Genomic DNA, 140685 nt, shown 5'->3' with positions numbered 1-140685 from the left:
ACTTTACTTACGGAAGCATTTACTTGTTACATTAGTTATTTACATGACAAGTGATAAAAAGTTAAAAAGTGGAGTTTTCGTGTGAATTTTGTTGATCGGAGGCCATACGAGGTCAATAATGACATGAAAAGGAGAGTTTTCATTTTTATACCGAGTTAAGTAATGGATTCAATAAGCTATCTTTCCCTGTCGATTTCAGGTCACAAGACTTCATTTGGCTGGCGTCGAAAGTTCACGAAATTTAATGGAAAGAACGATTTTCATCCCGCTAGCATGAAAACGATTTTATCGGTCCCGTTTCTTGATGAAATTATTTTTGTGACATCTAAAATAATCTCGAATCCTAACGTTCCTACTACTTCTTTGTTTTAGACACTAGAAGTTTCTCACATTTATGCCCATTTTTTTGGCTAAAATTTGAAATTTTAGCAAGTTTGAAGTCACCAGAGGTCAGTTCCTAAAAATCAGTGACGGCTTCACGTTCTTCTCTATCATAGAACTTTAGAAGTGCATGGAGTTCAGACGTTTTTCCTGGTTCATATGTAGCTTTTTCTTATGAACTGCTACATGAACCATCGATGGAATTTAGAATGGAACGAAAAAATCGTCTAAATACATTGCATTCCTGAACTCCTTCATGAATTGGGAAAAAAACGATAATGAGCCATACCTTCCAGAGAAAAATCTTAAAGAATTTAAGACGCACGTAATTATAGAAGTATCTGAGGGTTAATTAAACTATGAGTGGAAGTTAGTTCCGTGTCTATGCTGAGAATAATTTGAATTTATTTTCGTAAGTCTTGTGAATAACTAGAATAACTAGAAGTGCTTAAATGACAATTGACATGGAAAGACGCAGTTTGTGAAAAAGACAATTTTGTTTCTATTTTTTAATCCCAACAAAAATCTCTTCGAGAAAAGTGTGACGCAGTCTTTGAAATACAATTTCTAAAATGAATGATATCGCTAGAGTTGACGCTTTCAGCTTCGTTACGCAAAAATTAAATTTTACACCCAATTAGTTCAAACAAGCTGGCTTAGGTTTTCTCATCATCTGCCAAATAATTTTTACAAAAAAAAATTTTGACTGGAAACAACCAAAATTTTACCAAAAAAATCTGCGTCGCATGTGGCAGATAAATTTTCTTGCTGGTCTGTTCCTGAACATCTGCCACTTTGCGACGCAGATTTTTTTGGTAAAATTTTGGTTGTTTCCAGTCAAAATTTTTTTTTGTAAAAATTATTTGGCAGATGATGAGAAAACCTAAGCCAGCTTGTTTGAACTAATTCATTTTAGAAATTGTATTTCAAAGACTGCGTCACACTTTTCTCGAAAAGATTTTTGTTGGGATATCAGTCGTTTTAGAAGTTTTAGAACTTTTAGAAATTTAACGAAAATCGAAAATTTGACGAAATTCGAAAATTTGACGAAGAAAGTAATTCTCTATCTGCCACCATTCAAGAAATATCTCCAAAACCCCAATTGACCCACCCATTTCCAACTTTCGACATTTTTCGCAAATGCCCTTCTTTTCTACTCGTAAAACTCTGAGACTTTGCCGAAGAAAGTAACTCTCTATCTGCCACCATTCAAGAAATACCTCTAAAAACATAATTGACCCACCCATTTCCAACTTTCGACATTTTTCACATATGCCCCTCTGTTCTACTCGTAAAACTCTGAGACTTTGCCGAAGAAAGTAACTCTCTATCTCTCATAATTGCAAAAATATTAGTCCTTTCATCCTACGCTCGAGTAGCTCAAAATTTGGTCACTCTAATCACTCTAGCTCAAACGAATCTGACCCGATTTTTTAAATTATTTTTTTGTTTGAATTATGTTACGAATACCTTTCATTTGATGGGTCACACGCCTCTGTAGGTTTCAATACAGCTAAGCTACAGCCGAAAACGCGTTCCCGACCCTCGAAAACCACACTCAGAAACCACTTCGAGGCCAATAAAACAAAATTCTGGTTTTTCCTGGGGTAATGGCGTATCACATTTTCATTTTTATGCCCACCCTGAGGTTCCTGCAAAATTTCATGGAGATTGGCTGACTAGTTTCCGAGATCGACCGTCGATAGATAGACAGATAGACAGATAGACAGATAGAAACATACAGAGTAAGTTGAAAGATTTTGATTGTTTGAAAAACGTTAATTTGGTTCATTTTCTATCAAAATGACCAACTTCAAAACGATGTATCTACGGCAATTTTAAAGTTACATAGTCGAGTGATAGCTCGTTTTGCTCGTATTTGAAGCGCGAATAAGATAGAATAGGATTTGTGGTGATACAGGCCAAAGGAAAGAAACTTAAATTCTCGCCTATATATAGTTGCCGCGTCCCAAAAAAAAATTCTTCGTTCTTTTTTTGGAAGTTAGACTGCGTCAAGTCCTCCGCTATCGCTCCGGACATGATGCCGCGTCTCAAAAAAATTTCTTCGTTCTTTTTTTGGAAGTTAGACTGCGTCAAGTCCTCCGCTATCGCTCCGGACATGATAGGTATTGACCGTACCAATCAGGGAAAAAAAAGTTTATGAATCTCAGTTCACCAGAGCGTGAACGTGGAGTATTTTATCAATATCTCGAGAAAACTTTGATCGAATTTCATAATTTTTTTTTTGTTTGAAAGGTATTGAGAAATGTGAAGTGTCAGTACGATTTTCGGTCTCCTAACAAAAAGGCTGCCGGCGGCCATATTGGATTTTAGTAAATCTTGAAAAAATGATATTTAGAGAGTTTTTGTTAACAGAGAAGTAATTGGTATCTATATATATACTACTATATTTAGCTATATATAGGCATATATAGCCTTTTTAAGCTATATAATAGCATATTAAGCAGTAAAGTCATCATTTATAGTAAAATATAGGTAGGTGTGGAGCTATATAGCGGTTCATAGTTCATAGTGAGAATATCAAGTTATCCCTAGAAATGATAAAAACATTTTTTGCATGATATTTGTACTAAATCATTCTCGTTTTATCAGTTTAACAACCACTCAATAAAATGTTCCATAAATCACTCAAAAGCTTTCAGTATTATCACATAAAAATAAAAAGTTCATTGAAATATGTTCCAGGCATAACAATTTTAAGGTGTCACGCATCTCTACTATGTCGGTCGATTACAGATAGAATCTATATTTACGACATTGAAATGAACTTGTAACTAATTAACTTACAACTGCTGTCCCTTAGCTACTTTAAACAATTTGACGACATCGACCAAATTATGACGATGTATTTAACGTACAAAAAATGTGACACGTGAGTGGGTTTGTTAGCCTTTAGTGCTGATGGTGCTGATGATACATATACATTGATGGACATACAAAAATGTGCTGTACATTTTTCCAAATCCACTCCAGTGATTGCAAGATTTTTTTTGTGTCATTTCCGTCCTGTCTTCGGCAATAAATTTATTAATATTGGCCCCGGTAATAAATTTGTCGTTTTATCTGTTTGACATCATAATTATTTGTGCAGTTATTTAATTGAACAACAAATGGCTCTATGTTTGTTGAATTAATTGACAATAATTTTCAAGCTCACCCACTACTTCAGTGGGCATACGCTTTTGTTGTGTAACGTTTCCAGTCCGTTATCTTTTATAGATTGGAATAATGGAATATTCTACGTTTAGTGTACACACACTTTAGTCGTTTTAGTCTTCAATATTGATTTACGACACATATTTGATTATGATTGGGACTGTTAAAGCCACCGTTAAACTGTTAATAAAAAGCGCAAAACTCAATGTTTCGTTGCGTTCATTGAATTAACGTAATTTTCTTGCCTAACGAATAAATTAAAATTGTTTATCTGACTTCTCTTATTATTAGCAGGTCCGTACTGTCTACTGTATCCTTCCAAATACAAATGCCGAAATCCCTTTTTCGCAAAAACGTTGGTCGTGTGTTTCGAATTTTTCATAAGATTCTTTCCACATGCTATGTACTGCGATTGTGGGACGTACATAAATTTATTTTCCTATCCCTATAACATAACATAGCTTTGGAAATGGGTATATTATCAAAGTGTAAGATTGTACAATACAAAAGTCAAAAATCCGGAAAGTTGAACTTAAAACAAATAAATTACAACAAAACTCTTCATATGTAAAAATAAAATGGTTCATACAGTTAATGCTTCCGAAGCTGATCATACTTGTAATGACAACTTTCCGCGGGGGCACACCTGTATGTAATCAGGGACTAAAATAAGGAACATAGTGCGGAGCCATTTGGCTCCGCAGGCCCTTCAATTGGCTCCGCACAGATTCATTTTTGGCACCAAGAAAAAAGATTTGTAACGAAATTTCAAATTCGAGCGATATCTGCAATCGTTCAAAAAGTCATCATTGGGAAGACAACGACTGTATATTTCGTGCAATGTGTGCAAATAGTTTGAAGACGTTGCAAAGAAATATGCATATAACCACACAGTTCCAATCGCAAATGGTATCAAAGTCGACTGTCAAGAAAAACTGCAACGTGTGGTGGAGCATAGGTTTCTTCCATCGTACGGTAAAAACGAATTTTGACAGGCCGAAAACAGCCGACCGTCATCCACAGAAGCAAACATAACCGCAACTTAAACAAATTTGAACAAACAAATTTTAAACAAAACTTCAAAGTGAGGTTGTGTTGGCTTCTCTGTGGATGACGGTTGACATTTTGAACGGCCTTGGAAGAAACCTATTTAGAAGGAAACTCACATCGTCAAGCTGTTTTAGCAAAAAAGAAAAATGAACTATGGAAAGCACGGAGCGTACTTCACGTTTGGCGTAAGTTTTTGAATTCAGAGAACGAGTATTTGGTTCAGGAGCTAACGAAGATGGCAGTCAATGTGTACAATGACGCTTTACATGGAACCCTACCGTGTTTCAATTGGGCAAGCAGATCGCTTGCATTCAAACGGATTGAACAACTATTGAGACATTTTAGTGAAAATGGTTAGTGATTCAATTGCAAAGTGAGTTTGCGTTTTATTCATTTTTGTTAATTGTGCTAGGATTCGACGCTGATTTGCCAATATTTCAACCGAGTGAAAAAAATGTTACGCTAATGAAGTCCTAGTGGGTACAACGAGATGCTCGAAATAATGTCAGACTTGAAGTTGGCTAAAATCGTACAGCGTATCAACAATTGTGTTTGTTACTCCATACAAGTCGACGGAAGTGTCGACAGGTCGCAAAGCGACAACAAATTCACAACTCTTCGTTTTATAGAATCGGACGGCACGTTACAAAATATGTTTTTTCTCTGTGACAGAGCCGAAGAACAACGGTGCCAAATGATTACTAGAAGCTGTGATGACAGCAATAAAGAAAGTAATACGCGAGAAGTTAGCTTCAATTACAACGGATAGTGAATCTGCGAATTCTGGACCTGATCAGGGATTATGGAAACTTTTAGAAATAGAATTAGGACAAAAGATTTTGACGGTTTGGTGTATGTGTCATCGATCTGACCTTGCTTTAGAAGATATGGAGGATGAGGTACCGGCACTAAAACGTTGGAATCTAATACTGTAGCCTTATCAAATTATTTTCGTACGTCGAAATGCCGCACAAAAATTATGATCGAATGCGGAATTAAGCTTAATAGATTCGCTTGCATTTCCCGCTCATAATGAAATTCGATTCGTTGAACACGGCGAAAACTTGCTAAAAGCAATCATCAGAAATCTACCTGCCTGCCGTAAAGTTTGGAATATTATCGTTGAATCAAATGACTATTCTTATTCCGGAAAAGACAAACCAAAAGCATCGAACCTTCTACATACTTGGGCCAGCGATACACTTCAGTTTAAACTAACTGCATTTATGCGCGATGTGTACAGCGTCTTCACAAGCTTGCAAAAGGGTCTTCAAAAATCAAATATCATCCATCATGCCAGGCGTTCTAACGTTGAGAGAGGCGCTGCGAGAAAATTGACAAAAACAAAAACCTGGAATGCCTAACGAAAACAGCAATAAAATTCTTGACAAAAGTTACATTTCGAAAAAACAGAGCTAATCGTTGCTCTTCCCTTTCCCTCACTTTTTGTCACGTTTAGTGAATTATGATAGTATAAACTATCGAAACGGAGAGACTGTTTCGGCCTCAGGATACTACAGCGGCCATCATCAGTTGCTTCGTAGTATCCCTTCACAAGACAGTAATGAAACATCACACTTGAACTAGTGGTAGGATTTTCATTAATTCGAAAAAGCTTTCATGAGTAATCAAGAAAGGCCTACATCTGGAATCATTCATGGCACTCAAGCACAGCACCAAAGACAAGTAAATCATCACAGTCAGGCAAAAAAAGAAAATGCCAAAGCAAAGGAAAATAAGAAAACATGTCTAACTACATCAGCTCCTTCTGAAATTTAAAAACGGCTGAAAAAACTATATCTGCAAAACTATTAACTGTGAAGTACCTCGTTCACTTCCATAACGTCAACAGCTCCAAGTACACTACATAAGAAAGGTGACAAATCGAACATTAGGAACTACAGAGTTGTTGCCATTCAAACGATGATTCTTAAAATTCACGAAATTGCCGTAAAGCGGAAGATCAGCGGAAAAATCCAGCCTCAACTGAAAAGTGCTCAGCATGGATTCAGGGACAAAAGATCAGTCGTAACGAATCTGCTCGGGTTATCTATACTGGCACATACTGCATTTGAACGTTCAGCACAGCTTGACATATTTTATGGTGACTACAAGACTGTTCGACAAATTGGTAATATACTTGCTGATTATCAAGTTAGCTAGTTTTGGAATCGGGAGAAAAACCGCAAGGTGGATATGTCAATATCTGATCGGTAGGACGAACTACGTTCAAATTGGCAACTTCGTATCGAGATTGTACGAGTCACCATCTGGCGTGCCGCCTGGAAGTTCGATTGGACCGCTTATGTTCATTGTGTTCATTAACGACATTGTTGATGTAGTGCAGTTCGCGCACACTCTACTCTTTGCTGACGATATAAAATTGGCGTCAATAATTTTCGACCACTATGATATTCGAAGAATGCAGCGAGATATTGACAATGTAGTAAATTGGAACGCAGCAAATCGTCTTCTGTTCAACGAAGAAAAATGTTACATCTTTAGTATGTCCCGGCATGAACCATCATTTATCCAGGTCGATTATAAAATGGGCGATAACGTCATCAATAGAGTTGAGGAAACGAGCGATTTGGGTGTACTGGTTAACAGATGGTTCCATCCGGGTAGTCATATTGAACAAATTACAATGAAATGTCGTCAAACGATCGGTTGTATCAAGCATTTTTCCAATGGCAATTTCACGAAAGAAACGCAGCGAATACTTTATTTGGCGTACGTACGATCGAGACTTGAATTTGCATCGCCTATATGGAACCCTGCGGCACAAATTTACAAAGACGACATTGAATCGATTCAGAAGCAATTCGTGATTTACTTGTTGGAAAGCCGAAGTAATGCAACGACTTACAGACTAGCACCATACGAAGATCGATGTAGACAACTGAAATTGCGAAATTTGGAAACGCGGCGTACTGTGGCAGACATAATGCTTGCGTATGACATATATAAGCGTAACATTGACGATGACTTGATTCAAAGGCTCTATACCAGGCAAAAGTCATTAAATCAGACGAGTTTTTTAACGTTGCGCTTTAGCAACGGACTGTTCGAACATATCATGCTTAGGCTTACCCAAAGAATAATTACAGACAAAAACAAAAACCTGGAATGCCTAACGAAAACAGCAATAAAATTCTTGACAAAAGTTACATTTCGAAAAAACAGAGCTAATCGTTGCTCTTCCCTTTCCCTCACTTTTTGTCACGTTTCCAAGCCCTTTCAAGAAATATCACTAAATAACTAAAGAAATCCAACATTACATCTACATTACACATTACATTACACATTGCACATTACATTACATTACATTGTAATGTAATGTAATGTAATGTAGCGTTACAAAATGCATCTTTGATTTCTGAAGCCAATCGGCGAGATAAAATTTTTTGGTTTCCGAACTTTTAAAATACTCACAAAAGTTCACCAAAGTGCGCTGCTAAACCCAGAAAAAGTTGGGTATTAGTAGCTAGATTCGCTCACTGAACCTTGCAATATTACGTAATATTACGTAATATTGCAAGGTTCAGGGAGCGAATCTAGACAGTCGGGCTTAACTTTTTCTGGGTTCAGCAGCGCACTTTGGTGAACTTTTGTGAGTACTTTAAAAGTTCGCAAACCAAAAAATTTTATCTCGCCGATTGGCTTCAGAAATCAAAGATGCAGTTTGTAACGCTACATTACATTACATTACAATGTAATGTGCAATGTGTAATGTAATGTGTAATGTAGATGTAATGTTGGATTTCTTTAGTTATTTAGTGATATTTCTTGAAAGGGCTTGGAAAAGTGAACGAAAGTACGCCGTTCAGCCCAAAAAGATTAGGTCCATGTCTTCAGGATCGCTCCCAGGACTTACTGAAACACGTGGTTTCTTAGTATCACATTTAGATTTATGGAATTATTCTAGCGATTTAAAATTAGATTTTAGTGGGTTCAATAGCCTACTGTGATGAACTTTTGCATGTTCCCCACAAATACGCAAAGCGCAAGGTATATATTGCCTAAAGACCTTGGAAGTGGAAGTCTGGCTTTCAGTTAAAATTAGTGTGGTGAACTTGTAGGACAATGTTGTGTGTATTCGATTTTTGTTAGCGATCAACTGAAATGCTATTATATTGTCAATTTGTTTTTGTTTGGCAAAGTCCAAAGTCACAAATTGTGTGTCGCATTCGTATTTTGCAGTATTAACTCGGCGAGGATTAGTCTGTTGAAAATTGGAAAATTTGGCGTGTAGGCTTACATCAAGTTTGTTGTCAGAAATGTTCGGACTAAAAATGTCAACTTATTTGAGAATTTTTTAATTCTTTTAAAGAATGTGCGGTGACACACGGCCTAATTGTACTGAATAGAATCTTATGCGTTTTTATTGCCTTTTCCCGCATCTTCCTGCTGCCAAATATTCATCCTTAGATGTCAACCCATCATCCTTCCGCTTGTGCAGTTTATTACGACGATTTTTCAAATGTTGCAAATGTTGATTCCACCACTTTGGTCTGTTCGAGTATTTCTTGATCGTTTTTGTCGGAATGTTCTGCTCAATCAGAGATTGTATAGTCTGAATGAAAAATTCGTATGCTGAATCGTCGTCTCTCACGCTAAATTCGTGCTGGAAATTAATTGCTTCTAATTGGTGTGACATCCTTTCATAATTTCCTCGTTTATATTGTCGAATTGTCGAATGATTCATCAAAGAAAGCACGGTCCATTGCTGAAAAAGCAGAGAGACATAAGCATAACCATTACATTTCTTTGAAACAAAACTATTTGCTAACCCCACTTGCTTTCGAGACTTTAGGTTGCATGGGTCCGGAAACAAAGAAATTTATTGATAAATTGGGCTCTTTAATGAAAAAGGCAACGGGTGAGGTAAAATCGAGAGAGTACCTTCTGCAAAGAATTTCGATTGCGATTCAACGTTGCTTGTATTTTGCGAACATTAGGGAAGAAGAAGATCGATGATATTTATCTACTGTAGTTTTTAATTTCTGAGAAAAGATCGATTTTTTACCGGCTGCGCCATAATTGTGAGAAGTCTTTTTTGTCGCATTTAAAATAAACTTTTTATCTGGAAGAGAATCCCTTTATGTACGGTTTGGATTTTGAAAACTTGAAATTAGTGAAAATTGGTGGTCTTTTTACAAAAAGTTTAATAAAAAGTCAATTACTTATTTTTCCGTTTGAAAATCCAACTTTTGAGGGAACAGCTATTTGAAAAAATGATTCAAAACCGGAGTTCCTAAGATATTAGTTTCGTTGAGAATGTCTTGGACCGCTTTTTGTCACAACAATAAATTGAATATTCAGCACTGGTCTTCAAATGAAATATTTTTAATTTAGAGTAAAGGAATTTTTTTTTGAAAAGTAACAACAATTCGTCATATAGCGCCGATTTTTGCGCCGAAATGCACCGCCGCCGCTGGTTAAAAATTGTATTCCGCCGAAGCGAGCCGCCGAAAAAAAAAACTTCAGTCGATTCACGCCGCCGCCAATACTCTGAAAAATGTTTACAGCCGCCGCCGAACAAAAGTTGACCGGCGCACACCTCTACACCCAGAAGATGTTACTTGTAGGAATAATATTCTAGGATACCATTGTCATCGAGAAAAGAGTTCCACTAACAGTCCAATTTAAATAAATGAATTCACACATGGCATTGGAACGTTTATTGCATTAATTCATAATTCTGTTGAATTGAATGGGTCTGTGGCGACTTCAGCACAATATCATTTAATAAGAGTAAAACTAATGGGTGTTCATTACATAACAATCGAATTTCTTACGCAATGATGACATTGCATACCAGCAGTACGTACCTACTTAAAGGGAATATTAAATTTTATTTTCGCAATTCCGGTCCATAATCATCACCTTTCCATGCATCCATTTAATGTCGTTTTGAAGGTATTTATTTCACTGTATTTCTGGACACAGTGCGATATTAACTTTTTTTCGCACGCTAAAGAACCTATTACCTTCAACGAAGGCTAAATTTTTATAAATAAAAATCTTGCATTGACCAGAAATCGAACCCCCGACACCAAAAGGTTTTTGAACACAAAGCAGCGACTATAGCCATTCGGCTATAGAGTCACACAATTATACCGAACGTATTGTTGAAGCGTATATACTAAGCATTGACTACTCGATTTCATTCAACGCGTCTCTTTACATCACATAGCAATGTGTATCATAATGCAGCCTTCTTGATCGTTCAAATGAATTTCTGTATACACAAGAATTTTGGAACAAAATGTAGGACATGTTTTGCATTGGAAAGGTGATTATGGCCCGAAATTGCGAAAAACGTTGTATCTACCACGGTAGGTATGCCGGTATTTTTTCGCGCACGACGTCTTGTCGACCTCGGCTTCGCCTCGGGTCGACAATCGACATCTAGTGCGAAAAAATACCTTCATACCTACCTTGGTAGATAAATAACTATTATATCGAACAAAAACGTAACAACAAGGATGCTCATCTTTCGAATTAACACTGTGTTCTCATGTCGTAGAGAAAATTTATGAAATCCTTCGAGCAAGATGTGTGTTGGCAAAATTAAGCTATGCATTTCCACACATTCCGTATTCATTCCAAGCCTTATAATCATTCATTTAAATATCCTTTTACATTTATGTGCGCTTTTCGATGTCGTCGGTATCATTCATACAATTTTATGCAAACCATTATTTTGGTTATATGGCAATAGGACATAAACACAAACCCATAACATTTCATTTTATTATTCGTTTTGTTTTAAAATTGTGTGTTTAAAGCAAAATTCTCTCCGCTTGGAATGTAACAAGTGTAATAGCACGAACAACGAGAAGTAAAAAAAATAAAATAAGACGCCCGAGTAAGAACAGGATTATTTGCAAAATTTTACTATGACAATTTTCCTATTTTAATTGAGACACGGACAAAATGTTAGATTGTCGTCCCGTTTAATTTTGCCGCTTGAAGCAATCTGATTAACACAGAATTACATCTCTCTACCTACAATATACACTTTAATGTAGAATTAATAAGGAAATTTTAGGTGGAAATTGTATTTGCTATTGTCTATTATTAATAGATTGTCGTAGGACAATAAAGTAAAATTGTTCATTATTATTGTGCAAGGAGGAAGTTCTATTATACTGGATGGAGTTTTCTATGTATAAAACATAAATAACTAGGGTGTCAGTCAATAAAAATCTTGACTTTTGAGAATTGGCCGAGGAATTGGTGAAGATTTGGTATTGGGGTTGATACAGAAGCAGAACGAACGTTTAAACAAATGAAGTAAAAGATTATCTTTGAATTTGCTTCAGCTGTTTTTCACCTGATCCACACAACAATCAAATCTGTTTGTACGGTTGCGGCTGCTTCACACATGCGTATGAAGACCGTACAAAGACGTATAAATGAACATCTAAATACGGAAAGAGGACATGTGCAATTATAGCGAATTAATAGAAAAATGAAAATTCATTGATTTAGCTTCATTCCCACTGGAGCTGTCGATGTTTTTTTTTTCTGAAATAATAAAAAATCGTCATTGTCACTCTGGAATTTTAGTGGACAGAATCTTCATTTTTTGGCTAGGTGGGGTATTCACATTCTGTTTACAAAAGAAATTCAGGTGTACAGAGTGTTCACATTCTGTACACGGAAAATGTCAGGCGTACATAGTGTTCACATTCTGTGTACACAACTCAAAATGTGCACAGACACCAATAAGAACATGTGAACAAATGATACACAGTTCGAGTACAGATGTGAACTATTTTGAGCACAAACTGCGAATTTTTCACAGTTTGTTAATATTTTGTGAACAGAAGTCAATTCTAATTTATCGTTTTCCATATTCGATATTTTTAACGTTGCGAATTGGCAACGGACTATTAGAATATCTACGAGTAAGTGTTATATAGAAAGCGAATGAAGGAAAAATCATCTTGCCCAACCGTGGATGTGAACAAGGGACCTCTCGATTATGAGTCGAGAGCTCTAGCGCCAAAGCCACGGGTTCAGAATAAATAAACGAGTTTTTATACGTTGCGGTCTGGCAACGGGCCGTCCACACATACAGATTTCTCAGTTACGACATCCACAACATCATCTAATAACGACAAAATCCTGCAGCGAAGTAACAAATTTACGCTAAGTAAAACAAGACAATAAAACAAAAAAAAAACAGTTTCTGTTACTAACTGAGCGCATTTTATTATTAGCAACAGAGCTATTGCTCTTCCCTTTCCCAACTTGCTTATTGTAGAGATCATTTTGACAGTAAAACTATCAAGGGTATATAAAAAACTGCAATTTGTCATTCACACGCACCTTATCAAGACCGGGAGCCATTTTCTCGTGAATTCCAATAGCACCTTCCATTCCCATAAACAAATCAATAAATTCGACGCATAATTATCCAAAATTACAAAATTGTTCTTTAGCCTGGATATATTGATCAATCCAGGGAGGGTGTACCGGTACTCTAACATAGGCTTATTGCAATTCTTCAATAATTCTTAACAGCTTCACTTTCCTATTGTAGAGATCATTTTGATAGTAAAACTATCGAGCAAAGAGAGAGCTGTTTCGGCCTCGGATTAACTAATATCCATCCGACTGTTGGAAACGAAGTTAAATCAAATTCATTTTTCTTATAATTTGCTATAACTGGACATCTTACCTTCATGTATTTAGATATTCAAACAGTTCTTATTGTGTGGATCAACTGAAAAACAGTTTCATTTTACAACAGACAAATTTCATGGAGCTGTCCTATTTTTCTCTTATTGCACACAGAAATGGACCTCTGGATGCTGCATTATGACTAAACCCTAATTCTAATGTTCACCCCTTTTTAAGCTTTTAGGCATTAGTTACGACCGAAATAAACAAACTTTTGCCACCCTATAAGTACAATGTAATAACAACATACGTGAAAAAATCACTTTCTGCAACTGCCTTATTTTCTTGACTCAATGTCAGGGTTTTATGTCAGAAAATCTGCAGAGCACAATGCAATTTATGTTTGCAAACATAAAGACATGTCCGATGAATTGTATTACGATGTCACGATGGATGGCACGGACATTTCCAACGAATTTTAGTAGACGGAAAGAAATGCGAAGGTCGAACAGTTAAATAATAGACTTGTTAGACCCACTACTGCATAACAAATTATTGTCAAGAATAATTATTTCAAGCAACGGAAAGTTGACTAGAACAATCGTAAACACAATCGTATTGCTGGCACACTTTTAAACGTTAACATGTAACCGGAATCTCTACAGAATTTGCTGTGTGCCGTTTTAAATTCATGAATTTTCCTGTGTTAATCACCCAATACTTTAACTCTCATATAACAAACCAGCATTTCGGCATTGAATTGCTATACATTACACAATCGTCTTAAAGAATTTCAACTGTTTTACTCACAATACACCGTTCAACACCTGTCTTCCGAAAGAAATATTTTATCACCCACATAGCCGCGCATTCGTTTGTTGTTTCTGGGAAAATAATTTTCCAAATAAATCAGGTTGAAACGACACTGTTATTAAATTAGAATATCCAAATTTCAGCGGTAAAGGCGGCAAAATGTTTAACGAAGCAATTTACATTAATGACAATTGGGTAGCACCAACGAAGAATTTCTGGAAAAACTTTGATTGTGTTGTTCGAAAATGATGAACTTTCTTCGCATTTCAAAGGATTGGTTTTTCTTTTTTGCTAACTAAATATAGGTAGCAGCGGGTAGGTATCAATTTGGTATTGTTTGATATTCATCACGTTGTGCATGAGAGCAGAGGCGAAAAATTTACAGAGTTTTTACTTTCTTTCTTCGGTTTCGGTATTCCACATATCTGTTGGTAACGATTGAAGTGAATAAAATAGGATTAAAAGAGTAAAATGGGTTGTGTGACGTGCAGTGGTGGATTATCCCATGGGCAATTCGGGACTTTGTCCTGGGCGCTGGAAAAATAGGGGCGCTGGAAAAAATTATGTGCTAAATCGAAAATATCGCGCCAAATTTAGATCGCTCTAGAATGATTTCGTTGTCAATATTTTAATATTTTGTCCATTCTTCCAATGACATTTAAAGTTTTTACCGCCAGTATGTCACCTAAGTTTTTACAAATATTTCCAAGTCTCAATTTTATGTTGTATATTTCGTATTCCTATACTCTCAAGTCTGCCGTAATTTGCATAAGAAACTTAGTGCGAAAGAGATGCAAGATTTTGAGAGAGAAAATATATGAAATTCTCTCGCAAAATCTTGCATCTTTTTCGCACTAAGTTTCTTATGCAAATTACGGTAGAAGTAATATTGACGAAGTAGGGTTCTAAAAAGCCTGGCGCAAAACTTGAGCCCAAAAAAATTCACTTCAAAGGTGTTTTGACTAAAACATAAAAATACAAAAAATTTTCAACAAAAGCCTCGATTTTTTTATCATGAACACATACCCTAATATTTTGTAACAACACTTTATTAGGAGTGTTATTACCACCCATCAGATTTTTATTTTGAGGTAATATAAGCTAAGCTTGTCCTGCAAATTCAGGTGGAAATTTACGAGTTTTTGAAAGTAGATTTTGTATTGAAGGTCACCAAAAAGCGAATTTCGATTTTTTTTCCGCGCTCGAAATTTAAAAAATACTTTAAACTATTACGAGTCCGATAAAGGTATGAAAAAAGTTTAAAAATTTGTGTCAACGGTTTACGAAACTCGCAAAGCTTTCTGAATTTCGTTTTGCATGATCATTGTGAAATTCATAGTGAGCTGTAAAAAACATTTGACCTTAAATTGTCTTGTGAATCAGGAAAAAAATTTAACTTATATAATCTTTACAGTGACCCGAAATTTGGTAAAATTAGAGTTTTTGAAGCAAGTTGAAAAATTAATACTTTTGAGAAGCTTGAAACTCATTTTTTTTTTAAATTTAAGATTGATTAATAGTAACTAAATAAGTCTCTTTTTTGTTGTTTACACAATGTTGATTTTCCGACTTGCTTCAAACATATTTTACTAAGATAATTCGAACCACGGTTTCGACAACAATTCTGATTAATTCTGAGACAAAAATAAATCGGTATTTATGATGGACTTTTCTTTTTTCTTGTTATCATCAGTGAAGATTCAGTAACGCTTGTCCGTACTACCTCCTCTCACTCATGCGACAAAAATGTCTAACAAAACAGGAATTTTATAAACAGCACCCGAAAACAAAACAAAATTGGCGCTAGATTTTTATTTGCCAGGGGCGCTAGAAACGTTAATCCGCCACTGGTGACGTGTTAATTGAAATAACTTAATTGAAGGGATGGGCTGTGCTGTGGGAGCCTAGGTAATTATTGAGATAATTACAAGACCAAGAGATGCAAATGTGAACGAAAATTCATTCACAATATGTTCTAACATTGAAAAGTCAAATCTTTGTAAGGTTCTACTTCAACGGCTTCGACCAACGCACTTCAAGCATGAGTGGTACTCTAAATAGAGTACTGAAACTGGACAGTGTATCATACAAATGTAAAAACATTTTCCTGTAAAATAGAGTCCTTTCTGCAGCTGACCACTATGATCACTCATGCTTGAAGTGAGTTCGGCACAACTGACGAAGTAATAGTTGTTAACCTAGAGGGAAAAAATTGGATATTTCAATTCAAGGTTGTTGTCATTTTCAGTCCTACAGGCTAACATTGTAATAATGTCGGTGAATAAATATATTCTTCTTTCGATCAAAATTATTAAATTTGTGTACAAAAGATACTTCTTTGTGTACAAAACGGACATACTGTGTACAAAATGATCGTTCCCTTGAAAGTCAGGGTCTTACACCAGAAAATACCGAAAAATGTGGGTAACAAAAAGGTTTACTGTGATTGAAATAGTTATTTGTGTATCTGTTTAAAATCAAACTTCCAAAACAGATACTCAAAAAAATTTTCATGTAAGGGGTCGAAAACCCGAGAAAAATCTCGAAACTCCATCATTTTCGGCCCCGACACATGAAAATGTATGAAATGCTATGAAAAACGTTAAATGTGGGTAACAAAAAATCGTTGAAGGCAATTTATTTGGATGATTCTTTTTTTAAATGTGTAAACATCTCTTGCTAGTGAACTACTAACAACTTGATAGCAGACTAACAAATTTGATAGTTGACTATCAAGTTTTTTGTCATTTATCAAGTAGGTAGTTTTTTACTCCCTTTACAACCACATCTTACGTCAGCAAAATGCCTGTTATCAAATTAGCACACTTTGATTAAAAAGTGTAAGAAATCTTAATAAAAAAGTTGATTTTTTGCAGGCATCATAAGATGAATTATCTCAACTAATGAGTGGGAAGTTTGCGGCCAGAGTGAAGCGAGGGCCATAATTCACACGAGTCTTGACATTTTATTCACGATTGAAGGTTTTGCGAATGGGAAATCGAGTGATTATTTTTTCTCGGTCTAGCATAAATTTCTCCTTTTACAAATGTTTTTAATCCCTTTACCATTACAGAGTCGAAATTGATACCAATTTACCGAAAATATTGGTAAACTATGTTATTTTTAACGATGAACCAAAAACTAATAAAGTTCATTTATTACCATGTCACCATGTGAAGGTATATTAAGTACCGGAGACTTTCTATTTTTACGCAAAAGTTTAAGATCTTCTCTTATCTATCGCACTTTTTTTATTTTGTGAAAAAGTCCTCGATCCACATTCACAAAACAAACTTCACATCTACTCTGATGTACCGGCAATTAAACAGAATAATAGACAGTTCATACGAGTGGGAAGTTTACGGCCAGGAAGCGAGGGCCGTAATCTACACGAGTCATATTTTAATAATGATTTAAGCTTGATTGAAAATCTTGAAAATTGAAAATTTATAAGAAAATTGAGAGCTCAAAAAGTGGTCAAAATTAATTCCACCTTACGCTCGATGGTTTCCAAGAAAACATTTTTTGTCAAATTTGACTGTCATTTGCGTGGAGTCATTAATATGTATTAAATGTGACAATTTTTTTGAATACGTCAAAAATACATTTAGAAAAGTGTCAGTCAAGGGACCTGACCCGTCCAAAAGGTGGGACCTAGTTTTTGTGTACAAAATGATCGTTTTGTGTACAAAATCATGGTTTCTGTGTATACAATCATGGTTTCTGTATATACAATGATATTTTTGTGTACAGAATAGACTTTTTGTGTACAAAACGGACGTTTTGTGTACAAAAAGAAATAAACCGCACTTTCTCTCACGGGTGGAGAAAATATAACTTTTCTCACCTGAATTGTCACTTTGCTTATGTTTCCGAAAATGGTATGGTGAAATTGATGTTTTCGTTTCGTGGATAAAAACGGTATATCATACCTCGCACATTGCAGCCGTCACTTCACTCTTGTTGGAATTTCCTCTTTTCTTTCGAGAGAATTGAACACACTATTCATCAAAGAGAACAACCATTTAAACCCTAAACTCATCGTAAACTATTGTTCCAGACAATGATGATTTGATTTAAGTCAAATTGGTCATAAAATACAACGAAGCTTGAAACAAAAACGAAATTTGTGGTAAAAGTGCAAAATGATTGAAGTTCTTGCATCAGCAATGAATCAATTCAATTTTTATGATACGTATTGTGATGTACAATTTAAGAAATTATTGATTGTCTCTCGAGTTTGATTTTATGAAACATCACTTAGAGTGTCATAGAACAACTAAAAGCTTTGTTTTCATAATTTTATTTAAGTTTTCACCATACACGAAGATTTCAACTCTCATTTTGATGAGCAGATTACATGAGGCAATGTAAATCTTTTTGCGGTGTGCCGGCGAAATTCTTTTTTTTTTATTTTCTCGCCGAAACGAGCATCTTTTCAATTAAGTTCATTATGTAAACATAAGACGACAATGTCCTGGTGATGTCTAGTCGCAAAAAAGTTAACTAAAAAACCCATGGGTTTTGCATTTTACACTTCCACCCCCCTGATTTTCAACTTGAGTGCATTCTTAATGTTTGAATAAATTTCTCATAAATTCCCAGCTATTACAGAGTTGAATGTATTGCTAATCAGGAAGATATTTGATGGTCAATGTCGTTTCACTTTCAAACATGGCTATCAGTTTTTCCTTTACTTCAAGAAAAGTTTAATTCAAAAAGTCTGCAACCCACGAATGGTTTGATTCGAATGTTACACGTGACTCTTTCGGTATGGATTTTGAGTTATTATTGAACAATTAAGGTAGTAACATAAATATCGTGTGTATAACATGGTAACCGAGTTATTTACGAGTTTTCTTAGTTCAACAATTCAATGAAGTCCTAAACTTTTTCATTACGGTCATATGAAATTGATATAATTCAGGAAATGGCAGTGCTATCGATGGAGTGATTGAAACCTTCTAGATGGTTCTTTTAATACGTTATTATTGACAATGACGGTAAATGTTAGTTACTATGAGTGAAGTAGAATATTTTCTACTAAAAGCACTGCCAATACCACGAACACGAAGATGTGACATTTCTAACACGTGATTGTCGTGTTCTGGGCGATAATATCGATCAGAAGACGCTCAGAGATGATATTACCGATCGAAAAAACGATACTTGTCGGACAGAACACGATAATATCGCACAGAAAGAGGTAATATCGCTCTCTGGGCGATATTATTGTCCAGAACTAAATATTTTCGTCTTCTAGGCGATATTATCGTTCGGGAGGATGACCACACGGTAGAAATGTCCCATCACCTTTTTACTAACACCAAGAAACAATATTCTCTCTAGCAACCAAATTCTCAGCTCTATCTGTCAAATTCCTACCTTATTTCTTTGTATTCTACAAACACTATTCTACATTTTGACTGACTACGCTGTAATTTACATGTAAATTCCAAAGGCTTCTTGATTCTTTCACCACCTTAATAAAAGTAGCTTGTTTGCTAGAGAGAGTATTGCAAGCAATCATGACTCATGGCATTACGAAAGAAATGCAGGGCCTACTTTGATTGCATATGAAAATTTCTTATGTTCATGCTAGGAGTAAAGCTGTGTTCCTATCAAACTGTTAAATCTGCCGGATCGAAAATTGGCCTTTATACTGAAAAACAAACACTTCGGAAGTGTTTGCCGACGGTGAAAGTTAAAGTACTAAGAATAGTCAACTTCAATCTTTTTTTCTTGAATAACAATTGCCCCCACATTTTTGTTGAGTTACATTTTGTTTTTTAACCGGAAAATGTGGAACTGATTTACATAATTCCCTAGAGAGTAGAACGTACACAATATATCCAACAGTTAACATTGAAAATAAGTTTTATTTGTACCTGGAACATTTGTACAGCCAAGGAGTTGATTCTTTTATATTTCGAGAGGACCATTCGTTGAAGCAGAGGAGATAATTTCATTTTCTGATATTTTCTTCACAGTGAACAACCAAATTTAATCCAAATAATAAACTTTGACCTGTATGGGTATATCGTGCAACATGTAAAATATATACCAACATCAAACGACCATAATATTATAAAATGCACATTCGCATCTGCCTCGACTTCTCATATCAGAAACAAATGCTATTCCCCCATTCCATCAGCGAAAAGACGTTATCCAGTGTAGCAGCGGAAAAAAATCACCCAATTCCGCCCACTTTCGCTATATACACACACGTCATTTGTTGTTCGTATATTACGTCGAAAACAATGTGTCGACAATCGACCAACCGATATCCCCACCACTTCTAAGCGCACCGCATGTTTCTCATATTTTATGCGTTTTTCCCTATACTGTGTGAGACTCACAAACCCATCGTTGTTCAATATAAAAGGCTCACAGCATGAATACCAGCAATCATTATTATTCAGTCGTTTGAAAATTGTAGATTGATAAGGAACGGTTAGAGGAAAATAAAAGATACAAATTTTTTTGTACCAGTTAGTTTTGAAACTTTTGAAAGTGCTGTTCAAACGCCAAGTGGTCGAAAAAGTTTCGCTTCTTTTCGGGCAACAAATATATTGAAAAAAAAACGGAGAAATTTTTTGAAAATAATTTTTAATTCACAACGAAACGAGTCATTTTTGGATCCTGAAATAATGTTGAAAATATTTAAATTATTCATTTCGTTTGTGTTCTTTGGCATTTGTATTGGATTACCCATTAAGGTGAGCAAAATGTTTTTCAAAAATATAAAATGGTTCGTCTGGTCATTAGCCAGTGTTAAATCAAGCATTAATTATCGACGTGATTTCCACTATTGATTTTACCTAACTCGATACATTGAAAACCTGTTGAATTAGTTAGCAATTTATTTCTAAACGGTTTCGCTATTCCACTGGAAATCATTTATTTAATCAACTAATTTGCTACTATGCAAACAACGAAGTTGGTTGCCATAAATTCAATTTTCAATTTTAACGTAAAAATGAACGGCGAGAGAGCTTTCGCTGGACTTTCTAGTCTTTCATAGAATAGCGATCATAGTTATAAGGACCTGGCTCAAGTATCAGTTTTGGTGCTCAAATTTTTCCAAATCCAGAAAGACTCAGACATTTTTGTAAATTTAGTTTCAGTGAAAATGTAGATTGAACAGTCGAAAAATCTAGAAGTGGTAACGGTGAAAGTTAATTTTAATCCTTCTTTGTCAAACGTTGGATTACCTTGTAATAAATTACACAAGTTCATATTCACGTACATTTCTTACAAATAATGAAGTTCTAGATTTGCCGAATCTACGACTCGCAGAATGCCAATCACACATTATCTAAATCATGTAAAGTTGATAATATTTGTGGAGTAAAGAAACAGAAAAGTTCCTGAAATAATTTCGCTGACTGTATTTTTGCTACTCCGAAAAGAACCTTTCAATGAAACAATTATAACGATTTGCTATGAGATTTTCTCTAATATAATTTTTCTATGGAATGTTTTTTAGACTTAAAAACTTCTAAACCGGTGATGAACCCTAAAGGAATTAAACACCCAAAAAAACCAGCAAAAGTTTTAGTCATTCCATACTTTATCTTTGACTCTTCTTAGACCATTTTCTGCAGTTTCAATTATCAATTATTATTTTTCGCTTCAACACCTGCTGGGTTATTTCTTTATTAGCAAAATTGTAAATTGAAAGAAACTATTAAGTCATCACTTATGCTAAAAAGATTTATTTGTAGCGAAATTCAATTCCGGAACTCGCCAGCGACTCGTTCTAGAAAAGTCTCGTTCGCTAAAAAAAACCTGTTCGCATTCGTTAGGCAAAGAACTATTTCCCAGAGTCTTATCGCTCAGCAGATATTTTCTGACAATGTACTTATCGAAATGAAATTTAAATAAATTAGTGGCAAATCCTCGGGCTGATCTAATTCTATTCAAAAACCTCAAATTTCTCGACGTTTCTTTCCTTAACGATTGTTACTGAAAATAAGGTTTTCATCGACTAAAAAAGCTTAGCAATCAATCTCTGTTAATTATCGTGATCTCTTTCAGAGTCATATCGTCAAGACTTGAGGCTATTTGGCTATTTGAAGAACAAGCGGTTTCCGATTTTAATGAGTGATAGCTCGTTGCATTCATCTTTCAATTCTAGGAAACACTTTTTCGAAAAAAAAATATGTTCTGTGAAAAGTGTTCAAAAGTTAGCACATGTGACATGTCAGAGGGTACCGATAACAGTTTTTAGGCAATAACTCAAGAAAACATTATTTTAAATTGTTGTAATGTTGTACGAATGTCGGCCTTGGAAAGACCTACAGGTAGAGTATTCGCACTGGCTGGTGCGAGTACATCCAAGAGAGTTGTTACTAAAAATATAGCGAATGTTCGGAGAGTCCGCCTTCCCTGCAGCTTCGATGTTCCACGGAACTGAGTATGGGGTGTTGTAGCTGACCTCACCCATTATCGTTCCACATATAAATCGCCCCAGTACTTTTGTGCTGCAAGTCTTGGAAAAAAAGTTGGTGCCAAAATGTAGATTTTTTACTTCTTTCTGAGTGCCCAACTGCTGGAACAGCGTCTGGAACACTGGAACGGTACTACGGCAGTCATTTTATATCGTCTACTATTCTGTTACCGTATCAATAGAAAACGCTTCGCTATCGATAAGGTAAAAGAATAGTAGACGATAAAAAATGATTGCCGTAGTACCGTTCCAGATGCTGTTCCAGCAGTTGGGCCCTCAGAAAAAAGGAAAAAATCTACATTTTGGCACCAATTTTTTTTTCCAAGACTTCTGTAGGCTTGCAGCACAACAGTGCTGGGCTCATTTATATGTGGAACGATAGTGGATGAGGCCAGCTACAACACCCCATCCTCAGTTCCGTGGAATATCGAAGATATTTTTAGTCATAACTCTCGTGGATGTACTCGCACCAGCCAGTGCGTATACTCTACCTGTAGGTCTTTTCAAGGCCGACATTCGGACAACACCACAACAATTTAAAATAATTTTTTCTTGAGTAATGGTCGAAAAACTGTTTTCGGTACCCTCTGACATGTGTTCACTTTTGAACGCTTTTCACAGAAAGTATTTTTTTTCGAAAAAGTGAAAGATACGTGTTTCCTAGAATTGAAAGACGAATCCAACGAGCAATCACTCATTAAAATCGGAGACCGCTTGTTCCCAAAGTTAATAGCAATATCATATCACCAGTTCAATTATCGAGTCTCTTACCTCTTTTGAAATGAATACTTTCAGCAGGTTGATCAGAGCCTAATATTTGGGAATCGTTTTTGAGAATTTTTGGGAATTTAGGGAATTTTAGGGAATTTAGGGAATTTTTGGGAATTTTTGAGAATTTTTGGGAATTTTGGGAATTTAGAGAATTATATCCCAAATATTAGGCTCTGAGGTTGATGATGTATTTCATTTCATTTGTTTGAAATTTCAACATAGATTTTCCTAAATAAGTCATCAGTGGTGGCTTATTATTTGCTGTTGCTGGCTATGGCAAATGATTATGTCCGTAAGAGGATAAAATATCACAAATTTTACAATAGCAAAAAAAATATATCTTCGGAAAATCTCCAGTGATTACTTTAAGTAAAAATTAGGAAAATTTGAAAATTTGGGAAAATTTGTAGAAATGGGAAAAAATAAATCGGGAGAATTCGGGAAAAAAGGAAAAATTGGGCTAACTTTTTGCCTAAAATAACCTCTGAAAATTTCCCATCAAAAATATTGAAAAATCTTTAATTACTTTGTCGATCGCAGCAAAATATTTCCCCCTGCTTCCTTTTAAAGTGAATGTCGGTGTCTCGTTTAATGCCTTTTCAAAACCTTATTTAATTCCTGGATACGAAAATATTGACAAAATATTAAATCCACTTAGTTCGAACGAGTCTAAACATCCCTTCACATAAAGCATACTGCTCTTGACACATGACAAGCCAAAAGTACAGCAAAACTTCTCAACTGTTTTCCGAAAAACTTTGGTTTTATAGGATTTAATTACCGAACTATATGTATCACATTTTACGAAAGTAAACATTCTTCATAAAATGCTAAATTAATGAATGCTCCTGCGGTTTGAATATAATATTGTTACACGCCGTATACACACACTTACACCTTTTACGATTTAAGCGTTAAAAGGTTTTCGTTCACAAAAAAAGGAGATGAAATTGAATGAATGTCCTACCTTTGAACCGACTACACAGAGATTTTGCATACATTTACAACAAAAAAGAATTTTTAATCTACCTCAAGATTAGAGCTTGCTGCCCGCGTGTATAATGATATTTTTTTGCTCCGAGTAAATTGAAAGGATGAGAGGGTGTAATATCGAAATTTAAAAATAAAAGAACCGCTGAAGGGAAGTTAATCTGATTTAAATGGTTTTTTATTAAGCCACACCGTCTAAATCGAATGTGTAGCACATTGTGAACACACAAGTACGTACCCCGTTTGATTTCGAAATTCAGAGCACACAAATTCAGATCAATCCCAGAGATATAAATATCATGAATTTTCGTTGGAAATCGCATCGAAAGAAAATGTGGGAACAAAATTTCATTATTTATTGGGCGGTATCGTCGTACATCGCAATATTTTACGATAATAATAATGACAAAATGAAAACGGATTCACTTTCCGTTGTGTGTAACAGGCAGTTTCGGATATACGTAGTGATATTCAGCGTTTTTTTTACACTCAATTTCATCCACACTAATAAATTGTATACTCGAAAAAGTCCAATAAAACTTAACGTGAAACGAAAAGTGTTTTTCCGTTTCTGCTTTGAAGTTGTGTTCAGTGTGGAACTTCCAAAAAAAAATGTAAAATTCTTGCCACCGGCAACTTGAAAAAAAGAAAGGAAAACGGAATGGGTGACAAATAAAGAACAGATATTAAAAGATAAATATTGTTTCGACTGTTGTTCGGGTGCCGATGTAAGGCTAATATCTCCAGGCTAACAAAAAGAAACAAAAAAAGTGAGGACAATTCTAAAATGGATAAAAGTTAAACTTTTCCTTTCTTGGGTAATCCGGGACATAATGAAAGTTAAACTGAAATCGGTTTACTAAGATATTTACCGCGTTCATGATTCGACGAAGCGAAATAAGAAATGCGGAGCTGTAAATTCCAAACCATAATTTGTCGCATTGATAAGTAATGTACTATCATCAATCGAGTTTTATGAAGATCTCCGTCCGGGACATTTCTTGAGGAATTTCAGTGAATCTGTGGATGACCTTCAAAGGATTTCCCATTCTGTTTTGGGGATTTTGAAAGGATTTTCTAAGGATTAATTTTCGCTTTAAATTATTTATGCTACCGAGTGATAACTGCTTTCTTAGGCAAAAGATGTGCCGGTGTGTCAAAAAAAAGCATTTAACTCGGTGATAACACACTATGCGTATTGTCACACGCCTAGATTGACGATTTACACATATAGTGCTTAAATAGTAATTTTCGCAACAAGTGACGAAAAGTAGGACATTCCATTGCCTTTATTTCGTTGTATATAACTCGATGATAAATGCTTTTTTAGGCACACGATGTGCATTGTCACACTCGGCCTGCGGCCTCGACACATCTACACATCTAGTGCCTAAAAAAGCATTTATCACTTGGTTGGATAAGTAACTATTATGCAACAAGTTGACAAATTGGAAGGTTTTTGTCACACGGCTGTCCTCAACGAAGATAAAGTTTTTTGAAAATGTACCCACAAAATGACTTCAGATCTGAGTTCTGGGACCTAAATAGAGATCAAAACCACTTTACTTAGTCTTCACCTAGATCCTTCCCCATAGTCGAATTCGAAGAAAACGATTTTCTCCATACATTTTCCCGACTATTCTGAAAACGACGAAAAAAAAATTGTTGCTTAATGGCGTTTTTATATTTTTTATCGATGAAGACTGTTATTCTGAGCAAAAAATTGTTCTACGGCAAGTCTGTAAAATTTTTCGCTTTTTTTATAAAGTTAGCTTAGGGTCCTTTTTCAGTACAATTTGGTACATGATAGTTGCTTCATAAAAAAAAGCGAAAATTTTTACAGACTTGCCGTAGAACAATTTTTTGCTCAGAATAACGGTCTTCATCGATAAAAAATATAAAAACGCCATTAAGCAACAATTTTTTTTTCGTCGTTTTCAGAATAGTCGGGAAAATGTATGGAGAAAATCGTTTTCTTCGAATTCGACTATGGGGAAGGATCTAGGTGAAGACTAAGTAAAGTGGTTTTGATCTCTATTTAGGTCCCAGAACTCAGATCTGAAGTCATTTTGTGGGTACATTTTCAAAAAACTTTATCTTCGTTGAGGACAGCCGTGGTCACTAGATGTGATGTTATCGAACGAGAGAAGCAAAGTCTAAAAGCTCTAAGCGAATTAGAGAATACCAGGCGAATTCGCGATAGTTTAACACTAGTTAGGCAAATCCTTTTCGTCACTAGTGTCGAAAAGCAAAATCCAGAAAAACATAGAAAAAAAGATCAATCGATCGTCAACCGAATGACAAATGAAAAGGTCTATTTTTCGACAATTATCCGTCCTTCGCAGAACATACAAAATTACGAATTGTGTCGGTTTTCATGTTTGTAAGAAAATGCAGTGAGCGAACTATTAGAACAGTCAAATTCAATCTAATTCCGCATTCCTTATTGACGTATACGTGTACACTGATGTATACGAAAGTGGCGTAATGTTGTTTTTATTGAATTGGATTGAAGTTGATGTCGGTTCTTATAAGTCTCTAACAGTTCTAGGTAGATAAATATATCTTCGTTTTAGGAAATTCGACAGTTTCCATTCACTTATACCTCTATTCCTGCAAAATAGCATAAAAATTCAAATCGTACATTGAGAACGAGAACTGCAAATTGGTATTTCCGTCTTCATATTCAAATAACATAAATAAAATTTTTCATCTGATTGGCATTTTATTTAACTTTGGTACAAGAATGCAGAAAAATCCACTACTCAATCAATCCAATGAACGGGAGGTATAAATTTTAAATGACAATCGCTTGCTAATACAGTAAATTGAATGCAACAGAATTGAATTTATCTTCTCGTATTTATGGAGCAACAAATTTAATTTCATCTCCTCGGAGTTTTTTTTTTTCTTTCTGTTCTACCTCGAAACATAAATTCATTATCTAACCGAGAGATAAATTGTTATTTGATTATGCAGGAAAACCGAAAGAATTTCCCAGTGTTTTTTGAATTCATCTAAATTCGATCATTATTCAGAATAAGCAAATTAACGTGCTGAGTAAACACTGGCGATTTTCTAGACACAATGTGACACACAGAAAAAAACCCATGTAAAACATTAATGCTTGCTCGATAATGCGAGATTTGTTTTTTATTTTATTATCCTGCAACAACGAACATAAAAAACGACTGATGCGTGTGTACTCTATGGTAACATTAACTGTAACAAGTTCATTTGTTTATGTCATTATTATCGGCAATCATGTCACAGTCAATGTTATATGGTATAGTCAGCCCTTTACTCCTTTTTAATGGTACACTTTTCGACAACAAAGAATCGATTTTGAATATTACCAAGAAAGTAGCACTTCACTTTACGATCCGTTTTAAATAAATAAAACAAATTTCGATGAAATAGTCCATAAATTTGATATATCTGCGAGCATATATCGTAATATCATAACGAGAGTTTCAGAGTGTATCATCAACGGTCATACACATTGTCACATCTATATTACAATTTGTTCAGGGTGACAACTTTTATCCGTTCAATTTTGTTTTATTTTGTTTTTAGCAGGGACTATTTGCCAGAGAAAAAAAATCACAACTTCTCAAATTCGTCATGAGTCTTGATTTGATTTGTTCGTTTATAAACTTCACTAACAGCCTTTTATGGCCAAGTGCAGCCTTACCATGACTTCAACTTCAACCATGACTACAGCGTGAACTGATTCTCTCACTTACCAAGGAATTAAAATATTCCTTCGTGCAATGAATGCTTTCCGTGGGTGCAGATTTACATGTTATGCTAATATTCCGTATAGTATAGCGGTACTTTTAATAAAGGACACTCGCCTTAGGCCGTCAAGGTGGTAGACATCCTCTGAAATATATTTTAGAGAAAACCCCAAAGCATACTGTTATATTGGGCTGGCATCGGTTCCATTCGAGGACAGATTTTTGTCGTTGACAATTTTTTTTTTTTGAAATTTCAAAGATGTTCCTATCGCTGTCCAAAGATTTTCAGAGGATTTCTCAACTGATTTTCTTTTGACTTCTAAAGGCCCTCCGCCTTCATTCAACGAATTTAAATGTAATCGTGATTTTTCAGCTTCAGATCCCTGGTTGCGTAATATTTTTATCGAAAATAGTTCCTGTGTTAAGTCCAACAAAACCATGCGGTTTTACCCCCCGATACGATTTTTATGCTCTCATGAGATTTGCTGCTTGTCTTATTAACAAGTCACTTGAATTAAGTGAACATCTTTGGGGGATATATCTAAAAGTGGCTGTACCTTTTTCGTAAAGAACCGATGAAATGCACTGAAGTTAACTTCGCTTCGTACATGTCGTATAACCAACCGTGCAGTACTTTAACATAATTAATTCCGCTGGTATAATCAACATTTTTTTGTTCATGTAAAACTCTAGAGATTAATAATTTTTTTTAATTCTATAATTAACGAAGGTATACACGAGAGCTTTTGGTGCCATATGTTACCGGTCCGGCTAAAATTGAATTAATTTTGTGAACTTTCTTTCGCTACCGAATTTGTTTTCTATGAAATGTACAGTGGTGAAAATGGATAGACATCAAACGAAAGGGGTTCCCTTTGTACGTTATTCTGTCTCTTCATTTCCAATGTGGCAATTTTAGTCGAAATAGAAGTTGGGCTTGATTGTCGAAAAATGTGTTAAAGGACAAACTTGAAAAATGCTTATCATCCGAAAAAGGAACGACACGGTTTTCATTAACATATTAGTATTTCAGTTTTCGGTGCTGTATTTAAAGGATCAGATGGCAATCTCTTTTCGTTTTTTATTCGGGGCAATTAAATTTAGAAAATCGTCAAGTCGAAATAAGAAATTCCAATTATGGGTGCGAATTAATGAAAATTTTGTTGAACGCCTCTTCCTTCACAGTGAATATGGAAAAGGGTAATAGAAGGTTACATTGGATGCTGCGAAAGTAATTCATTTCGTGAGGTAACAATTTTGTGAAAAAAGCAAACTCACTAGTGGGTTTTTGAGCCACTAACTTCGGTAACTGTCTTTCCGACAAGTGGTCAGTCTACAACTACACTGGTCGAAGCAACTTACTCAAAAACACACGAGTGAGTTTGCGAGTATCACAAAGTTTTTCCAAAGTAATGAAGTTTTCTGCTTTACTACATGCCCCATGCAAAAGTTGATTCCCACATACGAAAATGAAAAAAAAAATGAAATGAAGATAGTCCACACGTATTGCATCATTTTTGCATAGGGCAAATTGCTATGTAATGGTCAACTTTCGCATGGGGCAGGTAGTAAAAAAAAACATTTGTTGCTTATCGCTTATGTATTTAACAACCAAGACGCGATGAACTCGAAATTTTCATTCACAAATGGATAATTTAAAAATGAATGAAATTAAATTGTCAAGATCCATTACCAGGATTAATAAGAATGATACAGACATTTGAACAATTACAGTGCTCTAGTCCGTAAAATATTTCATTTATTAATTTAAAATCAGTAGGTTTATATGTTCCATCAACGATGGCACTTTATTGCCTTTTCTCTTTATTTGTAAGTATTTTCCAAAGGAATTTATAAGGAGAAATGCTTTGAAGTCTGAGACTCGAAATGCATTAGTCTGAATTGAGAGTGTGCTGTGCATTTGTTTGCGGATGATTGACTTCAATTTTAAACTTCTGACAACGATTGCTGTGTGGGTGCGTATAACTTTTGTCTGTTTGTCTTTCTGATCAATCAAATTCAATACAAGTCAAACAAAATTGCAATCTATTGAATCGCATCGACTTGCTTTATTTTCAAAAATCAGTAGATATTCCTCATGAACGTACCGCTTCCACTACCAAAAACTATACTCTAAACTAACTCTCATTTGCATATTTACTTATTTTAGCAAGCATGCTTCCATCAAGACTTTGAATTTATTTCTTAAACTTTGCATAAGTGGATGGTGCAGTACGTTTACCTTATTCGAAACCACTTCACCCAAGACTTCACCAAAAGTTCGGTGAGATGAAAGTTTTTTTTTTAATTTAATGACCATCTTGAACTGAACATCATTCTTAATATAGATTGTTCGTTTAATGAACCTTGTAGAAACAGGAAATCTGCTATTAGGGGCCGTTCATAAATTACGTAACGCTAGAGGGGGAGGGGGGGGTATGAGGCAAGCGTTACGGTTCTAACAAAATTGGGTCAAACTTGACCCTTTTAGCGTTACAGACCCGGGGGGGGGTCTGAAAAATGTTGATTTTTGCGTTACGTAATTTATGAACGGCCCCTTAACAGTGACGAGAAAATTAAGCGATAATATCAGCTTCGTTAGTGTTCTGTAATTATGGCGGAATGCACATTGTAACGAATGAAGTAAGAGATTCAGGGCCGCTCCTGATGGCCAAAATTTCGTAATTTTTTTTATTGTGGAGCGTTTTAATATTCATTGCAAATCGAGGGCAAATGCAAATTCGGTACTGAAAAGAGTGTGTTAAAAAAACTAGGTGACACCTTTTTCAACAAACGAAGGAAAAGATGTAATGAATATATCGCGATCAACTCTTAAACTCCTAAAATTTGGCGAAGATTCAATTAGACCGAGTTGATTCGTTAAATCGACCATGTAAATTCATTAAGTCGACGTTTCAAATTATACCGATTTGAGCATTTGCTCCGAGTGTTTTAAATCTTTTGTTGATCACGGTGGGGCTGAACGAACTTTAAATAAACAAGTCGACTTCCATCTCGGTTCTTTTCATAGCTGAGTTGGGGGCGGCGTGTACTATCCAACGGCACATGTTGCAGGCGCAACCGCTGAGCCGTTTCTGAGAACTAGGAATATCGTCGCCTGGCTCCGCGGGAGTTGCTGGACCAGTGTTTGAAACTGGAATCGGTAGAGGGACAAATTCTAAGAACAACCATGTAAAAATTATTGCTCTCGGTCATTTGGTCGCAGAGCAATAGAAGCTAAAAGTCGAAAATTCCACCTCTTGTCAACAATTGTTACAAGGTATGGCGTGTTGAAATATTCCAACCGGCAAGGCATGGGAGTAGCCAAAGTTCACCGATGGTAGCAAAAAAGTGATTTTTCTGAAAATGTACTAAAAGAGACCAATTTCAAAAAAAATTTATTGCCATTCGAAAGAGCACATTAACCTTGTCTAGAAACGCTATTAAAGTGCAGGGTCGGGAACTTCGTCGAGGAGGCATTTTCGACTTTTAGCTTCTATTGCTCTGCGACCAAATGACCGAGAGCAATGATTTTTACATGGTTGTTCTTAGAATTTGTCCCTCTACCGATTCCAGTTTCAAACACTGGTCCAGCAACTTCCGCTGAGCCAGGCGACGATATTCCTAGTTCTCAGAAACGGCGCAGCGGTTGCGCCTGCAACATGTGCCGTTGGATAGTACACGCCTCCCCTAACTGAGCTATGAAAAGAACCGAGATGGAAGTCGACATGTTCATTTAAAGTTCGTTCAGCCCCACCGTGTGATGTGGTATGTTTTTTCAATTAATTTAATAAAAAAATCCCTCTCCGAATCCATTCTCTTACTCGTTTTTATTATTTGAAAACCAACAAAAAATTAGTGTTACGGTTCAAGCTATGATTTCTAAGTACCTAACTGCAAACCATGCCGATGTAATAGAAAAGTTTCCAAAACAACCGACATAACAAAATGTATTTAAAGTAAACAAAACCCTTTTTTCAGCGAGGCTTCGTTCAATTGAAAAAGTTTCTTTTTTCTTTCTCCATATTGAATAAAAGCCTCTAATTTGAATTATCTTATGATTTATTTGTTTGATATAAAATTCATTTATTTACACTCAAATTACATTAAAAATTCATAAATATTTTCGCTTGTGATATTTTCCAGGACCAAGAAATTGACGAACTTATTTACAGACTTCAGGAATTAAAACATCAAAGCCGATATAATGGAGGTAATGTTTTTCCTTTTATTTTTCATTTTTTTTCTTATTTCTTTCAAAGTTTTCCCAAAAAAAATGAATAAAAGGAAACTGAAAGTAATTTAAAACAACAAATTGTCACCAATTAATATTCCACAGCAAAAAATAAAAATAAAATTCTAATTATATCTGTTACACTTTCTTCTCTATGTCCGGCTCGGTAAGCGCACTCTACAAACTCCTTAATTCTCTCCAACAACACTCGTACATAAATGTGTGGACTAACTATCTTAATTTCAGCTCTATTCACAATATTCTCGTGTGTCTCTGTGTGTGTCTGTCGTTTTTTTTCCTTCTTCCTAACTCATATAATGCAACACAACCTACTATATTTAATTGTGGACATTTCCATTTAAATACACACCTCCCACCCACCACCTGTTTTAATCCACTGTACGTATTCGCTAGAGGGATTTCATACTTTATTTGGATTCTTGTTCACAATTATATAATCTATATAATACACTCTGTGTACTGTTGAATTAATGTGATATACAATAGCCGCCACTTATTTAATTACTGTATGATACACGGAATTTATAGATTGAGGATGGATAATCGAACCATAAATATATTTGCAATGATGTTAATCCGAAGCGGAAGAGTGTATTTTCCGCTAAATTCCACATTAAAATCTCTAGCAAAATGGGGAAAAACCGTTTATATCTTTCTCGCTCAAAAACGGCTATGTACTGGATTGAAAACCTCAAAGACAAACGTCTTTTATGTAATATTTTCGTCGAGTTTATTCATAAAGTCATGAGTAAGGAAAATTGGGTCGTGTGCTGAAAAAATCTCATTACAATACTTGTAACACATCATGCTTTGTGCCAACCGAGAATTGAAATAGACAAGAGCACAAAAAATCATAATTTTCATTGTAAACAATCACTCTTCAAATTTGATCGATCACATTGCTTTGCATTTTCTGAAACGAATGCTGTAACAACTCATACAAATTCCATATCAACACTGCTTTGAGTGTTGTAATATCACATCAAACGGATGCTGAAATAAGTCACTTTACAACACTAAAATGAGTGCTGAAAAGAGTCGTATTTCAATTCTCGGTGGCACAATAGTATGTTGTGTTACAAGTATTGTAATGTTGATTTTTTCAGCACTAGACCCAAGTTTTCCTTACGAGCGGAGCGAGTAAGGAAAATTGGGTCGTGTGCTGAAAAAATCTCATTACAATACGTGTAACACATCATGCTTTGTGCCAACCGAGAATTGAAATAGACAAATGCACAAAAATTCAGAATTTTCATTGTAAACAATCACTCTTCGAATTTGATCGATCACATTGCTTTGCATTTTCTCAAACGAATGCTGTAACAACTCATACAAATTCCATATCAACACTGCTTTGAGTGTTGTAATATCACATCAAACGGATGCTGAAATAAGTCACTTTACAACACTAAAATGAGTGCTGAAAAGAGTCGTATTTCAATTCTCGGTGGCACAAACGAATTTACAGTTCTACTTTTTTGTTGTACTTTGTTTCTGTAATGGCCTCTTTTGAGCGAAAAAAATATAAAATTATTTAGGCTACAAGTACCGTAAGGGCATTTTATGTTCTCGAAATGGAAGATAAGGCTATCAGCTTCGCATCGTACCATTTACCATTTCTCGAACATTACATTTACATTTCTTGTAGCATAAACTACTATTACATGCTTCTGCACCATCAATGAAGCCTTTTTTCGGTGCCCTCAGCATTGTAACAAGGACAAAGACCGAAAGTACACGGACGAAAAATGAAAAGTCACCATTTCGCTAGATCATTGACTTCGGCTTCGCCTCGGATCAACATATATGTCGACGTTTCCGTCCTTGCGACGTAAATACATATTACTTTTGGTCTGGCATTTCACGAGACGATGTTTTGTTTGTCATAAAATGTGTTTTTTTTGTCGAAGAATCAACTAACTATAAATCAACATTATTCGAATAGTCTCGTCTTTCTATACAAAAAAATTTGTTCTGATGATTTTCCTGTTAAAACAAAAACATTTTTATTTAAAAAAGAAAATATTGAACCATAAAATGTGTGCGTGGCAAAATCAAACATGCCCAAAAGGTATGTACACAAACTTGAATAATTCAATTAAATTTTGATTCTCAATGTTGTTTTTATGGCCGTTTTATATCTTAAATAATAATTATTTATAAAATAGATATTTTTATCTCGAAGCTTTTCGCATCCACCAGTGATTTTTGCCTTTTTATGGAAGCAGAGCTATACCTTTAAAAATGAGTGTAAAATACGAGGGTTTTTTTCTGTTGTTTGAAATGACGCAGGGGCTATTGATGAGTAAAAGTAAAAAAAAAGAAATTTCCCTCATAAATATATAAAAGCACAAAAAAGCATGTTGATTCAAGGTGTATTTTTTTTGTTATTATGCGAGTTGAATGGAGAGAGAAAGCTATGTTTTTTGTATTTTAAAACCAAAGGTAATAATAATCCGTATAATCCCAAACGATTGTTGGATTAGATAACGGTAGCATTTTATTAATCTCGTCTACCTCATATTTTATACCAAGTCCAACGACACATGAAATGCCACATATATTGGATAATGACGTCACTCATGTATCAAATTTAAAATTTACATCACACCAGAATGACAATTACGGAACTTTCCTTTACTTTATCGCACATGTTTCTTTTGTGAAAAAGAAATCGTAAAATCTACGAAAATATTTTTCGCTTTCATGAATTGTAGATGGATTGAGTTGACGGATGAAACATACGTGGATGGAACGTATACATTCTAATTTATTGCGTACGACATTGAAATTTATTTATACTTTTTTTACAAACTTTAAGAATTTATGGTTTTGACTTCATATATCTACGGCATACGGAATTAAAGATGATCTTGGATATCCTGTGACAGATTGCGGGGATATAGATATTTCAGACAATTAAGAAAAAAAAAACGTAATGTCTCGACATGTCTAAATTTTTTATGCAAAGTCTTAGATGAACAATTGAACATGCCGAGCTTTTAAGCTTCACAAAAATCCTAAAATGTACACAAAAGCATTAAATTGCAACCCCATTTCCTGTAAAGGTGTAATTAAAGTCCTTTAAACTAGAGAAGTTTCGCTTATCGCCTTTGTTAATTCACGCCGTAAGTGTGCCTAAAATTTAAATTTCAGGTGAACGAGTCGATGAAAAAGTGAACCGAAAAATACATTTTCGCAATTCCGGTCCATAATCATCACCTTTCCATGCATCCATTTAATGTCGTTTTGAAGGTATTTATTTCACTGTATTCCTGGACACAGTGCGATATAAATAAAAATCTTACATTGACCAGAAATCGAACCCCCGACACCAAAATGTTTTTGAACATTTGAAGAGTCACACAATTATACCGAACGTATTGTTGAAGCGTATATGCAAAGCATTGACTACTCGATTTCATTCAACGCATCTCTTTACATCATATCTTCTTCTTGATCGTTCAAATGAATTTCTGTATACAAAAAAATTTTTGGAACAAAATGTAGGACATGTTTTGCATTGGAAAGGTGATTATGGCCCGAAATTGCGAAAAACGTTGTATCTACCACGGTGCGAAAAAATACCTTCATACCTACCTTGGTAGATAAATAACTATTCAATGCTTCCTTGTATGAAAATGACACTGCGTTAGAAAGATTTTGAATTTCGACCGCACTTACGGCGTGAATTAGTTGAGCGTTAAATGTCGACATTGTGAAAAGTGTTAGCAGTTAGCAGTTAGCAGTAGTTGACTGACGATAATTTCTTGAATTAGAAAGTAGATCAACAGTTTCTCAATCATTTAACAAACGATTAGCCATACCTGTTTGGTCCTACACTGGCCGAAACATTATAAAGCACCGCCCTTCACATTGGCAGAGTAACGTACAATTCCCTTTGCACTTACAATGTCCTTAACAAGAACCTTTTCAGACACATTTGGTGTGGTTATGGCTTGATATGTTTCGGCAAATATCAATTTGAAATATTTTTCAAGCATAGCATAGCATAGGACGATAATGCTTTCTTTTGCAAAGATAGGTCACCTGTTTTCGTTGTATACGTTAAAACACCCAATACAAACAATCGTAAGCTTTTATCACTAAAACCTCGTAATTTGACGTTTGCAATTCAGTGTTATTGCTAGCAGCAGTGCTATGTTTCAAGAAAAATTCGCTCGAATTATTCGGGTCTGGTGTTCAAAGCTTACCGAAGTATTCGGATTTTTTATTTCGCCGAACAAAGAACAAAAGAACAAAGAAAAAACTTGAAATACTTCACTCTAATCCTAAAGTAGAGGATTTTTAAATGTCTACAGACTTCTACAAGAAAGTTTTTAGGAATTTTTAGAACAGTGAGCTGTTGACAGTGCTCCTAATCGAGTCAGTATTCCACCTAGATCTTAGGCATTTTTCTCCTAGACGTATACGTATAGTAACTAGTTAATAAAATGGCACAGCAATTGCTCCTAGGGACTGTTAGTTTTGTTGTTTTTGTAGGGACTTTCAATAGCTATCAAACGCATTAAGTTTGATGAAAAATGTTGACAGATTTTAGACCCATTGGTTATGTAAGTGTAAAATTTTCAACGAAAAGTCAGTCTTCATCGATTTTTGTGAAAACGACTTCTAATTGTTCGCTAATAACATACGATATAATGAGGCTACCTACCATGTGGTAATTATTACCAATTAGAATTCGTTTGAAAAAGTCTTACGTAAAAATCGACGAAAACCACAACGTTGCTCGTATAGCATGAAAAGATTATAGTCATTTGAAAAGGACCTGGCTGGCAACACTGAGGTAAATGTAACTATATTTACCTCAATGTTGCCAGACATGTCCCTTTCAAATAATCGCGCCGAACACGTTTCCAATTAATGTAACTATGTGATTGTTCACATGAAATTCGATGCATATAATATAATATACGTTACTGGCTCATTTCCTTACACGTATACGTGTACATTATGCGTTTATATAAATGGATACACGGGCAGATTACAAAGCTTCTTATTTATGCATGACTTAAAACTTTTCCTGACAATGCTTGTTGCTTCTATATTGCATGTACAGTGTATAGTCTACTCACATTGATCTGTTTGTTAAAATCTAAATTTTAAATGTAACTCAGAACACAATACAGAAAATACACATCAGACAACATGCACAAACTAAACCAACCACCTAACGTTACAGGACGAATTTCTAGAGCCGAACTTATATTTCCAGGAAACGAAGAACTTATCACCAATCAAATTCATGACGATTACGGGCCAAGAAATTGGGATGCACTATTCGGCTATCAGAATCGAATCGATGACATTGGCCAGCGAAATGTGCAACCATATTTCGGAAATGTTGCCCGTCGTTCGATGAAACAAGTCGATCGTCTTGGCGGCGGAATGTTGCTCAGTGGTGGAAGACCTAATAATAATGTTGAAGTGAATGGAACGCCGGAAGAGGCTGTGGAGCCAATTAGAAGAGTAAATGTGGGACAGAATGCCATTGGTCGGGGTATGGATCGTGTTCAGTTGAGAAGTTTGGATCATATTGGTGGCGGTAATTTGTTGAAGCGCAGCCTGGACCATATTGGTGGCGGTAATTTGTTGAAAAGAAGTTTAGATTCGTTAGAAACTGGAGATGATGCTGGTCGTATATTGAAACGGGCCGTGGATGCGATAGGTGGTGGGTATCTTTTGAAATGAACAGAGTGTTGGAAGTGTTGTTGCTAGTGGAAAATATTACTAATATTTATAAACAGAAACAAAACAAAAAAATAATTTATGGTTGTGTCAAACTTATTTCGAAGTCAATTTGAAAAATCGTGAAAAGTAAGTGTGGTTATTCTATACAGTGTGTACACATCTACGATACATATCACCTAGTTAATGTTTAATCATCTTGTAATTGATTATAATGGAATAAAAGTTAATTTGTAGACAGATTTTCCATTTTGATTTATTTATCTTTTTGTTCTCAGGACGATATTATCGTTCACATGACAATATTATCGTTCACATGACAATATTATCGTTCACATGACGATATTATCGTTCACATGACGATATTATCGTTCACATGACGATATTATCGTTCACATGACGATATTATCGTTCACATGACGATATTATCGTTCACATGACAATATTATCGTTCACATGACGATATTATCGTTCACATGACGATATTATCGATTACATGACGATATTATCGTTTACATGACGATATTATCGTTCACATAACGATATTATCGTTCACATGACGATATTCGCCGTGTAGAAATGTCAGCTCTCCTAGATAAAAAATTTCCGGTTTTCATTTCAGTGAGAAAAATTTTACATGTGTTACAAATCCTTGGAGGTCTGATGGGTACCTGAATCTAATTCTTGCTAAAAAAAACGTTCTGGCAAATTCTATTCTCAGGCAATTTCATACTATTAAGAAGATTGCTAACAAATATTTTGTCATTTTACATAAACAAAGCTTTGAGATGCACGGATGCTTAGCTAAAATTGTAGTCATCTCAACAAGAAAACTTAAAAGGCACGACCACTAGGCTAAAATTGTAGCCTACATTTGTGAACTACGAATGATGGTGATTACTTTATTTCCACGTCATTAAAATGTAATGAAATGGTTGCCGAACTTTTACTAACTGACGTAACTGACTGATGTTGAGATTGAGATCGTACGTTTTTGAAAAAGGATTCTGGTGAAAAGTTATCATCAAAAAAAATATCAAATGAAGTATTTAAAAAACACCCATTTGTATGCAAAACATCCATGTCTCTTAAGTGCAATCGAAGCTTTGCTGAAAAGTCTATATTTCGGCGTTTTTTCTTATATTTTCGACAGATGCGTTTTGAACTGGACCCATGATCGTAAATGTGTTGCCTTCGAATAAAAAATAGTTTGGGACAGTTGGACTGGTTCTGACTCATCAGTTTGCATAAATTTGCAAAAACTTACGGCTTTTCTTAGAGCTAGTAAAATTATTCTGATAAAAGACTTTACATATGAAATAGCCGTCCGCGAAAGGTTGATTCATTTCCACAGTTGTTTATTTATGCTTATTTTATATACGAAATCTTTAATAAAAGAGCTCAGTTGTTGTGTAGATCGAAAATTTTTATGATTTGATTAAAAATTAAAAGATTTAATGAAACATTTTAGAAATACAAAACCGACACGAAAAATTGAATTTACTTTGGCTGTGAAAAACTGTTGATGTTGCTTGCTAGCTACTTTATTCGCAGCAGATATATGTACGCCTTTGTCAATTTTGTAAACAATATACTGACAATCCTTTGACAAAACCATTGCGTGACAAAATTAATTTGTAACTTTTCCGAAATTAATTTTTATGTTCATATTGGGACTAACATTTTAACATAAATTTTGAATACTTTCACTGGAACGTTTGTGCTAAAAGTATGTTAAAACATATTAGTAATTTTGTGGGATGATATTGAAACAGTATAATATGTTGAACAAATGCTATTTTCATATGTGAATAACGTTATTTTCTTTACTTAAATACGGTGAGAAGGTGGTCGTTTTTGACGCTCTCTATCTGATGACAGTTCAGGTGAGAAAATTTCTATTTTTTCACATCTTGTTTATCCCACAATAGTTTTTTCTCGTTACAACTGTCAAAATGATTTTTATTTAAATTTTTTTTTTTTTTTTGAATTTGAAGAAAGATATATAGGAAAATCTAGGAAAATGTTGAAAAATTCAAGAAAATTGGGACAAATGTTTTCCAAAAAATAGTTTCTGTATATAACCGACACCATAAAACACAGCCAAACCACTCTTTGTAATTCGTAGCGTTGACAAGAAAAATCCCATAAATTCCTTCCGGCCTCGCTGGTGTTTGGTATAAAGTAATAAACTATGTAAGAAGCCATTCATAAAGCGCGAAAAAAAGAAGATTTTCAGACCCTCCCCCCTCGCACACAAAAGTGTATGAAAGTTTGTTTGAAAATATACGGAACATACGCTTTTGTATAACCTCCCTTCCCCGACAATGTGCTATTTTAGAAGGTTTACGATCGTCGATTTTAGTCATCCTTGTTGGTAAACATATGGCTAAACATTTCTGAATGGTTAAAGGTGAGTGTTGGAACTTACCAGTGTCGTTACTAGAAAAATAGACAAATAAATTTTCGTGGAAAAACGTTAATTCTTGCCTATTATTCTAACACGAATGGTTTACTCCTATAATAAATTGCACTTTTCATCTTCTGTCTGTGCTCGGTCACTTTTTTCAGAAATCATTTTTTCTACGGGAAAGATATTTTTTTTTGGTTTGAATAGAAATCTCTTTTTTTATGAACACACATCGTGGATATAGTTTGTCCTCTAGTTTGTAAAAATCTCCTCTAAATTGCACTAAAGTGGAACAGCACTCTATTTTGAAGTAGAGTAGAAAATATTCGTTTCCTATCGACTCGTTTACTAAGCACTAAAAACTTTAACTTAAATTTTATTTTGAAGTTCAATTTAAATAAATTGTCAAACTTCACACACACACAAGATGTTCATATCCATTCTTGCAGCTTAATCTAATCGAATCGTACTTTTATTTTCCAAATGCAAACATTTATAGCGCATGCAGTTGGAACGGAAATAAATCAAAATTCACACAGGTGAGATTGTACACATACGCGAAACTATTTCAGTTTTTGGGCAAATAAACATGAAACCAAATAAAATCTTTGAACGAAGTGCTGATGATGGAAGGCACGTTCTATATTTGACTTTATTATAGTTTGATACGTTTCCTTCCTCTATGCCATATTTATCGATTGAGGTATTTATGTTTCTTTCATTTTTACAGCAAATCAACAACTCATCCGACGGTGGACTTAGAACGCAAACCCTTGCTATACGATTACTATCCAAACGCTTTCAATAATGCCGACAAAAGATTTGACGAGATCGACAGACTTGGTATGGTTGGTCTGCAAGGAAAACGGAATTTCGACGAAATAGATCGGTCGGCGTTTAGTGGCTTCCATGGCAAACGAAACTTTGATGAAATCGATCGCTCGGGTCTGAGTGGTTTCCATGGCAAGCGCAATTTCGACGAAATCGATCGGTCGGGTCTCAACGGATTTCATAAAAAGCGAAGTGTTGACAATATGGACGATTCAACTGTTGGGGATTTGTTGAGTCGATATTATAGCGATGATAATGAGATGGTCAAACGGAATTTCGACGAGATTGATCGATTTGGTCCTGGCGGTTTTTTGAAGCGAAACTTTCAGCGTGAATTGGACGAAATTAGTCGATTAGGTCGTGGCAGTCAATTTACGAAGAAGAATTTCGATGAAATCGATCGATTCGGATTTACTGGACTGAAACGAAGTGCGAAATTACCCGTGCCAAAAAGTAACAATTAAAATGCAATGTCAAAGCCAAAAATTTATAGATTTTAATCTCGCGTTTCCATATAAACGAAAAACAAAACTTCTTAAAAGAAATGAAACCAGAATCAATATAATTATGTTGAAAATTAATGAGATTAATAGACACAATTCATGTAATTTATGAAAAATTTATAAAATTTAAGGAAATAAATTCAAAAATGAATATAAATTTATCGTTCAAAATGTTACCATTACCATAAGAACCTTTATTGGTGTGTAATTTCACCTGTAATAAAAATTAGAGTTCAGGCGACAATCATACCGTTTCCTTTCTACCATTTTTCCGTGGGCAACGAGTCAACCTTTCTGCGTGGGTGGGATTGGCAACTGGCAAAACAATAATTTAATCAATACATTTATGGAGTCTGTTACGCCTTTTGCCAAATACAATTATCATCTTCCTTTACTCATTCGATTCGTCGTTCAATTCTAGCGTACGGGTGTCTGCCATTTCTTTTAAAATAAAATCCATTTTGAGGGAAATGTGTCTAAATATCATGTGATGTCAGAGGGTGGTCAAAACATTTTTTTAGCATTAACTAGAGGAAGGAGAAGGAGAAACCCAAAAAGTTGAAACTTTATAGGATTGTAGACCTATCCACGGCCGACAGTTTGAGCCCACTCTGACGTCCGCACTCACCACCCATGGCCAGCCATCAGTCAAAGTATGGTCAACTTTCAAATAGTACTGTATCTCTGTCATCATCATTGTTCTGACTGGCCGACTACATATTATGTTAGCTGACCTCAACCACCATCACATGTCAAAATTTGACCTCAGAAGTTTTGTGTTCCAGGATTTGCGGACCATTTGAAAAAAAGTTGACCTTTACGGCTGGAATAAAAGAGTAAATTTCAACCAAATTCTCGTCCAAAATAGTATTTCTTTATTTCTTTATTCGAACGTGGCTGGGGGACAATTCTAGCGCATATCCCATCAATTCCGACGTAGAGCACTGCGCCGTTCAGCCGATGGACAGTTGGCGGCTAAAACGTAGCCGACACCCTTCGGCGGCCGGCTAGTATGATATTTATGACGGCTAGCCGGCTCAGCCGGCTGAATAACGAAATTAAAATACAGTAGAAGAAAAGTGAATACCGTTAGGTTTACTCATTTGTGACTAGTTTTGGACACAAAATTTGTTTAACCAATAAAGGACTAATATTTCATATTCGGAATTTTTGGTAGGCACGCGATCGCCAGCTGAAATGAAATTAATCTAGGTCCTCGTTTGTTAAATACATTTTGTGTGGAATCATTTGGAATCCACAATGAGTCCCAAATCAAAATACCTGACGATATTCAATTTTGTTTTCCTGTATTGTTACAATCGAATCAAATCTCATAGAAGTACGCAAGTCAGAAGTCAGTTACAGAGATGTTTGTTTCATATGAATTAGGCGAAACCGCATTTATTCAAAAATGGAATCAAACATTCAACAAAGGCTTTAGCTGTTTAAGCTGATCTCACTCGTACTACAACTACAACACGCGCACGTTTTACCATTTCACATATGGTACATTCATGACTTTATTGTACTGATGCCCTCTACCAGTCGACAGGTGCGTACACAATTTTGTAAGCCAACGAAAAAAATTGCTGCAAAATTCTCCCAAACTGTATTAAAAAAACCAAACTTTCGCAAGCCATCTTCCGCCGCCGATTTTTAACACGGCTGAGGCGGCTGAGAGGGGTACCTGTGGCGGTTCCGGCTGATGTGCTTTTTCAGCGGCGGCCTCGGCGTGGCTGAACGGCGCAATGCTCTAATTCCGAGTGACTCTTTCTGAAAAACCACTATTTTTTACGTTTTGCTCATAGTCGGGAAGCCTCGTTGACTGTAGGGAAATGGTCTAGCGATGCAGAGTGAACATAGTCTATCTTTAAAACACTGCTAGGCACCCCAGAACTACATATACATGCTGTACCTGATGCAATTCAACAAATTGGAGAGGTTTTGCGATCATGTGCATATCGAAAGTGATATCTTTGTCTTGCAAACGCTCTCCTGTTTTAGCTGATTACCGCATGAATGGCAAATTAATCAGCCCAGTTTCTAAGTAATTTTGTGATTTTAATGAAAGGGGGAGATGGCGTTTATAGCAAACTTTCGTGCACATCTGACTTGGTTATATATGGCATTACCAAGGTTGCACTAGCGTCGCTAGTCATTAGCGACGCTACTAGCGTCGCTACTAGCGCCGCTAGTAGCGACGCTTATTTTCAAAATTTGTCGCTACTAGCGTTAGCGCTCGCTAGAATATCATTAGCGAAATTTTTTTCGCTGATCGCTAATCACTTCGCTAATGAAAAATAGAACATTCTAGGTATTGAACAATTTAATATTGAATTATTAGAATTGTTATTTGCATAACTAGAAGTGAAGCGTTGAAAAATTGAGTTATGTACTTCACATTCAAAGTCCGTTGAAAGTTTATGAAATTTCATGTATTAGACCAACTCCAACTCGCAATCGTGTAAAATACTTTTCATGCTTTAGATTAACAAAATTCACATGAAAGCTTGACTTTCCAATTGTTCATTCTCATACTCAATCTTTTGCAACTCCCGTAAAAAGGTAAGCTTCAACATAAATCTTCAACATAATCATAAAATCTAATAAATTTTCCTCAAAAAACGATTGAACAAAATGCAATCAAAGTTCATCAAAAACAATATTTAAAAAATTATTGATATTTCATCATGTTCAGCATGATCCAAAATGTTAATAAATTTATAAATTAAAAAATCGTCTTAATCATGAGATCTCTTAGCGAAACATTAGCGATCGCTACTAGCGCGCTAACTTTTTTTCGGTTAGCGAATAAGTTTAGCGACGCTAACATTTTTTGAAATTAGCGTTAGCGTTAGCGTCGCTAATAAAAATCGTTAGCGATCGCAACCTTGGGCATTACCTACACCCATATACATTTACCTTTCAGTCTTAACCTGTTTTTAAGGAAACAAAGGATCCCACTGATAAAAAAACCCGGTTTTTTCAGTACCCTGATATATAGGTATGACATGTAGAAGAAAAACGTGGGCTGGAATTTTATGTGTTGGTCACACTGATTTTGAGCTACTTAGATGTCAAATTGTATGAGACGATAAATCGCTACAGCGTAACGATGCATCGCCGTTTATACAATTTTGACATCCACCTAGCTCAAAATCGGTGGTGAGTGTTACCAACACAGCTTATTTTGTCCCACGAATATTCAACTTTGTCGTCACTCTTTCATATAGGTTTGTTCCAAATAACAAACCCGAACTTTGACAACAACATAGATGAACATAACCTAAACGTCAACCAATTTCTTTGTAAATTTTTCGTTATACAATTTTCGTCAACCTGAAAGTTGAGATTAAGTTGCCTATGCCTTCTGTGGATGAAATTTGACATTTCGAAATGACCTTGAAATAAACCTTGTTCCAAGTAACTGTAAACACGAAATTTGACTGGCCGAACGAACACGATTTCATCAACAGAGCTCGGTTTTCGTAGACTGTTATGATCAGAGCGAGAGAACCGAAGACTAGTTAATAGGGTGTAGCGGTTTTTACAAAATGTGTTAGTTCTTTTAAGGCTCAGCCGGAAATCCACTCAGCTGGTCCATCTGATCATTTTATGGAAGAAATTTTTTTTTTCAAACTTTAATTTTGTGCTGCCGCCAGATCGATTTTCGAAAATTTCGTCGTTTTCGGTCCATGTCACATATATCGATTTTTTACGGTGGGCTCAGTGTACATAAAAAGTTGAGTCAACATGGTAATCTAATCTCCAGGCTTCACAGATTATTTTATAAAAAAGATCAAGTCTAAAAAAATATTTTTTGAGTTCATGACTGATTGTCAAAGTTCCCGATGGTGATTTTGAGACTTTAATCTCGCCACAAAATTTGATGAAAATGTGCAAAAATGTAAATTAAACTTTAAATATGCTAAATGGACCGCGTTGAGTCAAATATAACGTGTGATTTGATTTGGGACACCTAAATTTGATATTTACCTGACAAAAAGTTGTGTTTTTGGTACATGGAATATTGGTGGCGAAAGTCGAATTACCTCAAATCAATAATTTTTTAGCTTATAATGTATTCCCAGGTTCTGACAATGCGAAACCTTCAATTTTAAGCGTTTTCTAAGCGTAAAAAATCGATATATGTGACATGGACCGAAAACGACGAAATTTTCGAAAATCGATCTGGCGGCAGAACAAAATTAAAGTTTGAAATTTTTTTTTCTTCCATAAAATGATCAGATGGACCAGCTGAGTAGATTTCCGGCTGAGCCTTAAAAGAACTAACACATTTTGTAAAAACCGCTACACCCTACTAGTTAATTATAATTTGCCTTGAGGTACTTGTCAAAATATTTCTTTGTCTTTCATCATAACACTCTTATACAAATATTGATGAGGTTATGTCTCTATGGATAAAATTTGACAATTCGTATGGCCTTGGAACAGATCAATAATAATAATCTGTCAATTTTGACATGTCTTTTGAGTCTTGACATCTTAATAGCTATTTTCATAATAAGGTAGTAAATGGGAAATGAGAAATTATCGAAGTTTTCCGTGAATAAATGTGAAATTATCGAAGTTAGCCGTGCGCAAATGATCATTTATCGAAATTTTCAGTTAATAAACGTACGTTCTGTGAATGACGTGTTTAAATCTAGCCCATTTTGATTCTAAAAGTGACACTCAAATTGTGAATATTATGACATTACAGGAGATAAAGTCCTCTTTTGACATAGACTGAATAAAACCAATATAAAAACAAATAATGAAAACAAAAAAAACGAGTTTGTCAAAACGAGCGATCTGTCGTCACTACTTAAAGTACCTTGCTAGGATGCCATTTCTAGAATGCCCTTGCCCTTGCTAGGATGCCATTGCTAGAATGCCCTTTCCGATTGACTCTCCCAGTGTCTTTAGTCAACTGTACTCTTACCGATATCTTTAGTTAACTGTACTCTTACCAATGTCTTTAGTTAACTGCACCCTTAACTGTACCCTTACCAAAGTCTTTAGTTAACTGCACCCTTGCTGTACTGTTACTAGTTCATCCTTAGCGTTCACTAATTTTCGATACGAACGGAGTTATCCTCGATATACGCAACACTTTCGTGCAAAACGGAGTTGCCTGTGATGGAATGAGTTTTCGTGTCGTAAAGTACATTTGGTGTTTTTGGAAATGGAATTTGGATAAGTGCAATTTGGATGAATTCAATTTGGATGGATGTGGCTTGGATGAATGCAGTTTGTTTGAAAAATAGTGAGATTCTTTCGTACTTTTTGTTAGTTTGATTTTCTTCTGGTTACGTTTTTGCTTTTACTTGATTTTTTGCTGCGTCTGGGTTTTGAATTTCTTAGCAGCGTTCTAAATTTACCCGTATTTCCATCAGTTGATGAATAATTCTCTAAGTAAATTTTCAAACACTTGTTCAATCGAAAGTTTTACTGTCGCTGTCTTGGGAAGGGATCAGTGGAAACAACTGATGATGGATAGATCACGCTATCCTCAGACCGCCACTGAATCCTGAGGTCGAAACAGCTATGTCGTCTTTGTTGAAATCACTTTACGTGAACCATGAGTGGGTAGGGAAGAGCAAAAGTTCTGTTTGTTTTCTTTTCTATTATTATGTTTCGTTGTGTTTTAGCAATTCGTCTATAGGCATTTCAGCTGGGGGTATTTCTAGTGATCCCAAACGTCCTGTATAAGGATGCAACGCTTGATCTACACAGGATATTCACTCAACGATTGAATGAAATGTCTGTCCCCCTTAGTACAAATAACAAAGAATGAATTGTTTGCGATTTCATCCGCTTTGTAGATGAACGGTGCCCTGGCACTCATGTTTAGTTTTATCTTTATCTTGTCACTGCGTGAGAAATGGATTAAAGTCAAGAGATGGCGTGAGAGATGGATCAAAGTCAAGAGATGCCGTATCCGTTGGTATCAGCTTCATTACATTGGCGATTGGAGTTTTTCTGGAATGAAGTGCGTTGGCTATCGAGGATGTATCCGATTGTATCGACCTGAGGTGATTTGTCTGTATGTCAGGTTGAATTTCCACTTACCGATGTCTCTAATTAACTGTACCCTTACTGATGTTCACTAGAATGCAGATGTCTTTCATGGACTGTAACCTTACTAGGATGCCATTGCTAGAATGCCCTTGCCCTTGCTAGGATGCCATTGCTAGAATGCCCTTGCCCTTGCTAGGATGCCATTGCTAGAAAGCCCTTTCCGATTGACTCTCCCAGTGTCTTTAGTCAACTGTACTCTTACCGATATCTTTAGTTAACTGTACTCTTACCAATGTCTTTAGTTAACTGCACCCTTAACTGTACCCTTACCAAAGTCTTTAGTTAACTGCACCCTTGCTGTACTGTTACTAGTTCATCCTTAGCGTTCACTAATTTTCGATACGAACGGAGTTATCCTCGATATACGCAACACTTTCGTGCAAAACGGAGTTGCCTGTGATGGAATGAGTTTTCGTGTCGTAAAGTACATTTGGTGTTTTTGGAAATGGAATTTGGATAAGTGCAATTTGGATGAATTCAATTTGGATGGATGTGGCTTGGATGAATGCAGTTTGTTTGAAAAATGGTGAGATTCTTTCGTACTTTTTGTTAGTTTGATTTTCTTCTGGTTACGTTTTTGCTTTTACTTGATTTTTTGCTGCGTCTGACACTTTTCATATCACATTTCGCATAGCAGTAGTCATGCTCATTGTAACGAATCGTGGGGTTTCGTTCAGTCTTTCCTAAGTATTTGTAATCACATCCAGATTGACATCCAATCTCGTATATTCCAGATTTCAGCAAATCAGGAATTTTGTCCTTGGCACTACCTATTAGTTTCTGTACGCTGTAAGAATTCTTATTCACTGCTTGGAATCCACAATCACGATAAATGCGGTATAATTCATCGGTGGTATGATGAAAATACGGCAGAACTACGCGTTTCGTTTCCTCGTCTTTTACTTTCGTAAACAGTATTGACGCATCCATCCGTTGTTTGTTGAGTTCATGTCGCTTTATGATGTTACTAACAGTGCTTCTCGGGTATCCATTGATCTTGCCTATTTCAGAGCAGCCATTTTGTGTCTATAATTGTGGAATGAATCACTCGTGATGATTCTACCAGTAAACGTCGGCTTTCTGTAAATGTCGAATTCTATGTTAGAGTTGTTGTTGATGACTAAGACATCCAGGAATGGAAGGACATTATTCTGTTCTACCAAAGAAATGGAATAGTTATTTAGATGCTTTTTACTGTGTTTACTTCTTTTAAGGGAAAATATGGAGGTCATTGTTAAGTTAGAAGCGTTATGTCTAGTTTCCTCTTACCAAAAAAGTACTCCATGTGAGAGACAAAATTGAATTTTTTCAATTTTTTCTTTGTTTATTTGACAGTTCACTCTCTAACGGCTCTCTCACGGAGTACTTTTTGTTGAGTGGAATGGACACTTTATTACCGGTTGAGAACAGAAACAATAATTACGCGAACTATGAGCTTCGAACTCCAACGCTAGATTGTCTTGGGGATTGCATTGTTTCTTTGTTATGGCGTGCGATTAATAAGACAATGTATGACTTCTTTACTTTGGGTAACATTATTTTATTTGTAAAAAAAATTGTTCTTTTAGATGTAGTGAAGTCAAAACAGTGCTGGAATCGGTTAACACCTATATGTTTGAGCAGTCAGCAATATCGGACATAGGTTCAAGTGAACCAACTGATTCACCAACTCAAGAAATTCCAGACAACGACGAGCCACAGAAAAAGAGAGCCAAAACCTAGAAACATCGTGTTGTAAGGAGATGGAAAGACAATCAGATTTTTATTCTAAGTTTCACTTCTAATTTTCCACCGTTCGCTTTTCTACCATCTGAAAAGAAAATAAATTTGTCTGGTCCGCCAGCATTGTAAAGTCGCATCTCGTTTTCAACGGCAATCGGTGTATCCGACTGGAGGTAGCCGCTGAAGCATAGTATGACGCCAATCGTTTATTTACATATAGGTAGAGCAAATTTGAACGGGTTCGGACGGTCTTTGCTGTATTAGATAGGGATAATTACCATAAAAACCTGGGAAAAGAAGCTCATACAATTCGGTTCAGCAGATTGCGAGCTAGGTTCCTTGGATACTCGGATATCGGGCTACTCTGTCATGTTGTGAATGTGGTGTTTTTTGTCTATGTCTCGAGTAAGGTAAACTTTGACTGATTTTCAAGATTTTTGAAATTTATTGAACACCATAAAGCGGCGGTTCTGTTTTCAGTGCCCTAACAAAATGGTCGTCAGCCGCCATCTTGGATTTTAATAGTAAGCAATTTTAGTGGGTGATAGGGAGAAGATAAATTTCAATTGGAAGATTTTGAGGTAGTTTCAATTTACAAGACTTTTCTCGAAAACTAGCTATTTTTCATTAAGGGGCCATTCACAAATTACGCACTCACCTAAGGGGGGGGGTCAGAAATTAGACATTTTTATATGAAAAACGCGTGCGAAACGGGGGGGGGGGGTCAAAAATTACACGTCCACCGCGTGCGTAATTTATGGATGGCCCCTAAGTTGTTTGGCTGCAAGACATCCAATTGAATTGTAGCAGTTTTGGGATATCGTTATCGAATCGTTAAACGAATCAGTGAAAAATTTTCATTTTGTTTCTATAATCATCACCCTCGTCGAAACATGAAATTGCATTCCATATGAAATGCTCATAAATATTGGTCGCACGTACTCGCACTTTAGTGAAATGTCAGGATTATCATTGAGATTATCGTAAATAATTAAATATTTTCTGCGGTTCTATGTACACGCTTTGAGTTCATTGCTGCATAATCGGTCGATAAAACTTTTTTTGTCATGAATGTGTTGAAATGGATACAGGATTCACTTGGGTATTTGATACAAAATAAAATGTTTATAACATCGCGATATCGCGACATTATTACTTTTTGACCCCTTTTTTGTCTAGCTGAAATGGGCGATGTAATGTAAAGCAAGTCAACAATTAACAGTCAAACGTGAGAAGACAGAAATTAATTTTTATTCTTCGATATAAACTCACGTCCACTTAAACTCCTATCTACATAGAACAACGAACGCCCAAAGATACGTTGAAAACATAGCTAACTCCGACCCGTACGAAACACCTATTCGTATCAAAAGCCTTTACTGTAAAACTCTTCATTTCTTTTACTTCATTCTCTACTGAAAAGCTATGTTAGATGTTAGGTAATTTTTGCTTACATTACCCAGTCTTTTTCTTGTTATCATACACAAATAAATTGCCGGAGGCAATATAGACAGCCCCGTACGAAGTCAACTTTCATAAATTCCTATTTAAACAGCTATATACCGCTATATTTACATATAAATAAACATTTCACAGATGAATATGCTGTAATATAGCTCTATATGCCTGTATATAGCTCAATATAGCTGTATATGGGTATATATAGATGTCCATATATGGAATGCCTGAGCGTGAGCTAGGTCTCTTGGAGTGAGCTCTTATCTGGCTACTCGGCCGTACAGTGAACGTGGAGTATTTTGTCAATATCTCGAGTAAATTTTGACCGAATTTCATGAATTTTTTTTGTTTGAAAGGTATTAACGAATGTATAGCGTCGGTACTATTTCCGGTCTCCTAACAAAATGGCTGCCGGCGGCCATATTGGATTTTAATAAAAGTGATATATCTTGGGAAAAATGATACTTAGAGAGTTTCTGTTAACATGGTAATAATTTGTTATGTGTGTGGGGTGTTTCAGGCATTCCATATATGGACATCTATATATACCTATATTCACCTATATTGAGCTATATACAGGCATATAGAGCTATATAATAGCATATTCATCTGTGAAATGTTTATTTTTAGGAAAATATAGGTAAATATTACGGTATATAGCTGTTTAAATAGGAATTTATGAAAGTTGCCTTCGTACGGGGCTGTCTATATTGCCTCCGGCAATTTATTTGTATATGCTAACAAGGCAAAGAAAGATAATGTAAGTGATTTTAAAGGGCGAATAGCTTTTCAGTAGAGAATGAAGTAAAAGAAATGAAGAGTTTCACAGTAAAGGCTTTTGATACGAATAGGTGTTTCGTACGGGTCGGCGTTAGCTATGTTGATAATACCAAACGGGGAAAAAAAAGAATTTTAGAAATCGGATGTGTTTTACTCAAGTTATCGTGCAGACAGACGGACAGACGGACATTTTTTTTTTCGCTGACTTGACATCTATGTACAACCACAATAGGTTTCCCCTTACTCAGGTGTCCAATTCGACGTGTTACAAACGTATGCGTAAACCTATAAGACCCCAGTACTTCGTACGGGTCTAAAAATTCTCTATACGCGACAACGGTGTGTAAATTTATTCGTTCACTTTTTTTGATCGCCATTCGTACTCTAAACCCACATTAGCCATATTTTTGTTCCTGCCATTGATTTAATAATTTAATCCATCGTTCGACTTATCAATTTACATTTCTTTCTTCCACGCCTTTCCGGTTGCTCAATACCTGAAAATACCTTTTGAGTTGTCGTCAGTTTGTTACATTTGATTTGGTAGGCAAAAAGTAAAGGGCCTGTTCCTGAACTTAAGTCTAAAATGGGCATATTTTGCGTACCCTCCAGTGATATAAAATTCATTTAGTTTTGTTAGCTTTGAGAATATTGCTTCGGGTAATCAAATCGAGTTATAATTTGGTCAGACCTGCCCTGTGCAAGGAATTATTCGAGTAGAAAAACTGAGTCTAAAATTTACACTTAGGGGCCATCCATAAATTACGCACGCGGTGGACGTGTAATTTTTGACCCCCCCCCGTTTCGCACGCGTTTTTCATATAAAAATGTCTAATTTCTGACCCACCCCCCCTTAGGTGAGTGCATAATTTGTGAATGGCCCCTTAAGAGTCAATTTGCCAAATCTTCGAACAACTTAAAAACAAGCCATCGGCGAATTGTGGAGGGTATACAGATTTAGTGAATCAGGTGACCCTCCTGAGTCATTTGCAACAAAAAAAATCCTCGAAGTAATTATGTTTTCACGCCAGAAATCATGAAAAAATAGTCTGCACTAGGGTGACCAAATAGTATTTTTCGTCACAAGTGACGAAAAGCAGAATTTTTCAGGACTAGTCTTAAGCTTGTCGTAACGAGGCGAAGCCGAGTAGGACAAGCTTAAGACGTGTCCTGAAAAAATTCTGCTTTCGTCACGAGTCACGAACTACGTTTTCTGTGCCCTAAGGATCACAATGAGACGAAAAACAAAACAAAAACATTACAACAATGCCTGTCATTTTAATATAAATAAATATTTGCGACAAAAAAGACTGCTCACAATAGTGGCGCAGCCAGTAAAAAGTCGATCTTTTCATATAAAATAAAATTACAATAAATAAAAATCATCAATCTTCTTTTTCCCCAATGTTCCCAAAATGCAAGCGGCATTTCCACGTTGTATCGCGATTGAGATTCTTTGTAAAAGATAGTCTTTCGATTTAGCATCACCAGTTGCTTTTTTCATTAAGGAACCCAATTTGTCTACGAATTTCTTCGTTTCTGGGCCCATACAACCTAGAGTCTCGAAGGCGAGTGGTGTTAATAAATAATTTTGTTTTAGAGAAATATAATGGTTATGCTTATGTCCCTCAGCTTTGTTTGCGATTGTGCGAGCTTTCTTTGAAGAATCATTAATATAAGAAGCAGCCATAGTATCCCTCACAGTCACATCCCACTAGAGTGATTTACCATGACTCCACGGTATCAACGTCATGCCGTCTGGTCTTTTACCATCATCTCTTGAAACACCTGGGGGCTGTATAATATTTGTGACACCTGCACTAGAGAAAGCATGAGCGAAGATGTTATTCATAATATCATGTCTAGCTAATTTTCCTTCTGCGCATTTAGCGCATGATAGACCATGTAAACCATCTCTCTCTACCATTTTACCGCATATACATTTGTGTTCCTCACATAATTGTGAACCCACTCTAAGTCCAACAGCAATTCTGGCAGAGTTGTTATCCAATAACAATCCTAATTGACTCGATGGGATCACTTGCAGCCACTTTGAAGATTCTTTAGTTGATGACGCAAGTAATCGGGTACGAATCTTAAGATCACCATTTTCAAATAACTCATCGAATTGATGTTTGATCTTCGGAAGATCCCAATTCCTTTGTTCTTTTTTAAGCGTATCAGTTTCTGGAACAAAATTACGTGGAATTTCATCGATTAATTGTAAAATCTGATCATTAATTATTTTTAAGTTAAACTTTTGGAGTATGACACCACATAATTCTGACGACGAATAAACAGATGATAAATAGGCTGGCACTGTCAAATCCTCAACTCTCCTAATACCTATACCACCACAAGACAAAGGGAGAGATGCCTGATCCCACGACAAACCTTCTATTCTCGTATTCGCAATAGCCTCCAATGTCGACCGAAACATCTCATCAACAGATCTAAGATGATCGGGTAACAAGTACGCTCTAGAAGTACGCATCAAGTAATTAAATCTACAACCACTCAACGACTTCTTAAAAACACACAAAGCAGGATGGACATCCATCAGTTTAAGTCGGTCACACATCAACTTAACTGATTTGGTCTTAGAAGACAACATCCTCTCTAAACCTGTCTCAAATATCGGCGTACCGAACAGTTCTAAGGAAGATTCATCAACCTTCTTAATACCTGGTAACAAAGCTGATATATCAGCATACATATGAGCTTCTTCATCAGGGGTCGCATTGATAAAGAAAACTTCACATTTCTTCGTATTCAGGCGTAGTCCTGAAACGTCATAAAATGACAATACTTTCTGAATATCAACTAAAACAGTCGATAATTCATCACCTATAGTACCATCGTCTAAATACCAGCCATTAAATCGAGACAAAAGGGAATGCGTCATTCGCATTATACCTATACAGAAACCTGTAGGACCCAACGGGTCTCCCTGCTGATAGCCTCTTTGAGACAACAAGGGATTATCAGCGAAATAAAGATTCGAAACAAGCCGATATGCTTGTTGCAACAAGGGAAACAACTCCGGGCAAATATCTTTAACCTCTCCTAACATAAACTTCCTAAAAAGCATATTAAATGCATTCTCAAAGTCAAACTTAACAAGAGCCATTGGCTTATTATGCTTCATTTTACAAATACACGCACAGCGTGAACTAAAGCTTCAGCTCCTCCTTTAATCCCAAATCCAAACTGAAAAGGTTTCAGTTTACTCACTAACTGTTCCCTAATCTTATAATTCGAAATCTTCCCTGCAATACGCCTCCAAACTAAGCCCACAGCAATTGGTCTTACATCGTTCTCTCCTTTATTAAGAGCAGTTAACAATGCACCAAAGAAAACCTTTAAAACATCCTTTTGTACTCGACCTGATCTAATAATATCTATCAACGAAGACACGGCTTTAAGCAATTCATTAGCTGAATCACCACAAGTAAAAGATGTCAAATCTTTCAAGTGCCTTGGTCTCAAGCCCCCTATCCCTCCTGACGAACTCAAAGGGAAACTCCTAATAGCCTTAACTACATCTCCTACCTCAGTCGGTGATATCTCGAAGTCTATTTTTACCTCTTCGAAAGTACCACCTTCATCTACTGGGTGTTTAGTCTGAAGCTTAGCAGCAGTCTCAACAGTCTGCGGAGCCACTGACTCATTTGAGCACAAAACTCTTAATGCACCCCTAATATCTTCCTCACTCACTTCCCTAGTCGCAGCCTTAACCACCGCACTCTCCTCGTCAACAACCTTAAAACTAAAAGGCATCCCCTTAGTTTCTAAAACTTTAGACAGAGCCTGGTTAACATCAGTACACTCTGCAAAAGCAACTAAATTCTTCCTGATAACATTTATGCCATCATTCCCTTTAGACTTACTACTAAGAACGATATATGGAAAAGCCATCAGTTTCATCCAAGAACCAAGGTCGTTCTTTCTAACTAAATCCTTAATAACACGCGTGAGCTCCTGACAAGTTACAATCCTAACCGACTTCTGTATCACACGAGTCAACGGCACTGACAATCTACACTGATTGAGCAACAAGCCAAACTCACCTAAAACATCTGAAACATTAACCTCAACAGAAGGATGAAGCAATTCATCCTTTTCTTTCGAAGACACGTTGCTATAAACAGTAGCACGCTCATGTACCCTCATATGGATTTTTTTTTGTCTGAGAAAATCGCACAATTTGAAAGCAAGATTACAGAAATCGTTGGCTTATACGATCAGCTAAAGGAGGAGAACCTGAGACTTCAGTACGTTGTACTCGAACTGACTGAAATACAATTGAAGTTCACGGAATCGGAAGAGTGTCAAAAACAACTGAAATCAGAAAACGAAGGTCTGCGACTCGCAATAGCTGATTTGAGAACTGAGGTATCCAACCTGTCTTCAACCGTTCAGCGTGAACTACCAGAAACTAAGGAAGCCATCCAGCAATTGAAATCCAGCCAACGCCTAGCTGACATCCGTCAGGACCCTGATCAGGACCTCTTAAATTGCAACATTGTCATCAGAGGAGCTGAAGTAACTGCAGATACTGCTGAATCGGAGCTAAAAGAAATTTTTTCTGGTTTAAGAAATCATATTGGAGGGAGTGACGTTGCTGAATTTGAGCCGGTCAGCATTAAAGTTATCAACTCAAACAGTGCAAAGAAAAGCAAATCGCCGAAGCCGATACGAGTACAGTTTCAATCAGTGGATACGAAAAGAAAATTTCTTCAAGTCCGTCGTGTGAAGAAAACAATCAGTCAAATCGACGTTGGAATTAAAGGTGGAACTTCTCGTCCAATTCTCGTCACGGAAGAGCTAACCCGCACCAACCAGGAGCTCTTGTTCAAAGCACGCTCATTAAGAAGCCAAGGAAACTACAAATTCGTCTGGTCTTGCAACGGGCAAGTTCTGGGTCGTTTCAAAAAGAATTCCAAAGTGATACGTATTACTGACTCGGCACACGTAAATCAACTAAGAGCTGCATTAGACTTGGAACCACTATCTGATCATGGACGACATAACTCCGGAGCATCTATCCAGTCTTCTGAGAATAGCTCGTGAATTCGATGGTTCAATTATTGGTCCAGATGCCGGTGATCTGAATTTCATGCACTGGAACATTAACCACCTCACTAACAAACTACATCTTGTCGAGCAATACGTTGCTGCATTTCCAGGGATTCTGCATGTTATCATTATTTCCGAAACTTGGCTGACATTAATCAACTCATTCGCATATAGACTCAACGGCTACCACGAAACGCATAGCATACGAACGTCAGGAGAAGGTGGAGGTATTTCGATTTTCGTTCACGAAAGTATTTGTAAAGTCGCACCGAAAGTTCTGTTGGACTTAGTGACGCCAGACAGGAACCAGTTTTTAATTTTGAATTTGCCATCGGTCAACATCAACATTGCTGTGCCATATCGAAGACCGGATGTTCGTTCAGATTACATCAACAGATTCCTGGAAGATTTTGAACGTCATTGTCTGAACAAACCTCACTGTGTGGTTTTGGGTGACTTAAACCTTGATCAACTGGATAATAATTATCATGTACGGCTGATGGATCTTCTGGAAACTCACTGTTCTGTTCTCATGAATGAGGTTTCTTCCAGAGGAATAACGAGGCTTGCATCGGGCACAATTCTGGATTTGTGTATTACCAACATGTTGACGCATGCATATAAGCTATCGATAGTGCACAACAAATCTTCCGATCATGCCATTCTGTTCACATCGATTTGCAAGAAAATACAGAAATCGTACAGTGCTACAACGAAAATCAAATTCGACCTTCCTGCCGCCATTCAGAAAACTGAGGAGATCAGCAAAGAAACATTCAGTTGTGGCAATGAGTTGAACAGTGCTTTACAGAACATCGTACGAGAGTGTTCGTCGGTCTTGCAAATAAAATCGTCCCATCGGATCAAGAAGTCTCATATCACACGAGAACTCATCCTAGACATTAGAGAACGAGATCGACTGTATACTTTGCATCGGCTGTATCCTAGCAATGATATCATTACCGCCCAGTATACCACAATTTTGGAACGGATCACTGTCAACAATGCAAGTCTAAAAGCAAGATATGAGCAGGAGAGAATGGAGTCAGCAGCTGGTGATGCTCGTCGTACATGGAAACTGTATAAAGAAGTTATTTTCAATCAATATGGCGGAAGGTCTGATGCAACCATAACTATGAACGGAGTACCGGTTGCAAACACAATTGCTTCCTGTAATGCCGTTAACGATCAGTTCTGTACTGCAGGTGAAAAACTGGCAACGTCCATCATCTCAATACATGGGTACGACACTTCCGACATTGACGTTCTGTATCCTGAGCACGCTGTGAACGACTGGAATTTTCACCATGTAACACCGGATGACGTAATCTCTGCTATTTCCAGCCTCCCAAATAAGAGATCAACCAGCTTCGACAAAGTCCCGGTACAGTTACTGAAGTCAACAATGGTTTTTCTCGCATTGACAATCGCTACCTGTTTCAACTCTATGATTGACTCAATGCGTTTTCCTGAAGAACTTCTTAAAGGACGACTCAAATTGATTCACAAGGCTGGTGATTGTGACATTGATAATTTTCGTGGCATCACTCTCCTTCCAGCACTTTCCAGAGTTTTTGAGGAGTTATTGCTGCGACAGCTGTGTGCCTTTAGGCCTTTAGGCCTTTAGGCCTGTTTGTGGGAAATCAGTTTGGGTTCCTCAAAAACTCGTGTTGTCAGACTGCTGCGCTACAGCTTGTCGATTTTATCAAATCGAATGTAACTCGCAAACACGTCGCTGTAATGTTTGTAGACCTCAGAAAAGCTTTCGACACCGTTGACCCCAAAAGGCTTGCCCGGAAACTTAGACGTCTTGGATTGTCCGAAAGAGCTGTGAAGCTGATGTTGAGCTATTTGTTAAATAGACAGACAGCGACGACCATCGGTGATATTACCAGCAACTTTCGTAAGATCATTGTGGGTGTAGCTCAAGGCTCAAAGCTTGGACCTCTGCACTTTATTGTGTACATAAACGATTTGCTGAATCTTGACTTCATGGGCCAACTCATTCTCTACGCAGACGATGCAGCATTAGCCTACGCCACGGGCTCGCCTGAACTTCTTCAATTTGCCATGCAACACGATGCAGAGCTACTCCACAAATGGCTCTGTCGTAATGTCTTATCCATCAACGCTGTTAAAACATGTTACGTGACCTTCGGACGAGCCAGAAACTATGATCTGAATGTCATCGTTGACGGAGTGTCGATAAGTCGGTTGCGGAAATACAAATATCTCGGCCTGGTCATCGATGAAGATCTATCATTTCGTGATCACGTTGACCATGTGAAAAAGCAAATTACTCCGTTCATTTCACTGATGTGGCGCAAAGGGAGATATGTTCCGGTTGAAAAGAGAAAGCAGCTCTACTTCGCATACGTCCAAAGCCACCTCACCTATATGATGCCAATTTACGGAGAATGCCCAAAGTATAAGCTAGCCGAACTGCAAGTGACTCAAAACCGTTGCATTAAAGCAATGTACCGCCTGGACAGATATACGCATACATCTTACTTGTACAGCACTAGTCTTGTTCCAGTGACCCTTCTCGCTAAATCGGAAAGAATAACATTTGTACGGAAGCTAATCTGCAATCTCACGAAAAACAATTTCAACTTCGTCACGAACGGCGATGTTCACAACCGCACCACTAGACGAAATTCGAGAGTTCATGTTTACAATCCTAATTCCACCAGGTCAACGGCTCTTAATTCGACAAATGCAGCACTTGCTACAGCAATTGCTGAATACAATGATATTGACAGAGCCACAAGACATTTAAACAGCTTTAGGACTTTTAAGTTCAAGGTGAAACTGAAAGTTTTGCAAAGCACTGACGTTTTCCATGTGATATCTCCGTACTGTTTTATAAATTGAATTAAATTAAGTTGAGTGAACTAAATCAAGTGAACGGTCGGTCTTCCTAGTCATTTTTTGTTTATGATTTATATTTTGACGAAGTCATTATGACTGTGATTTATTTTAAGAATTTTATTTTTGTCCCAGCTATTTGGTAATTTAAATTTTATTTTTTATATGTAAATTTTACCCTAAATGTGCTATACATTGTATTCCGCACGGCATAGTCTAAGGAATGATAACTGAATAAATTTATTTAAAAAAAAAAGTCCACGACTATTTTTCGCTAAAAAGCCACACATCTCACACGAAACCCTATCATCTATACTATCTCCAAATAAGAGGCTCGAAGGAAGTGTAACACTTTCTTTTAGGGCCTCGTCTAGCTAAACCTTCCTCATTGCTCGCTACTAAGTTCGCTAATTTCTGACACTTTAAACTTGAAAAATACCAATCACCTTCCCCACCGATTATTCTGTCATATTCCTCATCTGAAATAAAATTACATATTTGATGAAATAAAATTTTACATCCCTTGCAAAGAATCCATTTTTCCATTTCCATGTTGCGGTCATTCATATCCACCAAACATAAGCAATATTTGTCTGTGTTTTCAGACATACCATCAGAAGCTTGTCCCATAATGTCCTTTGACAGACGAAAGTAAGTGTATGTGAACAATCAATCAGCGATCAGCACGAAAAATTCAATTGAAATTGTTTGACTACGCCGTTCATGAGGGCGATATATTATTTTTCAGCTCAAAATTCGTTCAAAATATGAAAATTTTCTAAAAATTTTTTTTTTTTGCCTTTCATCTTTTCTTAGCAATGACTTTTCGATCGTAGATGCAGTGACGTCGAATTATGATTCTAAGGCACAGAAATAGTTTTTGTTGCATATCACCGACAATACGTAACGCATTTATCTGAAATTATGGTCATTGGTACTGTACACATCTTCAAAACATTTCTAAATTTTTCGTGTATGTGGTGCAGTAGCTATTTTAGGGGAAAAAAAATCCAACTTTTGGAGAGTGATTAAAAAAATTACAGTGATATACTTGGTATCCAGCCCTGACTTAAAGTTGTCTCATACGTCAGAAAAAATAAAATGGACGCGAAGAAAAGTGGAATTCTACAGAATTTTTGTGTTAGTACACTTCAATCAAAATTGAAGCTCAACGAAAGTCGTGCCGCTGTAGGTTCATGGTGTCATGGATAGTAGAGGTCACTACCTACCCAACAACACCCAGAAGGTAAAGAAGCTGCCAAAGTTTGCCGAGGGTAGCCTAAAAGTACAATTTCTGAAAAGTTAACAGGGAACTTCGATTCAAAAATATTTGTTTTGCTATTCGAAAGGGTTTGCAAAACTAGTCTGGGATTACAATTTAGAGGATTCCTCAGTTGCTTCGTAAGGAAGATATCAGTCTTTCAATATGGTGAAATTTTGACTTTCAGCTGCTATTGCTCTATGAAGAAAATGTCGAGAGCAACACTTTTTACACTGTAAGTCTTAGAATTCTCTATCAATTCCAATGTCAGTCAAAAGTCTTCAGTGTTTAACAAGCCCTGGCTGGCACTGATGATATATGACAATTGATCGCGAATGCATCGTGTGCACATCTCTCTACCAGTTCCTTGTTTTACCAGAACATTTGTATTGCCGGAGACAGTATCGACCACTGGACCAGGATGGCAGAACAAAAATTTGGCATGGCGGCGAGGAATATCTGCTAGTACAGTGGCTGACTGAAATTTTTGCCCGGGTGTCAATTTCGTAGTGTCGAAGTTTTTCACATAATTCCATTCAATTTTTTCGAATATGTCCAATGGCAATGGCGGCGGCAGTTTCGAAAGTCGACAGACTTCTTGACAAAATTTGAATTTTTCTTCATTTGACTTGGTTTCTTTAATTGGACCAATTTTGTTCGATACCCAAGACCGTTCCATCCCAATCAACTCGTTCTGCGTTTCGTCTTGATCGTTGTAGCTCTTAAGTGCTGCGGTTCGAGTGAAAAATTTATTTTGTATACGTTTCCCAACCGGCTCTGGTTCGATTTCATCTTGTGTCGCATTTCGCTTTTCGGATGCATTCAGATCTGTTTCATTGATGTCGGTCGTTTTCTTCGTCGACCGCAACACCTCATCACCATCGACTTCTAATTCTGTGAATTATTTAAAAAGAAACTCAGTTACAGGTTGAGTGATTTCCAGTTGAACACTTTTAGATTTAATTTAGAATGGAAACACTTTTGAGTCGAATACACTTACCGCGCAATTGTTCACCACTGTTCGGACCCTTGACCAAAACACTTGAACGATTTGCGGCCGATTTTTTCTTTCTTAATTTTACTACAGGCGACCCTTCGATGATTTCTCCAATTTCGGGGTTCTGAGATGTCGCAGTATTTGCATTCGATAGTCCAGTAAACGATTCCGATTCATTACTGCTTATGTGATAATCAGCCGTAGTTTCGAGTGAGCTGACACTGTCAATTCGGTAATTGGCCGGATTAGCATTCACAGCAAATGTTTGCTGCATATCTGCAAAACTATAAAACGAAATAAAATGTTAAAGTGACGATCTTATTAAAGATTGTTAGTCATAGCTCACCGACTTGCACGTAGACTCGAAGATCCATCAATTTGTTGCAAATCACTGAGTACAGTGTGCTGATCTTGTCCAATCAAATGAAGCGGTAACGCCAAATTTTCCGCTTCATGTGCCAATGCATCTCTTCCTTGTTGCAAAATGTTGGAGTAGCTTGCACGTAGACTCGAAGATCCATCAATTTGTTGCAAATCACTGAGTACAGTGTGCTGATTTTCAGTCATTTTCCTATTCCAATTTATAACATCGAAAGTTTAGATCGTACTCTGACTAACAGAACTCACTTTTCCGGCACTTTTCACACTTTTCCAATTACGAAATTCACATAAAAATCCCGTATCACTTGATGTTGTTATGCAACAAATTACTTTGACTTTATGGACAACAGAAAGGTTAACGTTCACTTACGTTTCTTCAATTGGCACCACTGTATTTATTAACGCCAACTCCAAGGCTCTTACAAAAAAGCCATGGTATTTCATTTTGGTCAGGAAACATTTAAAATTTACGTTTTAATTTCTTCTGTTATAGAAAGAATATATGAAGTTTTTTAAATGTATCAATACGTGCCATCTTCCAAAAATGAACAATCAAAATCCAATGCGGACCGGTGACAAACGAGTAATACTTCAACAAATTTCTTACATTATTGATAACAGTTACAGGGATGCTTCTCAAACTTTTGACCAAAAAAGTGAAAAAGTTGGCATTTTCACGCAAAAAAGTTGCTTTTTTTAGTTGATTTTTGGACCGAAAAGTGAGTAATTTCGGGAAAAAGTGAGTAAATTTGGGAAAAAGAAAAGTAATCCAGTAGAACATCTCCTAGCTCACAGTAAGATATTTGAGGGGGAAAAAATTGAAGAATTGTTTTAAACAACAGTCTGCCGTAGCAGAAGGTAGCACAAATTTAGTTCCCACGCCACGGTGCGGCTGAACCACTTTTTTTTTGAAATGTCATGATCCATCGCTACTTTTGCATGAAATCACTAGAGGGGACTAAATTATAGTTGCAGTCTCTGGGAGTAGTTATTAGTAGCCAATTTAGTAACTTCCTATTTACATATCTACGAGAAAAGATCCAAAATGCCAGTCGGTACCGAAAACAACTCGGTGTGCGCATTAAAAGTTCGAACATTTTCTTTTCCATCCTGTAAATATTCGAGTATAGATGAAGTGTGTTCATATCTGCAAAAGTACATTCACCAATGAATGTTTGGTATCGTTGGAATTCTGAGACTAGTACTGAGGAAGAAAGATGGTTTTTCGCGGAGGCCATGTAAAGCGTATAGGCTGTTACTGGCTATCATGAGCCGACAAATTTGCTGAAATTTTAGGCGTCTTTGGGATTGTACAGTTCATTAGTGGACACATAAAATTGTTTCTATTGAAAATGGATCCAACTTCGCAGACTGCTTTTCAAAAGTATTAACAATGAATAGCGCCGCAGGCAAAATTTTGGAGAAAAGAATGAGACCTAACTGAAAAAATATGATTTTAAGAAAAAAAGTGAGTTTTTAGTTGAAATTGTCGGTTTTGGGTGCAAAAAGTTGCTCACTTTTTCAGATTTTGAAAATAGTTGGAAAAAGTGAGAAAAGTGAGTCAGAAACATCCCTGCAGTTATTTACGCATCTGTTGTGGCAATTTTAGGCAATTTCGTGAGTTGTAGCCCGAACGAAGTGAGGGCGACAAGCGAAAGTGCCTAAAATCTACCGTCCACAACAGATGCGTATACAACTTTTCATGCTACTAGGCCGAAACCCGAGAAAATTTTTACAATTAGTCGGGAAACAGACAATATTTTTATAATTTACGTTCTTTACACAAAATAGAACAATTCTGCGTTTTGAATTGAATTGAATTGAAAGAAAAAAAATGAGGAAACAAAAACATGTGGCACTGCATTATACGATAGACGGCACTGTTGAGAATGTGTCAATGTGTACACAAAGCATTTAAGCTATTGTGCAGTTACATTTCAAAATGGTAAAAGCTTTTCGGAAAAGTGAGAATTAAAATTTACGAATTTATGCCTTAAAATCGAAATAAAATACAGAGATTAATCATTAAAACGCCATGTGTACGTTACCCGCAGAACAATAACAACAACAACAAACAAAATTCTACTATTCACAAAATCTGTAAAACTCGGTTATTGCCCGGAAGTGCAAATTCGGTTCGGAAATGAAAATACGAATATCGAGTGGAATTGTGTTGATCTAAGAATTTCAATAAAAAAACCTAACCGCAAATTCAAAACCAACTTCAAGTTCTATCCAGATAAGGGAAACTTACTGTGACTCTTAAAAATTAAATTATTAGAATTTGGTCATTCTTAATATTCGTGCAAAAGAAATTACTTTGAGATAACTACTAACGAAAAATTTCGGTAAGTCTCCAATTATTCAACATATAAACACAGAAACACATTATTTACCTTAGTGTAACAAACTACATACATTTTATTACATTAATAATTTACGGTTCATGACACTTCAAAAATGTCTGACGGTAATCGCAAGTTGTTTGGTACAGCGCACGTACCCCTCATTTGTCCACCATATTAAGATGTCATTTCCAAGAACTTAACAAAAGCTATCGTTTGAGACTTATACAGACGCGGGATAATTACTCTTGAGATAGCTACGTACCCCTCATTTGTCCACCATATTAAGATGTCATTTCCAAGAACTTAAAAAAAGCTATCGTTTGAGACTTATACAGACGCGGGATAATTACTCTTGAGATAGCTACGTACCCCTCATTTGTCCACCATATTAAGATGTCATTTCCAAGAACTTAAAAAAAGCTATCGTTTGAGACTTATACAGACGCGGGATAATTACTCTTGAGATAGCTACGTACCCCTCATTTGTCCACTATATTAAGATGTCATTTCCAAGAACTTAAAAAAAGCTATCGTTTGAGACTTATACAGACGCGGGATAATTACTCTTGAGATAGCTACGTACCCCTCATTTGTCCACCATATTAAGATGTCATTTCCAAGAACTTAAAATAGCTATCGTTTGAGACTTATACAGACGCGGGATAATTACTCTTGAGATAGCTACGTACCCCTCATTTGTCCACCATATTAAGATGTCATTTCCAAGAACTTAAAAAAAGCTATCGTTTGAGACTTATACAGACGCGGGATAATTACTCTTGAGATAGCTACGTACCCCTCATTTGTCCACCATATTAAGATGTCATTTCCAAGAACTTAAAAAAAGCTATCGTTTGAGACTTATACAGACGCGGGATAATTACTCTTGAGATACGCTCGACACGGCTCCCTTCCATGTAATATACTCGATTGTTTTCGACCTGTCATTTATTTCTATTGTTCAGTTCAGTTATCTTCAAAATAAAACTATTTATTTCAGGTCTTCATCAAATTACCGCCATGAATCCTACACAACAAAAAGCATTACATGATTTGCGGAAATTGGGATTAAGGTTCCACAAAAGAATTGTGGATTTAAATAATTTATTTAATTCACAATTGGATACAATCAACAACCTGAATGCTTCCCTAAAGACATTCGGATGTTCGGTGAAAATCGAAATTGAATATCCAATTGAAGTTCGTCACGCTGAGATTATGACGCAAGCAATTCCGAAGGACGACCTTCAGAAGATCCACTTTTATCTAAGCGTAATGCCGGAGATGCGGCACCACGAAGATTTGTTACAAGATACTTGCACTCAACAAGTGCAAGTAATCATGCAACAACGCCATTTGTTGAACCAACATGAATCGAAGAGGTAACTCAAAAAACTATTTGGCTCGCTATTTGCATATTTTCAATTCTTCTTAAAATCAAATCAATCGAGAAAGACGAAGATGGATAATTGTTATTATGAATTGGTTCCGCCCTTTAATACAATTCTAATCCATTCACAGTGTACCAGAAACGGGCAACTGTGAATTGCATTTCGGTGGGCCATCAGTTGAGGTGTCGTTTGAGGACGAATCCGAGTCCGATTCCGGCTCTGTGCAAGGATTGGAGACAGCCAGCGCCACAGTAGAAGACGAAGAGCCAAACACTCAACAACAATTCGACGTTTGTGGTGCTAGAATATGCTCAGAACAGAATGTTGAAGAAAATGCCGTAGCGCAATCAAAGACGTAAGAATTCTTCTTTCTTCACTTGTAATCTCTGTATATAACACACAGGTTAATCAACAAATTAATTGCTTACAGAATCGATATAATTGAAAATATTCAGATCGTGCCACCACACACATTGGACCTGCTTGAAATGCAGCCGCCATCACATACAGCAAAAGCAAGGTAAATTTCAGAATTCAGCGTGTTGATTCGATTGTAAGTGTACAAGTTTGATTTGGAAAAAACTTTTTTTCTCACTTCAGCCACACGAAGCGGCTACAGTTTCGAACAAAATTGATTGTCGAATCTTATGACGAATTAATTGATTGCGACAAGAAGATACGGGAAATCGACATTTTGCTCTCTGTGATGGCAATGATAACGAAAGTGGATTATCATTCACAAATCGACGCTCCAACAATACCATCGAAAATGACAGAGTTTCTTCGATCACTGCAACCAGCAGTCCTACCAGTCGAAAATTATGATTACGCGAATTTGGATGAAAAAATGCAAGAATTGGATGCACTGGTCATTGAACACAACGAAGTTCTGAAGCGACAAATCAAACACATCCAATATTTCGTCAACAAGATCGCTAAAATTGGTTGGCACAGCACGAAGTGGATAATTGGTGCAGGAATAAACAACATCGGAAACACATGTTTTGTAAATGCCACCCTTCAAGTGCTGTTTCACATTTCGGTGTTAGCTGACTATATGCTAAACAACCAATTTCATCCGAGCGAATGCAACGAAGAATGTGCTTCCGAAATGTTGTTCTGCAAATTGATCCAATTGTTACACAAAAGTCGTCTTGGGGAGCAGAATATCAGGCCATATGGTTTCTCAGAAACAGCCCAGGGAATTTTGCTAAAACTTGTTTACTTGAATAGCACTTCCCTCCCCCAACTCACCTATGAAAAAACCCGGGATGTTAACTTACAATTTTATTTAAAGTTTGTTCAGCCCCACCGTGAATCCCTCACCTGCATTTTGATTCGGGCTGAAGTTTACCGATGAATACGAAATAAAAAGCGGCAAAAAATGGAGTGTACATTATTGTTCGTATATTTCATATCGCGTCTTCCGTCTATAATCCACATCTTAAATCAATTTATCAATTCACAAAATAGTTCCAAAAACATTTTTATTTCCTTTCATTTAAACTTCATATTTTCTACATTCCTACTAACTAACAATAGATTAGTCTCAGCAAAACTAACTTATTCACATCATTAAAAGTGTCCACTTACACTGGCTGCTCGCGTTCGAATTATTTCTTTAAATTTTCTTTTTGTACTTTTGTCTTCTTCTAATAAAAAATCGAGAAAATTGTAAAATTAATTTTTGAGATAAAGTAAAAGTTTAAAAAAAAACGTGAGTCGAAACCACACATCATACATTGCGCATTATACACCTCCGTAATTAATTCGTTGAGAAAACGTATTTCGAAAGACCAATCTGATGTAACCCTTCAGAAACGGATAGTCATCTACGCTACAACGCAAAAAGAACTTAGTGCAAACGAGATGCAATATTTTGATATAGTAAACGTATGACATTTTCTCACAAAATCGTGCATCTCGCGTTGTAGGGCAATGTTATCGACGATGCTGATCACCCATAAGTTCTGGCTGGTGTAGCAAAATGGATCAAACGAAGTAAAAGATTTCGTATCAAACACCAGTGCAGGTAAGTAACATATAAGCAAAGGATTTGTTGATACGGTTGCCGTTTCTAAAAGGTTTATGCTGGAGCTGGTTGTCTTATTTTTAACCGCCAAGGCATAAGACAAAATAGTGATTTTGTGCAATGGAAACGAGTGAAAACGCTAGATGCGACAATTTACTTGCAGCGGAACTGGCTGTGCCGTGTGAAGCGAAATCAAGAGAGTCGTCGTTAGATGATACGTTGCAAAACGTCGTGATAACTGAAATAGAAATTTTGAGTACTCATAAAAGTTGCTGAAGTTGTCCGGCTAAATCGTGCGCGCCGATTAGATACAGAGCTTTGCTCCGGAGACTAAGTTTGGTGCTGCAAAGACACAATTCGGTTCAATGGATTTTCCATTGCTGAAACTGGCATAACATCCCTTCCCATTGCATCTCCTTGTTTGCATAAAAATATTTAACTTTAAAGGGACGGGCGGTGTGTCAGAGGTGAACGACTGAACGAAATTAATCTCAACCATTTCCAACTACCAACTCAAATATCGTAAACAAAACGAAACTTTTGCGTCATTTGCTGCCAATGCCGACCAAGGACGCCTCGTCCATCAATTCATCATCGATACAAGGTGATGACGAATGCGGAACCATTGGCGATGGAACCGGAGACTTAACAATGTGCAACTGTACCGACGGTGCATTGCTCTTGTGTATGGGAAGCGTTTGCATGCATGTCCGTTGTTCCAGTAATTTTATTTGTTCGGACTTCGGACTGGAAAAGTCCAACGCATTTTCACTCGGTTTGATTGAATCGTGAGTGGAGGAGACGTTTGGCGGTGCAGATGGAGGACGCATCGATTGATTGATTGGGAAATTGCCCAATTTTGGTGATTCTGATGACGGATGGGACGGGGAATTTTCCAGCGAACGATGATGAATGCCGGGCGATGGAAATGGTGGAGCGATGGTATTGGTGGGAGTTGATGGATTGGAGGTGGAAAATTGTTTGTCGCGGAAGTCTTTCGGTACACTCGATACCGAATCGGAGGAGGACGATTTGAATAAATTCATTTCTTTGTTCGTATGCATATCGGACAGGTATTTGGGTGAGGTGGACGAACGTATGCCCATTTTCAGATTGGTCAACGGATACGGTAAATTCATTTGATTTACATTGGCCAGATCGGCCGAGTATTTGCTAAGCGAGTACGGATACTTGTCTTTACCCGAAAAGAAGTCCGACAACATTTTCGAAGCATTTCCGCCGCTGTTTGGTGTCAACGATGTGCATCCACTTTGCGTTTGCGACGACATTAGACTGGACAATTGAATGCTTGACGATGATGGTGCTGTAGAATTGAGATGTGTTTGATCTTTCTTTTGAGCCGACAGCTTGGGAATTTGAAATTTCGTGTCGAATGGTTTTGCTAGGCCGTCAATCGGGGTCACCGATCCGAAATTTAACATTTTCATCACATCCATTGGAACATTCTGACGATCACCAGTGCCTAAAAAAAACAGAAAACAATTCTAGTCAGATGGACATGTAAGAGAAGTGTGGCTGTGTCACCTTTAGAGTGTGGTCGAGCTTTGTCCTTTTTTGAAAACGAGTCTTGGCTACTCGAACCCGATCCCTTCGTTATGCTCGACGAAGACGATTTGCAAGAGTTCAAATTTCCCGACGAGCTTGATCGCTGAAAACCCGGCTTGGCAACGGTTGCATTTGTTCCAGTCGCAATTTTATTATTATTTTGAGCCAAAGACGATTGATTTTGTGGCTTTTTCGATGCCGGTCCCGAGTTGACACCGGGTTTAAGACCAGTTTTCGGTGAATTTGAACCGCTATTCGAACCGGGTGAATGTCTAGAAGACGACGATGATGTGCTGTGTGATGGTGATGACGAGTCCTTTGTTCGCGTTTTGTTGATCGTGAGTTTTATGCCGTCCGAGCTGGGTTTTACCATGTATTCGCTGCTATTGCCGGAACTGCTGACGTTGGACTGTACGAAATTCGTCTTTTCCTTCGCATTGCTGATCGAATTGGCTCCACTCGGAAATGAATTACTCAACGAAGTTGGCGTGGATTTGGATTGAGCCATCAGCTCATCGGCGGGAATATGCTGGGCCGATTTTAATTTGTCGATCACTGCACTTAGAGAGCCTTTTCTGATTTTGGCTGGATTGCCCGATGATTTATTTGAATCCTGACTCGATGAAGACGCGTCTAATAGAGCATCCGATGATGGTAGCAGTGCAGAAGTCAGGTCAATTTGTTTCAATTTCACCGAAGATTTTATAAGTTTTGGACTGTTGGCCGACGATGATTTCTGAGATCGTTCTTTTTCGCGAGCTGCACCATCACGGTTCGATGTCAATTTCGAGGATGTCTTGTCAGTTTTAGAATTCGGAGAATTAGCGGCCGATTTTAATGCCGACATACTCGGCTTTCCGGAACCGCCAGAAGCTGGATGCTTCGGTGATGATGTTCCGTATTGATGATTCTTCGGGCTCGACAAATCTTGATGTTTCGGACTACTGTGATGTGCAGGCGAGTGTTTTGGACTCGGTTTACTACCGCCACCACCAGAAGCAGAATTTTTCCCCGGAACCGGAGAACTGGAAAATTTACGCAGCAAACCCGACGGCGATAGTGGAGCGCCATCAGTGGTCTTAATACTAACACTAACCGGTCTCGAAAGTGGATCTTGCTTGAAAGGCATTTTTTCTGGTGGACCCATTGGGCTGTCGTCCCTTTTTCGTTTCTTTTTCTTGTCAACCTTTGCCCGGTCATCTGATCGCTTACTAACATTGGCAGCTGGCTTTTCTCCGGAGCCACCTTTCGTTGAACTTATCGGAGTTATTGTGATGGACGACTTGATATTCGGCGGAGGCGTTGATGAAATTGGAATTATTTCGATTCCAAGCCTACGTTCCAGACCCGTTAACACTGAATTGAAACCTGAAGTGGTCGTGATCGGCGTTATGCTCACCGACGGTGGCAAATTTCCCTTGTTCTCGTCACCTTGCCCATCGGACCTTGAGTCTTTGGCCGCTTTTTTCAATTTTCGTTTATCGGAGTCAATCAGATCTCGCATTTCCGATGCATCATCGTCAAGGCAGGCCTTTTGCGAATCAGATGTAGCATTCTCGATACTAATGGGATCGCTCCCACTTTCTGTAGCAAAGCTTGCATTGGAACTAGGTGTAGCAACTCCAGCCTCTGACATTGCAGACGTTGTACCCAAAGAGTTGGAGTCGCTACTGTCGCTCGATTGATGTTCCAACATATCGCTACTTAAAATTTCGCTCTTTGGGTTCTTCCAAAAATCCTCCGTTCTTTGTCTCTTTGACATGTCACCGTCACTGTACGGCGGCTCGTGATGTAATATGGAATCGCTGTTGCCTCCGGAAAACATTGTGTGTTCCGAAAAGCCACCAGTACCACCGTTCGTATTGCTACTGCCTCCGGAAGGGAATATGCCACTTCCATTTATTCCGCTACGGTCGTTCTTCGACTTCATATCCCGAAAATCTTCGTTTCGGCCCGTCGCATCGTTCGGTCCGGAAGGCGTGTTAAAATTGCCGTTGTCCAGGTTGCGTTGCGCATTTTTCTCCTGTTCCCAACACTTGATCAACGCTCGCAATGTGATTGGAATGGACATACACTTCTCCAGTATTTTGGACAGTTTCAGCGCAATGGTTTCGTAGCTGACGTTGATCGAATAGATTTTGCATTCGATTTCCGAATTGTCGTTCATGTTGAATTCGACGGTTGCCATTGATTCTTCGAACGGATGTTCCAAGGCTATGGAGACGTGCTGATACGATAGGGCGCTCACCTCGAACATTGTTGTATTTTCAATGTCTGAAACAGAAAGACAAAGTCTAGTGACATCCTGGTGATGAACGATTTGTGTACAAACGTTACCTTGCTTGTTGTTCGACACGCGTATGCAGCTCGAAATCAGCGTATTGAACAGTGCCTGTTTGCGTAACAGTTTGATGATCAATGGAACTTGTGACGGCTCAGTGAACGGAACACTCGACACAACGACTCCCTAAACAATAATGGGTGTTGCCTCAATAGGAGCGGAAACATATTTTCAGCAAGAACAAGTCAAACGAACCTGCAAATTGGCATTTTCGGTCAAGAAATAGCAATGATTCTGATCGGGCAACGAGACGAACAATCCCTTCGTAGCGCTGGTAAATTGTCCATCCGAATTTTGTTGCGTAATTAGCGACAGAATGGGCATCGCTGTGTTCAAATCGCCGAACGGAATGTCAGTGGCTTGTTGGATTTTCTGAATGATCGACACGGCTAACGGCATCGGTTTGTTCAATTTCAGAACGAAATTGGCCGGCAACATGATTGAATTTACCGGTCCCAACGGTTGTGAAGTGCATGAAACTCGACCGTTTTGATCGGTTGTGGCCGTTATCAACGGTTGAATTTGTAGTTTGTGTGCTGCTGATCCTTCCAAAAGCACTGTGACACTAAATCCGATCGATTTTGAGCTGATTAAATCGACCGTCAGTCGGGACATAGTCTTCGACTCCAGATCGAGCAGTTCGTACGGCGACACGAAATAGGTGAGCTTGGTCGGATGGCCACCTTTGCGTGCTTGCATTATGCCCACATCGCATTGCAATAGAAGCGAACTGGGGTCCTTGAAGTATTGCATCGAAAACTGTTGCTTGGACAGTGTGACCAGATCGGTTTCTAGCGCCTGCAACGCGACAAACGCCTTGCTTTTTATTTTAACTTCTGCGTTCAATTGGTAGATAGAGCTCAGACCTGAAACAATTGACACCCTGGTTCGACTCGACAAAAAAAGACAAATTTTCGCTCATTGACATACCTTCCAGTTGTGTGGTAAAATCGGCAAAATCGCCTTTGACCAGACAATTTATCAGTTCGGTGCATGGTTGCTCAATTTTGCATTCGTGATGCACCTTCACATCCACAACGGTCCCATTCGCATCCAATTTAATTTCCAAATAAAACATGTCCGACGAAATGAATAGCACCGACGTGTCGTCTGTGAATTTCAATCCCAACTGTCGCGACAAACTTTCCAATCGCTCAACAAGACCTTGTCTGGTAGTCACCTAAACCACAAAAATTCGATTAGTCCAGCCCCGCGAATAATCGACAAAAATGTTACCTTAATGCAGTGCTGCATACTGTCCAGACATTTCTGTAAATTTGACTTCTCGACCGCGTCCAAAGCGTATTGTTTACCCAGCATGGAAATTCGAAGATTTCTGGAAATCTCTTGGAACGTCTTGTGTTGAGTGGACTTGGAGCGGATCCGTTCCATCAACAACTCCATTTGCCATTTTTTAGTTTGTGGCTGTGCACCACCTGCAACGAACATTTATGGAAAAAAAAATTATTTACAACCAATTCGCTACGACGACGAAAATAAACCGATGAGCTCGAGTGGTCTTCGAATTGAATTGAACTAGAATCACTCGGCACAGACACAATGATTTTCCTTTAAAACTGCATTTCATACCATTAATTTTAGACGTCATAGCTTCGTGTCCTTCCTCTTAGCCACAATCCATCCACATAAATTATTGATCGATTGACTTGGCAAAAACAACTTTTTTCATGAATTTAAGACATTTAGGGCTTAAAACACTTCAATAAAAACGCTAATCGAACTTGGAACGAGCATTTTTACGACAGCATTTTTCCATTTTATGATTTTCCTTGCTTAACTGTCAACAAAGAGTAAACACACATCGAAAGCAGTCAAAATGCAGTCAATGCAGTTTGATTTTTGCTGTCAAATGTGGCGCAAATATTTAAAAAAAAAATTGTAAAACGTTCTCCGATAGGTTTCTTTCAAGGTGAAATGAAATGTCAAACCATAGAGTTATACTCGAGATGTGGCAAGATGGCGCTTTTCTATAGAAATGCTAGTTCTAAGAGGAAACCAGCATTTTGGGTGCCGATGCTCCTTAAAACAGCATTCTGTGCGGGCAGTCGCCATTTTTCTTAACAAAGTTGTGTTGTCAGCTGATTTAATATTTTTTTGGGTTTTGTTTATGTTTTGTGCATTCCTTAATTTCGTTTCTTATTTTGTGGTTTTTGTATTAGTGAAACGATCAGTGCTAATTGAGATCTGTACAAAGTATCAAACGGAAAATGTGTCTTTCCATTACTCTGTACTGAATGGAAATGTCACCACTCCGCAGGTTTTTAAAGATGCTGTCCAAATCTTTAAAAGAGATAAACTATACGGATCAGAGGTTGCGGGTTTCGGTCGTTATGGTGGGAACCATTTTGGTCTGTTTATTGCTTATGAAAATCAGGGCCTATTTTAAGGAATTTAATTTCCAAAAATTTCACAAATTTCACAAAATATCTTAAAAATTCCAAATTTGGTTTTCTGTTAGATCTCATTCCGAAGTAATCAGTTAAGCTCAAAGACATGAAAAACAACTAAAAAGGCAGTAAAAACAACATTTACGATGCAATCTGTTGCGTTTTTAGATGAAATGACGAAAAGTGATGGTACAATTTGAGAATTTTTGGAAATTTATTTCCTTGAAATAGGCCCTGATGAGAATAGAGATTGTGCGTGCCCGCCGTTTTTTGAGTTAGATATGACGCGACTCTTCGCAGGTAAATTAATTAAATTTTTTTTACATCACCAATTTCATTAACTCTTCGTAGAGTCTAGGCCGTGTGTTTACAAGAAGGAGGTTAAATATATTTCGATGATGATATGGAGGATGAGTTTCTCGAAAAATTTATTTTGTTGGAATTAGGTGAACAGTAAGTTCAATAAAAACTGTGGGATCCACTTAGATCTAAGTTTTTCCATTTTTAGCAATAACAATCCGCCACTGTGGATTGCGTTCAAAATGCAAGAAGAATCAGAAGGATTTGAGGATCAGTTGATGGTAGACATGTTAGAAATTGTTCAGCAGGGGAAGCCAACCAAGGTAATTAAAGCGAAATAATCTTTACCCTGTCCGATCAATCTGCTGTTGTAGACTAATCTGTTATCCAAATATATCATTTTCTGTTACTATTTCCAGGAAAAATATGCTCAGTTCGGTGACTATCTAATGGCCAAACAGAAGGGTGGCGGTATTAAGCAATTGTTCACCAACAAAGTGGGGGGAGTGATGCCATTCTGACGCCAGAAAGTGTTCCAGATGATGCAAATGTTGCAAATGATTTTATCTCCTGTAATGTCACAATATTCACAATTTGAGTGCCACTTTTAGAATCAAAATGGGCTAGATTTAAACACATTCACAGAACGTACGTTTGTTAACTGAAAATTTCGATAAATGGTCATTTGCGCACGGCTAACTTAGATAATTTCACATTTATTCACGGAAAACTTCGATAATTTCTCATTTATTCACTGAAAATTGACAAATTCTTGACAGTATACTAGATGTGTGTTTTGTTTGCGGGGAATATGAATGAATGACGGCGTCATTGCGTGTTTATGTTTCAGTTTGATTTTTTAAATTTGTTTTTTATATGATTGTGACATTACGGTAGATAAATGAAAATAGCTATTTTTCGTTTATATTAATAACTTAGCTTTTTTCCTATATTTCAATTTCCGAATTATTATTTCTGAAATCAAGTATTCCCGAGAAACATTCCCACGATTTCTTCAAAAACGAGAAAAAAAATTATTTAAATTTTTACCGTTACATACGAAATGATCTGAAAATTTGAGTAGAAGAAGATAAAGGAAGGAAGTACGAAGGAGAAGAAGAAAAAATTCTGTTCCGAGTGTACAGCTCATGTTTTGCATTAAACGATTTTTTTTACTTTTCGTTCATTCAGAAATTTCAAAGTTTTGCGGTAAAATGAGGAAGTGAATTCATTTAGTAAATTCAACACAACGCGCGTTTCTACATAAAAAAATTGATGTGAATTAGTACACAAAATTTTTTTTAAAGTAATACAAAGGCTAAAAGAACTGACTATGATTTGTTGTTTAGCTTAAGAATATTTTAACTTAATAGGTGATGAAATTTGTTTATGTACTGTCCGTTTGACAAGCGTATCGCCACGGTTCAGCAGTGGGTTTTGAACATTTGTTTTTTACACGTTGGCACACATGCTCTTGTCAGATTCAAGATTGTTTTTACGAAGGTTACGCTGATTATACTTTGTGAAAAAGGCCAATACCTTGCAAATATGTCACATCTTGGACAGAATTTGACACTGCAATATCTGCAACATGAAAAAACTAAATGTTCGAAACCCACTGAAACCCCGTGCTTCCATCTACGTAATATACACATACTAGGTGAGCCAATCTCAATCTATAAAAAGAATGATATTTTGAAATAAAGATCACTTAGAACTTGTGCCACAAGAATTATGCTTCAAAGTATTTTGAAAATGTTCTTTCTCCATGGTTTTTGAAACTCATTGGAGAGACTAAAGGTATCCTGTTTTGCACACATAAATATTACCACTTTCGTATCCAAACTGTTCTTGCTGTTATTATCCGTTTCACTGGTTTCTCTCATTTCGTATGTTATTTCCAAAGTTATTTTTAATGAGAGAAATGCAGGATAACAGCAAAAACAACTTAGATACGAAAGTGGTAGTAGTAAAATGGATGTTTAAAAAATATGATCCACAAAAGGCATTAAATACTTACAGTTTCTTTCACTGATTCCCTGCAGTCGAGCCGCAGCGCCACTGAAATCTTATTTTCATATATCAGTTTTCTCCGAAAATAATACTTCTTTGGTACCAAAGTTTCTTGTCTTTGAATTTGGTCAAAAATCGCAATTTTTAAGTGTAAGACAATTATTGACTCAAACTATCGCGTACTCGGTCAATCTAAAGTGCAAAATAGTTTCGGAAAATCATCTTACTCAAGTTATCATTGCCCAGAGACCGACACTCTTCAGCACATCTAGATATTGAAAGATGTCCTGTGACAAGAAAAGTAAATAAACACTGAAGGTGATCTTCAGCGGATCACAAAAAAAACGGAGAGTTTCGGGTGAATATGACTGCTTGGTGCTGATGATTTCTACAGAATTGATGGAATTGACAGTGAAAATGGTACCACGAAACGAATCTTGGAAAAGTATTTCAGCACAGCCTTATTGCAATCGTAAGTGAACTTGCGCTGCACTAGAATTCCACTGAAACTTGGTTTTCGTGTCCATTCTCAATTTTTCACTTCTCTAATGCAAGACGAGATTTTCAAACAACTTATTGTCATCCATGCTATACGTTTTGCGGACAATTCTCTGCTCTGTCGTTTCGTTTTCGGATTATCAAAGTATCGCTGAACGAGTTCCAATGCTCTCTTTGGAGAAGCAATACGAAGTGAGTTTAAGTCGGTGGGTCTACGTCTAGGCTACATAGCTGTCGATCTGCTAGCTTAGTTTCTATTGTCGCGATGCGTTCTTTCATCGGAACCATTCCTTCATATCCACTTTGTTAGACAAAGGAATGTTTCTGCTAGGTGGCTGCTTGGTGATATCTCCTAACTCGTTCAGATAAAGGAATATTCTCGCTTAACCAGCCACGTCTCACGGAAAATTCGTGGATTTCGATAAAGGCTGTGGGACCTATAATATGGCTGCAATACTTATAAAAATATAGCTACTGAACGTATATTCTATTAATGTTGGTAATTTACGTGCAATATGAGTTACACATCTATATTATGGATCACACAGCTACATTATGCACCGAAAACACATGTTATAGCTATGATTTGCATATTGTGGCTGTGTACTTTATATCATAGCTGTGTAACGCATATTCGACGTATGAAAAATATAGCTGTGGGCTGCATATCAGAAAATGTATGTATAAATCGCACCAAAAACTGTTCTAAAATAGCTTAGCTGTTTATAATGAGGTGATGATGAATGGTTATTTGGATCTGTGCGATTGCCGCCCTGGCCTTCGGCCACGGGCTGCAAACTTCGCACACGGTTGAATTTTTTTACTTTCGTCCCTTGTGATCCACACAACTTTTCATTACAACAACTACGAAAATTGTAATTTGAGCTTCCTTATAATGTTCCAACTGATGAAATTTACCGAAATAAGCTGAAATATGCGGGGGTCCAGGGGGCGGCAGCCCCCTGGTAAAAGAAAAATTTACAAATTATTGGCAACGTTCTTTTCTATCACAACAATCACAGTGATCACAACGACACCAGACGGAACACATGTTGTTGCTGTCATTTACTTTCGCATCCTCGTTTGAGGGGCGAAAGTACTTTCGCTCCTCTGTTGGGAGGCGAAAGTATTTTCGCACCTCTTGTGATGTCGTGGCTAACTGAGAGTTGAATTTTTATACTTTCGCATCTCATTCGGGAAGCGAAAATTACAACTTTCGTAGTTGGTGTAATGAAAAGGTTAATGGTAACGCCCCTTCAATAGTCAGAATCCGTAGAAACACAGACGAATGAAAATATCAGAAATTTCACTACATTAGAAACGAATTAAGTAATTAGCCAAGTATTGCTTCTAAAAATCAAAATCGACATTTCACAGAAAATAATTGAATTGGCGATTCTTCACCCAGTTTTAACTTTCTTTCAGAACCTAAAACCATTCTCCAAGTGACAACTGACAACTCACCAAACTCACTAAAAATTCTAAATATAAAAACTGCACACTTGAATTAATCATTCGCATTCAGGACTTTTTATTTTATTTCGATAAATTATGATTTTATAAGACAAAAGTACTTCTACGGCATGGGTAAATATTGTTTTAATTTTTTTATAAATCAAATTGAAACTACATATTCAAAGTATTCGCGCTAATATTCACTTACTGCATAGCAAATGGTACCAACCAAAAAAATTAAAAATTTCATAAATTCCATACATTTCAGTAGACAGCAAACTGACAAGGTGCTGACAAGGTGCGATTTCGCAGTCAGTGCAAAAATGAATTAATTTTAATTTTATTTTTATAAAACTAATTTGAACGCGTAGATTTTTTTTAAACTTAAATTTTGAATGAACATAGTGTCTTTGATCATTTAAAAATAAAAAACTTTTTGATGCGAATGATCAATTAGGCTGTGTGCCGGATAATATAGCTGCAGAATTTATATTGTGGTAGCAACGCTTCGAAATAAGAACGTGTTAAAGCACAAGCAAAGTTAACACAACAGCAGCATATGTGACGGTCGGATTCAGATGGGCGACCGCAAAATTCATGAAAGTTTAGAGAAAAAAAATATTTCTCGTGATAGATTTGAAATGCGGCTCACAGCTATAATATAAGTTACACAGCTATTTTGACTACAATCTCCGCAATATGCATTACACAGCTATATGCCAAAAAATGGGGGTGCTAAGTCCACTTATAGATCTTTTAGTTAGTCTAATTGAGTCTCTATTTCTTAGACTTTTATCATTTGTTGAATGTTGAACATGTTGAATGTCAATAAGGCGACTGTTATTCAACATTTAAATTTATTAATCTCGTAAAGTGTTAAGAAAATGTATTTCGGATCAGAAGCTGTGATTACGTCAACTATAATCTCGGCCGGACTTTTTGGTCATTATTTTAGTGCGTGTACAGTAGCACTCAAGAAACTACAAGTGTGTACCATCGTTTCAAAGTGTGAATGCAATGCATTGCTGCCTCGACGATTTCTCGGATTCTTCCGTTGCCTGTTAACCATTGGTCGGTCGAATCACACGCTGGACGAACGATTTCGAGGATTTGCTCAGCTAGTTAGCCGTGAGGCTCAGTTTTTCGTTTTTGTTTTTCTTTTTTTGTCTCGCACCGCTGTGCGATTTGTTTTTGTTATGGTTTCTTCTGCAACGAATTTTGGTTTTTTTGTGAGTTGCGTTCTGAATTTTCTCTGTTTTTCCATTGAAAAATGACAATTTTTTCCGTGTAATCATTCGATGCTTGTTCCTTTTCTTGTATTTTGCTTAACGCAATCCATGGGATGGAAGAGAATTTATTTCTCTGTTTGTTTTGGTTTAATTTTTAGCGATTTGTCTGTAGGTATTTCAGCTGGGAAAGGTTTCAGTGATTCCAAACGTCCTGAAATAGGACGCAACGTTTTTATCTACACAGGATCGTCAGTAAACAATAAATTCGAGCAATTTTGTTTCACTGTCTCGGCTGTTTTTCCCCTAATGAATTTGTAAAAGAAGAATTTGTGTTTACTGTCTCTGCTGTTGTCCCCGAATAAATTTGTGAAAGGAGGATATGTTTTGGTTTCCTGAAGTTAGCTTAATAGCTTCGCGCTGTGGGTAGCCCTATTGTTGCTTTTGGTCCGTTGCAAAAATCGTAACGTAAAAAAGACTGTAGAGTAATTTGCTTCTGTTATGGCGGGCTAAAAATGTACCATCATCGCTTCATGGTTAAAAATCGATTTTAAGAATGTGTAGGTCAAAAAATGACAATTAAGTGATAAGGTTTTTTTGACACATCCACAAAGCAAGTTAAAATAACTGGTCTAAATTATATTTACTTAACTCTCATCATAACAGTTTATTAACGCATTATTTGCACCGTAAAATTAATCAAGGTTCAATAATCTGCGTTACATACAAACGATATAATGAAAATCGAAATGCTGCCTCCTTCATCTGTAATACCGACTTTTAAATTTTTTCGTTTTTGTTAGGTTTAAATTCCCTGTACAAACTGTATAATACCGGTAATATCTTTGAGACAATACCACAAATACCGAAATGTTTTCGAACCGGTGGCGGACAGTTCTATAATCCTATAATAATTAACACCAAATATGCTTATAGTTCTCCAAATTCATTAATTAGAATCTGATTCTTTTTGTAAAAAAAAAACTGCAGAACGAGTAGAATATTTTTTATCTATCCATCTGATTGCGTACCGAAAACCGAGTCAAATAAATCGACAAACATTTTAAATTCAAATATAAAACATTTTTCGAATATATTGAAAGTTCCAGATCATATAAGAATTGTTCTACTCGCTCTGAAGTTGTTTTTAAAAATAAAATTAGAAATTAATTAATTTAATTAAAAAAGTGTAAGCGTTTAACGAATATTATCCAGTACACCATCACTGGTAATCGGTCATAAGAATATTGGTCATATTGGTAATTTACGCGGTAACAGCGGTAACAGCCAGTGCCTACACGGAAAGTCAACTTGACAAAACAAAAAAAATTAAATGGAGTAAATGAAAGAACTTGAAAAGAACGATTGTGTGATTAATAGAAAGGCGAGACTTTGCTAAATATTTCCGTAATAAACACAAAATAAACGGCGCATAAACATTTAGAAATTAGTTCAATTTAATAACGTTTTATTAGCCGATTAGAGTGTACATATTTTTCTACAGTAAATGAAAGTGTTATTGTGATATATCTGTGAAATATAAAAACCCATTTTGTCGAATCGCAAACGAAGACGCAACATTTCGTTTGCACTTTGTGGAAAAAAAAGGAACTTTCATCCGAAAAGCGAAACAATTTTCTTGTGTGTGTTGCATCTAATTCAAATGGACGTGGATACGAATCGCTAATAATGTAAGTAATTTTCCGGGGATATTGTGGCATTTCGTGAATTATAAAAAATGTGGTTGGCACATTAAAAAAAATATTCATTCATTTTTGACGCGATGTGCTCTTTTTATCACTTTATTATTTTGCCGCACATACGATGTACGAATGCGTTGCCGCACATAAAACCAATGCGTTGTATTGTTTTCATTCAAATCTCCTCCGTTCCTCACTCTTTTTTTTGTATTCAATATAAAATTTATATATTATGATTGGACGCGTTATTATAAAAAATTATTACGGCCTAGGTACCCAGGAAAAAAAATCAATAAAAAAAAGTTTTATTCCGAATGAAGACTGCATAATTGTCAATGGATGATTGAAAAGTCGGTATTATTTTGTAGTTTAAATTATGTTCGGCATTTTTGTGTGTTTTTTTTTTACATTTTGTTTTCTTTGGTAAATTTTAGTTGTTGTTGTTGTTGTTTTACTTGATACCAGACCATCGAATGATAAAATGTCTTTGTTGATGGAATTTTATTTTCGAATTTTGGTACTGGATTGTTGAGTTTTGTTTCATCAAACGTTCGAAGTACCTGGATAGAGAAAGACCAGTCTTGGGTAATAAATTTAAATTAGCGAAAAGAGGCGGCCCAGCCTGTCAATAATATTGGAAAACAGAAAATATACCGGGCGAATGGAGTTTGTTTGTTTTTTTCCGGTAGTCACCGAATTCTGTCCCAATTTTCCCCTTGAATGAATTAGCTAAATCGAAAATGAAAGATTAAAAAAACAAACAACATTCTCGAGTGATGGTTCACTGTGATCCGTTTTACCTCCGTGTACGTGACAGTTGTCATTTCAAACAATAGGTTTGTTCCAAGTAACTGTAAACACGAACTTTTATTAATGAAATGTCAACTGTCATGTACACGGGAGACAAAACGGAATGGAAACGGATGAATGTGAATTCAGACTTAGTGTTGATTTTCACTGACGAAAAAAGTCCTCAGTTTTCTCTCTGAAAAGGCGTGGTTTAGGTAAACGGAGTGGTTTTTTTGAAAGTGGAAATCAAGCCTTTAGGTGGCCTCAAGTCGTCCGTTTTGCATCCGTTTCCATCTGTCAAGTGAACGACTGGAAAACGGAGGCAAAACAGCTGGAAAACGGACGACTGCGAATTCAACTTAATCGTTGTCCAATATGGAGATTTGTGTTCGTATCTGTCTCGATTGGACAATCTCACCGGTCATGCAATAACAAATCAAATTGCTCTAAATCAATCTTCCGAGACATCTAAATAAATAATAATTTCCTAAGGACCCACCGTTCTGGTTGTACAAACCACTTTGAATTCAGAGCCTGATATCGGTAATGAAATTACTGACAAAATTACTGAAGTTGTTAGACAACATTACCGACATTACTGACAACAATTGCTGACAAAATTATCGAAATTACCTGACGAAAATTCCCAACCATACTTTGAACCGACACAACAATTTCCGACACTTTCACACATGTTTTGAATCCATTTTTCAGTCACTCTAGATCAAACTAAAACTAATAATTTGCTTCTTGAATTATGTAATGATTATGCTCGTATATCTTGTCGGCCTTATCTAAATCGAACCACATTTCTGAGATAATTCGTCTAGTGATTCGTCTACAATATTTGCACACACAAAATATCTTTGAAGGTCAACTGCAATTAGTCAATCGTTTCATCGGCCAAAGAATTTTGAGTATCTAACTGCGAGTCTATACCCAACAAAATGTGTCTCTATTTATACCAATGATTAGTCTTCACTTCATTCTACTCACGCTGTTGTACAAAAGACAATCATATCACGCTATGTTTATTTAATCTGTTACCTCCTTTGCTTTAAGTATCCATTAGTGCTTGACAGAAAATCTTCTATTTCACTTATTTCAACATTTTCATTTGACTAAATAAGACCAAATTAGCAACTGGTCATCGCTTCTAATTGTTCTTGCTGTCGATATAACAAATGATAAGTCTTCATTCCACTCATGTTAGACAGTAGATTATGTGTTGTACTGAGCAACGAAACATTTTCTGATTGGACCAAGGAAATTAAAACAAAAATTGTGATTGTCCTGACAATTATTGGGTTGCATTGGTCGTAGGTACTTTTTTATCTAGGCAGGAAATAAAGTTTATTGGATCGAGATACAGATTTTCGTGATCGGTAATAAACAGACAGTCACTTTTGTCACCTTTTCCAGGTACATTCCTAGTGCATACATTGAAACGTTTTTTTATTTTTGTATTATAAATGGAACGATTTGAATAAGTAATCGAATCAAGCAAAAAAAAAGCAACAACACCAACACCAACAACATTGCTACAAAGTCATTATATACACATTTCATATTCATAATAAAATACTTCACTTCGGATAATTAATTTATTTTAAAAGCGGTGAAAATTGTGGACGAGTTAAGTAAATGAAATTTGTTGTATTACAGACTATAATCATTGATAATACTCGGTTTATATGGATTGCCTAGAATGATTTACGTTTTAGCGTTCATTAGGAATCACTCATGTCATTATCAGACATTGTTCTGAATATTTTCTGATATTAATAAAGCGTAAAATGCACGACCCAATTAATTGTTGAGGAATTACATGTTCTCTGTTCCAATGAAAAAGTGGCATTCGATTGACTTTTTTTTATCGAATTCATTCAACGATAATGTCTCTACGCAATCCGCATTTTATACTTGAAAAATAGAACAGTAAATCGTGAACAGGGAGTCAATGCAGCTAGAACGTTAATCAGTGCCGGACTGGCTAAAAAAAACCCGTCGGCGTTGTATGAAGAAATTGTTCAAAAGGCCCTTCGGTGACCCTTATCCATACAAAAATCAAAAAGCCATTCGGGCCAGTTCGGCACTGACTTTAATTGTCACGACTATTCAGCACATACACTGCACTAATAAATACAGGAGACTTGAGAACTGACCCGTTCCGAGTGGTAAAAATTTCATCGAATAAAATGATTAAAGTCCAGCATGCAGGGGACGGACGGCAGTGAAATTCAGACCTGAGTTTGCTACAGATGTTTTTCAGCTGGCCCACTCACACAACCCAAACTGCTTGCACGTTTTAACACCACGTAAAGTACAGCGGAAAAACAGCTGATACAACTTAATGTCTAAGTTTCACTGACGTGCACTGTTTGATGGATTTTAGGATTTTATTCGATGCAGTTTTGACCACTGGGAACAGACCAATAGATCATTGTCAATGTCGTTTGAGCTGTCAAATAAGTTGTCATTTTCACTAAGCTAACCTCAAATCGAACAAAAAAGTATTGGATGGTGAGACGCCGCACAAATTTTCATACATTTCAAGGGGCGGCTCTGTGAACGAAACATCTTTTGAGGTTAGCTTTGTGAAATTGACAACTCATTTGACACTTTTTGAGAGAAGAAACCGCTATTTGACACTGATCTATTGTCAAGTCTTTCAATCGTCTTTAGAAAAGGCGGCAGTGGACGTAAATTGGCTCATTAATCTGCATGAGAGACTTGCTGGTTCTGTTATATGTGAGACTCAAAAATGATAAGTTGGTATTGGTACGTCTGTGGCCGGTCAGAATGTATGTGAATGGCAGTTGGGCTCTACGAGAGAGGATGCTAGAGAATCTCATACAAAATTGGGTCCATTCTCTCCGATTGGACCAAACTGTCACTCACATGCGTACCGGCCACAGGCGTACCAACTCATTTCTCTTGTGATACTCAAACTTACAGCTGAAATGTCAGTTTGAAGTCACCATTTTTTAAGGTTCAAATTTGCGTAAAACCGGGTTTTCGGCATCAAGAAAAATTACCAAAATTTGTGCTACTCACCTAGCGCAGACGACATTCTGTGCCAATGTCAAATGAAGTACCTCGATCTGTTTCTTGAGTTAGTGGAGTACTTAGTTCAGTCAAAATCTATCCAAAGTCCAAAGTCAAATTACAAGCCATCCGCATCAGCAAAATAGGTTATTATAAACGTTCCATTTTAGCATAGTAACATCATGCTTTGATTTATAAGTTTTCCGATTCCCGAAAATCATTGTTCTAAAGATAGGCTAAGACATTACGAGGACGCAACATTCATGAATTTTTTACTATTTCAGATCTCAACTATAGCCATAATAGTTGAATGGATTCTCAGTCATTGTGCGCGCATACCAATGCCAAAGTCCAAAATGGTCGTCAGCATTAATCAAAGCTAAAGCTTCAGATTTCGCAATTTCATGAAAAGTTACTGATCATCGCCCTCAAAATTGAATAAAGTTCAGCGACAAAAAAACATGGAACCTGTTCCTGGTCCATGGCAGTACACATATAATCGGTTGACAGGCGGTGTACAAGGTGCTGCAAGCAATGATTTACACCATCATTTTGCGCAAGCCGCAACAAACAGCGCATTAAGTGGCCATAATTCAGCTGTCGGTGTTCCGTCAACAACATCACAGCTACTTCTACAAGCAGCACATTCAGCGACACCAGCTTTCAATCCGAGCTCATTTCTAAATGCACCAGCTGTGACGTATGATGCTATGTTTTCGCCATTCCTGCATCAACCGAAACCAGCCCATTTCAACGCAATCAATGCTCAACATCGACAAGTCATAGCACAAGCTCAAGCACAAGCGGCTGTGACCAAGCAAGCAACCGAAGTGGAATTAATCCGAGAAAACTACTCGCAGCAACATCAAACATTAGCAGCGCATAGCGGTTCCTATTTTGATCAGTCTGTGACCCCAGTGAGTGCTGCATCATTAGCATGGCAAGGTAACAATCAATTACCTAGTCCCTTTGGAATTTTACCACACGAAAGTGTAGTACCCTTAAGTCCCGGCCCGTCCACCACCAAAAGCTCAGCTACTGCTGCAGCTGTTTATGAAAATTTTAATGCTCATTTCGCAGCCCAACCTCTTAACCATGTCAATGCCATACTCAAATCCACTGCTAGAGCTCCTTCACCCCAATCAAGTACGAATAAGCCTACGGCTGTTTCATCAGCCTCGAACAGTGGCACTTACTATCACAGTTCGTTACCCTACGGTGCCACTGGATCATTACAATCGAATTATTCGCCCAATTCGAAGCAATCTACGTCACAACAACAACATCAGCAACAGCTACAGCAAAGTGTTTACACAAATGTCGGAAGTAAGTCTTACCCAACAAGTACAGGCAGTAGTTCGTCTTCGCAAATCAGTCAGCAATCTTGCATTGTCTCAACGCCTTCGTTACCCTCTAAAGACTATCGCGTATCATCCCAAATAACTCCTACCACACACGCCTCCACATCATCCATGTACATATCCAATAGCACAAGAAAAACTGAAAAGGCCTCTAGCCGACCCGCACCGGCAATACTAGAAATTTCCGATTTTATTCATCCTCCCAGTAAACCTCCAACTCCCCATCAAATTCAGACGAAAGCTCAAACAAAAATCTACCCAGACTATGTATCCTCAAACAATGTAGAACGAAGAGTTGTCACCGATGAAAAATTAGTTCAACAACAGTCATCTCCAATTAGTTTTTCAATTATAGATGCATCTGGACGATTAAATTATTCTGGTAGTAATAGTTCCGCAAAAAGTGCTGGGACCACATCTAGGAACACCAACACGGTGAATGTTCAGCAGCAACCTCAACCGCAAACGCAATACCAACAGAGTGCCTCAAACTATAGACAACAATTTGCATCCGGTTCCGATGCCCAGGAATATGCATTAGCATCGAGGAGTAAAGCGAATTCTAGCACCGAGTCCCAATACTCCAGCAATTCAACGCAAAACGGTTCGAAAGACTGTAATGCGAGTGTTGTTGTTCCGCGAAGACCTAGTCCATTGCAGTCGAATTCACAAGCTTCGCCACTCGGTCACGTGCCAAGTCCTGCCTATCCAATGTATAACAGCCCGTTAAATTCAATGGCATCGCCACAAACCAGTGATCATCAACAAAGTCAAAATGCTTACAAATCAACAACTCCCAATCAACACATGGCGCCCAGATCACCACTGGATGTATCAGTTACTGTGAGCCGACCGCCATCACAAGGAGTTGCTTATTCATCGGTGATAACGCGTGCGCTGATTAACGATCCCAAGTCATATTCAGACACGCGATATGAACGACCGGTTCAACAAACAACCAATCAACAGCAACAGCAGCAGCAACAACAACGCCAATGTTGGGACAATGAAAGAGTGTCTCAGCAACAACAGCAAGTCAGAAAGTTTCAAGGGAATACTTACAGTTCGAATGTCAGTCAAACGTCATCGAATCATATTGTTGATATGCATCAAGGGTCGCCACAACAACCGAATCAACAATCTCAATCAATTCTCAATAACATTCAGCAGCCGCAGGTTTTGCAACGAAATTATGAAACGACAGTAACTCCCGTAGCACCTGTTCTACAAGATCTGAGTAGTTGTCGGGCCAGTGATTCGATGGCATTAATCAAGTCCATGCAAATGCTTTCTGGTCATCAATCTCAAAATTGTCAAATAAATCAACAACAGATTCAACAGCAACAGACACCCGTTGTTGAGAGTAAGCCTGCAAAGATAACAGGCGCCAGAAAGCGGAAAACACCTGCGGAGAAGGTTAGAGAAAGTGTTACAGTGACGACTCCAGCGACTGTAACTGAACCGACTCCAACGGCTTCATCAGATTATTTAAATAGTCGGATACCACCGCCTGCTCACACAACCAGTCAACAGCAACCCATTCAGAATGGTGCCTATTTCGATATTGAGCGATGGAATCTACCTCCGCCACCTCCAAAAAATTTTCCTACCAGTTCTGCCTTTACCCCTTCCCAGTCCTCAATTCACAGTAGTAATTTTAATAGTCAACAGTCCTTTATGGTGCCGCACATTCACACTCACACGCCTCTTCCGTATCTTCCAGCATTTCACCTACCACATCATCCTGATTATCAGCTCTCAGATATATCGTCCTCGACCCCATCGGCTATTATTAGCAATAGCAATTTCAATAATAATAGCACTGGAACGACTAGTGTTTCTTCCTCAAACTTTTCCTTGACGCCTGAGACACGCGAAGACGAGCCGCCTAAGGTTGTTGTACCGAATATAGAGGAAGAACTTGGGTTTCTTGCAGAAAACAATCGATCTGGTAGCAATAGTGCTCAACAACAGCAGACAACTAATAATAGACAAACTCAACCAGCGCCACCAACACAACTAAACAGACCAGCCAATAATAATGTGGCGACTCATCAACCGCAACAGCAATCACAACAACAGCAATTGCCTGCACAAACACAACCAACCACATCGAATGCGGCAAAAGTGCTGGAGAATAAGTTCAAGCCAAGTGGGCCGGGTGCTGGTTTCATGGGAAGTTATTTGAAATTTTTGCAAGGTGAACGCGATACGTCACCTCCACCGGCTAATCGCGGCAATCGTAAAACGTCATGGACTAGACCGACGGCAAATACTTTAGCCAGCACGTCAACATCAGCCACCACAACAAATACGACGGCCGGCGCCAATGCCAAGCAATTGAACCAAGTTAGTAATGGTATGATTGCACAACAACAACTATCAACTAATCAAACCATTCAACAGCAAACCCAGCAACATATTCAACAACAACAGCAAAAACTGGACGAGGACCAGCGGTACTATCAATCGCCTAAGGATCGTAAACGAGCAGCAGACGACGAGTTTACGAAGCAACAATTAAATTCCATAACTCCATCGAAAAAGCAACCAGCGAAGAAAGCTCGCAACAATTCACAACTCCAACAAACTCAACAGCAACAGCAGCAACAACAACAACAGCAACAAGCGCATCAACAGCAACAACAGCAGATACTCCCTCCACAACAGCAACAACAACAACAGCTATTGCCGAATCAATCGCAGGCAATTACTCAGTATCAAATGTCCCAGCATCTGCAACAGCAGCAGACACCGCAAATGATGCAACAAATGCAACAAATGTACTATCAACAGCCCGATGAAGGTGTGTTATCTAGTTATTTTGATTTACATATGAGAAGACCGAGGTGGTGAAGAGTTTTAAATTATTTTTAGAGTTAGAAAGTTTTAGCGGGAAGACGAGTCGTTCATGTGAAAATTTTTCTTTTCTTATTTTGTTTTCTCTCTCTCTCTCTTTTCATTTGATATTTTTGTCCTCTCCCCGCAAATTTTCCCATTTTTTTTCGTTCCGTGTGTCTTTCGTTATTTGAGTCTTTTAGTTGTTGTTTGACAATTTGTGTCTGTGAATTGGATATAATTGATTTCCGTTTTGTGTTTGTTGGCAGGGGTTTCTTCTTTTTGTTTGGTTTCAATTCAATTCAGCAAATTATAATTTTTGGTAATTCGTAATGCCCTTTCCAAATAGCAGTCGGACGATTATTCCAAAAAAAAAAACAATTTGCACCAATTCCTTCGTGATCTGTAAATGACATTCACAAAAAAATATTTATTTTCCGTGTTTCGTGTGATTGTTATCTGGGTTTTCGTTTCATGGCATGCAATTGTTTGGTTACACTGAGAGGCACAAGCATGAAGTCCTCCACATATATTAATATCAGCCGCACATCATTTTCACGGTTGTCTAAATCATTTGCTTTATTCATTTTTCGATGGTAAAGTCAACATATTTACCTGATAAGCTTATGGAAATTTGGTAGATTCAATTTTCGTAACATTGAAATAAGAAGGCCTACAAGGGTTCGAATTTAAAATAAGAAAGTCAGAGTGGCCTCGATGGTCGAAAAATGTCTGAAGAACTGATTCTATAAAATTTTCAAATTTTTTGTTGTTGATTTTATTCAGTCTTCAGTGACGATTTTTAGACATTTTTTTGTACTGAAAATTCTGGTCGATGAATGTTATAGCAAAGACAACGAAAAACTGTCCTGATTCTAAAATGAGTTCCAATAGTTTTCCGAGCCGAATTCAATTCGCACCCATTTTGTTTTCAAAAGCTCAATCTTTCATTTGAGTGTTTCTAAGCAAAGTTCCAATATGCAGGCTTCAACCAATGAATCAACTAACCATAATGAGCTTCAAACCGAAATGAAATATTTTAACTAAGAGCGAAACATTTTTACCAGTTAGGCATACAGTCCTAGTGATTCGATTTTGTTGGTCTTAAATATCATCCATCCGGCCGAGATCTAAACTCTTGAAACCCATGAAACACGAATTTTAATCCATTCAATTAATAGTCGCAATTTCCATTTAATATAATTTTGACTTTTATCCATTACGCTATTGTGCCATTGCTGAAATTATGGTTGATAATGTCATTGAAGCAAAAACTAAAAGAAACAAAAATTGAAAATCTCTTTGTCAGAACAGCTCTAAACAGAATGTGTCATAAATTTGTTTTGTTTTTTTAAATTTTTTTGAATATAATAAATGGCGCGGGCCGGGTGCTACCGGGTACAAACATAAAAAAAATTGAAACAAAAGTTACGGAAACTCATTTAAGAAAGATAATTAAAAAGTTAACTAAGAATCGATGAGACAAAAATATATTTTTTAATTAATCCCCAGTATTGTTTTGTATGCAAAAGATGGAAAAGAGAGAATAACGATTGTGTTGAAAAATGGAAAATTATTTTTAAAGAAAAAAAACAAGAGATAGACCGCAAAGAGTACTTCATAAAATGTTTATAAAAAGCAAAATTTTCAATTACGTCCTTGGTTGGACAATTTTTTTGTACAAAGAGTAATGTTATGCACATCTCGCGACAGATGTTGAACATTGTAACGTTTGTTTACTACCTGACCCATGAGAAAGTTGACCATTACATAGCAATTCGCCCATTTCGAAAACGATCCATTAATTGACGAATATTTTTGGTTCTTATGTGGAAATCAACTTTCGCATGGGGACACGTAGTAAACCAGAATACGTTGGACGCTGCGAAAGTAATTCATTACGTGAGGTAACAATTTGTTACTTCACGTAATGAATTACTTTCGCAGCGTCCAACGTAAATTTATTCTAACTCTGTGTTTTTCGTACGGTTCTTGGTATATGATTGTGAGACCGGTAAAAACGATAAACTGGAAGTAGTAACAACGAACTGAACACCACCTACAATGCATAAAATGTTTCCTGCAAAAGAGATGGACGAGATAATTTCAAGAGTGGAGAGCCAAGCTATTTTTTTTCGTCGGCTGAAGCCTCGGCTTGGACTGGAGATGACGCTGTAGAGAGCTTAAGTGTCTTGAACAAATAATTAGGTATTAATTAGAGGCATCATCTTTTGAAGGTGTCAGCGATCGGCTGCACAAAAACTTAAAAGTTATTGCTCGGTTGCTCGGTTCGCTAACCCCATGATGATTCCTCTAATTAATACCTAATTATTTGTACAAGACACTTAAGCTCTCTAGTGCCGTCAAGCCGAGGCTTCGGCCGGTAAAAGAAAAATCGCTCGGCTTTCCACTCTGTTTCACACTAAGATTTAAATGCGTTGTAGGGTGTACCAGCTCTTGCTAGATGTGCATAGCGAATTTATTCACTCCCCGTTTTTTGACGAGTGAGAAAATTGTACCCCGCGCCGAAAGCGAGAGCTACAAACTCCCGCTAAGACAAAAATGAAAAATGTCCGAATCAATTACGTAATGTACGATTACTCGCCAATTTGTCCTGCGGAAATGTCATCAGTAATGAATCATTTCCGTGGGTTGATATGAGTAAAAAAATAAATTAATTAAAATGTCAAATGGGTTGAATTGAATACATTTTGTATATCACTTAGTCTACATGAAAATATTGGATTCGTTTCCCCGAATACCGGAAAATCTCAATTTCGTCTACTTATTTTAAATCAATGTTGTTAATTACCACCAAGCAGAATTTTCATTTTGTTTTTGTTTTAATTTTTGTTTGATTTTTAAATTTTGTTTTCTTTCTCTATCACTATCTCTCTCTCTCTCTCTCTTCGAACGTGTCAGTTGATATTGCAATTGCATTCACATTTTTTAATAAAAAAAGGAAGAATAAAAAGAGTTAAATTTAAGAGATGTTTTCTTGATTTCAAGAAGATTGTAAATAAATAGAAGATGTAATTATTAATGTATGTAAAACACACACAAAAAACACACACAGATGAGAAAAATTTGGAAGAGTTCGAGTATCTGAAATTTCCATTAAAATTTTTGTTTTTAATTTTTACGAAAAATTGTGAGCTCTTTATATATCTGAAATTTCCATTAATAATTTTTTTTGTTCTTTTTAAATTCGTTGCATAGTTTTAGGGATACATTTATATATAAAAAATGCAAACAAAACAAACAAAGCGTCGTAAAATTTGATAAAACATGAACGTAATATAAAATTCAGTGGAAATGTCAATTTTCTTTTCTTTTTAATTATTATTTGTTTTCTTTTTTGTTTTGTAAGAGGATCAAATTGTTATACATTTGTTTTACGAATGAAAATGAAAAGAAGGTTTTTTTTATGAATAAACAAAATGCACCGATGATGATGATGACGATTTTTTTTACATTTTTTGAAAAAGGAACACAATATATTATAAATATTTATGTAAATAATTATTTTGTAAATAAAATAGCATAAACAGATAAAAAAAAATGAAATAAAAAAAATCAATGAAAAACAAAGAAACAAATAAAACACAAATTAATTAAAAAAAATATTTAAAAAACAAAGTCAATTTTTTAATTAGATATTTCGGTAGCACCTCCCCCATAATATAAAAAACGCCATGGTATTTTACGTATATAGATTATAGGAAATAATTGTTTTTTTTTTAATAATTTTATCAGCCAGTGGGAAATGTTCAAAATCATTTCTCGATCGGGTTAATTTATCACACCAATTTGGGAAGCTAATTTATGCGATGCTCACCACTTTCATTAATTCGTTTTTTTTATGTGAATGTGAACCATTTTTAAATCATGTCCATATTAATCCATCAAAGAAAGAAGAAAAATTATTTTCTTGCTAAAAATCCATAAATCGATGGCGCTATGATGTTCCATTATTTCCTATAATTTATGTAAAAAAATACCGGATCATACACGGATACCTCTGTCGTCTCAATTTAATTTAAAAAAACAAAATTGCTGGTAAGTTATTTAGGCCCATCTACGACCTACCGATAATTGCCGAACAAGGAATACAGTACACGACACCTCAATTGTCTCACATCTTCCACACATTCCACACAGCTCACACTCTGTATCAGTATAATCCGCTGTGGTCGCCAAGGTTGTATATTATTAGGAGGTTGGGCACCCAGCTTTTTTTCGTGGTGGCATTAAATCAAAATTAACTGGTTGCTGCTGTGTTGCTGTTGCGTTTCAAATTAGTTGGTAAAGTTGGAACAGGTTAAGACACTCATAAAAGCAGTTGGCATTAAAATATGATGAGTGCAGTCAGTGCTTCTATATCTTCAATACAAACATTTTAGTAGACAATAAATCTCTTCTAAATTGTTTTACTGTCTTCGTGATCATGTCAGAAGTGAGCTAGCCTGTCTTTTTAGAATTTTGATTGACGCTACCTAGTACTTGGACACGCAAAGTAATTAATGAGAACTTAAAATATGTACGTCAATGATGCCGATCGACACAATCAAAAATGAACGTGAATTTGTATTTAGGTGAATTTTTCGCAGCCGTCACTTATTTTTTCGCGATAATGCCACAGCGAAGAGTTCCACTAATTTGAAACGCAACAGCAACACAGCAGCAACCAGTTTTTTTTTATTTAATGCCACCACGAAAAAAGGCTGTTGGCCCAACCACCTAATAATATACAACCTTGGCAACCACAGCGGATTATACTGATACAGAGTGTGAGCTGTGTGGAATGTGTCGAATTCATTGAAAACGTGGAAATCATAAGATGTGAGACAATTGAGATGTCGTAGACTGTAACTGGCATCGAAACAAAAAGTTGCCTGGCAAGGGAACCGCCAGTCGAAAGTTATCCGAGAAACTTATGAATCCTCGTTAGATATAACTAACTGGAGGGTTTAGAGTTATCCAAAGAAATGTATGACTTTGACTTCGCCTCGAACCGTTTACTCCATCTCAAATAGTTTGATTTATCGAGCTACTGAAACTTCGATTAACAGTTTGATTGGCATCAGAGCCTGGTCCCCAGCTCGAGATGTGAAGTCTGAGTCGAGCTACTGAAAGTTCGGTTGCTCTGCTGTACAGTGCACTTTTCAGTAGAGGGATGTAAAGTAACAAAATTTTCAATTCAAAGACAGTACGCTCTTGTTTGCAAGTTTTAATTTGTCCAACTGCGGGGTTTGAAGCCCGAGTGAAAGGACAATTAAGTAAATTTCTTACACTCACGAAGGTCCCGGTAAATGAGTTTAAACGCTCATGTCAAGGAAGTAATGACGCATTTTGCGAACGTGCAGCGAGTAGTAGTCTTCTCTATGCTTCTGCACAGAAAACCGTTCATTTAATCAATGAAGCAATTTTTTCGGTGACCTCAGTAAGTAACAGTATATTACGTCCTTGCTTGTAATGTTGTTGTTTTGTCGAAAGTGGACCTCTGCGGAACGAGCCGAAGGCGAGTGGAGTAATCACACAATCAAAAACAATAGCTTACAAACAATTACGTGAGATATTTTACATACTTGTGTGCGCTAAGTGCATTTTTACTGTCACAAACAGAGTACTTTGTTGATCCGAGGCGAAGCCAAGGTTTAATAAACAAGCGAAAACGAGATCTTTCATTTTTTATCCTGAGTCAAGTAAATGGAATTGACAATCTTTTGACCGTAAAGTCAATTTAACCCTCAGGTAACTTTCCATCCAATGTTATCACCATACATAGTAACAAATGTAGTCAAAATCTGCAACCAAAGCTCTGCGTCTATTTTCTAGATTTCGAATCGTGTTTCGTGAAATTTACTGTGAAAACTATTCTAAGTTTTTCATTTCCACTTCAGATCTTAAGGTGTCAATTCGTTTTGTATCCGTTTACTTGACAGATGTGTGGTCTAAGTAAACCAAGGCATAACGAAATGAAAACGGACGACTGGGTAACTTCAGGCGTCATAAGAGCGTCCTTTGAAAATGTTAGATCAGTTTAAATCAGTCATATTCGATCCACATGTCCTCCACAGTACGTTTAATGAGTTTTTTCCGTGTGTAAGCGCTAACTAGTTGAATGAAACGGGTTGGACTCTGGTTTGATCCGTACTTCACCTGAACCTGAAATTTTAGATTTCGGTTTCAACCCGATCCCGACCTGATCCATTCAGAAAATTTTAACGCTCGAACGTTCGTAGTCACGTAAGTCACGAATATTTGAACTTGAAAGTTCAGGTTCCGAGTCGGTTAAAAGTTTAATTTTTCTCTAGATTGTTAGTGCAGTTGGGGGGTTGTTGGATAGGAAGAAGCATTTTTAATGAAAGAAAAATTACTTTGGGGTAGAATCAAGGTTTTTTTTTTGTTAAACAAACCGCCATAGAATGTTCAGAATCTGACGAAAATATTTTCACCAAAGCAGATCCGTTAGTTATTCCAATGAGACGCGAGACATCCCATCGTAAAGCGAAAGGTCGCAGCATTGTCAATTTGATGCAGAAATCTGGCAACGATGACGAACAAGAAGAACCGGCCGAATTCGTCGATTCTGATTCGGATCCGGCATGGACTCCACAGGCTGATAAGGTTCAACAGAAATGAAAATGAAAATCGACAATTCAATTGACCGAAATTTTGCATATTGATAGGATGAAGACGAAGACATTCCAGGTCGGCGACGAGGTCGTAAAGGCAAGCAATCGTTGATTAGTAGCCGCAACAAACGTGGTAAATCAAACATTCTCACAGGTAATGTCTTTGGTTTTCCCTTTTTATTTGGAAATTGTTTTTTTTTTTTTTAATGAGCTTGTCCAGCCTGGCAACAGTTTTTGTTTTGAAGTAGCCTAAATCATATGCTTAACCGAAATCGGAATCGTGTTTGTGTTCATTGAATTTTCCATCTGATTGGGCTACTATCCATCAATCATTATACCTAATACGCACTAAGAAACCATTCAACTAATCAAATTTTTTCTTAAAACGTTTGCAACACACGTTTTCATAATCTGGATTTGGATTTTGTGTCATTTGTGTATTGTCTCATCATCAAAAACCACATGTAAATGAAATTGAGTTTTGTGTCTTTCTTACAACAAACTCCCTTTCCGATCGATCGTCCTACTAAAATGAGTTCCAACCCTTTCCAATCAAACAGTGGCTGTCAAAGGTGCAGGCATTAGTGAGTTCGATTCGAGTGACGATTCGCAGCCGAGCCAACAGCAAATGTCCCTGTATCAATCGCAACCGAATCAGCAAATGATGTACGGACAAGGAAACCGGCAGACTCAACATGGAATGCAGCAGATTATAGCACAGCAGCAACATAATCAGCATTGCGATGATAACGAATCGGAGTTCCGGGTAACAATTCCACATTTCTATCGGCTAATCAGCGCAGGGCTATAATTTCCAAAAAAAAACATTTTTTTTAATAGGCTGGTGACTTTGTGGTTAATCGATCCGAGCTGATTCATGATTGGCCTAGCATTTGGCGGGTCGACAATAAAAATCTGCTGCAAAAGTACGAGCCGTTTACTCAGAATGGAAAGACGCTGTACAAGAACATTCAAACGGTAATTGAACACGTACATCATATACCAGCACGATAGTCTATTTGCAACCAACTATTTCAGTACGCTGCGTTAACACCTGAGCATAAATACGCCAAAATACCAATACGCGTTTACAACCATCTCTCCAATACGGGCATGTTCGTCGAATTTCTGCGAACCGAGATGACCATTGACGATACAGAGATGTTCATCGAAAAGGTGATGCAAGACTCTAGCGCCTATCAGGACAATTTCGAAGTTTACATTCAGACTTTAATATCGCAAGCGCTGGATTCGAATTTTCTAACTGAAATAACACAAGAGCAAGGTACGCTATCCGGGACCGTTTACGCCGTCCAATTGACGTATAATCTAACACCGAAACACTCCATTCCCAGACGATTATTTCCTGTCCAACGTAAAAACAATTGACGAGATTACACACGATCGAAAACGGCGTCTACTGAACATCACACCGTGGCCGAAGACGATGACACTGTCCGTCGAGACGTGGCCGTGCTACAATATCATTTCGGATTTGGGACAAGGTGGCACCAGTCATCTGTTTTGCGTTGCTTGCCATCAACCGGGCATATCGATGCGATTGATGCTTTACGGCAATCCGTACAATCCGGCTACCATTGAAAAGGTTGAGCCAGATTGTCGAATGGGATTCGAGAAGGTAAATTTGAGTTTCAACGAAATTTGTTGAACGGAAAATGGTTAACGACGGATGTGTTTCATGCGCTAGGATCTACTGCTGTGTCGAGTGTGTTCTTCCAGAGTGGAACTTTATCACAAGATAACTCATCAGAAATACTTAATGTACATCGAATGTGCTAAGAAGGTAGCGGAGAAGAATGTACAAGACCCTACCAAAGGATCAACTGTCATTTTGAACGAGTTGTTAGCTGATGATGTGTGGTTGGCACAGGTAAGTTCTCGAGTACTTTAATGTACAGAAAAGTTCAACATAAGATGGAAAACAAGAACTCTTAGGCAGCTTGGCTGCTTCTGACAGTCATACCCATTGTCTAATTGGTGCATCGTTTCTCTGATCCATTTAGAAATTCGACTTTAGAAATCTGGATTAAATTTTTGCAAATTTTAATTTTGGCTACTTTCCGTTGAGGTCACATTCCGACAATCGGAATCCGATAGATAATTTCTCCTCCTTTACAACGGTAATTGACTGCTATTTTGAGTCTACATGTTAGGACCTATCGAATTTTGAGACTTATAAGGTCCGCCTGCCTGCCAAGAATTGTGGCTTATCGAAAACTGAGTCCAGAAATGTGATCGTGGGGTGTCGAGGAAGAAGTTCCCACGATCAACTTAGTGTTTCCGATGGTTATGTCGGAAAGTTGACAGCAATTTCGAAAAGATGTTCTAGTAGAACGTAGATCATTGATAACTCTACAAAGTTGTCGAAGGTGCGGATGGTCCAGAGAACTTGTGTCTTCTCTATATTCTACAACATCGTTTTCAAAAAAGCGGTCGACCTTACGAGATATCACCATTGGAAACACAAAGTCCATCGGGTGAGACTTCTCCCGCGACACCTTCGGATCCCTCGAGTCGAGGGCTCGGAACAGTTTGTTCTGACCTGATCTGAAATCTGAAAATAACGAATCTGATCTTTTCAGATGAGATCAGATCAACCTTGAGTGTAATCTGATCTGATCTGAAAAATGCAGATTGGCATTTTCAGATTTCAGATCAGATCAGATTGATCTGATTCAATGCTTATGTTCGTTCCAGGGAAGACCTTACATGTTTAAGGAGAGGTAGGCCTTTTCCAAAAAAAGCCAACTCGCACGCTTTTCTTTTTCACAAGCGTTTCAATTATTTGTCGATTTCATAATAGGACATGTTTTTTGTTGACAGTTTTTTCACTTGCCAGCAATTTTCCTATAGCTGTAGCTGAATATGGCGCTTTTATAGTTTTCAAGTATAAAACTTCAAGAAACGACCGTGTTAAGCTATGAAAATAAAGATGTCGCTTTTGTAGTTTTCAGTATAAACTAGTACTGCGTTCCATGCTATCGAAATAATTGCAAATCGTAGTTCATTTTATGTTTTATTGATTCGTAGACAAGACATTAAATTCGTTTTATGCAATTCAGTGATCATATTTGCAACTTATGCAGCTGTGTACAATGTTATATAAACGTAATTTATCACGCTAGTGCGATAATGGATTTGCAAGGGACTTTATCGCACTAGAGCATTAAAAGCAACGTGTTTCAGAATTTGAATATTTCGTCTTTTACTTGCTACCCGTGTTATGGTCTAAGAATATACTTTCTTTTGTCCATAAACACATAGGGAACAAGAACACTTATTCGAGAGTTAGAAACTTGATTTCACCACGCGTGGTTCAGCTTCGTTCCAGATTCACGTGCCGTTGAATCTCTACAAGATAAAAAGCCACCAAAAGTTGACAGAATCTATTCTGTCCTTATACAGGATTTTGTTGACAGTATCTCGTTCTAAGTTCCGAATTATTGATTGAAGAATCCAGTGTAGATTCAAGTCGTTGCGTTCTTAACCAGAACGTTTTTGCAAAGTGAATCACAATGGTTGCCCAAAACTCATGGATTAACATATTAGAAATCCACCACCAACTAACGAGATGGCGAAGGCAAGGGTGCCAGAGCACCGCATGACATTTCAGTCAATCAATAAACATTCAATATTCCGAAGGTACAAAACTTTATTTTACCTGGAAAACACACTAATTCCAGGGGTGGCGTTATCTAATACGCAGAAAAAATCAAGTTCAAACGAATACACCAAAACAAACAAACAGAGCATAATTGCTCTTCCCTTTCCCATGGATCGCGTGAAGCGAAAGTGGAGATAAAATGCTGTTTCGACCTCCGGATACAGTGGCGGTCAGAGGTTACCGTGGGATACAGTTTTCGATGATACACATTTTTCACACACGAATCTTTTAAGTCTCAAAATTGTATATGCTCTAATGTGCCTTCATTTCAGGTCCCATTTCTCCAAAATAGGCCCCGCTTCATTGCCACAAACTAACTTTATTGCCGTCCAATCAACCTTTATTACAAATCCATTTATAAATTCCTCTGACGATTTTCAATGATCTTCTGAAGATTTTCCATGATTTGGATTTGAATCGTTGGATTTTCCAGAATTTTCTTTAGTTTTCTGAAGATTTTGTGATGAAAGGATTTTCAAAATTTTCAATGAACTTTCTATAAATATCCATCACAAAATTTGGCTGTGCACCAGCTTGCTCATGGGTTAAAACTATTTCGGTTAGCACTTGATATGATTCATACAGGAAAAGGAAAGTCGTCACAGCGAAAATTAGGTTTAATTAGGTTTAATCATCAAAATTAGACGCAGCATTATCCTAATCTCGTGTGACCTACTAACTTTTGTTGTTTTTCATTCTTTTCAGCTATTCAAAAATGTTCGCTTTGCTTGGGCTGAGGTAATGTCTCATATTGTGGGCAAAATATCACTGAAGGGCGTGTCTCCGATATGCCAGAAACTACTGAACCGAGATATCGGAGATTCGCCCGTTAGGCATGTTGCCCGCGATATGTTTTGTCTTCGATTTCTAAATTTTGTTAAATTTTACCAGGTTGACCACATCGAAAGACAGAATCGATTCATAGTGTCAGCACGACAGCAATAAATTGTTAAATTGTGATTTTCATTAAATGATTAAATGTGAAACTAAACTTAAAATCAATTTTTTTGTGGAAATGCATGAGATATTGTCGAGGCGAAGATAATTTTTGATATTTTTTTTTTTAACGAATCTTAATTTAGAGAAAACTTTTTTTTTTGTTAAATCAGCATTGGATTTGATTTTCCTTCCAAAAAGAATGGTTTCCGTTTGTTTTATATAATTTCTGTTGAAGTAAATTTCGAAATATTTTTTTTTTACATTTTTCATTGTTTGTGTCATTCACCATTTGATCGCCTGTGCGCCATTTCACACATAAGAATATTTTTGTGTGTGCGTGATTTCAATTAACACTTATGTAAATGTGGAGTAAATCTGCCGAATTTGAATTCTCAAACATTATTTCTTGTTTACACTTTCATTAAATGACTTGTCGATGTGCAAAGAAAAGGGAAAATATTGTCAAAATATCATCTAAAAATTGTATAATCCTATAAATGAAATATTTTATTTTCTTGTTTCCTCTTCTGTTTTTTCTCTTTTTTTAAATAAAGATTACCTACTGGTAAATACAAGAATTTTACAACAAGTCTTTTGGTGTCGGATTTCTTTTTAATGGTGACGCACCATGTATTACTTCAGGATGTCACCAGTCCCAGGATTCAATTCTGAAATGTCGATGGTTGTTCTACAAATCTTCCTCAAAAATGTTAATCCCAACAAAAATCTCTACGACAAAAGTGTAACGCAGTCTTTGAAATACAATTTCTAAAATGAATGATATCGCTAGAGTTGATGCTTTCAGCTTCGTTACGCAAAAATTAAATTTTACACCCAATTAGTTCAAACAAGCTGGCTTAGTTTTCCTCATCATCTGCCAAATAATTTGTACCAAAAAAAATTTGACTGGAAACAACCAAAATTTTACCAAAAAAATCTGCGTCGCAAAGTGCCAGATGTTCAGGAACAGACATACGAGAAAATTTATCTGCCAAATGCGACGCAGATTTTTTTCGTAAAATTTTTGTTGTTTTAATTCAAATATATTTTTGGTAAAATTATTTGGCAGATGATTAGGAAAACTAAGCCAGCTCGTTTGAACTAATTGGGTGTAAAATTTAATTTTTGCGTAATAAAGCTGAAAGCGTCAACTCTAGCGATATCATTCATTTTAGAAATTGTATATTTCAAAGACTGCGTTACACTTTCCTCGTAGAGATTTTTGTTGGGATATCATTCATTTTAGAAGTTTTGGGCGCTTAACCTGAAATTTAGGCCGCAATCTACTCATCAAAATGATACTCGAGTGAAGACTTATCGATATAGCCAATAACATTTTTTGTGCAAATTTCGGCTGCTATTTTAAACCTCTTCCTTGTCTTGGCGACCCCACATTCTATTCATCAAAATGATGTCCAAGTTAACACCTACCGATTTAGCCAATAAAATTTTTTTTATGAAAATTTCGGCAGCAATTTTGAACCTCTTAATCGCCTCGGTGACCTTAAGTTCATTTTTATGTTTTTACGTTTTGTCTCCTGCAAAATTTCATAGAGATTGGCTGACTACTTTCCGAGATAGCCCATCGATAGATGGATAGACAGAAACATACAGAGTAAGTTGAATGATTTTGATTGCTTGGAAAAAGTCATTTTGTGCATTTTGTATGAAAAGTGACCAATTTCAAAACGATGTATCTCCGGTAATTTTAAACCTACATAGTCGAGTGATAGCTCGTTTTGTTCGTATTTGAAGCGAGAACATGATGGAATAGGCTTTGTGGTTATAAATACCAAAGGAAAGAAACTAAAATTTTCGGCTATAGACACGTCTCAACAATTATTTCGCCAATAAACAGACGATTTATTTGGAAGTGTGCAGGTTTGTAGTGCTTAGAAAGACGCTGCGATACATACCCAAAGAAGGTCGAAAGGTCAGTGTGTGGAAGCGCTAGACATTGAAAATCAGTATATAGTTTTCGGTTTTGGAATCTCTTGGACAGCAGCGACCAAACAAGTTTGACAATTGATAGTAGAGACCAGTCCACCAGAAGTCCAACGATACTACGGTTGCCGTTGGCCGTCGCTGTCCAAGGGTGTGACAGGAAATTGAGAAAATTTGACTTCATCGGAGAACATCTGAGGCAGAGGTCTGCAGGGTTAACTGTTTCACTGCTTTTTTCAGATTTGAAAATGGTTTTAAAATGTACTGCACGGATGCATAGTTTAAAACATTACCAAATTTTGAAAATTAAAATTTAGCGATTCACATAACTAAAAATATTTTGCTTTAAGATAGTACTAACTACATTTTTAGTGTAATCGTCAACCACATTTTTATGGTAACCTTGGATACTACAACTTTTGTGGTGAAAGTTAAAACCAAAAAAAGATTGGTTTTATTCTTAACCAAATTTCATTCGATTTGACGCAAATTTTCAAAAAACAAGGAAAAATTCCAGATTTTTCATTAAATTCGTAATTATCAACATAAAAAATAGTTAAATTGTAGACCATTAAAAAATGGTAATAAGGAGAACCACGTTATTTACAGTTATTATAAATACCGAAAAAAAGTTAGTTTTATTTATGACCACAAAAATATGGTACTAAAATTCACCAAAAAATATGCTAGTATTCGTAAAAACTAATAATCTATGGTTCTGAGTTAAGTCAAATTAATACAGTTTTGGAGAAAACTACGAAAAACGCAGTGAAACAGTTAACCTTGCAGACCTCTGATCTGAGGGCTCCTATGCCGCCATAAAGCCACTAAAAAACGAAAAACCTATCAGACCTCGTTAAACGGTACTTTCCAACGATACCAAACACGCGTGAGTAGAGACTCGACGAATGTATTTTTTATTAGTAAATGTGACACACAGTACGTCTATGTGAAGAATAATTATGGAGGAAAAAAAATGCAAAAAAAATCATTACGGCAGTCTCAATCCTCTTTCTTCGCATTGAACGTGATAATATCAAAATAGTAAATTACTCTTTCTATTGAGCCCTCGCAACACTAAAGACTTTCTGGAACTAAATGGGGAACTTTAAAAGACACGTTGACCCTGACGCCTGACATATAAAGTATACATTCTACCAACTCTTACGTACGGTCACGAATTGTTGGTATCCAGCCCATCAATATTGAAGAAAGTCGAAATCGTTCAGAACAAAGCTTTAAGAATAATAACAGGAGGAGTCAAATCATCGCCCATTGCCGCCATCGAAATGTTTTCCGGCATTTAACCAATCCGATTCGCTTGCGAGGAAGCTGCTGTGAAATTTTTCGAACGTGTGCAAAGAACACCGAATAGTTTACGGAACGTTTTCCATACGGTGGAGCAGCGACTCAAAACAAAACCTTCTTTCACCCACAAAATGAAGTCAATCTACGCCTCGTACAACTTTGATTATCCAGCCAAATGCAGACGTTTTACATCAGGAAAAGGGAAACGTAGAAATATGAATATTTTTTCAGAAGCCAAAAGAAATGTCGAAAAGAATATTGTGGAAACGATCAAATGCCATGCGAAATAATTCTTAACAATACAAATGTTTGACAATTTTCTGAGATCAGTCTGGCCCTAAGACTTTGCAGCAGCTAAATTCGTGATATAATAAAATCGTTCAGCAGGACGGCCGCGAAAAACTTAGAGGGAAAATGAAATAGTAAAACATCTACTTGAAAATTCTACAGACTAAACAACGCTTAAAATTAGATAACGAAACAAATGGGACTATGGACCGCTATAGCAACATTTGGGCAAGAAAATAAAATTTACCAACTCAAGGGAGGTGGGCAAGGACATCTGGTGTTTTACCATTGGATATCCAGTCAGCCGGTGGAGCCGATTTGTAGAGTATCGCCACGGTAGTTTGTTGATGTATCCGAAACCAAATCATGGGCGAATATCAACCAACAATCTCCAATATTATCGAACACACGAAAGGTGTACGTGGCGAACTTTAGAAGGATTTCCGGACATGATTTATTATATAAGGCAGTTTCCACGCTCAGTGAGAACTTACAAAAATGTATCTGTACCACATTTTTGTTTGTTACTGGTATTTTACAGAAATTTGCAGCCGATTTTTGGTTGATACCGGTATTTGGTGTCATAAATCCTTTGTTTTTAATGTAACATAGCGCACAAAACGCTATTTGTATACCAATTTAATGCATTTTAGTAGCGTTTTGTTCGAAAACTTTTTGCCTATCGGTATGGTATTTTGGATTTTTTTACTGAGGAAACGTTCGGAACGTTGATATTTTTAATTATTTTATAGTTATTTTACAATTAGATTTAACCTAATACGTGATTAAAATGAAGTTTTGCACTTATTCTTATTTTTAAATCAAGTAATGGTTCACATTTTATTACGATACCATAAGAAAACACCTTTGCCATCGATGACTGCATACAATTTTTCTCACTTTAGAAACGTTCGGAAGAACGCTTTATTTGGTTGTACAGATTTTTCATAATAATTTATATTTTTTTGTCTTGAAGATTCATCTTTATTGACCCTATTCGGCTCAATAGGGATTACCTTTCTGATGACACCCCAAACGACCCGTTACGGCTCGTGAGACTGGAGGAACTTTTGTAAGAAAAGTGCATGTTTTTTCGGTTTTTGTTCACCTCACACTAGCTAGACAAGCTTCGAATAGTTTTTAGCCCCGTACGAAGTACTGGGGGCTTATAAGATTAATATGCCGTTTGTAACACGTCGAATTGGAAGCAGACAGTAAGGGCAAAGCATTCGGTTATGTTCATAGATGACGAATCAGCAATAAAAACAAGGCATCAGAACAGTCGGAGCGTTTGCTGCGACTTAGCCCCGTACAACCCGTAATCCTATTTCGTCCGCAACCATAATACGTCCGTAGCCGTAATACGCCCGGAACCCTAATACGTCTACAACCCTCTAATGCGTCTGTTACCAAAATGCAAGTCAAGTTGGGCATTGTCAAATTTACTGAAACTGTTCATTTTTAAAATTGCGCATAGCGCAATTACGAAAGCCCGTACGAAGTACCTCTCAAATAAAACCAACAATTTACGACATTATTTTAGAAACCCAAAATTTTTTGCCAACTTTCCATTGGGTATTCAATTACCTCTCAAATGAAACAAAAACTAGCAAAATCGGTTGAGATTTACTCGATTTATGTGCAAAGAGCACTTAGGGCCGAGTAGCGGCCTTAGTGCAAGGGCCCAAATTTGAAACTTTTTTTGCCATCATTCTATTCGGCATTCAATTATCTCTCAAATGAAACAAAAACTAGCAAAATCGGATGAGATTTACTCGATTTATGTGCAAAAAACACTTAGGGCCGAGTAGCGGCCTTAGTCCAAGGGCCCAAATTTGAAACTTTTTTAGCCACGTTCTTTTCGGTATTCAATTACCTTCCATAAAAAACTAAATCTAGCAAAATCGGATTAGATTTACTCGATTTATGTGCAAAAAACACTTAGGGCCGAGTAGCGGCCTTAGTCCAAGGGCCCAAATTTGAAACTTTTTTCGCCATCATTCTATTCGGCATTCAATTATCTCTCAAATGAAACAAAAACTAGCAAAATCGGATGAGATTTACTCGATTTATGTGCAAAAAACACTTAGGGCCGAGTAGCGGCCTTAGTCCAAGGGCCCAAATTTGAAACTTTTTTCGCCACGTTATTTTCGGTATTCAATTCCCTTCCATAAAAAACTAAATCTAGCAAAATCGGATGAGATTTACTCGATCTATGTGCAAAAAACACTTAGGGCCGAGTAGCGGCCTTAGTCCAAGGGCCCAAATTTGAAACATTTTTTGCCATCATTCTATTCGGCATTCAATTATCTCTCAAATGAAACAAAATCTAGCAAAATCGGATGAGATTTAGTCGATTTATGTGCAAAAAACACTTAGGGCCGAGTAACGACCTTTGAGCCCTCCCAACAAGCTCGCGTTGCATCTTACCCAAAAACAATGTTCAGCAACTTTGTTCTACTCGTCAATACCTTTCATTTGATACATCACAAGCAGCTATTGCGTGCGTATTTCGGTAGATATCGTCGAAAGACTGAAAAACACCTATAGGGCCCTAGCTCTGGAAGGGCCGACCCTACCATGCCCATTTTCGAACTTGACCTTACTTTTGTCGATACCAATCGAGGAAAAAAAGAATTTTGAAAAAAGGTTGTGATTTGCTCAAGCTAGAGGGGTCACGGACGGACGGACGGACGGACGGACGGACGGACGGACGGATGGACGGACGGACGGACGGACATTTTTTTTATTACGGATTCGTCATCTATGAACATAACCAAATGCTTTGCTCTTACTGTCTGCTTCCAATTCGACGTGTTACAAACGGCATATTAATCTTATAAGCCCCCAGTACTTCGTACGGGGCTAAAAATGTCCGTCCGTCCGTCCGTCCATCCGTCCGTCCGTCCGTCCGTCCGTCCGTCCGTCCGTCCGTGACCCCTCTAGCTTGAGTAAATCACAACCTTTTTTCAAAATTCTTTTTTTCCCCGATTGGTATCGACAAAAGTAAGGTCAAGTTCGAAAATGGGCATGGTAGGGTCGGCCCCTCCAGAGCTAGGGCCCTATAGGTGTTTTTCAGTCTTTCGACGATATCTACCGAAATACGCACGCAATAGCTGCTTGTGATATATCAAATGAAAGGTATTGACGAGTAGAACAAAGTTGCTGAACATTGTTTTTGGGTAAGATGCAACGTGGGCTTGTTGGGAGGGCTCAAAGGTCGTTACTCGGCCCTAAGTGTTTTTTGCACATAAATCGAGTAAATCTCATCCGATTTTGCTAGTTTTAGTTTTTTATGGAAGGTAATTGAATACCGAAAAGAACGTGACGAAAAAAGTTTCAAATTAGGTTCCTTGGACTAAGGCCGCTACTCGGCCCTAAGTGTTTTTTGCACATAAATCGAGTAAATCTCATCCGATTTTGCTAGTTTTTGTTTTATTTGAGAGATAATTGAATGCCGAATAGAATGATGGCGAAAAAAGTTTCAAATTTGGGCCCTTGGACTAAGGCCGCTACTCGGCCCTAAGTGTTTTTTGCACATAAATCGAGTAAATCTCATCCGATTTTGCTAGTTTTTGTTTCATTTGAGAGATAATTGAATTCCGAATAGAATGATGGCGAAAAAAGTTTCAAATTTGGGCCCTTGGACTAAGGCCGCTACTCGGCCCTAAGTGTTTTTTGCACATAAATCGAATAAATCTCATCCGATTTTGATAGAGTTTGTTTCATTTGAGAGATAATTCAATGCCGAATAGAATGATGGCAAAAAAGTTTCAAAATTGGGCCCTTGGACTAAGGCCGCTACTCGGCCCTAAGTTTTTTTTGCTCTTAAATCGAGTAAATCTCATCCGATTTTGCTAGTTTTTGTTTCATTTGAGAGGTAATTGAATACCCAATGGAAAGTTGGCAAAACATTTTGGGTTTCTAAAATAATGTCGTAAATTGTTGGTTTTATTTGAGAGGTACTTCGTACGGGCTTTCGTAATTGCGCTATGCGCAATTTTAAAAATGAACACTTTCAGTAAATTTGACCATGCCCAACTTGACTTGCATTTTGGTAACAGACGCATTAGAGGGTTGTAGACGTATTAGGGTTCTGGGCGTAATACGGCTACGGAAGTATTATGGTTACGGACGAAATAGGATTACGGGTCGTACGGGGCTAAGTCGCAGCAAACGCTCTGACTGTTCTGATGCCTTGTTTTGAAAGTGGTTTTGGCTTCTGGGGTAGGGTGGGTCGTATTTTCATTTTGTTTTTATTTTAAAAGGCCTGGCCCCAGGCTGTACTCAGAACTGACCAAGGAATCCGAAACAGGAAAAAAAAATTCAAAAATTAATCTTTCCCTTGCCTCTAGGCTGATTCTGATTTTCGGGGTAGTAGCATGAAATTGCAAATATTGTTGACTGAGGAGTCCAGCTATGAAATACCATAAGAACGTTGTTGACCTTCGCCTTCACTCGAGCAGAGTAACTTTTTGACGAAACATTTCAACATTATTTGCAGATAAAATCGACAAATCATGGCATAATACGTCGTGTGAGGTATGTCTGAACAGGTAATCTCATAGAGAATCCATTGCAGAGCAGTTTGTTGAAAACGAGTTGAAAAAACTCATAGGACCTCTGTTTTCGAAGCCCAAATTTGGCAATTTTTTGAGTCAAATGAACAAAAAATGCAAATTAAAAGGTTCTAATCTAGTGAAATTCATAGTTGTATACCTATTCACCATTATTAACCCTTTTATGAGCAAATTAACTTAAATTCGTCGATTTTTGTTCATTTGACTTTTTCCATTCTAACAAAAAATTGCCAAATTTGGGCTTCGAAAACAGAGGTCCTATGAGTTTTTTCAACTCGTTTTCAACAAACTGCTCTGCAATGGATTACCTGTTCAGACATACTTCGCACGACGTATTATGTCATGATTTGTCGATTTTATTTGCAAATAAAGTTGATATTTTTTGTCGAAAAGTCTTAGTAGTCGGGAACACTGACAGGGTTACTCTGCTCGAGTGAAGGCGAAGGTCAACAACGTTCTTATGGTATTTCATAGCTGGACTCCTCAGCTATTAGCTACAGTTAGCAGTAATGCCTCCTGTTCCCAAATGCCCGAGATATCAGCCAACAATGTGTGCAATTTCATTCTACTACCATGAAAATCAAAATCAGCCTAGAGGCAAGGGAAAAATTAATTTTTGAATTTTTTTTTGCTGTTTCGGATTCCTTGGTCAATCCTAAGTACAGCCTGGGGCCAGGCCTTTTAAAATAAAAACAAAATGAAAATACGACCCACCCTATTCTGGGGTCGAATACCTTATTGGGCACATATCAACGCACTTCAAGCAAAAGTGCTATTAATGACAGCTGCCAAATAGAGTACTATTTTGTATGAAATTTTATCCCCACTCTTTTTACAGTGTAAAATTTTGTATGGAGCACTGTCAAGTTTCAGCACCCTATTTAGAGTACCACTTATGCTTCAAGTCAACGCACTGCTCCTAGCATGAACATAAGAAATATTTGAAGGCTGATGACGTCACAGTAGGCACTGCGATTTTTTCGTAAAGATAGATGACTTGTTTTCGTTGCATGAGTTGAGTTAAAACACACAATACAATCAATCTTAAGCTGTAGCTCTCATCACAAAAGCCTCCAAATTGGACATTTGTCAAAGTAGTGTTCATGCTAGGAGCAGTGCGTTGTTGAAGTGCGTTGCACATATACAAAATTCCAATAGAAAATGCGTCCGATTTCGGTCTTCTGTTTTTCAGAAGAATGCCTCTGTGGATCAGATAATGTTATCAATCCTTCGGTTATTGGCGATCACGAACGTACCAATATACGTTTGAGAAATATTCTTCTGGTGTATAATCCGTTTCTTCTTATTCAGCCTGTTTCTATCCACTGCTGGATGTAGGCCTCTCCAACTTCTTTCCATTTCGTACGATCCATTGCCATTTGCTGCCAGTTTGTACCTGCAATATTCTTAATTCCGTTTGTCCATCTCTCTGGTGGTCTACCTATAGCTCGTCTTTTATATGGTCGCCAGTTCATTATCTTTTTGGTCCAACGTTCGTCTGTCCTTCTTGCAATATGTCCCGCCCAGCTCCATTTCAGAGATGCTATTCTTTCCATGACATCAACGACCCTGGTTTGTTGTCGAATCCATTGATTCGTCATTCTGTCTCTGAGTGTTATTCCGTTTGGGTTTTACGAAAGTCAGCTAATTCTTTGCTTCGATATTCCAAACGATGGTTTGATGTTTGTTCTTCCGAATGACAAAAACCACAGACCGGCACAATCCCGAATCCATTTAAATGTTTGTACAGCAAATCGTGTCCAGTTATTTTAAGAAAGTTTGCAACATAAATTTGACGAATGTTGGATAGAATTGACTGGCAAGTGGTGAAAACGTCAACAATATCCATACCGTATTGGCAAAGTCTAAGTTAAGTATTGTTATGCAGGAGCACCTTCTCCTCGTTCGTTCAACGAAATTACTCAAGACCCTTTCAACGTTACAGATTTCCGCATGATTTCTTAGAAACTTTTTGAGCAGAACGCTCTCATCACCGATTCCTCATCACCGATTCCAAGGTAAATATAGTGAGGAGGTAATGCCATATATAACTGAATCAGATGTGCGGTGGCACGAATGTTCGATTCCTTTCGTTGAAAGCAAAAAATGGATCAGAAAGTCGGGCCATCTGTTGTGAGATAGCGAAAATATTTTTGTGAAATACAAGTAAATCGCAGTCAACCATTTTAAAAAAAGATGCCAGTGGCATCGAACTTATGTGCTAGACCGCGCGTCTGAATGGCATTACCTCCTCACTATATTCACCTTGACCGATTCCTCATCACCGATTGTTTAAAGTCAACTTGAATTTTTTTTTTTTTCAAGTTGAAATTGTCAAATAAATTTTACAAACCTAGTTGGCGCCACAGAGAAACTTTTTTTGCCACCGCTTTTGTTATGAACTTGGGTGTCTTGGCGTGTTCTTTCAGAACCTTACACACTCTATTATTTCAAGTTAGACTATTTTGAACTGTAGTAGTGTTGAAAGAACACTATTCGCCATACGTGGTTGTCATTACCTGCCATCCCCCAGACATTTCGACATAAAATATATGAGAGTAGCGTGAATATTGTCCAACCGTGTTACCTGCTCTTTTAGAACCCTGATTCCATCTAATTTAAAGCATGTTGCCGGTTGTTCAGAGTTATACACACACTCAATAGTCATATTGCAAAAAATCAAATTTACCCGAAAAAGAAACGAATTCATCAAAAATACCGGTCAGCAGCGAACGCACTGTAAATGTTGAATTAAACGCATCAAGCACGACTCATGATGCATTTTTAACACTGCTCTCATAGTCACCGCTCATATCTCATTCATACACACAAACACTCCTTCGCTCAATCGTAGCCACCTTCAAAGTCAAATTTCGGTTCATTGTCATTGATTGTTAATTTTTCCAAAAAGTTTATTCCTGTGTACAATGCCTTCAGCATCGAGTAACGTTAAAGTAGAAAAACAACAATCATCCAACGCAAATGCTGCGGAAATTGTTGATAACAATAAACTGGGTTTCGACGGAAACTCTGCCATCGGTCAAGTGTATAACTCAATTGCTCATAAGATTCGGAATCTCGAGAAACGTAAGGTAAGCAAACCAAATGGTGGATTCGGCTACTAACCATTGGGAGTGTGTTTTTTCGATTATTTCGCCAATGGTGGCCTGGAATGTAATCTAAATGCTTGCTAGTCATGGCCCGGAACGTTAATAATGCGTTGTACAACGATTGACAGTTGAACAGTGTGTTTTTCACGCGAAAGCGTAGAATTTTCCGACCATATATTTTTCGTCTGATGAAAAAATCCGACGCCATATTCTCTTTGTGCTCCATGTGCTTAAAACATTTCGATTTGTTATATACCTCCTCTTCGGTTTCACAATTTTTGTTTAGCAGTCAGCGACCGGCAGACCTTGCATTTTATTAAATTTGACCTTTACCTGAAAAATTAACCATTTTCGTGTGTACATACAGAGCTATTGTTCGACGAATTTTTGTTTTATTTTGTACGAAGCGTTTTTTTTGCCGATAAGTCTAATCAATTCAACGAATTTTTTTATGTGTACCACAAATGACTCATTGTGTTTGTTTACAATTTGATATAATTTCGTCAAATAAAAATGAATTTTTCGATGCGATCATCAGTAATGATTTAATTGAACCGATTTGTTGTTCTAAATGATCAGATGTTTGAACACATTGCACAGAGCCCAATGTAAATTGGAACACTCAACGCGGCGAACCGGTTTAATTATGAACCATGAAAATGTTGTGAAATGTAAAAATGTTATTCCGCTTCAATTTAATCAGACAGTACGTTTTCTTTGTGAGCGGGAATGGAATAGCTATATCCTGGTAACGTACTTATTTGGGAAAAAAATTTCGTAGAACAAGGTCACCGGGAAACGATGATCGGGAAGTCAATTTTACATTTACGTTACAAGGAAATCGGTTACCGGGCGCAGTTTTTGTTCCCATTCCAAGGAGCGATTTCTCTGAGAAATTTGTTTTGGAACAAAAGTGTTCTGATACGTCACACGCAGGTTGCAATTCTCACCAATGATAAGTGTTACGACTGCACCCGTTGAAAAACTCTTTTAATTGTTTTAATTTTACCTGAGGAAGGTGCGGGTAAACCGGAAATGTATATGGAGTTTTGCTTGCTGTCTCGCCAACAGCTACTGTTAAAAGAGCCCAATTTTCTTTAAAACTAAATATTCTGTTTCGTCTCGTCAAAACCTTTCATTTGACAAGTCATACACAATTTTCGAGCGAAAACATCCAGAGCTATGCTTGAAAAACTAGTGAAAAACTGGCAAAATAAATCAAAACAAGAGAAAAGCACTGTCGGAAACAGCGGGAAAACAGGCAAATATGTCGACTGTTTCGAGACCAGGGCCTATTTTAAGGAAATTAAATTTTCAAAAATTCTTAAATTTTTCCATCACTTTTCGTCATTTTATCTAAAAACACAACAGATTGCATCGTAAATTTTGTTTTTACTGCCTTTTTAGTTGTTTTTCATCTCTTTGAGCTTAACTGATTACTTTGGAATGAGATCTAACAGAAAACCAAATTTGGAACATTTAAGAATTTTTGTGAAATTTTGGAAATTTTTGGAAATTAAATTCCTTAAAATAGGCCCTGCGAGACCCAACATGTAAACGAATTATGAGTTTTACGTTGTTTAGCTCTGTTTTGCATGTCCACCTAAATTTCTAGCGCAAAAAAGGTTGTTGCGACGCAACGGGAAAGTGCTCCAAAACAGCGACAGAAGGTCAGAGTCAAGACCCCGGATCAGCGTGTTTGTTTTGTTTCGTTTTGCCTCTTTTTCACTGGTTTTTCAAGCATAATCTCTGGATGTTTTTCTTCGCTCGAAAATTGTGTGTGATAATGTTGAGGCGAAACAAAATATTTAAGAAAATCGGATTGTCGAAAGCAAACAAAACTGAATATTTCCTACTTTTCCTGCTTTCCCGCATCTCATTTCCCCATTTGTCTGTCTGTGCGTAACGAAAAATTCATTTATCTCCTGTAATGACATAATATTCACAGTTTGAGTGTCACTTTTAGAATCAAAATGGGCTAGATTTAAACACGTCATTCACAGAACGTACGTTTATTAACTGAAAATTTCGATAAATGGTCATTTGCACAAGGCTAACTTCGATAATTTCACATTTATTCACGGAAAACTTCGATAATTTCTTATTTATTCACTGAAAATTGACAAATTCTTGACAGCATACTAGATGTGTGTTTTATTTGCGGGGAATATGAATGAATGACGGCGTCATGGCGTGTTTATGTTTCAGTTTGATTTTTTAAATTTGTTTTTTTATGGTGATTATGACATTACAGGAGATAAAACCTACACGGTAGTAAATGGAGGTTTTGCGCACACGATATGTTGCCGAACTCGCTTCGGTCGTATCGGCAATGTCACATCTAGTGCGCAAAACAATCCCATTTACTACCTTATTATGAAAATAGCTATTTCGAACATGATTTCGACGTTTTGGCGATTTTTTCCGTCCTAAAAGTACCATTAAAGTTTCGAAATGATTCACTGGATTCAATTGTTCACTTGAATCAATCCAAGCTCCATTTGCTCGTCTCTTTGTTTTCCTAAACCGTGCATTAACCGATTATTGTTTTGTTTCTACTTCTGTGCAGGGTAAACTTGAGTCGTACCGTGACACAGAGAAGTCCGGAAAGGAGCTGAGCAACGACCAGAAAGTTGCGGTGTCCAAGTACAACGAGGTAACGCAAACGCTGGAATTTGCTCGTGAATTCCAAAAGCAAATTCAGCAAATTGCCACCGTTTCGGAGAAGGAATTGAAAAAGAAGCAGAAAAAAGATGAGGCCGCAAAGCGACAGAATGAGGCCAACAAAATCCGTGAAGTATTAGTCATTCAAGACATTCTCAATCTGTTGACGGAGAACGAAATTCGCGACGATTTTTTGAACGGTGCGAATGGAGCGTGTCAGCTGGAGAAGAATGAATTGGACATTTTGGATAAGTTGTAAGTTGTTCGAACGTACAGTCGGTTCGTTGTGACGCATTTTTTAACAAAATATTTTCTTGCAGCCAATCCGAAGTGACACCAAAGCATCCGAATGCGCCGGAAGAGGTTCCGTTTAGAACAGCGGTTCAGAAGTCAGCCGATCATTTCCTCAATACGATCGATGGGAAGCCAAGGGAATTCGGCGAATCGAAGTACAGCGACATCAAAAACATTTTCAAGAATATCCAGAAATGCGGCTACTTTGACAAAGCTGCCCAGCCACCGGTTACAGAAGTGATTTCGGCGGAGACAACCGCCATTTCAAGTGATGTCGAAGTACAGCCCCTTGAACAGGACACTGCCACGGAAACTGAAATCGTACCACAAGACAGAAAAGACTTCCATGAAGCTCCAGCTGCTGCTAATTTGCCGGCACCAACTTTCCCACCACCACAACCACATCTCATCCCCGCCCAGACACCACAAATCGTTCAACAAGTTTCCTTAGTTCAATCAATGGGACCTCTAGTAGGAATGGCTCGCGCTCCACCAATTCCATCGTCCGGCCAAATACATCAACATTTGGTGGATGTTCAAGCTGTTGAGCAGGGCTACTTCAAAAATCAATACATTAGACCAATAGCTGACGTAATCGGACCGGGCCAAGGAAATTTCTATTTCTTGCAAGATTCTGAGCTGGACTCACCAGAAGTTGTTCCGGGAAATTATCCACAGCCACAACAACAACAGCCACCAAATTCTCAAATTAGTCCGAATCAACCGGTTCCAATTCCGGCACCGCCACCAGGTGTAGCACAGCCATCTCCACAACAGATTTTGCCGGCGACTCAATTATCAACACAGACATTCAATAACCAATCGTTCCAAAACATCGTTCCACCGCAAATGTATACTAAACCGATTGTTGATCATATTCCCGGTTTCGTTCCACCAGTTGCTATTTCATTAGTCGTACCAAACCATCAACAAAAGGAACAATCGTCACAAATGAACACGAATCAAAGTCAAGTCCACGCCAACAATTCAGCACCGATCTCATTCCAACCGACAAACCAACAAAGCTTGCCAAAGGCACAAAGGCATCGTGCAAAAGACCCAAAACAAATGAAAAACGATCAGCGCGTACCCGAGATTACCGAATGGAAGCCAGAAGATGCTGCCAAGCCACCGGAAGAAATGACCGAATGGCGTGATCAGTATGCCACGGCCGTTACGGATTGGAACGAGGACACAAACGAGGATTCCACTTGGTCAAACAACAATCGCTATCAGTATCGAAACAACGGTGGCAGTGCAGGCAACGGCAGTCGCGATCGTAACAATCGTGGCTCACGACCACCCGGCAACGCGCCTCCAAATGGCTATCGGAATCGACAAAGTAATTCGTATCAATCGAATGGCGGTCGCCAATCCGGTAGTGGTGGTGAACGTGCTGGAAATGGTAGTTTCTATCGAAGCGATAACTTCTATTCGAACGGCAGCTACAATAAGCAAGACAAGCAAGACGGCGGTGGATACCGTGGCGACAATAAGCAGGATGGCGGTTTTAAAGGGGGAAATTTTCGATCGCGTGATTCACGCGAACAAGTTAATGGTTCGATGAGAACCGGTGGTGGTGCACCACGGAATGTACGTAATGGCGACAGCGTCGAACGTGATCGGGTATCGAATCGAAATACAGCACAAAATCCTCGTCCGAATAACAAGGGCGGAAATTCCTATGGTAGTGCTAGCAGACCAGCTGCGTCCAGTGGAAACGGCACTCGTCCTCAATCGACTGTTAATGCATAATTGCGCAAATTTACCGCTTACATAACTATACAATTACCACAACAAAATTTAATCCAAAACTAGTTTTTGTTCTCTTAAGTTAAAAAAAAAAACAAAAAATTTTAACTTTGACTTCCCAACAAACGAACACCCAGAATTTTAACATCCTTCCTTTTGTCACACATTTAAAAAAAAATATTTTTTCCTCAATATTTTGTGAAAATTCGATTAGTTTTCCATGATAGCAGGGTGGCTAATTTGAAGAAGATTTTCCCTCTGCACAGTTTTGTTTAAAATTGAATTCCAATTCTTTTTTCGATAAACGAAAACCAATTTCTGGCTTTCCAATGTGTAAAAGCTTCTCCGTTTGCGTTTGACAAGCATTTAAATTACAAAATCGTAAATAAACCAGAAACTATGAGCGAAATCTAATTTCGTAATTCATTGAAAAAAAAAGAAAACAAATTTTCGACTTTAATTTTTTCCGTATGTACAACAACAAGCCAGTGACACTAATGAGTTTGCTGAGATCCGGTAACAGCGGCAGCCAGTGAACCTTAAGCGCAAGTGTCAGGACTAATCGTTGACATTGTAATTTTGGATCGACGGATCCCTGGATCAATTGTTCCATTTCTATTATTACCAGTTTGCCTATTGATGAAGTAGATAGCAGTTGAAACCTTTCACCATTTTTGAGTGGCACTGATTCTAGCATTAACATAGAAAGTATTTGGATGGTTAGAATAGACTGATAGAATGATCAGAATGGACTTTGCATTTCCATATCGGACATACAAGTAGGTGTCATGCTCTCTTCATGTGCGTTAGAGCAGACAACACATGCGAGGGGAAAACTACTTCGAAAAACGCTGTACCATGACTTTGCGACTTTGTAATACAAAGTTTGTATGAAGCTGAGAGTCGAGCTGAGCCAGTGACTTTGACTTTACGTGTATTTGTATAAATGACTTTTCTGGGCCCTGTACCATGACCTTCCGGAGCAGAAAAGGCAAAAGTGGTCTGGTCGTAGTCAACATCTGCCAAATAGAGTACTATTTTGATAGTCGTGAACCAAAGTCGCCAAGACTTTATTTTTTAACAATTCGTCAAATTTTTCTTAGCAATTCATCATTTTTGGTTGGTTTGGATCACCACGAAAAATCGACAGAAGGTGAAGAAATGCCAAGAAAATCGCCAAGTGTGAAGAAACGTCATAAAGCAACGCACTGCTCCTAGCATGAACACTACTTTGACAAATGTCCAATTTGGAGGCTTTTGTGATGAGAGCTACAGCTTAAGATTGATTGTATTGTGTGTTTTAACTCATGCAACGAAAACAAGTCATCTATCTTTACGAAAAAATCGCAGTGCCTACTGTGACGTCATCAGCCTCCAAATATTTCTTATGTTCATGCTGGGAGCAGTGCGTTGCCTAAAGACAAATTTTCCATTTGTTATATTTCTTTGACGTTTCTTCACCTCTACTCTGTCGATTTTTCTTGGCGATTTGACTTTGGCGATTCTTCATTGGAATACTATTTTTTATGAAATTGTTTGATTGAAGTGCGTTGCTGATGTACGACAGTTGATGTTAGGAGCAGTGCTATGATGAAGTCATTGAATGTGGTGATATTGGCAGAGGTATACCGCCGAATATTGTTGATGAAATATTGTTTCCATTGCAGTCAAAAATTGTATAGCCTAGCGACTCCGGTTACGAGCCGTCCGCCAGTTAGGAGCCCCCTATTACCATAAGAAACACTGTTTCAGTTACGAGCCCCCCTTAGTTCTTACCATAAGAAACAATGTATCAGTTACGAGCTCCAGAACAATAGATTTGGTAGGCTCGAAACAGGTCTTTAGGGGGCTCGTAACCGGAGTCATTACCCTAACTAACACAAAATTCGCCTTGGAAGACACCTTGCAGAACTTACAGAGTGGTCCGTATTGTTAGCGTACGTTAGCTAAGAAGAAACTTTTATCTACGCGAGAAATTTCGGTTTACACCCGATTTAAAAAAAAAAATGTTTTTACCGCTCCCTTCTCTAAATTTTCACGCTCATTCTAATCATTAAGTTGCTTATGGAAAGGTATTATTAAGCCCTAGTATCCTTGTGTGGCAACAGTGAATTAGAAACCAATGACAAAAACGTCTGATGCTATCGCTTGAAGTACTTGAACGAATCAGTTCCACTGGAACTCTTCCATCAAAAACAGTTTTTCAAAGATTTTTATTTTTTTTTATTTGTATCATGGAATTCATGGAATTAGTAGTATTCAAGGACCAACTGACAGACGCTATTAACACGGTTTACGCTCACGTTCCATCACGTATCGATCTACCGCCATATTCAACCGTGTGTTCTCATATCGTAAATTATCTACCCTTACCACGTCGAATACAGCTCGAACTTTCTTCATCACCTCGGGAAGTATGGCGGTTTTCAGGTATCCCATTGATAGAAATTTGAGGTTGTGCGGGAAATTCAGTAAACAATCCAAATCCTCTACGACCAGCTCTTTACATGATAGTACCAAATATTCCAGTTTTGGGAACGCCTTTAGAATTGTTGCGATTTGCACAGGATTAAAGACATCTTCACGGCATCTCATATCCAGCGTCAATTTCTTCAGGTTCGGATAGGCTGCAGTAAGTATAGTCATCCACCATTCGTAGTAACTACCATTGCCGATGTATGAAAATTCACGTAACTTTGGATTGTAGTAGTCACCATGATCGTTTAAGGGTGCGCGCCATATGCTGACGTTCAAGACTTCAATGAAATTGAAAAGAGTCATAATACAATTCCGCTCATCTGTTTCAAACGGGCAAACATTGAGTAGCTTCAATTGCGGTAGAGATCGTGCGAGCGTTTTCATCAGTTCAAGTGATAGTTCAAAAGCGTTTCCTCTCATGTTCAACGAGTCGATGGGAGGGATGTCTGAACTAGCGAATGTTTGCCATTTGACAGCATCACAGCAATAAAGCGTAAAGTCCTTCAACATTTTCAGTTTAGTTATCGTCGGTAAAGACGCAGCTGGTGTTTCCTCAGCATTCATTTGCAGAAGCTCCAAATCTGCTAGATCTGTTACGACATTCATGATTTTGTCATCCACAGGTGTGTTGGACAACTTTAGAGATTTCAATTTCGTTTGTTTAGATAAGATCGTTGCTATCCAGATAGTGTTCGCTTTGGGGAGATCAATCGTCAAAGATTCCAATTTCAGTTTGTCGAAATTGTCCAACGCCAATTCGCTCAATTGACCACATTCGGTATGGATACCTTCAAATTTCATTTTCTTGATGCTTAATTGCCGATTGAGCACTGCCATGAATGTTTTACAGTCGACTTCATATATGTCCAGTTCAGTTAGTACTCCGACTGGCAGACGATTGAAAACACCAAGAAACTCGTCGTCACAACTGCGTATCGATAGACACTTCAAGTTATTCAACATTCCAATGGCCTTGTCGGCCAAGTTGTTCCATCCACATCGCTTATGCAGTGACTCGTGCCTGGTGTGGTCGGTAGGACAACGCAGTTCATAAATTTTCAAGTGTTCAACGTTCGGAATCGTCGACAAAATTTCCAGGAAGGTCGAAACGTTCATAGTGACGCACCGTAACTTGAAAAATTTGATTGTCGCTGAAAACTTCTCAACAGCAACGGTTGCTGATGACAGCATTTCTCCAATCAGAATAGGTTTTCCTTCATCGCCTTCGATTTCCACTGAAGATATTTGCCGTTTTGAAGCTTGAATTTCCCGCAGCCATTGACGACCCTTAACATTATTGCGAAGAAAACGATCAGCAAACTTCTGGTTTATGCGTAGGCACAGGTTTGAATTCACTTTGCAAGCAATGTCGTAAAACAGTTTGTTGACCAGTGAAACTTCATCGTATGTTGGAAGAAATGTGAAGATCTCCATCAACAACTCGACCGGTAACTGATCGATGTTCATTTTTGTCTGATCGGTGTGATTTGTTAATCTTTCTTTGAAATCACTAGTAAAAACTGTAACAAGAGGCGGTTAAGAGGCACCGGTACTTTGCCGAAAAGCATACATTAGGGCGATTTTTAAACACTGGATTTTAGTTTACTTTTGATGATATCTTTCCACCAGAATCCTTTTTCAAAAATGTACGACCGCAATTCCGACCACGAATGTGTTAGCTTTCAACAGAAAATAGATTTGGTTGTAGCAATTTGACCAGCTCTGAGAACAATGAGCAGTTTATGAAAATTTCATTAAACTGCTTACTATTCTCAGAGCTGGTCAAACGACTACAACCAAAACTAATTTTTATTTAAAGCTAATAGATTCGTGGTCGGAATTGCGGTCGTACATTTTTCAAAAAGGATTCTGATGAAAAGATATTAACAAAAATGAAATACGAAACACGCAAATGGCTACAATTTTAGCGAAGTGCCGGTGCCTCTTAACACTTAAGTATTGTCGTTCGACACTTGATGGCGCCAAAATGTAAAGTCAATTTGATATGTTATGAAATCTTATGGATGACGTAATAGAAGGTGTTTGGTACAATTTACATAGATTACTAATCGAATGTATAGGAGAATGAAGTTTAGAACAGAGAGATGCTAATTTGACGACTGGGTCGTTTCGACGGATAGAGGGAATATGTCGAATGATTTTAAAATTGGTTGAGAGAAAATGTATTGAATTCTCTCTCAAAAACCCAACTGTCATTCGACATATTCCCTCTATCCGTCGAAACGACCCAGTCGTTATATTAGCATCTATCTGGTTTAGAAACTAAGGGTAAAATCTATTACAATTTAGTACTTTTCTTCATAAACAGACTGCTGTCACTGAATTATTTTTTCAAGAACAAACTTCACTGCTGTGACATTTAGAGCACTGCGCCGTTCAGCCGATGGACAGTTGGCGGCTAAAACGTAGCCGACACCCTTCGGCGGCCGGCTAGTATGATATTTATGGCGGCTAGTCGGCTCAGCCGGCTGAATAACATAATTAAAATACAGTAGAAGAAAAGTGAATACCGTTAGGTTTACTGATTTGGGACTAGTTTTGGATTTCAAATGATTCCACACAAAATTTGTTTAACCAATAAAGGACTAATATTTCACATTCGGAATTTTTGGTGGGCACGCGATCGCCAGCTGAAATGAAATTAATCTAGGTCCTCTTTTGTTAAACACATTTTGTATGGAATCATTTGGAATCCACAATGAGTCCCAAATCAAAATACCTGACGATATTCACTTTTGTTCTCCTGTAAGCCAACGAAAAACATAGCTAACGCCGACCCGTACGAAACACCTATTCGTATCAAAAGCCTTTAATGTGAAACTCTTCATTTCTCTTACTTCATTTTCTTCTCTGCTGAAAAACTATTCTCCCTTTACAATCACTTACATTATCCACTCTTTGCTTTGTTATCATATACAAATAAATTGCCGGAGGCATTTGTTTGTTAACAAAAACTTTCTTAGTACCATTTTCCCCAATATATTTCACTTTTACTAAAATCCAATATGGCCGCCGGCAGCCATTTTGTTAGGAGACCGGAAATAATACCGACGCTTTACATTCGTTAATACCTTTCAAACAAAAAAAAATCATGAAATTCGGTCAAAATTTACTCGAGATATTGACAAAATACTCCACGTTCACTGTACGGCCGAGTAGCCAGATAAGAGCTCACTCCAAGAGACCTAGCTCACGCTCAGGAGAACATAATTTCATAAACTTTTTTTTCCCTGATTGGTACGGTCAATACCTATCTAATAAAGCTAAAACAGACGAAATATGTTCAAATGTGGCCGACCTACAAGCTAAAACTGCTTGCCGCCCTGTGCTTGTTTCACACCAAGGGGTCTAACTCACGAGTCGGTCATCCGATTTCCATAAACTTTTTTTTGTCGATCGGTATTGTAAATACCTTTTATTTGACGTGTCACTTACAAGTGTAGCGTTTAAATATCCGGAGATATCGTCGAAAAACACTTAGGCACTTATTGGGCCCCAGCTCCGGAGAGGTCGATCCGAAATCACCCATCTTCGAACTTAGCCTGTCTTCTGATATTACCAAACGAGGAAAAAAAGAATTTTAGAAATCGGAAGTGTTTTACTCAAGTTAGAGAACGGACAGACAGACAGACAAACGGACATTTTTTTTTCACTGATTTGGCATCTGTAGACAACCACAATAGGTTTCCCCTTACTCAGGGAGTCCAATTCGACGTGTTACAAACGTATGCGTAAATCTATAAGACCCCAGTACTTCGTACGGGTCTAAAAATTGCTGCAAAATTCTCCCAAACTGTGTTAAAACCAAAACTTTCGCAAGCCATCTTCCGCCGCCGATTTTTAACACGGCTGAGGCGGCTGAGAAGGGTATCGTCGGCGGTTCCGGCTGATTTGCTCTTTCGGAGGCGGTCTCGGCGTGGCTGAACGGCGCAGTGCTCTAGTGACATTCCATGGGAATGAATCAATGTGAAGTTGTTACACAAAAAAACAGTCCAGTGAGATTGAAGCCTCTACAGGCCAACCGACCAGGCAAATTGATCTAGATCATCTAGATTCTGATACACCAGGATTCGTCCAAGGTAAATATATGGGCGGAAGGTAATGCCATTCAGACGCGCGGCTTAGCACAATAGTTCGATGCTAATGACACCTTTTTTTAAAATGGTTGACTATGATTCACTTGTGTTTCACAAAATGTTGTGCCTACCATAAAACAGATGGCCCAGGTTTCTAAGCAATTTTATGTTTTTAAAGAGGAAGGGAGAGATGGCGTTTATAGCAGACTTTCGTGCCACTGCACATCTGATTCGGTTATGTATGGCATTACCTTCGCCCATATATTTACCTTGCATTCGTCATCTTTGAATTAATCACGTCAAGTGGGTTGGCCTGTAGAGGCGCCACATTTTTTTCATGTGAACGGCTTATTTTCATGTGAACCAACCTCATTTGAAAGCTGTGCACCCAAAAAAAAGTTCTACGTTTCAAGCGAGGTTTCAAGCGCCCAAAAACACGATAAGGCCAATGGTATACTTATCCGTATGTACATTTAAAACGTACAGTAAGTGTCAGACAGGCAATGACGTTCAATAGTTATTTGCATCACTTGGATTGAATGAAGAATGAGAATAAAAACGAAACCGAAAATACGCGATGTTTGCAAGGTCTGCTGAGAGAGAACTACAAAAGTGTGGTTTCCGATAACTTTTGACGCGTGATATTCAGTGTTTTCATGGTTTGGCGAGTGTAAATGTTTATTTAAGAATAAATGCAACTTAACTGATGATACAATCATATCACATCATCTGATTTTATGGTTTTTGACGCGAAAACAAGCAAAAATAGAAAACAAGTTTGCACTGGATTTGAACTCGGCACCTCTTACTTGCCAGGCTCAGATGTTCTAGCTGAGCGGGTTTCAATTTTTCCCAACTAATCAAACATATATTTACCGATCGAGGTCGGCCAAATCTATAAAAAGGAACGTTTAACTGACTAGACACTATGAATCATTTTGGCAGTCTTCCGCCAGCAAATAGTTTTTACGTGTTACGGCATGTTTCATTTTCATTTACATTGCCTAATCACCTAAAGCATTGTATTTACGAGGTTCCAAGTTGTTATTTGACAAGTGTGGAATACCGCCCTCCCCTTCTTCGGGTCGGGCTGTAACACCCCACTTATCAAATACACAACTTGGAACCTCGGAAGTAATATACTATTACTTAACAAATCACCACATCAAAATTAACTTGTTTGAGGATATACAGTGTCGTAGGCGTCTCACGTGTCAAATATAGATCAAGTGTACATCGATGTATGTACATACGTACGGATAAAACTCCCATAAACACGATAAGACCAATGGTTTACTCATCCGTAAATACCTGCTGACTGTATTGTGTGTTCAAGCTAGCTGGGCTAGCTGGGTCACTTTTGGTCCTGAACATTTCAGAACCTGTATGATTCTCGCCAAAGAGTTTTTATGTTTCGCCTAGGGATGAGCGTTTTGGGGTTTTTTCAAAACCCGCCCGAACCCGACCCGACCCGTTTTTCATTTCTGAAACCCGACCAGAGTAAATCCGACAGACTCTTAACCCGCCCGAACCCGACCCGACCCGACCCGATTTTCATTTTTGAAACCCGATCCGAAGTCAACCCGAAAGTTTTATAACCCGTCAAAGTTTTTTACCAAATTTAGTTCAAATTTATGTGAGAAATGCTTGAAACTAATTTAATATTTTCAGAATTACGTTAAAAACGTGAAGAAACAACTTATATTGATACTTTTTATAAAATTTTAAATACTTCTGGTTGGAACTTTTAAATACTACTGGAACCCGTCCAAGGCCGACCCGACCCGAATATTATTTTTGAAACCCGATCCAAAGAAAACTCAAAGACACTACAACCCGCGCGCCCAAAACCCGGCGGGTCGGGTCGGGTTTGCGGGTTACCCTAATCTTCGGGCCAACCCGCTCATCCCTAGTTTCGCCAATACTCTCTCTAGCAACCAAACTGCTTTTATTAAGGTGGTGATAGAATCAAGTACCCTTTGGAATTTTCATGTAGATTACAGCGTAGTCAGTCAAAATGAGAGGCGTTGTGAGACTTAGAAGAGAGTTTTGTGAGACATTGAGGACTGGTGATATATTGAGGACTGGTGAGATATTGAGGACTTGTGAGATATTCAGGCCTGGTGAGGCATTGAGGACTGGTGAGATATTGAGGACTGGTGAGATATTGAGGATTGGTGAGACATTGAAGACTGGTGAGACATTGAAGACTTGTGAGATATTCAGGCCTGGTGAGGCATTGAGGACTGGTGAGATATTCAGGCCTGGTGAGGCATTGAGGACTGGTGAGACATTGAGGACTGGTGAGACATTGAGGACTGGTGAGACATTGAGGCCTGGTGAGACATTGAGGACTGGTGAGACATTGAGGCCTGGTGAGACATTGAGGACTGGTGAGACATTGAGGCCTGGTGAGACATTGAGGCCTGGTGAGACATTGAGAACTGGTGAGACATTGAGGCCTGGTGAGACATTGAGGACTGGTGAGACAATGAGGCCTAGTGAGATATTGAGGACTTGTGAGATATTCAGGCCTGGTGAGGCATTGAGGACTGATGAGATATTGAGGACTGGTGAGACATTGAGGCCTGGTGAGACATTGAGGCCTGGTGAGACATTGAGGACTTTGTGAATGTTTTTTAATCGAAAAAAAAGATATGAGAAATTTTTGCCTACTTTCTTACTAAGTCCTCAATGTCTCACCAGTCCTCAATGTCTCACCAGTCCTCAATGTCTCACCAGTCCTCAATGTCTCACCAGTCCTCAATATCTCACCAGTCCTCAATATCTCACCAGGCCTCAATGCCTCACTAGTCTATGTATTGTTCTCACTGATACTTTTCTGCCTACATCCTTCCTCACTGAGTCTTCATTGCCTTCATTTCGTTTTCGTTATTCTCATTTAGATTATTGCGTTCGTTATCATCTTCATATTTTTTGCAGAGATGGCAGCACCCTTCATTTTTGTTTATAATTCGCTAATCTGAAATGAGAAATTTGTAATTTTTTTTATTTGAAAATTACCTTATTTTGATGATTTTTGCGGTCACCCACCTAAGTACTAACCGCGCCGATTGATGCTTAACCTAGATATCCGACCGCCAACTGGTTTACGCGTGTTGCTATTTCTGCTTATACCTTTCCAAATCTTATTTTTGAACCATTGTTACAAACTTGTGTAAGACAATTTTGAGACACTGAGATTTTTTTCGAGACTTGTTTTAGAGATATTGAGGGTTTTTTTGAGACTGAGGTACTTATTTGTGAGGACTATGGTGAGATGTGAGGCCTTTCATGAGACTTTTGTGAGATTTTTTTTTTTTACGCATGAGGACTATGGTGAGATGTGATAATTCTTTTTTTACCCGTTAGGTAGTGTCAAAAGAAAGGCTAAGTTCGTAGATGGGCGATTTTGGGTCGACCCCTCCCGAGCTGGGAGACCATAAGCGAATTAGGGTTTTTCAATGATATCTCCAGACATTTAAATGCTACAGTTGTAAGTGATACGTGAAAGAAAAAGGTATTTACAATACCAATCGGCAAAAAAAGTTTTTAAAATTCGGATGAAACTGCGCCAAGCAGTTTTCCCACATAGGTCAGCTAAATTTGAACACATTTCGTTTTTTTTTCTTTATTAGATTGGTATTATGCATTCACAATGATACCATTTATTGACTGGGCATTACCGTTGATTTTAGCGTTAGCGGGGGATTTAGCGTTGGAAATTAGCGTTAGGGGCCGTTTAGCTAACGTTCTCTAATATCTCCATTAAACTTTAACCGAATTTCTTGATTTTTAGCCCCGTACGAAGTACGATAAGATTAATATGCCGTTTGTAACATGTTGAATTGGAAGCAGACGGTAAGGGCAAAGCATTTGTCTATGTTCATAGATAACGAATCCGCAATAAAAACAAGGCATCAGAACAGACGGAGCGTTTGCTGCGACTTAGCCCCGTACGACCCGTAATCCTATTTCGTCCGTAACCATAATACGTCCGTAGCCGTAATTCGCCCAGAACCCTAATACGTCTACAACCCTCCAATGCGTTTGTTACCAAAATGCAAGTCAAGTTGGGCATGGTCAAATTTACTGAAAGTGTTCATTTTTAAAATTGCGCATAGCGCAATTACGAAAGCCCGTACGAAGTACCTCTCAAATAAAACCAACAATTTACGATATTATTTTAGAAACCCAAAATTTTTTGCCAACTTTCCATTGGGTATTCAATTACCTCTCAAATGAAACAAAAACTAGCAAAATCGGTTGAGATTACTCAATTTATGAGCAAAAAGCACTTAGCGCCGAGTAGCGGCCTTAGTCCAAGGGCCCAAATTTGAAACTGTTTTTGCCATCATTCTATTCGGCATTCAATTATCTCTCAAATGAAACAAAAACTAGCAAAATCGGATGAGATTTACTCGATTTATGTGCAAAAAACACTTAGGGCCGAGTAGCGGCCTTAGTCCAAGGACCCTAATTTGAAACTTTTTTTGCCATAATTCTATTCGGCATACAATCGTCTCTCAAATGAAACAAAAACTAGCAAAATTGGATGAGATTTATTCGATTTTTGTGCAAAAAATACTTAGGGCCGAGTAGCGGCCTTAGTCCGAGGGCCCAAATTTGAAACTTTTTTTGCCATCATTCTATTCGGCATTCAATTATCTCTCAAATGAAACAAAAACTAGCAAAATCGGATGAGATTTACTCGATTTATGTGCAAAAAACACTTACGGCCGAGTAGCGGCCTTAGTCCAAGGGCCCTAATTTGAAACTTTTTTTGCCATAATTCTATTCGGCATACAATTGTCTCTCAAATGAAACAAAAACTAGCAAAATTGGATGAGATTTATTCGATTTATGTGCAAAAAACACTTAGGGCCGAGTAGCGGCCTTAGTCCAAGGGCCCAAATTTGAAACTTTTTCCTCCACGTTCTTTTCGGTATTCAATAAAAAACTAAATCTAGCAAAATCGGATGAGATTTACTCGATTTATGTACAGAAAACACTTAGGGCCGAGTAACGACCTTTGAGCCCTCCCAACAAGCCCACGTTGCATCTTACCCAAAAACAATGTTCAGCAACTTTGTTCTACTCGTCAATACCTTTCATTTGATACATCACAAGCAGCTATTGCGTGCGTATTTAGGTAGATATCGTCGAAAGACTGAAAAACACCTATAGGGCCCTAGCTCTGGAAGGGCCGACCCTACCATGTCCATTTTCGAACTTGACCTTACTTTTGTCGATACCAATCGGGGAAAAAAAGAATTTTGAAAAAAGGTTGTGATTTATGCAAGCTAGAGGGGTCACGGACGGACGGACGGACGGACATTTTTTTTATTGCGGATTCGTCATCTATTAACATAACCAAATGCTTTGCCCTTATTGTCTGCTTCCAATTCGACGTGTTACAAACGGCATATTAATCTTATAAGCCCCCAGTACTTCGTTCGGGGCTAAAAAATGTCCGTCTGTCCGTCTGTCCGTGACCCCTCTAGCTTGCATAAATCACAACATTTTTTCAAAATTCTTTTTTTCCCCGGTTGGTATCGACAAAAGTAAGGTCAAGTTCGAAAATGGGCATGGTAGGGTCGGCCTTTCTAGAGCTAGGGCCCTATAGGTGTTTTTCAGTCTTTCGAAGATATCTACCGAAATACGCACGCAATAGCTGCTTGTGATATATCAAATGAAAGGTATTGACGAGTAGAACAAAGTCGCTGAACATCGTTTTTGGGTAAGCTGCAAAGCGGCCTTGTTGGGAGGGCTCGAAGGTCGTTACTCGGCCCTAAGTGCTAGATTTTGCTAGTTTTTGTTTCATTTGAGATTATTGAATGCCGAATAAGTGTGCGGTGAAAATGGACGGTCGTGTTTTTCTTTTCGCTCCGCAATTTTTGTGAATTTCTCGGTTTATTTGGGGTGAAAATTGTTTCCGAGGGATGTGAGTACGATTTAAAGTTAGCTGGAACTGTCCCGTGTGTGAATAATGTGAAGTGTGAGCGTGAGTGCTGCGTGAATAGCCGGTTAAGTCGGTCTTTGGCGCCGTGACAATGCGATGCAAAATGAGTGAACTGCACAATGCTAAACGCTGAGATTGCTACGGTATGGTATACGTTCGCCCATGGCATCGAAGCGAGATGCTGACGGATGTTTTGTGGAAGGAGGAATGATCTTTCTAACATGTATATTGTATGAAAACTGACCCCTCGACCCTACGTAAGAATCATCTCGAGCAAAGGCTCCGGCGAGCGGTTCATCTCCCTGCTGCCAATCTTCGGGTCTACGAACGTTGTTATTACCGTACCCGTAGGCCCGTCGTTGGCTAGAACGGTCGACTTTATAAACGGACTCAGGTAACTGGACGAATACAGGTAATTTAATGAATGCAGTGGGATGACAAAACAGGTAACAGGTAAATTTTCCTTGCGGCATTATATTGTGTCGGACTGTATTGCAAGCCTATGAATGATATATGCAAAAGTAGCTAGTCCAGTCACTTAGTCCGGCGACGGTGATTGTTGTTAGTCTTAAGTTTAACACATTTCGGATGGCGGTCCGGCGCTGTTCAATACATCGATACGATGTACACACAGAGCAACAAAGTATTGAACAAGGAGGGCACAAAGGGGGATCCAAGTGGGTCATTCCACTGTGAGTGATTCAACGTTCAAGCTCTTCCGGAAAGACCACAGGGTCCTATTCGAAATGTGCAAGGTCAAGGTCAAGGTCAAGGTTTGAGATTATTGAATGCCGAATAGAATGGTGGCAAAAAAAGTTTTAAATTTGGGCCCTTGGACTAAGGCCGCTCGCTACTCGGCCCTAAGTGTTTTTTGCACATAAATCGAGTAAATATCATCCGATTTTGCTAATTTTTGTTTTATTTGAGAGGTAATTGAATACCCAATGGAAAGTTGGCAAAAAATTTTGGGTTTCTAAAATAATGTCGTAAATTGTTGGTTTTATTTACTTCGTACGGGCTTTCGTAATTGCGCTATTCGCAATTTTCAACACGAACACTTTCAGTAAATTTGCACATTTCGTTCTTGGGCTAGGTAGGCAATAATTGCAAGTACGCAATAGGGTTACGGAAGTATTTTGATAACGGGCACATGAGAGGTTGAAGACGTATTAGGGCTACGGGACGTAGTATAGCTACGGACGAAATAGGATTACGGGATGTACGGGGATCAGTCCAAGCAAACGCTCCGGCTGTTCTGACGGCTTGTTTTACTTTAAACCTGTCACATACGGCTATTCATCTATAATCGACGGAATCGACGGCAAAAATAAATAACACGCTCTGGGTGATATGGTCGTTTATGCAGTAAAATGCAAGGTTCTGAAAGAAACTTGGTAAAATGCATGTCGAAAAAATTGAAGTACTAGATTTGAAATTAATCGATTAAAAATAATTCGCTCGATGGAAGAAACAGTCCCGACAATAATACTGGTCATATGCTAGCCATCTGTAACAGGTTAATAGCTTCAAAATGACAAAAATATTAACTTACAAGCTATGACGCAACTAGAATTCCCTTTTTTCCCAAAAGCTTAGGTAATAATGAAAATTTTACCGCTTCGAATTTCATCGAATAACGGATAAAGCTTTCAAGTTTTGGTGCAGAATTCTAAGACACAAAAACCAAGATGCGATCTTCACTCTGTCTCTTCCAGTTTTATATCTAATTTCACGTCCAACATCGATATAGAAGAATCTCTACGAGGAAATGGTATACATTAAGCTCATGACCAAAATTCGCCAAATACGGAAGGCCTAGCTAGGCAAATTAGCAAGTTAGCGGATGGTTTTTGTCTCGGTTTTTGTGTATAGAAGCTAACTGGGCATCGGAAAATTAAAAGCCAAAACAACAATGTTCATCGTCTTTTGTCTTTATTCGATTTCTTCTTTTTTGACTTTTCTTTCTTGTGCTTCTTCTCTTTCTTCTGTTTTTTCTTGTCTCTCCTCTTCACATCTGTGCCATCTACGTGATCCTTCTCGACCCATTCGTCAGCTGTGTAACGTGACTTCTTGTCAAAATTTGCAGAAATTGAATCAGTAGCCACCGCCATCGCATTATTGACAATTGACTTATTTACTGGCAACGATGGTCCATAGAGTAATGTGATGGGTTGAGCTGCTGGAGTTACTGGCTGTTCACTAATTCCAGTCTTTTCTTCCAGGACTTGTTGACTTGCTGACGGCTCGATTTCGATCGGTTTATCCGGGACGTCTTTCGCAGTCCTAAACATATTGGAAAAAATGCCACGCGGTGGTGAAGTGTTTCGCAGGACATTCAAAATTGAGGCCGGTTTCGGTAAGAATTCATTTCGGATCGGTATCGTTGGTTCAGATATTGTTGGCTGAGATGGACTATTTTCATGGGCTTCAATTGAAGTTTCCTGTTCGTCGTCACTATCGAAAATGGCTTTGAATAAATCCTTCTTCTCCGACGGATGCTTCGTTTCCATCGACAGCGATTTCAATTCCAAGTCGGATTTATTTTTGGTAGTTGGAATCTGCACGGCCTTCGGTTTAATTAAATGCGATGTGCTCGGTACCGGCGGCGAAGAAGATACACTAGGAACAGACTGTGGCTCAGGCGCAGCAATGGTGACTTTTGATGAAGATGCGCTGGACTGATTGGACGCAACAGGCAGAGGAATTATGTTTGCATTTGTATGAATCAGGTCAATGTCCGCTTCACGAGCTGCAGTAAATACTTCGGTAAAATCCGGCCGCTCGCGATGAGTTTTCTTTCGGTTTTTTGTCGTTTCACTTAAGCATTGGAAGAGTGAAAAATTGCCACTGTTTTTGTTGCCTTTCTTACGAGCCCTGAACGGAGGGGAGAAAAAACATGTTAAAACTTGGGATCATTGTTGGCAAGGGAACAATCTCGTTTCTCATACCCTCCTGTCGGTTCAGCAATATTCATTTTCTCATACAGTAAACTACATGGTTGCCACAGGGTCTTCGTTCGTGTCACCTCAATCTTTTTCGGTTCGACTTTTACCTTTTCCTCCTTAACAACTACCAAGTCCTTTTCGGACACAAACCTGAAAATATTCATTTTACTTTGCTAATTCTGACATTGTGGTGTCCATCTACTCACCGATCAAAGTTCAAGCACTCCGGTAATTTAATGAAATTCAACGCTTTCGGTTCGGGAGCTTTGGTGGTTGCAGACACATCCGGTTCTATTTTAACGATAACTTCTGGTGCAACTGATGAATTGGTTTGTTCTGCAGTGCTTGTGGATGGTGTCGCTTCTTTGGGTTTAGGTTTATCGTTAAGCAGCTCGCCTCTCTCCTCAGCTGTAAGCATATGCCTTTTATGTCCATCGTTCGTTGGTGGAGCACTTGGTTGAACAACAGCCGGTCCAAAACGACTTTTACGCAGAGCCCAATTCCTTGGCGTGTACGAAACAGGAACGTCGACGGTGTAAATTTTCTTGTCCTTTCGTTTCTGATGACTCTTCGAAACAGCGAAGCCTGATTGGAATGCAGAGGCAACAGTAAAGTGAGAAATTTGGTGTGACGACAATTTAAACCGTTTGCTTGTTACCTTCTATTATGTTAGCACTTTGAGCTTGAATTTGCTTCTTTACTAACGCTTTCGCTTTTTGGCCCAGTTTGAAGTCATAGTTGGTCATATCATCTCTGGCATATATGTCATCGTCGTCTTCCTCGAAGGCACCCACTCCGAATGCTTGACCAGTTATCGAAAGCTGTTGAAAAAAGTTTTGCTTTAAATGAGCGGAAGGGAATCAGCATTCCGTCGGTTTACCTTCTTGTTCTTCCTGTCCAGCACTTCAAACGGAGCAAATAAATTTATGTGCTTTTGGGCAACTGAACCGGTCGATTTACTCAGACCTTCATAACCGAGTCCGAAGCGATTAGTCTTAAAAGCGTGGAGGAATGGTTCGTAATCATCCGGAGCGAATGTGATTTCTTCGCTGGAATCATCAGACTCAGAATCCTCGTTGTCCTCGTCATCTTCGACATCATCGTCATCGGAACCTTCGTGCGGTTTTTGTAAAGGACCCATATCACAGTTGTAGACCTTAGATCCACTGCGCTCTTTCATATAGCGTGCTGCGGCTTTCTTCTTGTCTCGTCTAGTGAGACGTGATCCAATACCTTGGTTCTCACGCCAGCCCATCTTTTTCAATAAACTGACACTGGCTTTGTCTTTAGCTGGCTTCAGAAATAGCTGCAACACTGGCGTTCCCAACACCGGTCCATCATCGCGTAAAGCTGGTCGTTTTCGGTTATCTTTTTCCGGACCCTTAGCAGTGAAATCTTCAGTGGTTTGTATCCGCTGCGGACATAGACCGAATTTTAGCAAACTTCGTTTTGATTAAAACTGAACGGAAAAGTACCTGTGGAGCTATTCCGAACTCGCCCATGTCCTCGTCATCCATGAAATCCGTTGGCGCTTGGGTCTAAAGAATCATAGAAAGAATTTAGTGAATTGAACCGCGATCCACCGACATCAATTTTACCATTCGTTTAGCCTTTTCCGATCTCGAACTTTTGAATTCCTTCGGTTTCCATCCCTCCAAACTGCCAACAGTATTCCAAAAGCCAGCAGAGAATCCACCGGTGAAAGCTCCATGAAAACGCCGCTTTCCATTTGCATCGACAGCTATTTGATCAGCCACCGTAATCGGTTTCTTTGTAGGAATAACGTCTGTGGAGGTAATTCATACTTTAACATCCCGGACGTCTATCTATTTCAAACGTTTGAAAGTCGTTTGTTCATTGCATTTTACCTGCAGGCAGTTCTGGTAAGGCGGTTCCATATCTACACGTTCTATCATCATCATCATCATCATCCGACATCGTTGTCTATTCGAGCTCAAAATGCAGATTTTGTCGAAAATATGAATTGGTTTTTTAACTCTTGAGGTTTCCTTGTTGACATTGACAGTCACAACAAAGTGGTAGAATCCCAAATCCATAAACTGTCACATCTAGAATCGCACACAATTTTTTGAAATGTGAACTGCGGCTGCTCGTGTGCTGAGCTTTGAACATAATTCCTCAAGGTTCTGAAAGAACAGGTTAAGACTGAGTTGATCACGAAGGCGGTGACCGCGGTGACACACAAATTTTGACAAATAGATGGTATTTATTGAACATACTCAATACAGATTGTTTGAAATGTCAACCTGATAAAAACTTTTTTTTTTCTTCAAGTTGACATTTCAAACAATCTGTAATGAGTATGTTCAATAAATAGCATCTATTTGTCATAATTTTGTGTGTCAGCCGCCCTCGTGGGTGTCTTAACCTGTTCTTTCAGAACCTTGTAATTCCTAGCCTTTTACAATCGATGGGTGTATAGGTTTGTTCCAAGTAACTCGAAACACGAATTTTCACTGGCCGAACGAACATGATGTCATCAATAGAGATCGATTTTCATATAAATATTGATGAGGTTATGTCTCTATGGATGAAATTTGACAGTAAGTTGACATTTCATATGGCCTTGGAACAAACGTATTGAGATCATTGAGATTGTTACAAGAACCAAGCACGAGAACATATATATTGTGAGAGGGGCCTCCACGCAGTAATCAAAATTTTCATATACATTAAGTTTGTAAGGCTGGTATAACGCTACTGTGTCGCATTTTTATCGATAAGATTATAAAAGGCGGCCTATTTTTCCCAAGGCTCTGAACTAACAGGTTAAGACAACTATGTGTTGATCACTAAGGCGGTAACACACAAATTGCGTCAACGGCTACAAAGTTTATATCAAAAAAGTAACTTAACAAAAACAAAATTCCGAATTTTCCTAAAAAACACTTTCTTCAAGTTGATTTCACACACAATTCGTACTGAGTTTCTTCGTAACTGTTTTAATCTGTTCTTTCAGAACCTTTGATTTTCCGTTAATTTATCTGAACTGAAATCGCGTTACAATTTGTATGAAAATTCAAGCACAGTTCAGTGGATTTTTTGCGATAACGGAACAATCAATAGCTGTAACCTTCTCACATAAAATCTTGAAAATTTTGTACTGAAATGCAAGGCTGTAAGCTTCAAGGCTGTATACTTCGGGGAGGTCACGCAGATGCAGATACGTGAGTTACACACCACGTTTCATACAGAAAATTCACCACGCCATACAAATTCAATTTTGGTGAATTTGTTTGTTTGTTTGTATGGAAAAGGTGTGTTCCCGCGTATCTAATAAATATGGATCTGCGTCAATGAAAGTAAATGGATAGGTATGGTCAAACGTTCAAATTTGTTCTAGCCGGAGCACATACGGATTTGCATGGCGCTACCTCAAACGAACTCATTTCTAGTGCAAATTTCCACTAGAAATGAGTTCGTTTGAGGTGACGCCATGCAAATCCGTATGTGCTCCGACTTGTATGGACTGGCCATCCCTACTTATCTACTTTCTTTGATCTGCGTGACCTCCCCAAAGTATACAGCCTTGGTAAGCTTTGGGGAGGTCTCGCAGATACAGATACGCGGGTGACACACATAAAATTTGACATTTTCATACATTTTCGTAGAAGATAGATTCTCAAATTTGACAATTTCATAGTAGGTGAATTCTGTTTTGTGTGTCCCCGCGTATCTAATAAAATGGCGGTCTGCGTGACCTGCCCAACAGTCTATATCCTTGCTCAAATGAAGTTAGAGTTGCTAATAGCCGCCATTTTTATTTTGAAATACGACCCCAGTAAAAAGATGGTTAATTCTTCGCGATCAAAATCGGTCAAGAAGGATTTACCCTCAAATACAGAAATTCTATTTTTTCGTCGCCCAGTGAACGCACCGAGTTAAAGAAAGTGAATTTCGACAACTGCCGTGGGAATATAAACAAAATTTAATAAATTGTTTTTCACTATTTAAACACAATGTCATCACTCAAAAATAATTATTTTTGGTCAATAAGTTTAGAAACTAATGGTAAAATCTATTACAATTTAGTACTTTTCTTCATAAACAGACTGCTGTCACTGCTGTCACTCAATTATTTTTTCATGAACAAACTTCACTGCTGTGACATTGAAGTACTATAAAAAAAGCGTCGCCTCTACAGGCAAACCGACCAGGCGAATACGAAAATCGAAAACTTTTTATATCAGAAATGTCAAGTTTCACTGACAAGTTAATTCTTCACGGACAAAACCGGCCGTGGAGAATCTAACCTCACAGTTAACTTTGACAGTATTAACTGAGCGACAAAAATTAACGTGAGTGAATGAAATACATTTCTTGTAAGAGCTCCAAAGTTACCTTTGACAGGATTAACCGAGCGACAAAAGTTAACGTCAGTGAAAGTAGTCAATTAGTTTTAGTTTTTAGTGTTTTAGGTGTTCGAATAGTGAAATGCAAAGAATAGTATTTTGTGTATCTGTTTTGGACGTTTGATTTTAGGCAATTTCGCGAGTTGTAGCCCGAACGAAGTGAGGGCTACATGCGAAAGTGCCTAAAATCAAACGTCCAAAACAGATACTCAAAAAAATTTTCATGTAAGGGGTCGAAAACCCGAGAAAAATCTCGAAACTCCCTCATTTTCGGCCCCGACACATGAAAATATATTTTGTTTGCATTGCTATGAGAGCTGTCAAAATTTAGTTTCATTCACTAAGCGACGACGAAAAAATAGATTTTGCGATCTGGACACCCTACTTTGTTGTCAACACTGCCGCTCAACAATCGTATTTTGTTTCGTCGTGTTTTTGTCATTATCCGTAAATGTCGCAAGAGTTCGTGTGTGCGGTTGGTGCTGTTATCAAAATATTAACTTTAATAAAATGATGTGTTGCTTGTAAAACCGATCAGTTTAATTTGCTTGAGATTGATGAACAGCCAAGACAGCGTTTGCTTGAAAATGTGATTTATTTGTGAATAGAAGGAGTGAAATTCTGTGTTTGAAAATCAATTTGCACTACCTGACAAAAATTGAAAAGAAAAACCAAAATAAATTTGTTTTTTCTTTATTTCTTAATACAAGCGCTCATTTTCGACCGTATTTTTGAGGGTAAGTTTCATGTTTCATTTTCAATGTGTCTGCTGAAAATATTGTAAAATAAGTTGAAATAAAAGTCGGGTGGTCGTACAATATGTTGTATAGTTTATGACATATTTCTTTTCTGTTATCGCAAATGATGTATGTTTCTTGTAAAAACTGTACTTATTTTGCTCTCATATTGTTCGAATTATTCGTATAATATTTGTCATCATATGACTTCTCAGAATTGGAACAGACGTAATTGTAATCGTGTGGCTTCTGATAATTACAACAAAGTTCATAATGTGAATTTGACAATTTATCATGAATTAAAGTTCGTTGTAATTAATGCCAGTATGCGGATTAATGATCTGAGATTCGTCTGGATTTAATCAGATATTTATACCAGTTTCAGAGTAGATGCAAATTAAATTGATAACAACTATTGTATAGAGCTCTAATCAAGTTTTGACGGGTTTTGTTGCAGGACTTTTATCAATGAAGAAGCTTAAAGAAGCTTTCGGTAAAAATTAGATAGTTCATGGAGGACGTTCTACAGAATAAAAAAGGAATTCGTAGAGAAGGCATTAAGACCAAACTAATTCAATTTCAAATATAATTTTATTCATTTCTCTCACCCACATGCATTAACCACGTATACGTTCAACTGTTTAATACATACAACGTTGAAATGAAATGCGTGAATCAGATTGAAAATGTAGGATCTTAAAATTCCACTGCTGTAAAGCCAATTTCTTTTAAATTACTCAAGCCGTGACTCATTAAATAGGTTTTGTTTGTCATTAGCGTCCTTTCTTTTTAGCAAAGCTACCCTAATATGTAGATGAATCCTAAATCGTTTGTCTTTTCTTGGAAAAAAACCGGTTTTCAGGTAATAAAAATGGTTGAAATTTGTAGTGCAATGCCTCTCTTCTGACATTTTTCTGAATAGCTTCACAGTTCCGAATATAGAGTATCCATTTCAAACATATAAACGAGTTTCGGTTTCCAACTTATCAAAATTCTGTCTCAATATTTCAATGAACTGCTGGTATTACCGGTATTGACGACCGATAATCAATTTCGTCGTTCAAATCAATTTACACGGAAAAAAGGTGCTGCAAGTAAGTTGTAGGTGTAAGTTTTAGGTTCAAGAACGTTACAAAATCGTAACGAGTATCCAACTCAAACCTCAACCAACTGCTTGTATTCGGAAACGATTTGCATGTACTCGATAAACCGAAATTCAATGACGACTTACATATAATATACGCAAATCACCGTGTTAATTAAACACCTATTACACATTTTTATCTGACAAATGTTTTTTTTGATGATTTTTAACTTTTGCAATGTAACATCTTGTGACAGCGTGATACCTCCCTAGACCCGTACGAAGTGTTGGTCGTTAAGCTTCATATGTGATATTTCGAGCTGCGATATTTTGACCCCTAACTCTAAATTCACATTTCATATTCATACAATTAGGAAAATCAGTCCAGCCGGTGCGACTTCGTCTGTCCACTGATGGAAAGTTTCGTTACTCTCAGTCATACCATCAAAAATATTATGTACTGAACGTCTGTACGAACGGAAATGGATCGTACGAGGAGTCCTATTTGTTGTTTTCATTAAATTTTGCTAGACCCTCTAATTAAAGCTTAATAAACAGGCTACTGCTGTCACCATTGTTTAAAATGAGTAGACCTGACTTAAGCCATGTTGGGTCAGGGCTTATTTTAGAAAGTTTATTCGGAATTTTCCAATTTTTTTTTAGAAAATTCTCTAAAGTAAGCCGTGGGTTGGATTTGGTTCAGCTTGAATGAAATTGAACTCTAAATAAGGCTATGCTTTTCGGATAAACTTTTCAGGTTAATTTGACATGAACCTTACCCAGGGCCTATTTTAGAAGAGTCAGTTTCCTGAAAAAATACCTAATTTCTCCTTCACGTTCTATCCGTTTCTCTAACAATACATCGAAGTGCCTCCGTATAGGCTTTTTAGATGTTTCTGAGCTAAATCTAAAACATTTGGCTTGTATTTAAGAGAAACCACAATTCAAGAATTTTCGGTAATTTAATTCGCTTAAATAGGCCCTGAACTGACCTGTGTGTATCAGGTGTACCAGATCTGAAGAGTTAAATTTAACGCTCAGATTCATTCAGCTAAAATCTTAATTTCGGGCTCAGGTCAAGACCAGGTTCAGGTAAAATTGAACTAATTATCGAAGACTTATTTCCGGTTTAATTGACTTTCTGTCGATGGGGAAATGACTCCAATGCCAGCTTCAAATCCTGTCCTAATTAAATGTTTCAATTGTATCAATTGTAATTTGTGTCTCAATACGTAATTGTAACAATGAAGAAAATTTCAAATTCAATTTCAACATTTTCGGTTTAATTAATTAAAAGAATTATTGTTGCCAGCCAATTGTGTTGCAAAACAAATAAAATTTCCATTGAACAGCTTCAATTGCCGCTCGGCTGACTTTGTGTTATTGATTACGAACCTATTTTAATTGATAAACTCTGAAAAACAAAAACATGACAATGTTTTATACCGAAAACGCTACTGACATAATGACTAATCGAAAGACTAACATCTGAAACGAATTGCGTACAGCGACGTGAATCAAAAATTTTCCGAAACAACAAAAAAATAAAAAGAAATTTTGGTCACACAGATGCTACCTGTTTACTCGGGAAGCATGTCGTTCAATCGATGATGACACATAACGCTCATAACTGATAGAGTTGATAAAGAACGAAATAAACATCTCGTTTCAAGTCGTATCACGTGCACACATAGTTTATCAGACAGTTGAATTGATTTATGCACAAAAATTAGTTCTAATTAAATCAAAACGAGAATGATTTTACATAAAAATCTAATTTCGTCGTAACAAATTAACGTTTTAACATTGTAACGACTTATCTCCAAATTCAAATTTGCCTAGCAACAGTAATCAAACTATGTACACAAAACGTTCTGATAAATTTCTTTGGAAATCAGGTTTTTATATTTTCCCATTATCAGCGTTTGAAAGGCCCCGAATACGAGATTCTAAAAACATGTTTAACATGAAACAGATTGTGTACATTGACAACATCAATCGTTTTTGTCTGTGACAGGATCACGACGATAACTGTCAAATATTCTATCTGGAAGTTGCACCGGGATGATTGAGAAGGCTTGCGTCCTATTTTCTTTATTAATTTAATTTCGTAGTTTTCACTTTCCGTTGATAAAAGGTAG

General features: G+C 37.5%; 8 protein-coding genes and 1 long non-coding RNA gene across 19 annotated transcripts in view; 5 read left to right on the top strand and 4 right to left on the bottom strand.

Annotated features, from left to right (window-relative positions):
• The first annotated feature begins 20422 nt into the window (after positions 1 to 20422).
• LOC119071527 (orcokinin peptides type B-like) lies at positions 20423 to 41902 on the top strand. 2 transcript variants are annotated; one of them, XM_037176410.1, is made up of 4 exons: positions 20423 to 20780; positions 32161 to 32227; positions 40888 to 40927; positions 41119 to 41902. In XM_037176410.1, the coding sequence occupies exons 1-4, from the start codon at positions 20712 to 20714 to the stop codon at positions 41681 to 41683; spliced, it is 741 nt and encodes a 246-aa protein (XP_037032305.1). In that variant the 5' UTR covers positions 20423 to 20711; the 3' UTR covers positions 41684 to 41902. The 2 variants fall into 2 exon arrangements, with proteins under 2 accessions (XP_037032305.1, XP_037032306.1); XM_037176411.1 differs by lacking the exons at positions 40888 to 40927; positions 41119 to 41902 and adding an exon at positions 37506 to 38220 and having other exon boundaries at positions 20443 to 20780.
• A 19343-nt stretch (positions 41903 to 61245) lies between these two features.
• Positions 61246 to 62538, bottom strand: LOC119072005. The gene is made up of 3 exons (XM_037177123.1): positions 62318 to 62538; positions 61975 to 62255; positions 61246 to 61868 (listed from the first exon to the last, which is right to left on the bottom strand). Exons 1-3 carry the CDS (start codon positions 62536 to 62538, stop codon positions 61246 to 61248), a joined length of 1125 nt encoding a protein of 374 aa, XP_037033018.1.
• Positions 62539 to 66069: 3531 nt separating this feature from the next.
• LOC119072004 lies at positions 66070 to 67602 on the top strand. Its single transcript, XM_037177122.1, has 4 exons — positions 66070 to 66082; positions 66230 to 66446; positions 66522 to 66611; positions 66692 to 67602. The coding sequence occupies exons 1-4, from the start codon at positions 66070 to 66072 to the stop codon at positions 67449 to 67451; spliced, it is 1080 nt and encodes a 359-aa protein (XP_037033017.1). The 3' UTR covers positions 67452 to 67602.
• LOC119071526 (mediator of RNA polymerase II transcription subunit 1) lies at positions 67477 to 73854 on the bottom strand. 3 transcript variants are annotated; one of them, XM_037176408.1, is made up of 8 exons: positions 73621 to 73854; positions 73267 to 73466; positions 72961 to 73210; positions 72226 to 72896; positions 72027 to 72156; positions 69669 to 71963; positions 69272 to 69606; positions 67477 to 67743 (listed from the first exon to the last, which is right to left on the bottom strand). In XM_037176408.1, the coding sequence occupies exons 1-8, from the start codon at positions 73637 to 73639 to the stop codon at positions 67705 to 67707; spliced, it is 3939 nt and encodes a 1312-aa protein (XP_037032303.1). In that variant the 5' UTR covers positions 73640 to 73854; the 3' UTR covers positions 67477 to 67704. The 3 variants fall into 3 exon arrangements, with proteins under 3 accessions (XP_037032303.1, XP_037032304.1, XP_037032302.1); XM_037176409.1 differs by having other exon boundaries at positions 69325 to 69606; XM_037176407.1 differs by lacking the exon at positions 67477 to 67743 and having other exon boundaries at positions 68304 to 69606.
• A 7410-nt stretch (positions 73855 to 81264) lies between these two features.
• On the top strand, positions 81265 to 101515 carry LOC119071525 (alpha-protein kinase 1). 8 transcript variants are annotated; one of them, XM_037176405.1, is made up of 13 exons: positions 81265 to 81621; positions 85752 to 86412; positions 88765 to 89177; positions 89235 to 89634; positions 96133 to 96296; positions 96359 to 96458; positions 96865 to 97070; positions 97145 to 97282; positions 97343 to 97589; positions 97660 to 97943; positions 98013 to 98195; positions 100695 to 100727; positions 100881 to 101515. In XM_037176405.1, the coding sequence occupies exons 2-13, from the start codon at positions 85929 to 85931 to the stop codon at positions 100932 to 100934; spliced, it is 2706 nt and encodes a 901-aa protein (XP_037032300.1). In that variant the 5' UTR covers positions 81265 to 81621; positions 85752 to 85928; the 3' UTR covers positions 100935 to 101515. The 8 variants fall into 8 exon arrangements, with proteins under 8 accessions (XP_037032300.1, XP_037032297.1, XP_037032296.1 ...); XM_037176402.1 differs by adding an exon at positions 87184 to 88479 and having other exon boundaries at positions 88552 to 89634; positions 96130 to 96296; XM_037176401.1 differs by having other exon boundaries at positions 87184 to 89177; positions 96130 to 96296.
• Positions 101516 to 105907: 4392 nt separating this feature from the next.
• On the bottom strand, positions 105908 to 121798 carry LOC119071524. Its single transcript, XR_005086678.1, has 3 exons — positions 121725 to 121798; positions 111486 to 111490; positions 105908 to 105919 (listed from the first exon to the last, which is right to left on the bottom strand). It is a non-coding gene; the product is annotated as an uncharacterized LOC119071524 (long non-coding RNA).
• LOC119071523 (caprin homolog) lies at positions 111870 to 117315 on the top strand. Its single transcript, XM_037176397.1, has 3 exons — positions 111870 to 112140; positions 114728 to 115077; positions 115143 to 117315. Exons 1-3 carry the CDS (start codon positions 111976 to 111978, stop codon positions 116869 to 116871), a joined length of 2244 nt encoding a protein of 747 aa, XP_037032292.1. The 5' UTR covers positions 111870 to 111975; the 3' UTR covers positions 116872 to 117315.
• A 9520-nt stretch (positions 121799 to 131318) lies between the features above and the next one.
• On the bottom strand, positions 131319 to 134394 carry LOC119071522 (G patch domain-containing protein 1 homolog). Its single transcript, XM_037176395.1, has 8 exons — positions 134219 to 134394; positions 133949 to 134136; positions 133826 to 133888; positions 133231 to 133764; positions 133009 to 133171; positions 132557 to 132935; positions 132354 to 132500; positions 131319 to 132279 (listed from the first exon to the last, which is right to left on the bottom strand). The coding sequence occupies exons 1-8, from the start codon at positions 134286 to 134288 to the stop codon at positions 131322 to 131324; spliced, it is 2502 nt and encodes an 833-aa protein (XP_037032290.1). The 5' UTR covers positions 134289 to 134394; the 3' UTR covers positions 131319 to 131321.
• Positions 134395 to 137125: 2731 nt separating this feature from the next.
• LOC119071521 (ornithine decarboxylase 1-like) overlaps positions 137126 to 140685 on the top strand; it is a 7743-nt gene continuing 4183 nt past the window's right edge. The window contains exon 1 of the mRNA XM_037176394.1: positions 137126 to 137464. The gene's annotated coding sequence lies outside the window, so the exon portion shown is untranslated. The remainder of the gene's footprint in view (positions 137465 to 140685) is intronic.

The sequence above is a fragment of the Bradysia coprophila genome (assembly GCF_014529535.1).
Source record: "Bradysia coprophila strain Holo2 chromosome IV unlocalized genomic scaffold, BU_Bcop_v1 contig_5, whole genome shotgun sequence".
In the NCBI taxonomy this organism is placed as follows: domain Eukaryota; kingdom Metazoa; phylum Arthropoda; class Insecta; order Diptera; family Sciaridae; genus Bradysia; species Bradysia coprophila.
This window is presented reverse-complemented; position numbering and strand designations above follow the sequence as displayed.

Coding starts and splice junctions, on each gene's coding strand:
- LOC119072005 (XM_037177123.1), bottom strand. CDS start 62,538: ATGACTGAAAATCAGCACACTGTACTCAGTGATTTGCAACAAATTGAT. Junction 62,256..62,317: donor TCGAGTCTACGTGCAAGTCG/GTGAGCTATGAC, acceptor TTCGTTTTATAG/TTTTGCAGATATGCAGCAAA. Junction 61,869..61,974: donor CAGTGGTGAACAATTGCGCG/GTAAGTGTATTC, acceptor AATAATTCACAG/AATTAGAAGTCGATGGTGAT.
- LOC119071523 (XM_037176397.1), top strand. CDS start 111,976: ATGCCTTCAGCATCGAGTAACGTTAAAGTAGAAAAACAACAATCATCC. Junction 112,141..114,727: donor GGAATCTCGAGAAACGTAAG/GTAAGCAAACCA, acceptor ACTTCTGTGCAG/GGTAAACTTGAGTCGTACCG. Junction 115,078..115,142: donor TTGGACATTTTGGATAAGTT/GTAAGTTGTTCG, acceptor ATTTTCTTGCAG/CCAATCCGAAGTGACACCAA.
- LOC119071527 (XM_037176410.1), top strand. CDS start 20,712: ATGTTGAAAATATTTAAATTATTCATTTCGTTTGTGTTCTTTGGCATT. Junction 20,781..32,160: donor GTATTGGATTACCCATTAAG/GTGAGCAAAATG, acceptor GATATTTTCCAG/GACCAAGAAATTGACGAACT. Junction 40,928..41,118: donor ATAAATCAAAATTCACACAG/GTGAGATTGTAC, acceptor TCATTTTTACAG/CAAATCAACAACTCATCCGA.
- LOC119071526 (XM_037176407.1), bottom strand. Junction 71,964..72,026: donor CGTGTCGAACAACAAGCAAG/GTAACGTTTGTA, acceptor TTTCTGTTTCAG/ACATTGAAAATACAACAATG. Junction 69,607..69,668: donor AGCTCGACCACACTCTAAAG/GTGACACAGCCA, acceptor TGTTTTTTTTAG/GCACTGGTGATCGTCAGAAT.
- LOC119071522 (XM_037176395.1), bottom strand. CDS start 134,288: ATGTCGGATGATGATGATGATGATGATAGAACGTGTAGATATGGAACC. Junction 134,137..134,218: donor CTTACCAGAACTGCCTGCAG/GTAAAATGCAAT, acceptor TTACCTCCACAG/ACGTTATTCCTACAAAGAAA. Junction 132,280..132,353: donor ATTGCTGAACCGACAGGAGG/GTATGAGAAACG, acceptor CCCTCCGTTCAG/GGCTCGTAAGAAAGGCAACA.
- LOC119072004 (XM_037177122.1), top strand. Junction 66,447..66,521: donor GCCGTAGCGCAATCAAAGAC/GTAAGAATTCTT, acceptor AATTGCTTACAG/AATCGATATAATTGAAAATA. Junction 66,612..66,691: donor TCACATACAGCAAAAGCAAG/GTAAATTTCAGA, acceptor TTCTCACTTCAG/CCACACGAAGCGGCTACAGT.
- LOC119071525 (XM_037176398.1), top strand. CDS start 85,929: ATGGAACCTGTTCCTGGTCCATGGCAGTACACATATAATCGGTTGACA. Junction 86,413..87,183: donor TGCATCATTAGCATGGCAAG/GTAACAATCAAT, acceptor TTTCAATTATAG/ATGCATCTGGACGATTAAAT. Junction 98,196..100,694: donor ATGATGTGTGGTTGGCACAG/GTAAGTTCTCGA, acceptor CATTCTTTTCAG/CTATTCAAAAATGTTCGCTT.